We start from the raw sequence: 123,075 nt of genomic DNA, 5'->3' as shown, positions 1-123,075 counted from the left end.
GTCCATAGCATTGCAAAGCGTCAGACACAACTGAAGCAATTTAGCATAGCAAGAAGGAACAAAGGGAAATTGCTGGCTTTTCAAAGCAGGCTTTTTGAGAGAGAATAAAATAATGCCCTTTTTACCTGTATACACTAATGTTTAGAAGTGGTGAGACAAAATTCAGAATTTCATCATTTCTGAGTTTTCATTGCTATGTAAGTCTTGGTTGAAATTAAATGAAAGTACTCTTTAAAATGCCTTAAAATAGAAATTGATGTGCTCCAGAATGTTTTTAAATCTCACACTCTCTGGGTGTTTCCTCATCTCAATGTCTCTGCCAGTGTTAACAATTGCCATTTTCCTTCTCATCTTTGGATTGCCATTGACTGCTACCTAAGCAAGCTATTCTATAACATGACCCTCAAAAGGCAAAAATTCAGATTTTCTTTACCGCAAGGTATTAAAAACTAGTCATGTAGAGTCTGTAAATATTTTCTTTCTTAAAGATTGACATGAACTTGAGGCTAAGACAGGCAGTAGCCTGTATATATTAGTTTCTGACTCAGGTTGCATACAATGATACCCAAGGTGAAAATTTTAAGGAATGAAAGCAAACCCATTTTTATAAAAGTTTTACTTCTTGGCTAGCACTGTCTTATCATATTTAGAAACCTGGAAAAAATAATGGAGACTTTTCAGTTAAGACATTTCTATTAAGTTTAACTAATTTTGTGAGTCACAGCTGTGACTCTATTTAAAAATTCAGATTTGTCCTCCTTGACCATCTCTGTGCTCAAGGATTGTGGCTACCTTCAGGGAACTCGGGTTTGGCACTTGAAAGACTTGCTTGTAGAAACACACAGCTCTGATGCAACCCGGAATGATACGAATGCGTAATGAACGTGATAGTGCCAGCCAGCACTGGAGAGGACAGAACTCTAAAAAGATTATTTAAATCTTCCAAGTTGGCTTGTTTGCTGTCACTTTTTAATCAGTCTTTTGGATTTCTTCAAACAATCTCATCATGTATCTTCTACAGAGAAGCCAAGAAAACAATAGCAACTAATTAGCATATATTTAAGACTTACCAGGTTCCAGGCACTATATTAAGCCACAAAGTGGCTCAGACGGTCCTACAAGGCGGGAGAACCTACAAGGGGTTCAATCCCTGGGTCGGGAAGATCTCCTGGAGAAGGGAATGGCAACCCACTCCAGTATTCTTGCCTCCCCACCCTCCCCCCCCAAAAAAGGGGCTCAAAGGAATATTTTGGAGAAGGAAATGGCAGCCCACTCCAGTAATCTTGCTTGGAAGATTCCATGGACTGAGAAGCCTGGTAGGCTACAGTCCATGGGGTTGCAAAGACTTGGACACGACTGAGCAACTTCATTCACATCACTCAGGCATTATTTGGGCTTCCTTGGTGGCTCAGATGGTAAAGAATCTGCCTGCAATGCAGGAGACTTGGATTTCACCCATGGGTTGGAAAGATCCATCCCTGGGTCAGGAAGATCCCCTGGAGAAGGGAATGGCTTACCCACTCCAATATTCTTGTCTGGAGAATTCCATGCACGGAGGAGCCTGTAGGCTACAGTCCATGGGATCTCAAAGACATTATTTAAGAGTCTTAAAAACATAGTGTGGTTAATATTATTACCTTCTTTTTATGGATGAGAAAACTCATAATCATCACTGTAAAAAGCACTTCACAATATTAGAGAATCTTTTTCACAAATGTAATGTGAATAACATAGCAGTATAATAGCCTCTTATTAGAAGATGCTATTGATTTTCTGTATAAATACTATATTGACTCAGAGCATTTGACATCCAAGAGAAGGCCATGACCCATGGTAGACAAATAAAGAAACAGATCCTTCATAATCTTTTTTGTTTCTGTCTCGCACTCATTCAAATGTATTTTCATCAATTATCCATGACTGCCTTTATAAAAGTTATTTAAATTATGGAAGCATTGATGAGGCAAAGTGGAAATGAAAGAATTATTCTCTCCCAGCTTATTTTTAAATTAAATATGTAACTGAATTTTATTGTGTAATTCTGATAAATTTATCAGAATTTGGTGCCCTCTGATAAATTTATAGCTGTCTAATTTCTACTCAAAGGTTTCCCTGGTGGCTCAGTGGTAAAGAAGCTGTCTGCCAATGCAGGAGACATGGATTTGATCTCTGGGTCAGGAAGATCCCCTGGAGAAGGAAATGGCAACTCACTCCAGCATTCTAGCCTGGAAAATTCCATGGACAGAGGAGGCAGGTGAGCTACAGTCCATGGGGTCACAGGAGTAGGACATGACCTAGCAACTAAACAAACAAAAAAACAGTTTTTACTAGACATACCCCACTCTTGCAGTATAAGTTAAGTTTAAACGTTGTCCTGTTAAAGTGCCGCATTCAATATGCCAGCAAATCTGGAAAACTCAGCCGTGGCCACAGGACTGGAAAAAGTCAGTTTTCATTCCAATCCCAAAGAAAGGCAATGCCAAAGAATGTTCAAATGACTGCACAATTGCTCTCATCTCACACACCAGCAAAGTAATGCTCAAATTCTCCAAGCCAGGCTTCAACAGTACATGAACTATGAACTTCCAGATGTTCAAGCTGGATTTAGAAAAGGCAGAGGAACCAGAGATCAAATTGTCAATACCCGTTGGATCATACAAAAAGCAAGAGAGTTCCAGAAAAACATTTACTTCTGCTTTATTGATTATGCCAAACACTTTGACTGTGTGGATCACAATAAACTGTGGAAAATTCTTCAAGAGATGGGAATACCAGACCACCTTACCTGTCTCCTGAGAAATCTGTATGCAAGTCAAGAAGCAACAGTTAGAACTGGATATGAAATAATGGATTGGTTCTAAATTGGGAAAGGACTATGTCAAGGCTGTATATTGTCATCCTGCTTATTTAACGTTTATGCAGAGTACATCATGAGAAACGCTGGGCTGGAAGAAGCACAAGCTGGGATCTAGATTGCTGGGAGAAATATCAATAACCTCAGATATGCAGACGACGCCACCCTTATGGCAGAAAGCAAAGAGGAACTAAACAGCCTCTTGATGAAAGTGAAAGTAGAGAGTGAAAAAGTTGGCTTAAAACTCAACATTCAGAAAACTAAGATCATGGCATCTGGTTCCATCACTTCATGGCAAATAGATGTAGAAACAATGGAAACAAAAACATATTTTATTTTCTTGGGTTCCAAAATCACTGCAGATGGTGACTGCAGCCATGAAATTAAAAGAAGCTTGCTCCTTGGAAGAAAAGCTATGACCAACCTGCTGCTGCTGCTGCTAAGTCGCTTCAGTTGTGTCCAACTCTGTGCGACCCCATAGACAGCAGCCCACCAGGCTCCCCCATCCCTGGGATTCTCAAGGCAAGAAACTGGAGTAGTAGACAGCATATTAAAAAGCAGAGACATTACTTTGCCAACAAAGGTCCGTCTAGTCAAAGCTATGGTTTTTCCAGTAGTCACGTATGGATGTGACAGTTGGACTATAAAGAAAGCTGAGCACTGAAGAATTGATGCTTTTAAATTGTGGTGTTGGAGAAGACTCTTGAGAGTCCCTTGGACGGCAAGGAGATCCAACTAGTCCATCCTAAAGGAAATCAGTCCTGAATATTCATTGGAAGGACTGATGCTGAAGCTGAAACTCCAGTACTTTGGCCACCTGATGGGAAGTATTGACTCTTTGGAAAAGACCCTGATGCTGGGAAAGATTGAAGGCAGGAAGAGAAGGAGATGACAAAGGATGAGATGGTTGGATGACATCACTAACTCGATGGACATGAGTTTGAGCAAGCTCTGGGAGTAGGTGATGGCCAGAGAAGCCTGGCATGCTATAGTCCATGGGATCTCAGAGAGCTGGATACGACTGAGCTACTGAACTGAAACGTTGTCCAAAGAAAAAATCCAAGAAGTCTCTATTTGCATTGATTTATTACTCAAATTGTTGATCTTCATTACAGAGAAGCCTAGTCTTTTAAACTACTATGTAAAGTAGGGTTTTGCTGGACTTTCATTACCAAGATTTCTCTATAATTTCATCCACTGGTCTCAATACTGGACCCATACAATAATAGGAAGTTACATTCTTTTATTTTGTAGCTATGTTCATAGATATCTTCCTGACATAGATATCTGTATAGCAAGCCATGTAGATGTCATCTCTTTGAAATGTACTTTTAATTTTTCTTTTAACTGTTTTTTTTCATTAAGGAAATGAGTAATATTAATTGTTCTTCTTGTTACAAAATGTAGCATTCACTCAAGAAAATAATGCATAAATGACTACTTGTACAATCATTTTACAGGAGTTTTCCTTCTTTGAGAGAGATTGTGAAACCTTTTCTCTATGCTATACTAGAGCACATGAGGTATTTATCTGTTATCTACTTAGAGAAGGAAGTTATACAACTTTTATTCTACATTTGCTGTTGTGTATTTACTTAATAGGTTCTTCCCTATAGCTCAGATGGTAAAGAATCTGCCTGCAATGTAGGAGATCCAGGTTCAATCCCTGGGTCAGGAAAATTCTCTGGAGAAGGGAGTGCAATCCACTCCAGTATTTTTGCCTGTAGAACCCATGGACAGAGGAGCCTGGTGGGCCACAGTCCATGAGGTTGCAAAGAGTCAGACACGACTGAGCAACTAACACTACTACTACTTACTTAATAAATAAGTAAACATATCTAGCTCCCAAAATTAGTCATAAGATTAAGAATAAAATTAAATTAGTGATAAATTCAGGTAGACACTTCTAAGTAAGGTTTAATACCCTGTATTTCTACCAACTGAAACATTTCTCTCCACCAAAAGATTCTTGCCGTATACAAGGTTCATGTGAAAATGAATCACACTCATGCCACTACTGATTTGTACCTGCAATTCATGATTACTGGTATTTAAGATAATTATGCATAATCATGATTCAGAATACAAAAAGTCACACAAAAGGAAAACAGGATGGTTTTGATATGTATCACGTACCCAAGACAGCCAGTCTTATTTGCCTTCTGGTTATAAAAATGTTTACTCCATAAATGACTCCAATAGAGCCAACAGCTAACCCTGGTATAGTTTTAACTGTAGTTTAGGATAACACTCTCCTCCATAACAATTATCCATGTTGTTTAGTTATTAACTTACTTCTTGCAGAAATAAAACTGGAGATTCCATTCAGTCAAAACCAGGCAACTAGCTTTTACTATATATACTTACAGCATATTTACATAGAGAATATATAGGACATATAAGCACACTTGCAACTTTTAGATCCCTTATCCTGGTTTAAGCTCATTTTCTAAATTCTGTCTTATAATAACAAGAAGAACAAACAGCATCACAAGGTGACTTATAGTTTAGATAACTGCTGTCTCTTAGGACTGGTGACTTTGTAACTGTGCTGTTACATATAAAGATGAAAAAATCAACAAACAATGCAGTAAAAGCAGTCACTGGAAAATTCTCTTTCAGATTAGATGGCTTAAAGTTCCTTGTGTATCTCAGGGTATTTTAATGTTAATTATTGCACATTTATATAAAATAGATATAAAATAAGCCTAACAGTGGTAGGGTTAATCGCTGTCTAGCAAATTGAATAATCCCTGAATTCTTCTGCCCCTTCTCTGTGATCCCACACCTGGCCCTTGATTGGGTAGAAGAATTCATAGTGTAGGACACAAGAGATAGATCAATTCTGTACTCCTACAAAGTCACCTCTGCCTATATTTTCCTCTCTTTGGTCTCCATCCATCAGCTCCATTCCAATCTCCTATAGTGGCAGAGTGCCTGGCATTTAGTCCCCATTAGACTAAAAAGGGTCCATCGGGTTGAAAAAAGTCAGACACAACTTAATACTGAACAACAAGTGTGTAAAGGATGCTAGAAACTTAAACGCCAGTAATGGCAATACTATATTTGATACAATACACCAATGCGTCTTCACGTTAACCCATCTTCAGAGCCTGATGGTACAGCAGCTTGCATTTTGAGCAAGTGCCTGATATGCCCACATCCTAAGGTTTCTCCCACCGAGGAGAGAAACACAATACCTAGCATTAAGGCTAAGCCAACAGGTTAAGTGATCCTTGAAGAAAGAGACTGTGACTAAATTGAAATGCCTGCAGAGAGGAAGGACAAGTAGACAATAGCTTCTCCAGTCTAAGAGACTGGGTGAGAAAACTGGCAGAGCCAGAAGGAGAAGGTCAGATCTGTGCGTCCTCATCGCCCTTCTTCAAAGGTGGAAAGTACAGAAAAAGGAATGTATTAGAAACACCCAGATAAGTGTAAGATAGTCTGAGAACACAAAAGTGTGTGGCCTACATTCTGAGGCCTCTGGTAGGAGTCAGCTTGGTGACATACAAATATGGTTCAATGGTGAAAAGGGTGGGTGAAGAGGATTAGAGAGGTAAGTAAGATCAACACAGCACTCCTGCCATTCCCTCTTCTTTGGACCAGGAGCTCTTAGAAGGTGTCGAGGAGGGCTAATACAGGCTGGCTTTGGGGTCTGGACAGAGAGCTGGTGTGTGAGGAAGTCTCAAGTGCAATAGGCGTCCTATTGCATCAGCGTGGCAACAAATACAGGAGCCATTCTGACCCAGTAGGGTCCCGAAGACTGTACATGTATGGGTCTCTGGCACCATCATGTCTTTCCTCCCCAAGTTCACATAAGCCCCTACATGCCCAGAAGCCATGTTGTCCAGATAGAAATCTAAAAAGCTGAACATTTAGTTGAAAAAAAGGGAATTATTTAAAAGTAACATGGAGCACTTGTATCTTGTAAAAGTGATACAAAGTAACTTCATCACCTCTTGCTATGCCACTCTGGCGGGAGCTCAGGAGGGTTAGAATGATTCAGTCATCCTTGAATTGAGCACATGGAAGTATTGAACAGAATGTGCTTATTCTTCACAGGTAGTGAAAAGGATGATCGACCACTGCTTGCTTCAGTCTGGGGAAGGGAAAAAACAAAAAACAGTTAGGATGTTGGTACCCAACCTTCTGATTCTGTGTAGTTGTTTCCATCCTCACCCTCCTTTTTAAACTATCCTCTTTCAATTTGACATGGTTTGGCTGGCTGTAAACTGGGAGAGGTTTGGCTGACAAGACAAGGGTGGCTCTCTTTGATGTCTTTGGTTGTAAAGTTTTTTTAGTTAAAAAACACTCTAGCAGCTGCCAGCTTCTTACCAAAAAACCAAACCACAAAACCAAATGCCATTTTTCACAAGTGTATGAATCATTCTTTTTTCCTTTTTATTCTAAACTCTGTTTGAAGCTAGTTTTTGTTCTCTTACATTGCTTTTTTCCCTTTAAAAAAGTGGCACCTTGCCTGGGCAAAAGAAGGGAAGGAGAGGTACCAGCCCCCCCAAAATTGGTTAAGAAACAGATGATCTGTACAACACTATAATCCATTAAGACCTAATGATGTTTATAGCCCAGGACACCCAACAAATGCAGAGTACACGTTTTCAAGTGCATGTGGTATATTCACCAGTATAAAGCATTTGCTGAGCCAAGAAACAAACCTCAGTATATTTAAAAGATTTGCAATCATACAGAATGTACTCTAACTGCAATGAAACCCAACTAGAAATTAGTGACAATAAGATATTTAGAGAAAATTAACTACTTGGAAATAAATGCACTTCCAAATAGTTCATGGGTGAAAAATCACTAGGGAAATTAGAAAATGTTTTAAACTTTATGTTAATGAAAATACATCATACGAATATTTGTTGAATGCTGCTAACATTTGTTGGAGAAGGCGATGGCACCCCACTCCAGTACTCTTGCCTGGAAAATCCCATGGACAGAGGATCCTAGTAGGCTGCAGTCCATGGGGTTGCTAGGAGTCGGACACGACTGAGCGACTTCCCTTTCACTTTTCCCTTTCATGCATTGGAGAAGGAAATGGCAACCCACTCCAGTGTTCTTGCCTGGAGAAATCCCAGGGACTGTGGAGCCTTGTGGGCTGCCGTCTCTGGGGTTGCACAGAGTTGGACACGACTGACGTGACTTAGCAGCAGCAGCAGCAGCAGCTAACATTCGTGCTTGCAGGAAGTTAACATTGGTACCTACTGTTGCATAACTTAGGGTGACTGATTTTCGTCAGATTTTTCAAGATTAGCTACCTTCTCTAATTTAGAGAAGATTGTCAGTGGAAATGTAGGCACATCCTGAAAATGTATATAATGTGCCTATAAAAGGAATTTTTAAAGCAAATACTAGGGGGAAGGGATAGTTAGGGAGTTTGGGGATGGACAGGTACACATTGGTATATTAAAAATGGCTAACCGAAAGGACCTATTGCATAGCACAGGGAACTCTGCTCAGTGTTATATGGCAACCTGGATGGGGGGAAGTTTGGGGAGAATGGATACATGTACATGTATGGCTGAGTCTCCTTACTGTCTACTGGAAACTATGAAAACATTGTTAATATACTCCAATACAAAAAAGAAAGTTTTTTTAAAAAAAGTAAATGCTAGGATTAAATGTATTATAACAACATTTGAGGATACATTTTCTTCAGTGTTTAAGTATCTGTGAAATGTTGCTGTAAATCAATAAAAAATGTGATATACACTCAGATATTTGGTTTTGGTGAGCATTTAATGGAGTTCATCTAATGCACAAAGCGAAGTTAAATTAATGATACACAGATGAAAAACCTTACTTATTTACATAGCATGTAGTTTATTGATATTATTTGGTACAAAAATTCCCACAGAACTAGTGCTTTATACATACTAAATATTCACAGCACAGACTGAAACAGTAGAAGTATTGTGCAGATGGAAATTCATTAGTTTAGATTTTAGATTGAATTAAAGGGGAAAGTAGATTTTCTGGTGTAGTAATTAGTAAGCACTGGTAATTTTTATAAATATACAGTGATTTTTTTAGGGCTTTTGGGGTACTAGAGTATTGCTCTTCATGCTTTCTGATATTCAGGTTCACAGATTACTAGTGAATAAGTACCATGGGCTTCCCTGGTGGCTCTGCGGTAAAGAATCTGCCTGTCAATGCAGGAGACCCAGGTTCAATCTTTGGGTCAGAAAAAGTCCCTGAAGAAGAAAATGGCTACCCACTCCAGTATTCTTTCTTGGGATAATCCCATGGACAGAGTAGCCTAATGGGCTATAGTCCATGGAGGTGCAAAAGAGTCGGACACTACTGAGTGACTAAACAACAACTGTCTCTTGTCAAAAAAGAGGGGATTTGAACCTGTGCAGAGGACTTTTTATGAAACTTCATTAGCTCAATTATAACCGGAAGGTCCTCTTTCAATAGTTAACATTAGTATTTTTTCTCCTCTATAAACCCAGGTCAAATCATACCTCCTTAAGGCAGACTTCATTAACATCCTCTCCCCATCCCCAGACATAGGAGTTCCTGTTAGCTGCTTAGTCTCTTAGTTTTATAATATGTGGCCCTGTCTTTCTTTGTACTTCCCATATTCCTTGATGTGAGGAATGATACTTATCAAAGTACCTATCATTCTGATTTGTACATTGCAAGTGCTAACAATACTTGGGAATAAATAACAAATATAATAATAACAATGACTAATATTTACTGACCCAAGAAATGGGGGTGACAGACTTTTTATAGTTCGTTATTATCAATTCTAAAGAAAGGTTAAGTTTTGTGGCTACAATGTGCCGTGAGAGCATCTTCCAATCCCGTAACTCCTTGATGCCAGCTTGAGAAGCACACTTAGAGTTTGCCTAATACATGGCATAAGTGTTGTTTGTTGTTAGTCGCTAAGTCGTGTCCTACTCTTTGGGACCCCGTGGGGTGCAGCATGCCAGGCCCTCCTGTCCTTTGCTATCTTCCAGAGTTTGCTCAGATTCATGTCCTTTGAGTCAGTGATGCTGTCCAACTATCTCATCCTCTGCTGCCCCCTTTTCCTGTTGCCTTCAATTCTTCCCAGCATCAGGGTTCAGTAGCTGGTATAGTGGAGGGCTCCACAAGATTCAGGAAAGAATGGTATTCACATTTTTAAATAATTGAAAAATACCAAAATAAAATAATATTGTGTGATGTGTGAAAATTTGATGTAATCAACATTTTGATGCCCCTAAACAAAAGTTTTTTGGAAGAGAGCCACATTTATTTGTTTGCATTTTGTCTGTGGCTGCTTTCATGGGAAATGAAGTCAAATAGTTGCTATAACAAGGGAAATCCCTGACGGTCCACTGGTTAGGACTCTCTACTTCCACTGCAGGTGGTATGTGTTCAATCCCTGTTTGGAAAACTAAGATCCCACAAACCACATGGCGTGGCCAAAAAAATTAAATTACTCCAACAGAAATTGTATGATTACAAAGCCTAAAATATTTACTATCTGGGTCTTTTTAGAAGAGTTTGCCAATCCCTAGTATAGTGAATTATCATGTCAATATGGCATATCAAGCTTTCTCTCAAGCATTTTATTGTGTGAATCTGACTTTAAAAATCTCATAGGCAGAATAGAAAGACAGGAAAGACAATAAACACATTCAATGCTGCCTATTATTTCACTAGGCTATACATTTTACTTCACATGGATCGTTCCATTTCATGATCTCTGACTGAACAGTGAATTCTGGATAGCCATCATAAAAATACAGGGTACAACCTGTAGGTGGATTTGTGTGGTTTCATCAGCACTTGTGAGTGATAACTTACTGTTAATTGTCCTACTGAGAGTAATTAAAAAGCAAAGATGGTACATCTTTTTGGAAGCACCTCTTACCTTGCAGGCTCTCAATAAATATCAGAATTCAGCCATTTTAAAGCACTTAAAAATAATACAACAGTATTTGTTCTATCCTAATGTAGGGCAGTTTGTGCCCTGTGGATAGTGTGGAGGGATAATACAATTGTGAATTAAAAATGAGAGGCATGGACAAGCAGAGAAAAAAGGACTACAAAATAGGAGTTTGGAGGGTCAACATTTTTCCTTTAACAAAAAAGCTAGTCCGAACAGAAATTGTTATACTTGGTTGGTTTTTCAAAATAAAATAATGATTTCTTGTGACTGAAATAGCAAGAACTCAAAGAAAAAGAAAATGGAGTGTAGCTAAACCTTTAATAATGCTTTCTCTTTTGAAGTCTTTTGTTGCAGTGGCAGAAAAGAGACTGGAAGCTGTGAGTTAGGAAAGAGGTTAGTGTTGAAATCCATCATCTTCCATGAGGCAGAGAGAGGTTCAAGAACAATGTGAAACAAGTAAAAATCTCTCACATTAATACTTTTTAATGACTCCAACTGCTCTGAAAATATCATTTAGATAAGAATAGATAAGGAGTATTGAGTATGAAATTATGAAGTAGTAATTTATTCATAACATCCAGAATATTTCTATGTAGTATTGTCAATTCCCACATTGTCCCTAATATGTTCTTTTTCTTGTGAGAAACATTGATCAAATTCATATGAAATAAATTAAACCTGGGTAAAGGATTTTACTTTTTTCTATTCAGATACTGTAGTGATAACAATAAATTATCCCCTGTATTCAGTCTTATCTTCCGCATGTGTCTTCTCCTTTCTTCTATCCTTCTCTAAAGTCTCTTCTTTAAACTACAGACTAGAAAAAAAAAGAGATTCTCAGAAGCTTGTGAAAAGAATTATGTGATCAACAGAATCCTAAAATGCTACCTTTTTGCCTTGAGTGTAATGGGGGCTTTGCTGGTGGTGCTAGCGGTAAATCTGCCTGCCAATGCAGGAGACACAAGAGACGCAGGCTCAGTCCCTAGGGTGGGAAGATCCCCTGGAGGAGGGCATGGCAACTCACTCCAGTATTCTTGCCTGGAGTACCCCGTGGACAGAGGAGCCTGGCTGTCTACAGTTTATGGGGTCCAAAGAATTAGACTCGACTGAAGCAACTTAGCACACACATGAGTGTGATGAGCTCTTAGGTCTGTAACTATGTTATGTTACAGAACAAATGGGGTTTTACAGAGGTAATTAAGATTACTAATCAATTGACCTACAGTAGGGAGACTATATCAAGTTGCACATAACTGAATCACAGGTGCTCTTTAAAAGCAGAGTTGTCCTTAGCTGATAGAAAAAAAAGAAAAGCAAGAATTGTTGAAGAGTGGAGGGATTCAACTCACTGTTGCTGCTTTGAAGATGAAAAGGACTACAGAGAGCTTCCAAGAGCAGAGTGGGTCCTGGCTGTCAGCCACTTTGAGATGTTTGTCTTTTGTGATTAGCAGTAATCTTTTGGTGTTTGAGTACATGTTGTTTTCATTTGTTTGTTTCCCAGCAAAAACTCCTATATAGCCTAGCTCTTTCCTTATCTCTTTGGAGTAATTCCTCAAAGCTATCTGAAAAGCTGTCTCCCAGGCTATGGCCCTCAATGTGCATGAATGTGTGCTAAGTCACTTTAGTCATGTCCAGCTCTTTGTGATCTTATGGACTATTAGCCTGCCAGGGTCCTCTGTCCATGGGATTCTCCAGTCAAGAATACTGAGGGGGTTTCCATGCCCTTCTGCAGGGGATCTTCCCGACCCAGTGACTGAAGCCACATCTCTTGCGTCTCCTGCAATGGCAGTCAGATTCTTCACCTCTCGCGTCATCTGGGAAGCCCATGGTCCTCAATAAGGGCCCCTAATAAGTCATAACTTGCAACTTTTAGATTGTGTGTTTTTCTACAGTTGACATTATGTTTGTATAATAGTCATGTTTTCAACTTTTTGAAAGTGATATATTATCTAAAATATAATTAAATCCACTTGAGATTTCACACTTAACTTTTTATAATTTTATTTTGACTGATGATTTTTAACTTTGAGATTTTACTACAGCATAAAGAGTGTTTAGCTTGTATTTTTAAACTATTAGCTTTACAAATTTTAAAGGAAACACTTATAATTTGATGACTATCTTGCTCTTGGTCTTGGACATTCCTATAATGTTAGGTGAGAGGAAAAGATCATATTTCTCCAAATCAGTTGGTTAATTTAGGCTTTTACTCTGTTTCAACATAAAAATCACCAGATCTATTTCTTGGTAATTTATCATTCAGTTCAGTTCAGTTCAGTCACTCAGTCGTGTCTGACTCTTTGCAACCCCATGAATTGCAGCACGCCAGGCCTCCCTGTCCATCACCAACTCCCGGAGTTCACTCAGACTCACCTCCATTGAGTCAGTAATGCCATCCAGCTATCTCATCCTCTGCTGTCCCCTTCTCCTCCTGCCCCCAATCCCTCCCAGCATCAGTCTTTTCCAATGAGTCAACTCTTTGCATGAGGTGGCCAAAGTACTGGAGTTTCGGCTTCAGCATCATTCCCTCCAAAGAAATCCCAGAGCTGATCTTCAGAATGGACAGGTTGGATCTCCTTGCAGTCCAAGGGACTCTCAAGAGTCTTCTCCAACACCATAGTTCAAAAGCATCAATTCTTTGGCACTCAGCCTTCTTCACAGTCTAACTCTCACATCCATACATGACCACAGGAAAAACCATAGCCTTGACTAGATGGACCTTTGTTGACAAAGTAATGTCTCTGCTTTTCAATATGCTATCTAGGTTGGTCATAACTTTCCTTCCAAGGAGTAAGCGTGTTCTAATTTCATGGCTGCAGTCACCATCTGCAGTGATTTTGGAGCCCTAAAAGATAAAGTCTGACACTGTTTCCACTGTTTCCCCATCTATTTCCCATGAAGTGATGGGACCAGATGCCATGATCTTTGTTTTCTGAATGTTGAGCTTTAAGCCAACTTTTTCACTCTCCACTTTCACTTTCATCAAGAGGCCTTTTAGTTCCTCTTCACTTTCTGCCATAAGGGTGGTGTCATCTGCATATCTGAGGTTATTGAGATTTCTCCTGGCAATCTGATTCCAGCTTGTGTTTCTTCCAGTCCAGCGTTTCTCATGATGTACTCTGCATAGAAGTTAAATAAGCAGGGTGATAATATACAGCCGTGATGTACTCCTTTTCCTATTTGGAACCAGTCTGTTGTTCCATGTCTAGTTCTAACTGTTGCTTCCTGACCTGCATAGAGATTTCTCAAGAGGCAGATCAGGTGGTCTGGTATTCCCATCTCTTTCAGAATTTTCCACAGTTTATTGTGATCCACACAGTCAGAGGCTTTGGCATAGTCAATAAAGCAGAAATAGATGTTTTTCTGGAACTCTCTTGCTTTTTCCATGATCCAGCGGATGTTGGCAATTTGATCTCTGGTTCCTCTGCCTTTTCTAAAACCAGCTTGAACATCCGGAAGTTCACGGTTCATGTATTGCTGAAGCCTGGCTTGGAGAATTTTGAGCATTACTTTACTAGCGTGTGAGATGAGTGCAATTGTGCGGTAGTTTGAGCATTCTTTGGCATTGCCTTTCTTTGGGATTGGAATGAAAACTGACCTTTTCCAGTCCTGTGGCCACTGCTGAGTTTTCCAAATTTGCTGGCATATTGAGTGCAGCACTTTCACAGCATCATCTTTCAGGATTTGAAATAGCTCAACTGGAATTCCATCACCTCCACTAGCTTTGTTCATTGTCTTGTTTTAAATTTGCAACAGTATTTTCCAATAAGTAAATTCACTGATAGCTTTGATATCAACATTCCCTTCTTATCATTTTTTGCTTGTTTGGTTTTGGCTGCACCAGATGTTTGTTACACCTGAAGGCTTTCTAGTTGCAGCATGCCGGCTCTCTATGCCCAGGGACATGTGGATCTTAGTTCCCAGATCAGAGATCAAACAAACCTGCATACCCTGCACTGGAAGGCAGTCTCTCAACAACTGGACCACAAAAGGAAGTCTCCCTTCTGATCCTTTTTTCCTTGAAGAAGATTGAGACAGCATACTTTTTGAGTATGATATGCTACTTATTTCCATAGAGTCTCAAAGAGTTGGACATGACTGAAGCAACTAAGCATGCACACACTCATGCTACTTATTTAAGAGCAACTATAATTGGGTAAGTGAGAGAAAGAAGAGTAAGTATCAATGATTGAATGTAGAATGTGATCAGTAGGAGCAATAAGTAAATAGAGATATTAGTAGTAAATAGAGATATTAGTAGTAAAAAAGAAATTTATTTTTAAATTATTTTTCATAGGGAAAATGAGCTAGGTATTTTTAATAAATTGCACTTGGAAAAAGAACAGTGAAATATGTATATATTTTGCTTTACCTTTAGATTTCTTATAGAATGTCTTTCATTTTTATGTATACAACAAAACCAGTTACGTATTTTAGATGACTTGAATACCTAGATCAAGTTATATTTTGTCAAGTAATATTGAAATTATTTGTGCCTGCCTTATTCTGGAGAGAGATTTTATAAGATGAATAGAGTAGTTGGTCTTGGTTAGTCAGTAACTCTTCATGACCATCAATTTTCCCCAGTAAGTCTTCAATACCAATCTATAATTTAAGTAATTACTATGGTATTAGCTTAATTGTTTAGCCAGGAAACTTTTTCTAACCAATTACTGACAAACAATAACAACAATAGGATATTACTCATTTTTACTTCAAAAATAGCAATTAAATTCAGCAAATTACAGGTTAAATTTCTTTGTTACATGATCAATGCAAAAGCTGAGATCCTGTTATAGATGCCATTGAACTAGTCTTTCCCAGACAAACATGGAATTAAAAGTAGAAACTGCTATTGAATAAAAACAAGATTTTTACATTGTTTTACAAGAAAATAGTTTAATTAACAAATATTATGTTAATTAAGGTATATGCAGACTACATCATGAGAAACACTTGGCCAGATGAAACACAAGCTGGAATCAAAGATTGCCGGGAAAAATATCAATAACCTCAGATATGCAGATGACACCACATTTATGGCAGAAAACAAAGAAGAATTAAAGAGCCTCTTGATGAAAGTGAAAGAGCAGAGTGAAAAAGTTGGCTTAAAACTCAACATTCACAAGACTAAGATCATGGTATCTGGTCCCATCACTTCATGGCAAATAGATGGGAAAACAGTGGAAACAGTGACAGACTTTTTTTTTTTTTTTAACTCCAAAATCACTGCAGATGGTGACGGCAGCCATGAAATTAAAAGACACTTGCTCCTTGGAAGAAAAGTTACCACCAACCTAGACAGCATATTAAAAAACAGAAACATTACTTTGCCAACAAATGTCCGTCTAGTCAAAGCTATGGTTTTTCCAGTAGTCGTGTATGAATGTGAGAGTTGGACTATAAAGAAAGCTGAGGGCTGAAGAATTGATGCTTTTGAACTGTGGTGTTGGAGAAGACTCTTGAGAGTCTCTTGGACTGCGAGGAGATCCAACCAGTCCATCCTAAAGGAAATCAGTCCTGAATATTCATTGGAAGGACTGATGCTGAAGCTGAAACTCCAATAACTTGGCCATCTGATGCAAAGAACTGACTCATTTGAAAAGACCCTGATGCCTGAAAAGATTGAGGGTGGGAGGAGAAGGGGACGACAGAGGATGAGATGGTTGGATGGCATCACTGACTCAATGGACATGAGTTTGCATAAACTCATGGGATATGTGATGGCCAGGGAGGCCCGGCGTGCTGCAGTCCATGGGGTTGCAAAGAGTTGGACATGACTGAGTGACTAAACTGAACTGAAGGTATATCCTGGGAATTCCCTGGCAGTCCAGTGGCTGGAACTGGGCACTTTCACTGCCATGGTCCTGTGTTCTATCCTTGGTCCAGGAACTAAGATCCTACAAGCTATGCTTTGGGGCCAAAAACAATTAATAAATAAAAAGGATATTCTGATTTGTACTTTTTACCTGCAGTCACAGAACTGTATATTTGATTGGTGTTCCACTTGGAAACAATTTAGGATAGGAACCCAACTAGTTCCTAGGTTGGGTGTTGGTTGACCACATGATGAATATACAGGAAAGTACATCCTGAATTTCACTGGAAACCTGGGAAAGGAAGAAAGTAGACTAAACCATGTGTGTATTTTGTATATATATATATATGTTTTTATATATGATACACTCCAGATTACATTGAGAGCCAACATTTCCATAATTATAAAAGTTTATTTTTTTGTCTACAGAACTTTTCTCAGAAGTATAGACCCTAAGATCCTGGACAGAGCTGAAATTCTGTCCTGTCCTTATAATGATCCCTGTGAAGTAACATGTGAAGAATTGATTAATTAGGTTTCAGATCAACAACTTATTTCCTGGAAGGAGGTAAGGGATCATGTATTTGCTTTAGCTGTAGAGTGGAAAATTCATTATTATACAGATGTTTGAAAAAAGTGTTGCTTAAAAAAATTATACTTATTTATTTTTAATTGATTGATGATTGCCTTACAATATTAGTTTGATTTCTATCATATATCAACATGAATTAGCCATAGGTGTACATCTGTTTATTTACCTATTACTGATAAAGTTTTCCTGAGCTGTCAATTCACTCAGTGGGGATAACTGAGGTAGGGATCAAATTTTCAATTTACCAGGAATTCTCTGGCAGTCCAGTGGTTAGGGTTCCAGCTTTCACTGCTGTGGCCTTGGTTCCATCCCTAGTCAGGAAACTAAGATCCTGTGAGTTTCATGGGGAAGTTAAAAGAAAAAGGTTTGATTTGTCAATTCAAGGTATATCATTTTCTTTCAGCTTAGACAGAATTTGATTATGTGAAACAAACATTTAGTCAACTAAAAACTCAAAATTTAAAAGTCAAGACTATTTGTCCTGTGCTTGCTTCCTTCAAAAGAAGGCATTAGATGAAGGGAAATTGAGGGTTCTCATTGGAGAGATGAGGTCCTCATTATGGTCTTTGTGCTGGTCTGGATTTGCAGTGGTTGATATTTGACATCCTCTGACTTAGCTAACCCAGTCTGCTCCAATCCATGAGTGTCTTGCTGGTGTTCATCAGTGAAATCTATGGAAATTATGGTCTGTTTATCTTGACTAGGGCAGAACTAATTGCTTTTCCTATGTGTGCTATCTTGTTGGGCTTCCCTGGGGGCTCAGATGGGTAAAGAATCTGCCTGCAATACAGGAGATCTGGGATCAATCCCTGGGTCGGGTCCCCACTATGAGCATGGTCTCATGGTACCAGAATACAAAGTGGGAGATGGGGTCAAAGCTCCTGATTCTTGTTCGCCTTTCAACTTAGCCAATACCCAGCTCCCAGGATTTTAGTCCTGAGAGGTATAGGTAGATCATAATAGGCCTCTGAAGGGCTGTTTTCTCTGCCTCTCCTTTTCTTCCCAATATTACCCCTCCTGGAAGAGAAAGGTTTCTACTTCTTCCTCCTTTCTGAAAGAAAGTAGCTGATGCCAAATCATGGGGTTCCTCTTCCCTCTGATCTGAAATAAAACCCTACCATCCCATTTGCTCAGCCTTGTTCTCTCTCTCTCTCTGTTTTTCCCCACAGCATTCAGCTTGTGCGTCTTTGTTCCCTGACCAGGAGTCAAACCTGGGCCCGTGGTAGTGAGTCCTAACCACTGGACCACCAGGGAATTCCCTCAGCCTGGTTCTTAATACATTCATGGGAGCTCAATAAATTTGAAAAGTATTTTGTTTCTCAACAAATTTTGACATTCAAGCCTATGGACTGCCTAAAAATTTACACCTTGATGGTCAAAAGCTGAACTTTCCCCCCCTCCCTTGGATTTCTATTGTAATCATCATAACTATCCTAGAGGCAAATGGATGGCTCTGGAACCATTTGTTTATTTTTTCATTTAGCAAAAATTTATTGAGCATGTTATAGGCTTGGCACTGTTTCAGGGGCTTAGATGCTAGTGGCAGGGACTGACAATAAATCAAAGAGATAAGGAAGGTATTAGTGATAAACACTAAGAAGAATGAGGCAAAGAAAGGCCACTGAAGTGTTAGGTGGGGAAGCTGTACTATTCCCTTGGGTGGGGATGGGCGTGTTTGCGGGTAGGGAAGGCCTCACTGAGAATGTGACAGTTGAGAAAAATCTGAAGGAACTGAAGGGCTCAATATCCAATATCTAGGAGTAGACCATTTCAGGCAGGAAAAGAAAAAAAAAATCAACTTCAAAGGCTTAAGGGCAGGAAGGTGTCTGCTTAGAACAAGAAAGGAGCTAGGAATGAGGTCAGAGATGAGTAGTCAGAACACAGAAGGCCTTTGCAGATCAGAGTTGGACTTTGGATTTTGCTTGGGAAGTCCAGCTCTTTTTATAGGAAGCCACTAGAGACTTTAAAGTGAGGAATGACAGGATCCAAAGGAAGTTTTATCAGTCTACAGAAGGATAAATAAGCAAATATGGAAAGTAAAGGAAAGAAAAGAAGCAAGGATGGCACCAAGATTATGATATGGAAAATGAAAGAATGAACTGAACTGAACTGAAAACTAAAATGGATACCTATGGGGTGAGGGAGTACCAAGAGTTTAATTACAGACATGATAAATGTGAAGGGTCCATTAAATCTGCAAGTGGATGTTAAGTCAGCAGTTAGATCCAGTTAGGTCTGGAGTCCAAGGGAGAGGTCTGGTTTGGAAACATTCTTTACATTGTTGTCCTGTTAGTCTTAATTCGGTTATCTAAGAATAATACAAACTTGCCTTGTTTGACAGGAAAGAAACCAAACCAGAGTAAATGGAAAGAAGTCAATGGGGTGCCTGAAAACCATACCAAATTTTTTGGTTAACAGTCATTTTATAGAACATCTAAAATCTGCCCCTCCCCCACAAGAGATGTTGGAGTGAAAAAGATTAGAGATGGAAATTACTCAGCAGTTCTTAATGACTGAGAGTATTCAGATGTTTTCAGTTTCAGTTATCTGTGTGACTTGTTCCTTCACATGCTTCAAGTCATTGCTCAATTATTTCCCTTTTAAAAGAGGACTGCCCTGACCAATGTACCCAGGTTTCAGACTTATTCTATAACATCACATGTAAAAATCTGAACGAACTTTTTGGCCAACCCAATAAATATTTTTTTTTCACCCATTCCATTCCAAGTCTCCTTCAACTGCTTTGTTTTTTAAATTTATCATTAGCATCTGTCATTTTCTCAAATACTGCATGATTTACTAGTATTTGTTCATTGTCGCAGTGAACACAACTTGTCCAAAGCTCTCCATTCTGCTGAACTCACCTATGATTCCAACTTTGGCCATGAACACAGGTTCCCTGAAGGCTTTGATCAGCTTCAAGCAGCTTGTGTGAAACTTGAACCTGCCTTACCTTAGACTCACATCTTGAATTTCCAGCCTTAGGACTTCTTTGCAGACTGTTTTGGAAACCTTAAGCTCAGAGGATAAAGTAGTCTGTGGGCAATGGGTTCAGCCCCTAGGTCAGGACGATTCCCTGGAGAAGGAAATGGTAACCCACTCCAGTACTCTTGCCTGAAAAATCCCACAGACAGAGGGACCTGGTGGGCTACAGTACATGGGGTTCCAAAAAGTCAGACACGACTGAACGACTAACACTTTACCTTTACCTATGGAAACCTGCTGAGTACAAAACAAGTGTCAAAGTGTACTTAATTTGGGTACAGAATAAGTGTAACCTGAAGTCGGGGGTGGGGAGGGTTACTCCTGCAGCACTATTCTAGACCAATGGGAGGTGGGCATTTTCTCCCCTCAGGCAGATGTTCCCAGACACTTTCCACAAAATATCCCATGAATGGAACAACCAGAATGGTGGCCAACTTATTTCATCTATTGATTGATTCTTCCACATTCTTTTTCCCACCCCACCCCCACCCCCACCATCTCTAAGTCCTGTCCACTGAGATCATACTCCTAAATTAACCACCTATTTAATTAGCTCTTAGTCACGGGCTTTGCTTTATGGAGAATTCAAGTGAAGTTTTTTTTTTTTTTTTTTTTTTTTTTTTTCTGTTTTCTACCTCTTCCAACAACACAAGAGAAGACTCTACACATGGACATCACCAGATGGTCAACACTGAAATCACATTGATTATATTCTTTGAAGCCAAAGATGGAGAAGCTCTATACAGTCAACAAAAACAAGACCAGGAGCTGACTGTGGCTCAGATCATGAATCCCTTATTGCCAAATTCAGACTTAAATTGAAGAAAGTAGGGAAAACCCCTAGACCATTCAGGTATGACCTAAATCAAATCCCTTATGATTATACAGTGGAAGTGAGAAATAGATTTAGGGGCCTAGATCTGATAGATAGAGTGCCTGATGAACTATGGACTGAGGTTCGTGACATTGTACAGGAGACAGGGATCAAGACCATCCCCAGGGAAAAGAAATGCAAAACAGAAAAATGGCTGTCTGGGGAGGCCTTCCAAATAGCTGTGAAAAGAAGAGAAGCAAAAAGCAAAGGAGAAAAGGAAAGATATAAGCATCTGAATGCAGAGTTCCAAAGAATAGCAAGAAGAGATAAGAAAGCCTTCCTCAGTGATCAATGCAAAGAAATAGAGGAAAACAACAGAATGGAAAGGACTAGAGATCTCTTCAAGAAAATTAGAGATACCAAGGGGACATTTCATACAAAGATGGGCTCGATAAAGGACAAAAATGGTATGGACCTAACAGAAGCAGAAGATATTAAGAAGAGGTGGCAAGAATATACAGAAGAACTGTACAAAAAAGATCTTCATGACCCAGATAATCACGATGGTGTGATCACTGACCTAGAGCCAGACATCCTGGAATGTGAAGTCCAGTGGGCCTTAGAAAGCATCACTACAAACAAAGCTAGTGGAGGTGATGGAATTCCAGTGGAGCTCTTTCAAATCCTGAAAGATGATGCTGTGAAACTGCTGCACTCAATATGCCAGCAAATTTGGAAAACTCAGCAGTGGCCACAGGACTGGAAAAGGTCAGTTTTCATTCCAATCCCAAAGAAAGGCAATGCCAAAGAACGCTCAAACTACCACATAATTGCGCTCATCTCACATGCTAGTAAAGTAATGCTCAAAATTCTCCAAGCCAGGCTTCAGCAATACGTGAACAGTGAACTTCCAGATGTTCAAGCTGGTTTTAGAAAAGGCAGAGGAACCAGAGATCAAATTGCCAACATCTGCTGGATCATGGAAAAAGCAAGAGAGTTCCAGAAAAACATCTATTTCTGCTTTATTGACTATGCTAAAACCTTTGACTGTGTGAATCACAATAAACTGTGGAAAATTCTGAAAGAGATGGGAATACCAAACCACCTGACCTGCCTCTTGAGAAATCTGTATGCAGGTCAGGAAGCAACAGTTAGAACTGGACATGGAACAACAGACTGGTTCCACATAGCAAAAGGAGTATGTCAAGGCTGTATATTGTCACCCTGCTTATTTAACTTCTATGCAGAGTACATCATGAGAAACGCTGGACTGGAAGAAACACAAGCTGGACTCAAGATTGCCAGGAGAAATCTCAATAACCTCAGATATGCAGATGACACCACCCTTATGGCAGAAAGTGAAGAGGAACTAAAAGGCCTCTTGATGAAAGTGGAGAGTGAAAAAGTTGGCTTGAAGCTCAACATTCAGAAAACGAAGATCATGGCATCTGGTCCCATCACTTCATGGGAAATAGATGGGGAAACAGTGGAAACAGTGTCAGACTTTATCTTTTAGGGCTCCAAAATCACTGCAGATGGTGACTGCAGCCATGAAATTAGAACACGCTTACTCCTTGGAAGGAAAGTTATGACCAACCTAGATAGCATATTCAAAAGCAGAGACATTACTTTGCCAACAAAGGTCCATCTAGTCAAGGCTATGGTTTTTCCTGTGGTCATGTATGGATGCAAGAGTTGGAGTGTGAAGAAGGCTGAGCGCCGAAGAATTGATGCTTTTGACCTGTGGTGTTGGAGAAGACTCTTGAGAGTCCCTTGGACTGCAAGGAGATCCAACCAGTCCATTCTGAAGGAGATCAGCCCTGGGATTTCTTTGGAGGGAATGATGCTGAAGCCGAAACTCCAGTACTTTGGCCACCTCATGTGAAGAGTTGACTCACTGGAAAAGATTTTGATGCTGGGAGGGATTGGGGGCAGGAGGAGAAGGGGACGACAGAGGATGAGATGGCTGGATGGCATTACTGACTCGATGGACGTGAGTCTGAGTGAACTCCCGGAGTTGGTGATGGACAGGGAGGCCTGGTGTGCTGTGATTCATGGGGTCGCAAAGAGTTGGACATGACTGAGGGACTGAACTGAACTGAACTGAACCACTTCAGCTGTCCAAAGGGAGCTGATATGTTCCAAACAACCAGAGGACTGTCTGGCATCTGATAGGTTCTCAACAAATTTGCGTTGAAATGAGTTGAATGTAATTTGGTTCTCTAATATCCTAATCAGGTTGGGAATAGGAATTTGGAATTCAATGCCAAAGAACATCTATCAAAATGATATATGACCTCATAGGTCTTTGAACTGCACTACAGGGGAGTTCAAATAGGTATGGAATAGAGAGTAAGGTTAAAGGGTTTGCGTTTAGGCATCATACTGCTTGTGTTGTGTGTCATTTGCTGCACATATAAACTTGGAAAGTTACTGACTTCCTCTATGCTACAATTTCCTCATTTGCAGAATGGGGATAATAGTAATCTCTATTGGAGAAGGAAATAGCAACCTACTCCAGTGTTCTTGCCTGGAAATCCAGGGACAGGGGAGTCTGCTGGGCTGCTGTCTTGGGGTTGCACAGAGTTGGACACAACTGAAGCTACTTAGCAATCCCAAAGAAAGGCAATGCCAAAGAATGCTCAAACTACCACACAATTGCACTCATCTCACATGCTAGTAAAGTAATGCTCAAAATTCTCCAAGCCAGGCTTCAGCAATACGTGAACCGTGAACTTCCTGATGTTCAAGCTGATTTTAGAAAAGGCAGAGGAACCAGAGATCAAATTGCCAACATCTGCTGGATCATGGAAAAAGCAAGAGAGTTCCAGAAAAACATCTATTTCTGCTTTATTGACTATGCCAAAGCCTTTGACGTGTCGATCACAATAAACTGTGGAAAATTCTGAAAGAGATGGGAATACCAGACCACCTGACCTGCCTCTTGAGAAATCTATATGCAGGTCAGGAAGCAACAGTTAGAACTGGACATGGAACAACAGACTGGTTCCACATAGCAAAAGGAGTACGTCAAGGCTGTATATTGTCACCCTGCTTATTTAACTTCTATGCAGAGAACATCATGAGAAATGCTGGACTGGAAGAAACACAAGCTGGACTCAAGATTGCAGGGAGAAATATCAATAACCTCAGATACGCAGATGACACCACCCTTATGGCAGAAAGTGAAGAGGAACTAAAAGGCCTCTTGATGAAAGTGGAGAGTGAAAAAGTTGGCTTGAAGCTCAACATTCAGAAAACGAAGATCATGGCATCTGGTCCCATCACTTCATGGGAAATAGATGGGGAAACAGTGGAAACAGTGTCAGACTTTATCTTTTAGGGCTCCAAAATCACTGCAGATGGTGACTGCAGCCATGAAATTAGAACACGCTTACTCCTTGGAAGGAAAGTTATGACCAACCTAGATAGCATATTCAAAAGCAGAGACATTACTTTGCCAACAAAGGTCCATCTAGTCAAGGCTATGGTTTTTCCTGTGGTTATATATGGATGCAAGAGTTGGACTGTGAAGAAAGCTGAGCGCCGAAGAATTGATGCTTTTGACCTGTGGTGTTGGAGAAGACTCTTGAGAGTCCCTTGGACTGCAAGGAGATCCAACCAGTCCATTCTGAAGGAGATCAGCCCTGGGATTTCTTTAGAAGGAATGATGCTAAAGCTGAAACTCCAGTACTTTGGCCACCTCATGTGAAGAGTTGACTCATTGGAAAAGAGTCTGATGCTGGGAGGGATTGGGGGCAGGAGGAGAAGGGGACGACAGAGGATGAGATGGCTGAATGGTATCACTGACTCGATGGAGATGAGTTTGACTGAACTCCAGGAGTTGGTGATGGACAGGGAGGCCTGGTGTGCTGTGATTCACGGGGTCGCAAAGAGTCGGACATGACTGAGGGACTGAACTGAACTGAACTGAATTTAAAGAGTTATGAAGAGTAAATGCTGCTGCTACTGCTGCTGCTAAGTTGCTTCATTCGTGTCCGACTCTGTGGGATCCCGTAGATGTAGCCAACCAGGTTCCTGTTCCTGGGATTCTCCAGGTTAGAATACTGGAGTGGGTTGCCATTTCCTTCTCCAATGCATGTAAGTATGCTGTCGCTTCAGTCATGTCCGACTCTGTTGGACCCTATAGACAGCAGCCCTCCAGGCTCCTCTGTCCACAGGATTCTCAAGGCAGGAATACTGGGTGGGTTGCCATTTCCTTCTCTGTTTTTGATCTAGGACCAATATAAAAAGTTCAGACTTTCTACATCATTTTGCTAACTCTGGGTGTGGTACCATAGATGAAGCCAAAGGTGATCATGACATGCAGCTGACCAAATAGAAACAGAGATCCTACAGTGACTTAATTTTATCTGGGTACACATCACTATGATTGACCTGCTTTTTTGTCTGGGCAGCCAGTTAATATTCTCCTCAAAGCTAGATATGAAAAATAAAGGATTATATGAAGCCAAGCAGGAAGGCATGATATATTGGCATGAGTAAATGAGTTAATATATATAGAACTACATGGCATATAGTAATACATTTGAACATGAACATATGTGTTTTCATTATTATTGTTATTAATTTCTACTGCACATATTATAGAGACCCAGCATAAATTAAAAGTAGACATTGCCAGATTTTAAATAAATCTAGCCAAAATTAACCATTTTCTGATAACTTATTTTCTTTAGTTGTAATTCATATTTGCTCCAATAAACATGTAGACAATATAGAAATATATATCAATGAAATATTGATTTATTTGTTTATATATATATATATATATATATATATATATATATAGCTTCCCTGGAGGCTCAGATGGTAAAGAATCTGCCTGCAGAGCAGGAGACCTAGATTCGATCCCTGGGTCAGGAAGAGCCCCTGGAGAAGAGAATGGCAACCCACTCCAGTATTCTTGCCTGGAGAATTTGATGTACAGAGGAGCCTGACGGGTTACAGTCAATGGGGTTGCAAAGAACTGGACAGGACTGAGAGACTCACACAACACACAAGGTTCCACAACATGTTCCACTGTCATGGCCCAGTTGAATTTTCACTTTATTCAAGTATGAATTATTTTGTTTGCTAATAATATCACCCCAATTTAGAAATGAATTAACCAATTCAGGATAAATACTGAAATTTCATCAAGTACTACCTTATACTTGAGCCCCAATGCGAGATGCAAACATCAACTTATTTTGCAAGTCTGAAACTTATGGACAAAACATCAAACTAAGTTTCAGAATCCTGACATATCATGTGTGAAGTGAAGATGGCCATGGCTACCTCACCATGTGTGTGGGGAAGAGATGTCACAGCGTGCATGAAGAGGGGCCTTGCACAGCCTCTGGCATGCAGTTGAGATCAATAGCACTAATTGAAAGCGGTGCTTAATTGACATAATCCTAAATGGAATCTCATCCATATCCCCACTTCTCGGAGTTAGGTGTTGTGATTTTCCTTAAGAATTCAAACACAAAGTTTTAGCCCTACACATATTTCATTAGTACTTGGCAAATGGAACACGTTCATGAAAATAAATATTCTGGAGATGTGTGTGTTAGGGACTGAAACCTTTTCATTAGCCATAACAGCACCATTGACAGCTACATTTCAATTTGTACTTTAATTTAGTAGGTCATAAGGAGAATTATTAAAGGCAACCAAATCTGAGTTCTTTGAATTCTTTTAACTTGACAGTATGTGCTGAGCAAACGGGTTTATTAAGCAAGCTGCTTGTAAGGCATGATACGTTGGTTCAGACACTAACCTGTGTTTTATGAAGTTTAAACTTATAAGTCATGCTGAGTGTAATTTTTAAGGTAATAAAGATAAGGTAATGAATGGAACACTATACCTTGTGTTAAAAAATTAATCTCTAACTGGATGACCTCGACTTAACCCTTGATTTTTAAGGCTATAAAATTTGTAGTTATGGCAAGGTAGAAGGAGATTATAACAGATGTCTCCTATTTCCTTCATTGGTATTTATGCCAAAAAACTGTACAATGAAGGTCCTATATACATTTAAGACATTGTTCTTTTAGCAGGCTTGAACCTCAGAGTGAGATTCAAAGACTGAGAGAATGCTTCCAAGAACCTGAAGGAGGAAAGGAGACGGCTTAGTTTTATTACAGATGGCTGCCAGCTTCAGGATGTGCTTCAGTCTTTTTCCATTATAAGGTGATTTATGAATATCATACAATACCCAGTTTAGCAATTTTACTGCTTTAAGGTTAAGGGCCATAATCTTATGGGATCTGTAACTTCACAAAATCAAAAAGATGCAAAAAGCATGATTTTTAATCAGTCAGTCCTCTAACATGAATTTATTTACAACCACTTTGTCCTAATCACAAGCGAGATGATTTAGAATAATAAAATTGTGTCTTTTTGCATCAATACTAATTAAGTGTCTGAGGCTCAGCAGGTACGTCCTGTGGAGTTTCATTCAGATCAGTTCAACTCAGTCTCTCAGTCATGTCTGACTCTTTGCGACCCCATGGACTCCAGCACGCCAGGCCTCCCTGTCTATCACCAACTCCTGGAGTTTACTCAAACTCATATCCATTGAGTCTGTGATGCCATCCCACCATCTCATACTCTGTCATCCCCTTCTCCTCATCCCCTCAATCTTTCCCAGCATCAGGGTCTTTTCCAATGAGTCAGTTCTTCTCATCAGGTGGCCAAAGTATTGGAATTTCAGCTTCAACATCAGTCCTTGCAATGAATATTCAGGACTGATTCCCTTTAGGATGGACTGGTTGGATCTCCTTGCAGTCCAAGGGACTCTCCAGAGTCTTCGCCAAAACCACAGTTCAAAAGCATCAATTCTTCAGCCCTCAGCTTTCTTTATAAGAAGGAAATGGCAACCCACTCCAGTGTTCTTGCCTGGAGAATCCCAGGGACGGCGGAGCCTGCTGGGCTGCCGTCTATGGGGTCGCATAGAGTCGGACACGACTGAATCGACTTAGCAGCAGCAGCAGCTTTCTTTATAGTCCAACTCTCACATCCATACATGACTACAGGATAAACAATAGCTTTAACTAGATGGATCTTTGTTGGCAAAGTAATGTCTCTGGTTTTTAATATACCGTCTAGGTTGGTCATAACTTTTCTTCAAAGGAGCAAACGTCTTTTAATTTCATGGCTGCAGTCACCATCTGCAGTGATTTTGGAGCCAAGAAAAATAAATAAATAAAGCCTGTCACTGTTTCCCCATCTAATTTTCATGAAGTGATGGGACCAGATGCCATGATCTTAGTTTTGTGAATGCTGAGTCTTAAACCAACTTTTTCACTCTTCTCTTTCACTTTCATCAAGAGGCTCTTTAGTTCTTCTTTGCTTTCTGCCATATGGGTGGTGTCATTAGGGACATAGGTGGTTTCATTAGGGAGAAACAATTATTACTAAAGTAAACCAAAATACTAGAAGAAACACATATGATGTCATTTTAAAAAAGGGTTTCTGAAGCTTAAAATGAAGAATGTTTTACTTGGAATAATAATGGGTAATTAATGAAAAGGACTGAATCTATGTAAAAGCTTTCACTAAAATCTTTTTCAGAATAACTCTTCAAAAATAGGATTCTAGAATTCAATTATCCCTTTCTGCAACCTTAAGAATGTACTTAGTTGATTTGAGGCTTCATACAATGCTAAATTCTACATAACCAAAAATTCCAGAAATGTAGATCAAAGCAATAATTAATTCTCAACCTTTTAAGATCATCATTTTTCAAAGGGGCTTCCTGCCCAGTTTTAAATGTCTGGTGCTAAAAATGATAAGCAAACACTTCAGTCAATAGACCGCTTATATTCCTTACTCTGTTCTCAAAGTGACTGAGTGCCTTGATTCCAGCAGTGATTGTCCCAGTCTGCTTTTCTCCTTAGGTTTCCATTGTGACTGTTAACTGCAGAAACCCAGCCCAGAACCGAGGATGCCAGGATCTGCATGTTGCAAGTGATACCAAAGAGGTAAATTAACTCATCCTTCCACCTCTAGGAAGGACAAACGGTGTCCAAATATTTCCAGAGGAATAATTTTACATCCTAATGAGAGTGAAAAACTAATGGGAATTTCTCAGAAGCTCGTTTGCATACTTTGGGACTATTTCTATTCTAATACAGTTGCAACAACAAGGAACGTTCTACAGGGCACATGGGTGGTGCCCCACATAGCCAGATGAGCGCATGACTAGGATTAAGCATCTAGCTATTACAGACTCAACTCATTAATTTGCCTGAGAAAATTCTTTTTGCAGATCAAACAACCCCATAGAATATGATCTCCTCATATGTCTTATTTTACATGGATAAGCATTTCTACTCTTAGTAATTTTCCTTCTCTCCCCTTCTTTTAATTTCCCCTTCCATTCTTTTCCTTTTTAAATTTGGTCCTCTTTCTCCCTGGCCTGCTCTGTACCCTCCACCCAGGGTAATGACACAGCTAAACTTGAAGCTAAGCTCATGACCTTGGCACCATCTTTTTTTCCGACCTTTTATATTCTCTTGGAGGCCAAATTCTGTCCTTTTAAAGTTTTAAAAATGACTCCTGAATCAGTCTTTTCCATTCTGTTGCTGTAAGCTTACTTTAGTCTTCTATTGTGCTTTGTGTGGATAGAAATTAATTCTCCTACTCTTCTTGCTTTGATTTCTCTCCAGCTCCGACATATATCTCATGCACTGCTGTCAAAGTGGTCAGTATAATGCTTAGCTTGAACTTCACCTTGCATTGGAACCGTCACTGATTCCTCACTGACTTCCCAGTCAAATCTCCTGACTTGACTCTTACATCCCTCCTCCCCATCCTATGATCCAGTTCCCACCTAACTCTCTAGCTTTACCATCCACTTCTCCTCTTTCACATGGATGATCCTCCTCCTAAACTATATAAACTTTTCTGAACACACACTAAATTTTCTTATACATTTTTCCTAATTCCATGTTTTTGCAATCTTGCTTTCTTTATCTTAAATTTTATTCTTCCCATATTTATTTATTGAAATCTAATACATCCTATCAACCAAGCAATAGTCTTGGTCTGTTGGTTAACAGACCAACCAACCAAACAGTAATAAAAGCAGCTTTATATTACCTTGTGCTCCTACCACATCAGGACCACACTGATATCCTAAATACATTACCTCTAATCCCCACTAGACCATTCAGGTATGACCTAAATCAAATCCCTTATGATTATACAGTGGAAGTGAGAAATAGATTTAAGGGACTCGATCTGATAGAGTGCCTGATGAACTATGGACTGAGGTTCGTGACATTGTACTGGACACAGGGATCAAGACCATCCCCAGGGAAAAGAAAGGCATAAAAAGCAAAATGACTGTCTGGGGAGGCCTTACAAATAGCTGTGAAAAGAATGGAAGCAAAAAGCAAAGGAGAAAAGGAAAGATATAAGCATCTGAATGCAGAGTTCCAAAGAATAGCAAGAAGAGATAAGAAAGCCTTCCTCAGTGATCAATGCAAAGAAATAGAGGAAAACAACAGAATGGGAAAGACTAGAGATCTCTTCAAGAAAATTAGAGATGCCAAGGGGACATTTCATGCAAAGATGGGCTTGATAAAGGACAGAAATGGTATGGACCTAACAGAAGCAGAAGATATTAAGAAGAGGTGGCAAGAATATACAGAAGAACTGTACAAAAAAGATCTTCACGACCCAGATAATCACGATGGTGTGATCACTCACCTAGAGCCAGACATCCTGGAATGTGAAGTAAAGTGGGCCTTAGAAAGCATCACTACAAACAAAGCTAGTGGAGGTGATGGGATTCCAGTGGAGCTCTTTCAAATCCTGAAAGATGATTCTGTGAAAGTGCTGCACTCAATATGCCAGCACATTTGGAAAAGTCAGCAGTGGCCACAGGACTGGAAAAGGTCAGTTTTCATTCCAATCCCAAAGAAAGGCAATGCCAAAGAATGCTCAAACTACTGCACAATTGCGCTCATCTCACATGCTAGTAAAGTAATGCTCAAAATTCTCCAAGCCAGGCTTCAGCAATATGTGAACCATGAACTTCCTGATGTTCAAGCTGGTTTTAGAAAAGGCAGAGGAACCAGAGATCAAATTGCCAGTATCCGCTGGCTTATCAAAAAAGCAAGAGAGTTCCAGAAAAACATCTATTTCTGCTTTATTGACTATGCCAAAGCCTCTGACTGTGTGGATCACAATAAATTGTGGAAAATTCTGAAAGAGATGGGAATACCAGATCACCTGATCTGCCTCTTGAGAAATCTGTATGCAGGTCAGGAAGCAACAGTTAGAACTGGACATGGAACAACAGACTCGTTCCAAATAGCAAAAAGAGTACGTCAAGGCTGTTTATTGTCACCCTGTTTATTTAACTTCTATGCAGAGAACATCATGAGAAACGCTGGGCTGGAAGAAGCACAAGCTGGAATCAAGATTGCTGGGAGAAATCTCAATAACCTCAGATATGCAGATGATACCACCCTTATGGCAGAAAGTGAAGAGGAACTAAAAGGCCTTTTGATGAAAGTGAAGGAGGAGAGTGAAAAAGTTGGCTTAAAGCTCAAGATTCAGAAAACGAAGATCATGGCATCTGGTCCCACCACTTCATGGGAAATAGATGGGGAAACAGTGGAAACAGTGTCAGACTTTATCTTTTTGGGCTCCAAAATCACTGCAGATAGTGACTTCAGCCATGAAATTAAAAGACGCTTACTCCTTGGAAGGAAAGTTATGACCAACCTAGATAGCATATTCAAAAGCAGAGATATTACTTTGTCAACAAAGGTCCATCTAGTCAAGGCTATGGTTTTTCCTGTGGTCATGTATGAATGCAAGAGTTGGACTGTGAAGAAAGCTGAGGACCAAAGAATTGATGCTTTTGAAGTGTGGTGTTGGAGAAGACTCTTGAGAGTCCCTTGGACTGCAAGGAGATCCAACCAGTCCATTCTAAAGGAGATCAGCCCTGGGTGTTCTTTGGAAGGAATGATGCTAAAGCTGAAACTCCAATACTTTGGCCACCTCATGTGAAGAGTTGACTCACTGGAAAAGACTCTGATGCTGGGAGGGATTGGGGGCAGGAGGAGAAGGGAACGACAGAGGATGAGATCACTGGATGGCATCACTGACTCGATGGACGTGGGTCTGGGTGAACTCCGGGAGATGGTGATGGACAGGGAGGCCTGGCGTGCTGCGATTCATGGGGTCGCAAAGAGCTGGACACGACTGAGTGACTGAACTGACTGAACTGAATCCCCAGTCATTTACCTAATGCTGCTGCTGCTAAGTCACTTCAGTCGTGTCTGACTCTGTGCGACCCCATTGACGGCAGCCCACGAGGCTCCCCCGTCCCTGGGATTCTCCAGGCAAGAACACTGGAGTGGGTTGCCATTTCCTTCTCCAATGCATGAAAGTGAAAAGTGAAAGTGAAGTCACATTTTAAAACTTCAGATGTCTTTTGTGAAAATTAGCAACAAGATCCCACTGTCACTAGCAATTGACAAAATTGACGATAAAACCATTATAATATTATTAAGAAAATTCATTCAGCTATTGGAAACTATTTATGGGATTCAAGGTCCAGAATGTAATCTACATGCTTCCATTGCATCATTCCCTACTCTTGGGTTGTTTTCCTTGTGGCAAACGTGGTCTGAATTGTGCAATGAGTAATGAGGAAAAGATCTGTGTTTCAGTATGAGTACAGGGGTAGTAAGAGCAGCATTTCCTCCACTAAGTCAGGAATAGGCAGAGTGGTAGCCTCAGCAGCCACATCAGAAGGGAAGATGAGAACTAGCAGATGAACCAACGAGAGGACCCTGTTCCTAAGCACCCCTAAGGCAATGAACTGAGAAACTTGCAGGAAGAGCTGAGGGAGCTCATTTCTGGCAGACTCATTGGGAGTTCAAATCACTGTGATTTGGGTTACATGTATTTCTAACAAATTTAAAAAAGAATAAAATTCATAAAAGACTCAGATATTAGAAAACTACACTGTAAATTTTATGGATTTTACTCAAACAGTAAATATTCATTCAGTGTTTTCTATGTATAGGGAAGAAAAGAAGTTATAAAAGGACTCTATTATTGAGAAATTCACAATCTACAATAAAAATTCCAAATAAAAAGAGGAAATTATAAGACCCTTAAAAGTAGCCAAAATTTCATGAGCATATATAAAAAGAAAAAATTATTTCTGAGATGAAGATTCAGGTAAGCTTTAAGTGGATCCATGAAGGGTAACACAGTGACAATGTCTAAAGGAAAATCTGGATGACAGACATAGGTATAAAACCCATTTCCATGATGCATCAATCAAGGAACAGAAAACCCGAAGTATAAATTAAGCTAACGTGGCTTTAGTCTTTTTGCCCAACAAGAATGTCTGGCTAATGACAGTGCACCAGCTCCCATCCAGTATTATCCATGCCTCGGGCTCTTTTCATTGTTTTGCTTATTAGATCTTCCCTGGTGGATCAGATGGTAAAGCATCTGCCTACCATGCGGGAGTCCTGGGTTCAATCCCTGGATCCGGAAGATCTCCTGGAGAAGGAAATGGCAACCCACTCCAGGATTCTTGCCTGGAAAATCCCATGGACTGAGGAACCTGGTTAGGCTACAGTCCATGGGGTCGCAAAGAGTCAGATACGACTGAGCGACTTCACTCACTTCACTCACTCATTTTAGTGTTAGACCCCAAACCTGATAGTCCCTGCTTCACCAGGCATCTCAGTCCTGCTTCTAAAGAATAAGGAGGAAGGAAGACACATAGAAGTGACTGTACAACATGGTCAAAAATCCCTAGCAGACTGCAATTTAAGTCTTCTTGGTTGGAACTATGTCACAAAGCACTTTTTGCTTTATGGGGGGTTGGGATATATAGTTGTTGTTGTTTTTTAATCTGGCCACACTGTTTCACCCTTTCAAAAAAAATCAGGGTTCTCCTAAAGAAAAAAAAAAATGGAAGAAAGAGTATTATGGTGGTATCAACAAGGATGTGCCACAAACCACTTATTAATAGTGCAGCCTAGGTACAAAACACGAACTCTTCTCAATGTCAGTTTCTTCAGCTGTGAACTGCTTATAATAATACCTTCTTATTAGGTAATTGGAGAAGGCGATGGCACCCCACTCCAGTACTCTTGCCTGGAAAATCCCATGGGCGGAGAAGCCTGGTGGGCTGCAGTCCATAGGGTCGTGAAGAGTCGGACATGACTGAGCAACTTCACTTTCACTTTTCACTTTCATGCATTGAAGAGGGAAAAGGCAACCCACTCCAGTGTTCTTGCCTGGAGAATCCCAGGGACGGGGGAGCCTCGTGGGCTGCCGTCAATGGGGTCGCACAGAGTCGGACACGACTGAAGCGACTTAGCAGCAGCAACAGCAGCAGCAGTAACCTCTTGATTGCAAACAATTTAAAGAACTAGGAAGTGAGTGTATGTAAAATTTTAAGGTATTTTTGTGGAAAAAGGAATAGAGTAAATCTCAGGACAAGGGTTGGAACTTAAGGGAATGGTAGGGACCAGGTTTTTGCTATATAAAGAAACTTGAAGAAAGAAAAGAGGGATGGAAAGGAAGAGAATTGAAATAAAAAGGAGAGAAGGAGAGATTTAATTAAAGACCTGTGAGTAATATCCTGGAATTCTCCTATGCAGTGTACAAACTGTGCTCTGCACTCTTAATAGGAAGAGGAAGTTCAAGAGATATGTCTTTGAAGAGAAGTTATTTAGGAATTAATGTGGAAAGAACTTAACATCAAGTATTTTTTTCAGGCACAAGAGCAATATAATTAAACTGGGTTCTTTCATCTATACCAATATTTACTCTATGCTGTATCGTGTTTATGTACTCTATACCATAAGTACACATTTTCTCAGCCTTCTGTTGGTCTGTTTATAATATTGTAATACTTTTTGATGTTTTATTATTGACTTCGAAGTGAGGTCAGCTTTGATAACACATTTTGATTTTAAACTACTATAGTAGAAAGTTGTAAAATCTACTATTATTTAAAATCTTAAAAAAAAAAAAAAAAAGGACACTCTGAATTTGCTCCAGGAGACTGAGGCTGATGCAAGAAGACACTGTAGCGCTATTTAGCCTTGGGATTCAGTTGTTAAGAGACAGCTGCCAACTCCGCCTTACCAACAGGGGAGTGATTTTGTTCACTCTTCTCTGGCTCCAGCACAGAAGGCGAGCTGTCTGCAGCCTTTGTAAAGCTTAAGGTAGTTCTTCGTGTGGAAAATAAGACCCTCATTGCTGTTTTGATCCCTTTCTGGAATCTTAAGGTGGTAGAATAGACACTGACTTACAGGAAAGCATGTAATGAAGAATTAAGAGATGCATCTTAATGATGAGTTTTATAGCTGAGTTAATAATGATTGTTGTTTGGCATATAGACTTTCTGGGTTGGCTACAAAATAAATGTGATACACTCTTTACAAATTCTAAAATATTTTATACTTTTTGAAATAAGTTCTTTCAGATTGAGTGATTCTTGGATATCTAAGAGTTATTCTTGGATTTTTATATTGTTGGAGGCCCTTGGGATATATCAATTGCCAAGAAGACTATAACTGATTTGTAAGATTTAAAGTCATGTGAGCCGATGTTCTTATGTGCAATGTCTAAACAGGTGTCTGTGCTCATGGATAAAAAGAGAAAGCTCGGGATACGTCTTTGAAGAGAAGTTACCTAGGGGTTAAGGTGGAATGTGAGGTTGGATACTTCAGTGTATTTCAAAGGAACATATCCAGTCTGACCCTGGAAGGAAGGATCTCTCCCTGCCTCTGTTTTCTTGTTCCAGGCAAGCAGAAAGCTGTGATTACAAAGCCTGCTTGTTCCTCCTTAGTAACTGTCACCGCCTCCTGCTGGTCTTTCTTTAGTAGGAGTAGGGGTCAGATGAGTCTTGATTAATAAATCCTCATTTCTCTCCTACCCACCTCTCACAAACTCTTCTATCATACAGTTGATGTTAACTTGGTATCTCTGCTATCTTAAATAGCTCCAATCTAACAAACTGAAATTGAATCTGATATATATAAACACTGCTTCTCCCACCTCCTATCCCAAACCCTACTGTGAAGTACACAAGTATTAATACAATAGAGGAGAGGTTTATTACTTCACTTGTTAATAGTAACTATTAAAAAAAAAGGTTTTATTTTTACACTTCTCTTTTTTTTCTTAAAAAAGCAGCTATTATCTTTCCAACAAAAGTCTAAGCATCATTTACCATTGTCGTGGGACTTCCCTGGTGGTGCAGTGGATAAGAATCTGCCTACCAATGCAGAGGACACAGGTTCGAGTTCCCTGGTCCAAGAAGTTTCCACATGCCCCCTGGAAACTAAGCCGGTGTGCCACAGGTACTGAGCTCAAGCTCTAGAGTCTGGCAGCAGCACCACCCAGCCAATGCGCTACAACTACTGAAAACTTTGCACCCTAGAGCCTGTGCTCTGCACAAGAGAAGCCACCATAATGAGAAGCCTGCACACCGCGATGAACAGTAGACACCTGCTTGCCACAACTAGAGAAAGCCTGAGCACAGCAAGGAAGACCCAGGGCAGCCAAAATAAATAAATAAATGGATAAAATTATTATGAAAGCTCATGGAAGATAAACTATGCCCTCCCAAATTTCCTGCCTCCAAATGTTTATATAATTCTGTGCATAGTGAGCTCTGATCTTTGCCAATGTGTTATATTACATCAACTCCATGAACATATAGACTCCATGAATGTTTTATCATCATCTAGCCAGGAAAACAGAAACTACCTTCGATCTCTCAAACAGAGGGAATTAATACAGAGAATTGATCACCCAGGTGATGGAACACAGAGAAGCTAGACAAGGGGTGGTGCAGGCACCTCGGAGAAACTCTGATCATCACTCTTGGACTGGAAGGACAATAGATAAATGTGTGTGGTTCCCAGACACCAGAAGTTAGACTCAGGCTACAGCTAGACATCACATGATGAGAGGTGGACCAGTGGTGACTGGGCAAAGGGTGAGGATGCTACTTGTTGTTGTTTAGTCGCTAAGTTGTATCCAACTCTTTGGGACCCCATGGACTGTAACCCACCAGGCTCCTCTGTCCATGGAATTTTCTAGACAAGAGCTCTGGAGTGGGTTGCCATTTCCTTCTCCAGGAGATCACCCAACCCAGGGATCAAAGCCACATCTCCTGTATTGCAGATGGATTCTTTAGCACTGAGCCACCTGGGAAGCCCCGAAGATGACTTGGAGGATACTGCTAACAGGACTAGAGCCACAGAAGAGACATAGACATTGTTAGAGATTCTTCAGGATGCCTGGAGAGAAGGGAAGAAATACCCTAACTTCTCCCTGTAGGGAAAACCCTGTTAGGATAACAAAACCTTGCCTGTGTCTTTTAAAGACTCCCATGTTTTGACTGCAAGGGCAGGAATCAGCTGTGGACAAAACTGAATTCTGTTCAATAGAGACATTCATAGTACTGCAAGATCAGAGCCAGTGAGTAGAAGGACTAGCTCATCATGAATCAGTTAATATTTACCAGTGGGGTAAAGCAAGGTTGTCTTTTTGCCCTTCTCTTTATAACAACTGAAAGACTGACTTATGCCCACCCATTTGCCATTCTGTAGAATAGAAAGTTAATAATATTAGCTGTATTTATTTGTACTATGTGCAAAACTCCATTCTAAGAACTTTATAAGTGTTAGTGCTTAATTCTCAAAATAACCTCATAGGCAAAAGTCCTACTATTGGCCTGTTTCTTGGAAGAAGAAGTTGAAGCATAGACAGGATAGTTAATAGACACATGGTGACACGGAGATGACACAGTTGTACTTTGAGATACTAGACGCGGCCTTTGTGATAAGCTCTGCTATGTGATTTTTACCACAAAGAAGGTCATCAGATAAACTCTTGTAAACTGGAACACTGTTTCCTTATACTATCACCCACTTGTCAGTACCTTAAACCAAGCTGCATCTTTTCTTCCCTGTATAACTACAGCAGACTCTGGATTCATCTCCTTAGCTCCATCCTTGTCCTATTCCATCTGTATTCTGTATAGCAGCCAGAATAATCTTTTAAAAACACATAGTCCTTCAGTGGTTTTCCCACTGTTAGTAAAGTCTTACATTACTTTAAAATCCTATACCATGGGGTTTTAGTGGGCAGGCATAGTTTGGAATGCTGTTGCTTTCCTGGTGTGACTAGGCAGCCATTTATTTACCAATCTCTCTCCTCCTGAAGGGACATCATCTTTACCTCTGTTATACTCAGACGCCATGGGCAAGCTCTATAAATGAGTCAGAAAAATCATTCTGAAATCATAGTCACCCCCTGCCTATGAGAAGAGCATTGATCCATAGGCAGAGATCCAGAGAGCTCCAGAAAGCCCGAGGATTTGTGTGTTAGACTCAATCACTCCTGGAAACCCCCTGGGGGTCGTGAGTCTGCTGGAGCTCCTGGCAAAGTGACAGACATTTAGTAATGTCTGTCAATGGTGCTATTTGTTTTGGCCTTTTCTGGGTAAATTTGGTGGGCAGCCAGGGCAACAAAGGGCACTCCTCAGACTGGAGTTGGAGGAGGCAAGCTGGGGTGAATCTCTAAGTAGTGGGGAGGGGTGTAGGGCAAAAGAAACTGGCTAAGAACAAATATAAGGTAAACTCACTACTTCCTTATATACTTGCTTCCTATATTGAACAAACAGCAAAAGCTAAAAGAATGCTGCAATGGGCCTTAACATGTTGGGAGAAGTGCTTGGTCCCCAGGGTGCTCTACAGTTCATCCAGGGGGCAATGGACCATGGGGCCAGGATTCTAGCCTAAGTGTGGCTCTTCATCAGCAAAATTTCTTAGGTGTCTCATATGTGGGTGTGATTAATATTTAAATAAGAAACAGTGTGAAAATCTTGGCACTGTCTTTGACCTGTTTAGTTACATTCACATTACTGAGAGCTAAAGATTAATTGATATGCAAATATTAGGGATGTGCGCTGGATGATAAGTAAAGAGCAGGAAAAAAATATCTTTTAAAAATCTGTGTCTCAAACACTAGTTATAGCTGATCAAAATTACTAGAATAACTCTAGAAAAAATTTCTGGCTTTGTTTCTAATTTTTTCACAAAGCTGGAGAAGGTGGGCTGTGTATGATGACTACAACAAGAATAATGTTTTTATTAGTTGTTAGATTTTAATCTAAGTAAGTTGCCATGATTCTTCCCAAGGCTTCACTGCTTACAAATTATATTGCATCTCATGGATTCTGTAAAAGAACTTTGAAACCTCTTTCATTGCTTCAGACTTTATTCAGCCAAAATAATTACTGAGGACAGTTGAGCCTGCTTTTTTTCAATTCAAAGGTCGTTCACACTGACTTTTCTTACTTTGAGTTCATGCATGACATCATTGATTACATGTGCTCTTAAAATGTTAACTCTCCAAATACTTCATTAATGTACACATGTATGTAACTATTTATGTAACTATTTATGTATGTAACTATCTGCCCCAATGAAAAACCTCTAAGGTGAAGAAAAAACTTATTTTCTTACACCTTGAATTATAAGGCATCACAATCTTGTACCTCATAAATATTTTTCCTTCTTAAATCATTGCCCAGAAAGTAAGTTGGTGTCACTTTTCCCATAAAGCTAAAGCTGTAGAGGTCAAATTTTGTAGATGACACAAAAGACTTTCTCCTCCATGAATAATGGCAAGCTCATGCTATTGGAAAGGTCAAAGTGACTTTCCAAAGGGACTGAACTCAAAGTGACTCAGTTCGGCCTGAGTCCAGATGGGTCCACTACACACACAATTGTTTTATTTTGCAGACCCCCTGAGACAGACTATCCAGAGCCCCTTGCTATGGTAGCACAGCTGTCTCATGTTACTAAACCTTTTTTTTAATTTTGATTGTTTGTTTTATGAGGCTTTATCTTATTTCTAATTTCTGTTCCTAAGAATTATGCCCATTTTTGCCATGGTTTTGCTCTTGGCAGACAGAATGGCTGGAAAAAAGAAATGCTATGACGGTGATTACTGAATGGAAATTGAGTGGGAGCTAAAGTTTGGTGATATTTTACTATTTTAGATGCTTTAATGCATTTTGAGTGTTGATATAGAGATGTTACATATTTAATATACTTGAAACAAGTTTAAGGGAAGAATCGTTGTGGAAACACCTATAAATAACTGAAATTTTTACATCAAACTAAGTCATATTTTTATCTAGTATTGATATGAGAGAACTCTTTTCTCAGTAGAAGCGCTGTTTCATAAATTAGCTCCATAAACCTTCACATTCTTTCCAACGGATTAAGACAAGTTCACATTTGAAGTGAGAAAAGTCTGAAATTGAAGTCCAAGGTACTCAACAGTATATAATATATTTTTTAGATTAAAGCCTTTCCTTAGAACTCTGATATTAAAATCAGTGACTAAATATATAAAAGGATAACCAGAATACTGATAAGTGTACATTTCAAACACAAATCATTACTTTGCATTTAGGGAGGACAAATATTAAATTCTTGCATCTTGCTCTGTTTCCTGTTCAATCTGCTTATGTTAGTAGATGTTCTTGTTTTGATTAAGGGTTTTTACATGTGAATATGAATTCTGAATCTCTGCATGTTATATAAGTACCAAAAAAACCTGCCTCATCAGAGTGATGCTCATTGTGAAATATCTTGCTTAATCAATTAATGAACACAAGGCCAAATAAAAGTTAATTTTTTTTATTACAAAACATCATTTATTTAGCAAACGTGAATTGTGCTCTAAAATTAAGTAATCTTGTAGGTGGAGGAAGCATAGCTTGTGATTTTCAATACAAAAAACCATGATCTGGAACTTTTTCTTCATGGGTTAACATGTAGATGTCTTTAAAAATCTATAAAAATCATGTGAGCTTACATATTTTGGAAGTTATGCTTTTTAAACATTTCTATTTTCTTTTATTGTTCATTTATACTTGACATTTATCACTATGAAAATAAATATTCCCATGATAATTATTTAAAAAATAAAGACAAGCAGAAAAAAGGAAAACATCCTAACATAAATATAATATTTTGGTGTATTTCCTTCCAGATTATTTATACACAGTAAAAAAATTTTTTATACTGTATTATATTCATAACTGAGAAAAATTAGAAAATATAAAATTAAGGTGAATTTATTCACCATAAAAATATGTGTTCATTAATGGAGTTTTCATGTATTTGAAAATGTTTTGTAACATAAAAAAACTCTAAAAATTTGACATTAAGTGAAAAATTCAAATTATGAATTATTATATATGTTTGTGGTGGTGTGTGCTCAATCATGTCTAACTTTCTGTAACTCCATGGATTGTAGCCCACCAGGCTCCTCTGTGCACGAAATTTTCCAGGCAAGAATATGGGAACAGGTTGCTATTTCCTGCTATAGGGGATCTTCCCAACCCAAGGATCAAACCAACGTCTCTTGCATCTCCTGCATTGGCAGGAGGATTCTTTATTACTGTGCCACCTGGGAAGCCAGTATATACATGGCTTAAACAGTATATGATGAACTTGGAAATGTGGTAAAGTTAGATTTATAAACCAAATTAACCGTAATGACTTCTGGAACTGATCACATTTTTGAGCCATGTGTTATAAAAGAAAATAAAATATTTGGGAGCAAAGATATAGAACAAGAGATTGTATTCAGGTTACAAATCCATCCCTTTTCTGTTTAATTTATACCAAAAAATAAAAACAAAAAACCCACATAGGTAAACTTTGGGGGACCTTTGTTAACAATGGTAAATTTTGATTTTTAAAAATATGGAATTGAACACTAGTTTTTTTTTTTTTTTAAGCCTATACCCAGGAAATTAATACAATATAAAGAATTAGTAGGGTATAGTTTGTTTGCTTGTTTGTTTTTGGCTGCATTGCTCATCTTGTGGTGTCTTAGTTGAACTTATGCCCTCGATAGTGAAAGTGCAGAGTCCTAACCACTGGACTGTCAGGGAATTCCCTAGCATAATTTTATGTCTAGTTTTTTTTTTTTTTTCTTTTTTTTTGTGGGGAGCAGCTAGAATGGGAGTACAAACTTCTTCCTCTCAAATTCTGGTAAATCTGGGATGATCAGAATTCAGGGCATTGTTTGTAATTAAATGTTGGCATGTTCATGGCATGGGCCCAGTTTGAATTCTCTTGAAGCTAATCTTGTGATGAGGATTCGGATTTATGTATCAACATTTGAGACTTATTAAGTGTTCCTGGGAGAATCAGGGAAGGAAGTGGAGGAAGCAGTACTGAAGATAGGGAAGAAGACAAGCAAGAGAGTAATTTCTGATGATTGCTGAGTCTCAGATTCCACAGGATACTCCGGATCATAAATTACATCTTAGATTTGTCCCACTTTGAAGCAAAGAATGGACTATCAAACTTCCACATAACTCAGTACCTAGCTATAGGTTTTCCCAGGAACGCAGTGCGTCTAGCGCACTTCTGCTTCTCTGTATAAAGAACAAAGTTGGTTTTGGAAGAGAGGGTCTGAGGGAATCTGAATATCCCCAGGGCTGTTCTCTACACATGGCTATCGCAAATCTGCCTTGCCTGCATTTAAGTTGCGAAGTGTGATTCTCCATGTTTTTCTGGGTTAAAGAGTTCAACTGTGAGGCAGAGTTTACAAGTCTAAGGATGCATTTAGAGCCTGCACATTTTCACAGAAACTTCCATTAGAATTGGAGAGTGGTGGTGGGGAACCCTTAGCTGTGTGTGATCAGGAGTAGAAAGAAGAGGATAATAGAAGTTCTAAAAATTTTGAAGCATATGAAGGAGAGAGGGGAAAAAAAGTAAAACAATTATGAGGAAACCTGGGATATACTTATTATGGGAGAATGCTTGTTATTGTTGTTCAGTCGCTCAGTCGTGTCTGACTCTTTGCGATCCCATGGACTGCAGCATGCCAGGTTTCCCAGTCCTTCACTATCTCCTGGAGCTTGTTCAAACTCATGTCCATTGAGGTGATGAGGCCATCCAACCATCTCATCCTCTGTTGCCCCCTTCTCCTGCCCTCAGTCTTACCCAGCATCTAGGTCTTTTCCAATGAATTGGCTCCTTGCATGAGGTGGCCAAAGTATTGGAGCTTCAGTTTCAACATTAGTCCTTCCAATGAATATTCAGGGTTGATTTCCTTTAGGATTGGCTGGTTTGATCTCCTTGCAGTCCAAGGGACTCTCAAGAGTCTTCTCCAGCACCACAGTTCAAAAGCATCAATTCTTTGGTGCTCAGCCTTCTTTATGGTCCAACTCTCACATCTGTACGTGAGTACTGGAAAAACCATGGCTTTGACTATACAGACCTTTGTTGGTAAAGTGATGTCTCTGCTTTTTAATACTGTCTAGGTTTGTCATAGCTTTTCTTCCAAGAAGGATGCTTATTCAGGAAAGCTGTTGTTGCCCAGACTTCAGAGGAAGGTTGGACAGAAAATTCTCAGCTCACATTTGGAGTTACCAGAACAGTTTCCATGTGACTGCAAAAAACTTGACTTGGAAAGGAGTAAAACTCAGAGGAGGCCTGGGATGATGGTAAGTCTAGCAAGAAAGGACAGTCACCCTGGGTCAAGGCCAAAGGAGGGGCCAGCTGCATCTAAGCAGAATAGAAGTGAAGCCATCCAAGAACAGACTGCTTAAAACTTTAAACCTGTGCCAAGTTTATTGAGGAATGTGAGACTGTGTACTTGCAAATTACCTCAACACTATATCATCTGTATTCTGAAAATTTCTCACACTGCAATAGAGACTTAGAGCCTTTTCAAATGTTTTTTAGTCTGTGATTCTGCGATCCTAAGTGAGTTGTGTAAGCTATGCACTCTGAAGGTGCTGTGTTCCTGCGGACATCACCAGGATTGAGTATTGCTGAGAAGAAGAGGGAAAATGAAAAAATCAGTGATCTTTCATGTGTGGTCTTGGGGGGAACTCTTTTGCATTGTGATTACCCAGAAACTTGTTCAAAGCAAGTGCTCAAAGGAACCCACTGAGGAGCGACTTATTCATGCCTTAAATTTGAGTGCCCCGTCTGGAAACTGTCTTTTAGTCACATTTGCATGCTGGAAAAACTACATTTAAAAAAAATCACAGCAGATAATAATTATAAACCTCTAAAATTTTTTATTTGTTTATTTATTTTTACTGTGCTGGATCTGCCTTGCTGCTCCGGCTTATTTTCCTAGTTGTGGTGGGTGGGGGCCACTTGCTAGTTGTCGTGCTTGGGCTTCTCATTGTGGTGGCCTGTCTTGCAGAGCACGGGCTCTAGGGGCTCAGTAGCTGTGACACATGGGCTCAGTAATTGTGCCTCCTGGGCTCTAGAACACAGGCTCTCAATAGTTGTGGTACGCAGGGTTAGCTGCTGCTCGGCATGTGGGATCTTTCCTGATCAGGGATTGAACCTACATCTCCTGAATTGGCAGGCGGATTATTTATCACTGAGCCACCAGGGAAGGCCATTAATTATAAATCTTCAACACAATTAGAGCATAAGCTTGCTTTGTCTATATTCTAGCCAACTACATTTGTGACAAAAAAATAACAGAAAGCTAAGAAAAATATTAATGATTGATGACAATTTTTTCATAAAAAGGAAAATAAAGTATTACTAATAAATATTATTTGAGTTCCAGGAGCACTCTATCATCTCATACTAACTGTTCTTTAAGTTGGGTACAGATAAAATTTCTTTCACAAGCACCAGATTATGAGCTCATACAGTTTTTCCCTTAATACTACTGCTACTGCTGCTAAGTCACTTCAGTCATGTCCGACTCTGGGTGACCCCATAGACGGCAGCCCACCAGGCTCCCCCATCCCTGGGATTCTCCAGGCAAGAACACTGGAGTGGGTTGCCATTTCCTTCTCCAATGCATGAAAGTGAAAAGTGAAAGGGAAGTCACTCAGTCGTGTCCAAGTCTTAGCGACCCCATGGACTGCAGCCTACCAGGCTCCTCCGTCCAAGGGTTTTTCCAGGCAAGAGTACTGGAGTGGGGTGCCATTGCCTTCTCCGTCCCTTAATACTAAAAAATAATAAAATATGAAAAAAAAGCTCCCAAATAGGTACTATTATGTATAAAATAAGCTACAAAGATATATTGTACAATACAGGAAACAGAACCAATGTTTTATAACAATACAGGATTTATTTTAAATCACTGCTATTATTATCTTGATTGATGCTCTTATCATCCTGTCTTTGATCCATGGAAATAAACCTCTTCAAGCTGATTTTCATGTTTTTTTTTTTTTGATGGTTTTGCTTGTCTTTTGTCATCCATAAGATCACTCCTGCTTTAGATGCCAGTCATGATTCCAGATGTCTGGTGTTTCTGACTAAGCCTTATATCAGGAGCTCCCACAATCCCCTCCTCAGTTTAGACAGTTTGCTAGAATGGCTCACAGAACTCAGGAAAACAACCTACTAACTATTTCTGATTTATCATGAAGGATACAAGTCAGGGGAGATGTACAGGGCAAGGTATTGGGGCTGGTTGGCCACACAAAGCTTTCATGCTCTCTCCACACAGGCCACCCTCCCAGAAAGACGCTCTCCCAACCCTGTTGTCTTTGGGAAATTCCATTACTTAAGATTAATTAAACCATTGGCCATTCGTGATTAAATCTATCTCCATTCCATCTCCCCTTCCCCACAGATTGCAGGTGGGAATAAAAGTTTAAACTTCTAATCATGCCTTTTTGTATGCTAATGAAAGAACAGTCCTCTCATTAGCATACAAAAGGACACTCCTCTTTTTAGAGATTCCAAGGGTCTTAAATGCTCTGGTATAAGGAATCTGTGTCAAAGACTGATTGACTATTAGGACAAAAGATGCTTTGAGCACCCTATCGTGTAGGAAATTACAAGGGTTTTAGGAGCTCTATGTCAGGAATTGGAGTAGAGACTAAATATATACTTCTTATTAGGTCACAATATCATCATCTCAATTTTGGAAAAAATACAAACAGAAAAATAGCTATATGGTAGTAAACCAAAATATTAACAGTGTGGTGATCTTTGTTTTCGATCTGTGCTGTTATTCCATTTTAAGGGGCTTCCCAGGTGAAGAAACTGACTGCCAATGAGGGGGACTTAGGAGAGTTTGATCCCTGGGTCAGGAAGATCTCCTGGCATAGGAAATGGCAACCTGTTCCAGTATCCTTGCCTGGGAAATCCCCTGGACAGAGGAGCCTGGCAAGCTACAGTCTACGGGGCTACAAAGAGTTGGACATGACTGAGTGCACACACATACACACACAGACGTTTCATTTTAATTTACAATTTGTACTTTATAATTTTATAATAAAAATAAAGGACGTGAGTGAATTGTAGCTAATTCAAAGCTAGAAGATTGGTGTGAAGAATTATCTGCAGATCTTCCTCTACTATATGCCTGGGCTTAAGTCCTAATAAATCCATCATAAGTTGAAAGTGGTATATGTCGAGATGCATTCAATACACCACTGAACATCATAGCTGAGCCTAGCCTACATTCAGTGTACTCAGAACACTTGCATTAGCCTACAGTTGGGAAAATCATCTAACACAAAGCCTATTTTATAATAAAGAGTTGAATGTCTCATGTAATTTATTGACTACTGCACTGAAAGTGAATAACAGCATGTTCATATGGCTACAGAAAACTTGAAAATGTGTCTGTATTTACCCTCCTGGTGGGTGGCTGACTTGGAGCTGCTGCCACACCCAGCATCACCAGAGAGGAAAGCACCGCATATGGCTAGCTTGAGAAAAGATCACAACTCACAACTCAAATTACAGTTTCTACTGAATCCATATCACTTTTGCCTAATCATAAAGGCAAGAAATTGTAAGTCAGAACTAGTCCGTCTGTACTCTTACATGGAAGAACAACTTTTACAAATACTATTAAAAAAAATCTTAAAAAAATATATATTTGGCTATGTAAAATAAAAACTTCATCAGATAAAATAATCAATGACACAATTAAAAGATAAATAACAAATATTTTAAAGTTAATACATTATTCATAAGGCATGATATCATTAATTCATCAAGAAAAAAGCAAATGGGAGGAAATAAGTACATGTAATACAGTTAATGGACTTCCCAAGTGCATGCAATGAAGAATATATGAGTTTGATCCCTGGGTTGGGAAGATGCCCTGGAGAAGGAAATGGCAACCCACTCTAGTACTCTTGCTAGAAAAATTCCATGGACAGAGGAGCCTGCCAGGCTACAGTCCATGGAGTTGCAAGAGTCAGATATGACTGAGTGATTGAGCACTAGCAATATCAGATCAGAAAACTCACAGAAACCTAGGATATTATGATTTCTTCACTTTACAGGTGAGGGAAATGGTTTAAAAGATTAGATCCCTTGCATGTGAGAATAAGGACAAGGTTGAGACTCATTCTTCTGATTTTGGACTCAGATCTCAAGCCATGTCACATGGTGGCTGAGGAAACCAGTCTTCCTCACCTAAATAGGACTTTTTGTGGCTCACCCTCATAGTCAAGGGGTCTTGACATTAGAATGAGGAATACTCTCCCTTCTCTGGATACCAAACCCTCACAAAATTTAAATTGTATGACTTAGCTTTTGCTTAGTTCTTCTTACCCACCAACATTTATTTATTAATTAATTTTTGGTTGCACTGAGTCTTCATTGCTGTGCTCAGGTTTTCTCTAGTTGTGGCAAGCAGGGACTTCATTGTGAAGGAGGAAACAGAGCTGGACTCCATTCTAGGCCAGGCTGCGAACATTAGGCTACATGCATGGTCACCCTCCCAATGGACTCTGAACTTTGTGCCCGGTGTCTATAGAAGTGGCATACCAATGGAAAACCAGACCCCCCGGATGAAAGAGCCTCAGGACTTTGTACTTGGACTCTCCATTGCCTAAAAGAATATGCTAATTATCTCTGTAACAGAACAAAGTCATAATGTTTATCGTGATATGACCACAGTCCTATTGATAAATGTCCACTGTTTATCTAGTCTTGTGACACATGAATCATGGGTTAACTTTGATCGTATCTTTTACCTTGTCCAGACTAGTTTCAAGGAATTTGGGGAGGTGGGTTTGAGCAAGTACACTTAGGGTATATAAGGTTTTCACAAAAACTGGTCGGGGTCCTTGGCTGAGAGGAGACTCTGCCTTGGGCCTGCCGGTGTAATAAACTGTATTCTACTATCTGCATTGTCCTTCTGAGTGAGTTTGTTTCCCGGAGCACGTGGCTACAACAATTGCAGTGTGTGGGTTTCTCATTGCAATGGTGTCTCTTGTTGCTGAGTACAGGATCGAGGTGCATGGGCTCCATAGCTGCAGCACTTGGGCTCAGTAGTTGTGGCACATGGGCTTAGTTGCCCCTCAGCATGTGGAATCTTCTCGGATCAGGGATTGAACCTGTGTCCCCTGCATTGGCAGGTCTGCTATCCATGGTGCCACCAGGGAAGTCTCTGCTTATTTCTAAATAGAGCATGCGTGCGTGCTCAGTCACTCAGTCGTGTTCAACTCTTTGGCACCCCATGGACTGTAGCCCACCAGGCTCCTCTTTCCATGGGATTTCCCAGTCAAGCATATTGGAGTGGGTTGCCATTTCCTACTCTAGAGGATCTTCTTGGCCAGTAGTGACCCAAGGATGAAAGAGCAGATAAAACCAAGGAGGGACTTGGAATGCAGGAACAGAAAAATGAGGCCTTTATCATCCTTCACTCCCCTATGTTGTAACTATTAATGGATTTTCAGTCCTCTTGAGCAGTATAACCTGTCTCCCCTACTACCCCATAGGGAGAAGGTATTTGCCTTACTCTTCCTTCCACCCTGGATACTTGCCTCATCCAATCAACAAATGATCTGCAAGACCCCTATCCCATTCTTTGTACCCTGGGTATAAAAGTGGACTAAGGACCCCTGTTCAACGTTGGTTCTTCCTTGAGTGGGCCCGATTTTCTAACAGAGTCTCCCACTCTAATAAACTTTATTTCCCTCCCATTTTGTCTCATGTCTGGAAATTCTTTTCCAACCCTCACACGATGACACAGCCCAGGGGTCAAACCTATGTTTCCTGCACTGGCAGGCAGATTCTTTACAATTGAGCCATGTGGGATGCCCAAGTAAAGCATATACCTTTCATTAAGGTTTTAATGTTAACATAATTACATGTTCATCTTCATTAAAGCAAAATGTATTTTAAGCTGCTCTTCAGTCTAAAGAGCATATCTTATGACAGTGAATATTTTGCTTAATCACCTACTTACTTAATCTATAAGTAAAGAGAATTTTGGTCACTTTCATACATTAATCTATTAAGATATCCTTTTTATACATTTAAATATAAACACTATGCTCAGAGTTTAAATATGTATTGCCAAGATAATCCTGACTCCACACCCACCCCTGCTGTTTGTCTATGACAGATAAAATCATAAACTCAAGGCATGTTTCCATGCTAAAAACTTTCTGGTTTATTCATTTGGGCTCTTTACATACAAACTAGAAATCAACAGGAAATCTTGTTTTCCTCATTTGTACCATGCTTCTACCAAAGTTACCAAAAAACAAAAAAACAACTGCCATTATGATCCAAAGAAAATATACGGTCAATGTGTTTCAATTTTAGACCATGTTGGAAAAAATGATTTTTTAAATGCATGATTGTTCCAGAAAGAAAAACACAATAGACAGAAATGGACTTAATTGTTATTGCCATAAATCAATGATTTACAGTTGTTTTTCCTCCCTAAATTCCCAGGAATGTGTTATCACACATTCTCATCAGTAACAGAAGCCCTTTATGTGGATGTAATAGACTCTCCAGGAGGTGGTTTCTTATTTAACTAAGATTCCTAGTGGATTCTGGGAAGCCCCTTCCCAAAGAACAGGGCCACCTGCACACTGGTGGTTTTCAAATTTGAAGGTGAACAACCTGGGGCTCCTGTTTTTATGCAGATTCTGGCTCATTAGATTTGGAGTGGGGCCTTGAAATCTGCATTTCCAAAGAGCTCCCGAGGTGATGCCGGTGCTATTGGTCCGTGGACTCTACTTTTCAGGCAGGCAGTATAACCACCTCCCAGCTCCTAATCACCAATAGATGCTGCACGTTTGTGAACCCAGTTATGGGTTTGATGCATTTGTCTTTATTTGGTCTGTGATTGGGTTCTGTTCGGCTTTTAGAAAATTTCCTCTAGTCAAAGCGGGGAATTAAATAATTTATGGATCTATTTGACACAATTATTAAAAAATTATCTTAGTGTTTCCTGCAAATACCTTCCCAGTAAATAGAGAATCAGATATGATGATGAGAATGAGCACTGGTCTCACATGTGGGTCAGCAATGGCAGCAATAACTCCTGCACAGATGAAATGGTAGAACAAATGAACTTGTTGAAGGATTCCTCAAGCTCCATGTGAGCTCTTATTCTTCTATGGGACCTAATCCCTAGACACTTGGTACTTGGTGATGCTGCTTTATTTTCTCCAGGTTGTTCTCCTGTCCCTTTCTTAATCTCTCTCCCAAATCAACTTTCATGACTCAATCCTTCCTTTTTTTGATCACTTACTCTGTGCAAGGCAGTCTAAACACTGAAAAAATATGAATGACCATGGGTTTTAAGCTGTTTAATATTTATTTAGGAAAAAAAAAAAGGCATGCAAAAATAAGTGATTAAGGATTTCCATAACAGCTGGGCTTGCTCTAATCTAATTCTGAAAGGCCAGTTTTATCCGGTGTGCAGAGGAAGTAGGCAAACACACAGCTGTTGTTTGGAGAATAGTACAGGTGTTGAGGTGAGAAACTACACTGGCTGGAGACACACAGGAGGGGCCTGTGGGAACACAGCTTTAAGCCATGCGGGTTCGCTGTGTTGGGAAACCACAGTGGGAGCTGGTCAACCTTCTGCTACCCATTTAAATGGAACTGTTTCTGTTTAATGCCATGAACCCAAATTTTATTTTTTTTCCAAGTTTTAATTTTTTTTTTTTTTTTTGCAAGCAGAAGTCTTCTGGGCCTCTCTTTTTATAGACAGTGAAGCCACCAGAAGTGCAATTCAGAATATAAATGATGGTTTACATGTTTGTCAGGAAATGGAAAAACATGAAGGTGCTGACACAGCTTCCACCTGAGCTCTTCCTAGGAAGAGAATGGAATTCGTGTTGACAAAATACAATGACAAGGTACGGAGTGAAGTGGAATCGGGGTCTTCTAAAGGCTTGGAGGTGCTGGGACCTCACTGAGGAAGTCACAGTGAAAGAGGCGCTGGTTAATCTGAAGGAGATGGAAAATGAGAAGAGGAGGAGCTTAGGAGGTGAAGCCTATGTGACCCTTCCTCCTAAGCACTCTAAAGTTTCAAAAGGTGCAACAACAACACAGAATATACACAATGCATGCAGAGCCAACTCTTTAGAAAAGACCCTGGTGCTGGGGAAGACTGAAGGCAAAAGGACAAGGGAGCGTCAAAGAATGAGATGGTTGGATAGCATCACCGACTCAGTGGACATGAATTTGAGCCAACTCCGGGAGATAGGACAGGGAAGCCTGGCAAGCTGGAGCCCAAGGGGTTGCAAAGACTCAGACAGGATTTAGCAACTGAACAACAAAAACAAATGATGTGAATAGGTTTTTATGGAATTTGTTGAAGGGACTGTGTTTTGCATCTGGAGTGTCATGGACTTTTACAGGTACAGAGCAAAAGAACATTGGTTTATGGTGTCAGAGAGAAGCGTAAGAATGTAAGCCAGGATAATTTACCAAAATTAAGGAGTAGGCTCCTGAGTGTGGGATGGGGTTTAGGATCAGGTTTAACCAGTTCACTTGGGGGTGAGGAGTCCTCAGCTGGCATTTAGATTATACATTTAAAATCATTTGTTCTGAGAAAAATTTCCACCTGAAGCTAATATTTTAAAATTTCTTAGTCTTGTTTAAAATATCTACTTTGAAAGGTCAGAATGTCTTCTAGCATCTCCCATTAGGTTTGTGCAATCAACTACCCCCTTCTACAAAACCCAGGGGTTTTCTAAGCCCTATTAAAAAAAATATTTTTACTCTTAACTCCTTCCCTGTCTATTCTTATAGTTTTTTTAAACAAATTTAAATTTATTATGAAATGCTTTGAAACACAGAGCACATAAAACCCAAGGTCCTATCACTCAACTTCCAGTTCGTCTATGTCTTGCAAACAGAGAAACAACAGTTAAAAGGGTTAAGGTAACTTAGAAAATTCTTTTTAAGACTTTACAAGAATGCAAAGTTGTGTAAGAAATGTCAGAAGTCACCCAAAGGCTGCCATTCTGAGGTACAATAATTTTGCTTTTTTTCTTAGAAGATGTTTTCTCCCAGAACCTAAAGAGCTAACGAACACCAGTGTGATGAGAGGGACCTGACTGTAAGAAGCCTGGAGTGGATTTGTTTTTCTGGAACTAGCCCTGTTGTCCTCTGGCAAAACAAAATTAAAAGATAATAAACACACAGCTGCCACTGTGCCTTGGAAATAAAAATTTTCAAAGCCTTTCAAATTTTAAACTGCAAAATCTTTTGTTGCCTCAGGTGTTTTCCTTAAATTGTTGCCTGCATGTTCCTAAACCACCTCTTCTTTTTAGTGTTCTGTCAAATTACTAAACTGTCAGATGAGATTAAACAAGGTGGTAATTGTATGCTTTAAAGTTTTGACTGTTTGTTTCTTTAGGAACAATAATAAATGAAAGAATTAAGGTAAGTTTTTTTTTGCAAATTATAGATTTTACTTAAATACCTTTGAATTAGGTAAATTCAAGTTATTCAGTGTTTATCCAAGCACCTTGAATGAGTAAGATATATGAGTATATATTGGCAAAAAATACTAAGTATGACATGGTCTTAGACCCAAGCAGCTTGCAAATAAGAAAAAGACAAGAAAATTTTTATTTAGCAGTCAAAATGAACAAAAAGATATGGGCTGATTGGTATGCACTTGAAGAATTCTTTAAAGAATATTCTAAACAGTTTCTGTGAAGCTTCTGTGCTTAATGAAGCAAAACAAGAACCTCAATTTAACTTCCTAAACCAACTTGTTAGATGAATGACTGCATCACATTAACTTGCTACTTCACTGAATGACAATCATTATAGTTGGAAAAGTGCAATTAAACTACTAGGTTTGGCTATAAGTACAATCAACCATTTTCCCTTTTTATACTATCAATCTCACTTCTAATACTTAGGTGTTTACTACGTTTAAGACACCATGTTATGGACTATGAAGAATAAAAAGAGACTTTAAAACACACTGTCCTCAACTTTTGGTCTGGTTAGCTGGACATGGTTTCTTCACATAACAACTGCAAGACAAAGAATTCCAAAGGAGGTAGAATTACCTTGCAGCAGAGTTGTCAGGGATGGCATGGGGAGAAGACTGGAGGACTAATAGAATGTGCTGAGGATGGGAAAGGAGGGCTTGGATATTTCAGATGAGAAAATGGCAAGAATTCAAGATCAATGGCAATAGCAGCAGAAAGCAATTTTGATATAAAGGAATGCTTTAGTTAGTCCAGAAAAAAAGGTTCCTTCCTTCTGTCATGGAAGATGAGGCCAGAATGACAGGTTGAGGCCATATTATAAAAGCTTTGAATACAAGCTTCAGAGTTTGTACCTTATCCTGTAAGCAGAAGAGTTTATCACGGAAAGCTTTTGAACAAGCATTTGGTGTTATTAAAGCATTCATTTAGTGAAATGATTTGGAGTGATGCACAAATAATCTTGAAGGGAGGGGAGCTGGAAGCAGAATGCTCAGGTAAGAGGCTGTGGTATTAGTCTGGGTGTGAGTTGGTAAGAACCATATCAGGTAGGTGTTAGGAATGAAGGACAGGCTAAATCTCTATGTGCCTTTTTAAAAAAATGAAAGATTTAGCATAGCACTATAAAGGAACAATATAGTAAAAAATTCCAAAATTAAATTTATTGATAATCTTCATTTTCAATGAGCAGATTTCAGTGGAATGATCCTTTAAAGATAGTTGCATGCATTCTTTATCTGCATGATGTTATTATGAGTACAACCCAGTTTTACTAATGTTCCAAATAAGATATTTTTTCCAAGTAAGACATTTGGTTTAGTCCTAGGAAAACTTGGTGTATTTTTTGAGGAAACCATATATTTTTTTCCTTCTCATAATAAGAACTATGGAGCTCACACAATTTTCCCTGAATGCCTGTAGGTTCCAAACCAGGCTTTCTGCTTAACACAGCAGCTGTGTTGTCTTTAGACGGTAATCTGTTTCCTTCTTTGTTCGCTGTCCTCCCCTCCCTTGTCATTACTCTTCACTAATCTTCCTGTCTGGGTTTCTCCTCTCCCCTCCTTGAGTTCCTCCAAATGAGTTTTCAAAGAGACAAAGGAAAAGTACAGTTACTCTGCCAAGAGCTCTCTCTCCTGTCTCTACTCTCCATTCCCTTCTGAACTCCAGCCTGGCATTTCTACACGCTGCTTGTTTTCTGCTCAGCCTCTGAAACAATGGCCCCATCTTTTGTCCAATCTCCATCCTTATTCAAATATGGCAGTCAGATCACCTGGGAACTTTGAACAAATGCAAATTCTCAGGCCTCATCCCAGAATCAGAAACTCTGTTGGTGGGGCCCAGCAACCTGTATTTTAACAAGCCCTCCCATGATTCTGGGCCTCCCCTAGTGGCTAAGATGGTAAAGAATCTGCCTGCAATGCAGGAGACCTGGGTTCCATCCCTGGAATGGGAAGAGCCCCTAGGGAAAGGAATGGCTTACCCACTCCAGTATTCCTGCCTGGAGAATTCCATGGACAGAGGAGTCAGGTGGACTACAGTCCATAAGGTTGCAAAGAATCAGACATGACTGAGCAATAACACTTTCACTTTCTTTTCAATGATTCTGACTCGTGTTGACGTTTGTGAACCACAGCTCTAGAGGATGACGGTACTGTTTTCTTTCTCTCCCAGTCTTATGTTCTCCTGCTCATGGTACCTCTCATTCACTCTGCATGTCTACTCTGTTATCTGGGCAAATCCTTTCTACACTTTTTAGAATAATTACAAATTCTTCAAGGAGCTTATTTGATTCAGTTCAGTTCAGTTCAGTCACTCAGTCATGTCTGACTCTTTGTGACCCCATGAACCACAGCACGCCAGGCCTCTCTGTCCATCACCAACTCCCAGAGTCTACCCAAACCCATGTGCATTGAGTCGGTGATGCCATCCAACCATCTCATCCTCTGTCATCCCCTTCTCCTCCTGCCCTCAATCTTTCCCAGCATCAGGGTCTTTTCAAATGAGTCAGCTCTTCGCATCAGGTGGCCAAAGTATTGGAGTTTCAGCTTCAACATCAGTCCTTCCAATGAACACCCAGGACTGATCTCCTTTAGGCTTATTTGATTGGTGCAGCTAATTATTACCTCCATCAATGTCACTTAAGCATTTATGGGTCCCTCATCTCATGGTCACCTGCTGGTCCATGCTTGAGAATAACTGCCAACACCTGGCCCTGTCAGTGGCCAGCTCTACTAAAAAACAGACCAGCACTGCTTCCCTGAGAAGATCACAGCAGATAAACGAGGAGGAGGCCTGCTCCTTTCCAATAAATTAATCTTTCATTAAGGTGATGTGTGCTGCACAGTATGACTCCAGAGGAGGACTAGTTGAGATTTTCCTGGTTGGATAACCTGGATTTCAGAGTCCTTTTAGGAAAGACAAGAGACAACAATTATTGCTTGATACCACTGTAGCCGGTCAGAGGCAAAGCAATCTCCCTGTTTTGATATTGGAAGTTAGCGTTGAGATTAGAGATCCTATTATAAGTGACAGGTACAAGGATCCAATTTGTAAGTTTTACAGATGCCATCCAATCTATATCCTTTAAAGGAAATGTAGTGCTCTGTGTTTGCCTTAGTGTGTAATGATACTATTCCCTCTCCTCCTTTTTTAAATTAAGAAGAACTTTGTAAGGTCAAATAAGCCACGGTGCAAAACTGGGTTAAATATTCAAGTTGTTTTGTTAGGGGTAAGAGGTAGCTTGGAATAAGTTTCAGTGGAAACCTCATGAATCTAAGGCAGAACATAGAAGGGGTGGTTCTCGAAGTTCTGAACGTTGGTAAAATATTAGTAAGTATTCTTGTGAAATAGATGTGTTTCTAACACTTATTCGACCATAACTTGAAAGATGTTGGTCAACTTTGCAGCTAATAACTGGGTCCAGGGTAGTCTTTTTCTACAATTGATTTGGAAAACACAAAACCAGAACAAATATTTGTTAGGCATTAATGCAGGACTCAGTTCCTATCTGGAACTTTTCACGAACTTGAGCCAAGGTTAATGTATCTGAAGCAATAGCAAAAGTACAAGATAATAGAAGGTTAAGCACTAAATTACGTTATCCTTGACGTACTTTTCTTTGTACACCCTTGGAAACCTCATCTCCTATGACTTTATCTAATAACTATGTAGGTCAGTGTTTCTCAGTCCTGAGTAATGTAGGGATGAACTGCTGCAAAATTTTCTCACATTCTCTCAGTTAGGAATGAAAGCATTTTGATTAGTATTTCACCAAAACACGTATCAATATAAAAATGGATACAAATCACCTAACTTTATGATTCTTAACTACAAAAACCAACTGTAGAAATGAAATGCAGAAAAGCTATATAGCCAAAAGAATTTGTATTAATTTAGTGGCATGGATGATGTTTTGTTGAAGTGAATACTACCACTCAAAGCCTGAGCATGGCCCTGCTGGCTAAGGGGCAGTTTTTTTTGCTTTCAATAGGCCTTTCTTATTATAAGTCACATGACAACTCAGCTTTCACCACTTCTGTATTCAAACTGCTGTGAAATATTCATTATATACTTCTTATGGGTTTTTTTTTTTTTTTTTTGGCTGTGATTTGTACAAACACATCAGGTATGTATTAACTCTGTCATATTTTCTCACTATTCGACAGCAATTTATATAATACTATAGACTGTCAACTTGATAACTTGACTGAAACACAAATGAAAAGGTGAGAAATGAAATCATGGGTGATACATGACTTAAGCTAGCCATCCAAATGGGCCCAAATTTTCTTGTTTTTTTTTTTTTAAAGATTGTCAGGGGTATGAAAACATGAAATATTCATTGAGATATAAAAAAATTCTTATTAAAAACTGAGGCCAGCTGTGATGAACACAGGATCCCCACCGCCCCCCACCCACCCACAAGGAAGCATTGGTGACCCAGCCATCAGCCAACCGCCTCCAGCTCTCAGTTCCTTTAGGGTCTGCTCAGCTGCAAAGAGCTGCCCACGTACAAGGACTATTGGAGGCAGGGGTGTTCAGACTTGGCTATTTCATTTGAATTGAGACAACTCTGAGGGGCCATATATGCTCCAGATTCCTTGCAGACCTGGCTGAGGTTCTGCCAGCCTGCACTAGAGGTCCTTTTAGCCCACCTGATCTTGCTTTCCCCCTCTCTTCCATTAGTTATGTGTGTTAGTCACTCACTCATGTCCGACTCTTTGGGACCCCTATGGACTGTAGCCCACCAGGCTCCTCTGTCCATGGAATTCTCCAGGCAGGAATACTGAAGTGGGTTGGCATTTCCTTCTCCAGGGAATCTTTCTACTCAGGGATAGAATCCAAGTCTCCTGCATCTCAGGCAAATTCTTCACTGTCTGAGCCACCATGGAAGCAAATAAATACCCGACAAGGCACACTCCATCTTTCTGTCTCCTTCTGGAGAATCTAGTCAACAAGAGCATCCAAGAGTCTCTCCAAGGACCCCCAGAGTAATGAGAATACCTCTTATGTAGCCCTGATTCTTCTCTTGAGGTTCTAGTCTGAAAATTCAGCTTCCCACCTGCTCTTCACATTCAACAGCTCCAAAGCTGATGCAGAACTGATCCCTTGAGCTTGTGCCTTAGAAGAACTTGTGGTTTTTCCCCATTTTACACTTTATTTAATGGCACTACCATTATATTCTCACTAGGATTAAAACTTTCGAGGTAATTTTGATTCCTCACAGACCTTGCTCTGTACGCCCAGTCTATGAGTTATGCTTCCTAACATGGGCAGGACTTTACTCATTACTCCAGGGGGTCACTTCCCTCTCAACAAAGCACGTTACTGAAATGACAATGGAGAGCTTCACTTAGTCTTGGGATATCTTGCCTCTTTAATCGTCTTGAGTTTTCCTTAGACTTTAAAAAACAAAAAGCCCTCTATGTTTTTCTTAAAGGACACACAGAAAATTTAAACCCACAATCATCTACTCATTTTAGAGCACAATATATTGGTTTAAAAAGAGAAAAGTTCTTTGAGAGGATGGCAGCAAATGTCAAAGACCTTACTTTTCCTTCTGCCTTTAAGATTTGTGCAGTACAGTCATTAAAACATTTATATTTTCCCTGGTTTAAGATAAAATACATTCAACTTTCTTTTCCTTTTTATCTTTTACATTGGACTAAAGAGTAAAGAAACCAAATCCCGATAAATGCCAAAGTAATAATTTTATAATACGGAGATTAAAACGTGTGAATGTTATTATGCAATTTAGAAGTCTATAAAAATGCATATTTTTTTTGAAAGGAGGCAACTCACTGAAAGACACTGACGTTTAAAATAGAAAGTTGCGTTGTCAGTTGAAAATGAGAGACTGAAATGTTTGTGAGGGAGAAATTGTCCAGGGAGCAATAGAACATTTCCTGCCCGTGGCTGCAGTCTTGAGGGTTGGTGACTGCCATGACGAATCCAACAGCCATCACCGCAGCACCAATGGGAAGCATGACGCAGGACATAATCTTATCTGAGTGTGTCCTGGGTTCTTCAGACAGCTTCAGATAACATGCCGATGGAATGATAAAAATTAAGGGAGCTGCACAGAGCACACCCTGCATATTGAAAACAAGAAATAAGACAATGGTACTGAGTGGAGCCTTTCTGGGACAGTTTGGAAAAAAAAAAAACACCTAGAAAATCTATCTATCATCATGCATGTGACAAGTATGACAGCTTCAGTTAAATCAGACAAAGGAAAGAAAAATAATTCCAAGAAAGACTTTCCTTTTCTGACCGTATATTTACAGATGAGAAAAGTAAAATAATATAATAGTATATCAGGCTTAAGAAATAATAATCAAAAAATAATATAAAAAATAAAGCAGATGGTATGGCTGATTCCTGGCAAACTGTTCAAAGTTCCCTTATTTTCAGTCACATCATATTTCCTTATACTCTTCATCTCAAATTGCTGTGTACCTACTCTACCGTTTAAAACCGAGAGGTTTGTCAACTGTGTACAAAACGGGAATATTCGGAGGTGTACACAGGGCATGCGTCTTATCTCTTCTCTTTTCTTGACCTTGTAAGAAAGTAGGTGCCTGTCTATATGAGAAAGGAAAACTGTACCCCTCAGGGTACTTAGCATGAAATAGCATTTCTAAATCCTCTTTCAAGTAAAACTACTCACATTAATTACCCTAGAAAATTGACAGCAGAACTAAATAGCTATGACTCATCCTCCCTCCCCCACATTAGTTTATGGATAAGTCCAACCTGAGGGGGAATGTCAGACTGAAAATTACAGGGAGTATTGCTCTCTATTATAAATAGACCACAAGTTACTGACTTCAAAGGAAAGAGACTTTCCATTTGAGGAGGCCAAATCTGTAAGGAATTCTGCAAATGAAATAATGTTAAAATTAAATGTATTTTAGATAATATATTTTTTGATTATGTTAAATATTATTTATATATTAAATAAAAGAAGCATATGATTAAAATATATTAAATATAATCATATGATAAAGGGTACTTTCTTAAGTCATAAAACACAAGCTGTTTTTTTTAAACAGGCACTCAGTAAATATGGTAAGGTTAAGAATGAAAAAGAAACATTCCACAAAATATATATTTTCCAAACTTGAAAAGTTATTATGGAAATTTGTAAATATACAGAAAAGTAGAAAGAATCATATAACAAAACCCTATACACCTATCAACTACAGTTTGAAACTTTTTGACATTATTTTGGTAAAGTAACCCCAGGGGAAAATCATAGAAAACTGATTTTGAAATTGGGTGATGTAAAAGAACAGATTATACCTTAAAATATTTTTAAAAGAAAGATTTTTTCAGTATCACCATTTACTGAATTTACTTTGCTTTATACTAAGTATTACTCTCATACCAAAAATATATATCATCATATGATTTCAAAAATACAAGTTTTTAACAAAAACAGCAAGTCAGGAGAAATATCAATTAAGAGGAGCACATGAAGTCAGACTGGCCAGGCAGCAGCTAAAAATTTGGGGAAGAATAGGAGGAACCACACTTCATGGAAAATATTTCTATAGTCACAGACATAAGAATGGGAAAATACTAAGAAGTGTCATCTTCTAATTTGAAATATATGAACAATATAACTTTGCTATTCATAGTACCTGAATACAGATGAATACCTACAAAAGTACACAGCATATAAAGGATTAATTTTCATATGGCTACAGAGTTGGACACGACTGAAGTGACTTAGCAACAGCAGCAGCAGCAGAGTTAAATGAATTATGTATTTCTTAGGCTCCATTATGACATTTGAAACTGATGTTTTTTTGAATTATAAAAAATACTTAATCTATGCTTATAATAATTATCCTTTGATTTCAATGAAATAATTTTTGAAAATAAAAAATACAAACACAGGAGGAGTCCCCTAGTGGCTCAGTAGTAGAGAGTCCGCCTGCAAGTGCAGGAGACCCGGGTTCAATCCCTGGCTCGGATAGATCCCTTGAAGAAGGGAATGGCTACCCACTCCAGTATTCTTGCTTGGAGAATCCATGGACAGAGAGGCGCCTGGCAGGCTATAGTTCATGGAGTCACAAAAGAGTCGGACACAACTTAGTGACTAAACAACAACATGTTTGTGAGTGCATGCATGTGTGAGTATGTGCATGTGTGTGTGTCTGTGTGTGTGGAGATAGTGATAAAAGGCTGTTCATAGGAACACGTGAAGCAACTTCATCAGGAACTATGGAGTGTGAAAGTGCTATCCGGATGGAAACTGCAACCAGCTGCTGCTCAGAAGCTGTCATCAGTCAGCATTTTGGGACTCTTCCAAACCTAACTTGCTGGGCAGCGCAAAGCAATGGGTGTTCTGTTTATGTCATAATTCTTAAAGGTTGAGAAAGTAGCAATTAGTGGGAAAAGTTTATAGCTGATGTTTGTACTGGAAGAAGTCCAGTTGAGTATCTTGTCTAGATAGCAGTTACTTCCTTAATATTTGAAAGCTCCGTCTTGGTAGAGATTGTTGCTAAGACCCAAGATTATCAGTAAAATGATAAAAACATCTGCTCTATTCCCTACAAGTTGTGTGTATGTGTGTGCTCAGTTGCTCAGTCGTGTCTGACTCCTCGTGACCCCGTGGACTGTAGACCGCCAGGCTCCTCTGTCCATGGGATTTTCTAGGCAAGAATACTGGACTGGGTAGCCATTTCCTCCTCCAGGGGATCTTCCCTACCCAGGGATCAAACCTACATCTTCTGTGTCTCCTGCATTGGCAGAAGGATTCTTTACCACTGAGCCACCTGGGAAGTCCATTCCCTATAAATTAGTCCAACTAATTTCATCTATCTAATATAGCCTTGTCGGAGGATACACCACTGGCTTAGTAATAATTTTCAAAATTTCCTGACAGTACATAAATGCCATAACTGTTTATCAAGAGACAAGAAAATATATAGCCTATTTATAAAAAGGGAAAGCACTATCCTTTGATATACACACTACTGATGCCAGGGCATTTTGCAGTTTGCAGGTGGGAAATAACAGAAGGTGTTGAATATTTTTACTGGCAGTACAGATTGGAAAAGTATTTGAATTGTCCTACCTGAACAGAAACCTCTCATCTGATGCAAGGAGGCTGAAAACTAAAGAAAAGCGTGCTTAAACATCCTTAAAATTTCTATTTTGTAATCAATCTGGACTCATGAAATGTGTTCCTATACCTTAAAGAGAAACTCTAGCTCAGAGGTCTTTGGCAGCTTGCACTACGGCTCGCTCACTCTGTGTGCTCTTGCTGGGTAACAGGTTTGCTTTCTTCCCTCCGCTGTATGCCGCACACCGTGCTTGTTGGGCTGGTTAGCCTGGCCACAGGCACCAGCTGCTTCATCTTTTCTCTTTGTTCTGCTGCAAGTGGAAACCCAAAGGACCCAATTACTGCAGATGCCTCCTTTCTCTAACAGCAACTCTAGTGCCAAGATGTTGGATTGTTATTAACAAGAATGGAACTTATTTTGTTTCTAAAATGAATCCTTTAAAATTGAGGGTTCATTTGCCTTGGAAAATAAATCATTTGGTTCTACTGCCATGAAAACAATAAAATAAAAAGGAAGCTAAGTTCTAAATGGGGTTTTGCTTTTTATTAAATAACTAATATAAGTCTGAATAATTTTATTCTATATTATTTTAGTTATACTAAGTAATATCATTTCCTTAACTTTGCAAATTGAAGGTCTGATTCTATTATATCATCACCTGTAAAGATCCTTACTTTACTTAATGATGATTCAGAAGCCACAATAGGAAAAGAATTTCTAAGGTACTACCTTATTAACTAAGGTAAAGGCTATTAGCTAAACATTATCAGCTTAGATGAAAAACTTTTAATTTCATTTTTTTGTATTTAACCCTTTTTTAAAGTCTATCTATGTATATTCTGAATTACTCTTAACCTCACTTACAGGTAAACTCAATGCATAGATTTTTAACTTAAAAAATGGAAGGAGACATGAATACCTTTATTTTGCATGATTTAAAGCCTTATACTTAGGAAATCTCTGACTAGCATAATGATTAAAAACATGGGCAACAGGGTTTGAAAGCTTGTGTTCACTTTCTACCACTTAAAACTAGTGTGAGCTATTTAAGTGTCTATTGACAGATGGATGAATAAAGAAGATGTAGTATATGTACACATACACACATATGCATTCGAATACTACTCAGTCAAAAAAAGAATGAAATTCTGCCATCTCCAGCAATGTGGATGGACCAAGAGAACATTATGATTAGTGAAGTAAGTCAGACAGACAAATACTCTATCATCACTTATAAGTAGAATCTAAAAAATAAAACTAGTGAATATAAGAAAAAAGAAACAAACTCACGGATATAGAGAACAAACTAGTGGCTACAGTGGAGAGGGAGTAAGGTAGGAGGCATAGGATAAGGGAAGGAGATTAAGAGATACAAACTACTATGTATAAGATAGATGGGCTACAAGGATGTATTGTATAGCATAGGCAAATATAGCCATTGCTTCATATTAGTAATAACTTTATTTTTTTTTTTAATTTTATTTTATTTTTAAACTTAACATAACAGTAATGACTTTAAATGGAGTATAATCTATAAAAATATTGAATCACTAAGTTGTACACCTGAAAGTAATATAATGTTATAAATCAACTATGCATGAGTGGGTGCTAAGTCGCTTTAGTCATGTCCAACTCTTTGAGACTCCATGGACTGTGACCCTCCAGGTTCCTCTGTCCATGGGATTCTCCACACAAGAATACTGGAGTGGGTTGCCATGCCCTCCTCCAGGGGATCTTCCCGACCCAGAATTGGACTTGTGCCTCTTCTGTCTCCTGCATTGGCAGGTGGGCTCTTTACCCCTAAGGCCACCAGAGAAGCCCATAGAGATCAACTATACTTCAATTAAAAAAAACCCATTGTGACCTGTTAATGGCGCCAATCACTCTGTGTCTCTATATCTTCATACGTGAAATTTATATAGATTAAGGATGATAATATATGCAAAACACTTGACTCAGAGTAAATGCTCCCTACGTGTCAGCTCACACTGTTGTTTGGAGGGGAAACATCACATGCTTTAGTTGCTTCTAAAGGGCTGTGTGACCTGCTGCTTGATCTGATGTTAAAAACATAACAAATACCCACACAAAACAGAGTTGAACAAAGACCTGACTGTGACATTGCACTTACAAAAAGACTTTCACTGATTAAAAAAATACACACTCAGAGGGTCTGGAAGTGAATGAACATCTCAGATTTCTTAAAACTAGTGTAATTGAGTTCTTAGATCATGACAATTTGGCACTCTTCTTAAATGTCTATATAGCCAGGTTTTTCTTTTCTTTTTTTTTTTTTAATCTAAGGATCTAGAATCATGTTTTAAATTTTTAAAATAGTCCTCAAACTCAGCTCAGATCTTGACTTCATAACAGATTTTCATGAAATATCATTATTTTATTACAACACCAGAATTTCATCTTAACCACAAAAAATTTCAACATAGGCACAACTGGGAATATTTAATGTGATTGTGCTCAGTTGCTCAGTCATTTCTGACTCTTTGCAACCCCATGGACTGTAGCCCACCATTATGTGCTTATAATTTTGTTATGTAAAGTGTCAGGGAGATTTGGAATTAACAGAAAGTAATGGTCAAATATACATAAATATATCATTCCTGAAAAATAAGCAATATGTGTATGCTTGGTTAACTTAAAGGGAACAAAAACTGTTAGGCTATCAAAATAGCGAGTAGTAAGGCAGTTGATAAACATATGTTCTCTCATATCGCAATCCTACAGTATTCAAACAAACATGCGACTTCAAATGAGACATTTCACAAAACAAGAAATAACAGAGTTGGGAATTGTGCTGGTCATCTCCTCAGTATAATTAAAGGATTACTGTTATTGTCAGCCCCAACAATTTTTTGTAAGACTTAATTGCTTGATGCCACAACTGGAGAATGGGCTTCCCAGGCGGCTCAGTGGTAAAGAATCCACCTGCCAATGCAGGAGATGCAGGAGATGTGGGCTCAGTCCCTGGGTTAGGAAGATCCCCTGGAGTAGGAAATGGCAACCCAGTCCAGTATTCTTCACTGGGAAATCCCATGGACAGGGGAGTCTGGTGGGCTATAGCCTGTAGGTCACAAAGAGTCAGACAGGACTGATCATGCATATTAAAGAATGCCTTCTGTGTCCAGGAACATTTGTAGACAGAGGTTCTTCACTGTGCTCCCAGTGGACAGTGGCCCATGCAGTAATTTGAGCACTGTGTTCTTAGCATTCTGCTACATGTACTGTGGGGGATGGAGAAGGCAATTAAGCACCATTCTTGTCTCTAAAGAACTTGTACTTTGATAGCAAAGGCAAGCTTTGGACAGTCCAGACCATACATGATATAAGGTAGTACTTAAATCAAGTTACATTTAGGTTGCAGTCATCCATTTACATAGATTGAGGTTGGAACGTGAAATGACTTTCAGTGAACCTACTAGCCTTTAGCCTATGCAAAATGAGGAAGCAGGTAAAAGTTACCTCGGATAATTTTCCATGTTTCCTATGAACTTTCTTTCCATTGCTGGTGGAACAGATGTTTCCCTAGTCATACGGAGGTTGGGGGAGTTGCCTACTGTCTACTTTCCACATGATCTGATACAGGAAAACTCCCAACAGTGTGTTCCTGACTGAATCTTCCACTACCTTTGTCTGGGATTTCAAATCCAAATGGTACCTGGAAGGAAAAATACCTTCACCTCCCCTTTAACTCTCAATGGAGTGAGTAAAGGATAACTTGATATTCTATCTATAAAAGCCCACCCTCCCTGTGGGACATGATTGATCAATGCTAAGTGGTGTGGTTTTGAGTAGAAATTCCAGAAGGATTGTAGAAGGGGAAGAGGAAAGACTCTAAAGCAGTATAATCACTTCTATTCATGTTTCACCAAATGATCTCATTATCCTATTTCCACAAAGTAGAATCAAGGAGTCACTTTTTTTGGGTCACTTTTAAAAATTGAAATACAGTTGACATAGGATATTATGTGAGTTTTAGGTGCACTAAGTAGTGATTTGACATTTACATACATTATGAAATGATCATCAGAACAACCCTAGTAACAATCTGTCCCCATACAAATTATTACAATATTATAGATATTACTTATGCTGTATATTACATACATGTGACTTATTTATCATACAACTGGAAATTTGTATCTCAATTTCCTTGATCAATTTCACCCTGCCCCTCCTCTCTGGCAACCACTCATTTGGTCTCTGTATCTTTGAGTCTGTTTCCATTTTGTTCTGTTTAATCTTTTTTTAGATTCCATACGCTGATATAAGTAAGATAATACAGCATTTGTCTTTCTCTGTGTGACTTATTTCACTTTAGCATAATATCTTCAATATCCAACCATGATGCTGCAAATGGAAAGATTTTATTTTTTATGCCCGAGTTAAAAAATCCCATGGACGGAGGAGCCTGGTGGGCTGCAGTCCATGGGGTCGCTAGGGTCGGACACGACTGAGCAACTTAACTTTCACTTTTCACTTTCATGCAGAGGAGAAGGAAATGGCAACCCACTCCAGTGTTCTTGCCTGGAGAATCCCAGGGACGGGGAAGCCTGGTGGGCTGCCGTCTATGGGGTTGCACAGAGTCAGACCCGACTGAAGTGACGAAGCAGCAGCAGTGTTTTATTGTATATACATACCACATATTATTTATTCATCTCTTGATGGTCACTTAGGTTGCTTCCGTTTCTTGGCTGTTGAAATCATGTTGTCAAGAACTTCACAGTACATACACATTTTCAAATTAGTGTTTTTGTTTCCTTTGGATAAATACCCAGAAGAGGAATTGCTGGGTCCCAAGAAGTCATTTTTGATGCGCCCCTCTATCCCCCTGACCTCACAATTGAATTGGTTACCAAATTCTGTCAATCTTTTCTTAAAAAGTGTTTTTTAGGAGTCTACCCACATCCTTTTCTCTTCTTCACTGCCTCTATGGTAGCTGAACTTTTAAATTTCCTTGTGCGATTATAAGCTCCACAAAAGCACAGATCCTTTCTGATTTCCTCCCATCCTGTATGTCTGCTTTTGTGGCACAGTGTATCACTGACCCTTGAATAACGTGGGAGTTAGGGGGTTACTGAGCTGCTGGAAGCTCATATATAACACATACAATTCTGCATACTGTTTCTCCACGTCTGCAGGTTCAACCAACTGAGGTTCACGTAGTGCATATTTATTGAAAAGTATCTGTGTAAGAGTAGACTCTGTATTTCAAATCCATGTTGTAATTATTTAAGATACATCTGATCAACAAATAAACATATTAAAGATGCACTAGACTTTAAATCTTTGTAATATTTGGAGAGAAATGAAAAAAAATAATTACAGGAAAGAATAAACATAAACCAAAGGATAAAAGAAAGAATTAATATGGATTACTCATTGGTCAAAAATAAGATCGACTAGAGCTGTGGGTAGATTTTGGGAAGTTAATGGTAAATAACTTTCCACAGATAGCTTGGGGTCAGATGATAAAGGCAACAGCTTTTGTGCTTGTTGAGAGAAAAGTAGAGTTTTTAAGCAGGATGGTGATAAATTGGAAGCAGAACTTAAATATGTGCTAGTTGAAGCAAAACCCCAATATTAATTCAAATGTGATATGATGAGGACATCGATTTGGAAATCAGCAGTAGAGATTACAAAGGAAATGAGAGAGAGAGAGAGAAATACTTAATAAGGTTAGTGAATAGGTAAGTGGATATAACTTCCTTCATTACATATTTTAATGAGTCTCTCTAGACCTGTCTTTTTTAGGACTTCCCTGGTGGCTCAGACAGTAAAGTGTCTGCCTATAATGTGGGAGTTCTGGGTTCAATCCCTGGGTTGGGAAGATCCCCTGGAGAAGGAACTGGCAACCCACTCCAGTACTCTTGCCTGGAAAATCCTATGGATGGAGAATCTTGGTAGGCTACAGTCCATGGGCTTGCAAAGAGTCAGACACAACTGAATGACTTCACTTCACTTCACCTCAGACATGTCTTTACTCTGCAAAGGAATTTCCCCTAGATTTGTTTAATTTATAGTTATTTTCAATTATATCTATGCACTATAGAAAATAAAATATGGAAAAACTACTTAAACCAGTATTTCAGTTCCAGCACTACTGACATTTTGGATTGCATAATTCTTTGTGGTAAGGGTTACCCTGCACATAGTGAGATGTTTAGCCACATTCCTGTCCTCTACCCACTAGATACCACCAGCATCAGCCTACCCAGTTGTGGCAACTAAAAACATCTATAGACACTGCTAAGTGTCCACTGGGGGTGGGGACAGAAGGGCATTTCCCCCATTGAAGAAACACTGCTCTAAAAATATAAACCACATAATATCATCTATGCAAATATTTACTATAACAAGCACATTTTCATTTCAGTTCAGAAAATGACACCTTTATTAAGGAAAAATATATCTCATGTTAAATGCAAACATAACTTTAAAAGAGATTTTTAGAATCTTCAAATGTACTTACATTGAGCTCTAAAACTATTCCAAGGCAATCAATCAGCAGTGACACAAGTGTGGCCACGGTAATGATAACCACAGTTATGATAATGTGGAAAACTGATGAAAGATTCCCACCAAAAAACACATTGGCAATTACCTGCCAAACAGAAACAGATTATTTAGAGAGGGACTCTCAGAGTTGTGCAGGAGTTTTAAAAGAGAATTTTATATTATAGTAGTTGGGACTATATAAAATACAGTAAGGCAATCAATCAAATCTTAAGTCATATGAATGAATGTTGTATCTTTTCCAAACTATTTACACACAGACACACACACAGATCAATAACAAGTATTCTTTGTTGAACTATTAAGACAGGCATTGGCTTACATTCCAGACTCAGAACATGGCATACTACTGAGTGAACAAAAATATTTCTGAAGTGTAGGAGAGACCTTGAGAAGTTACCTTATTCTTTTTCCTTGAGTCCAATAAGGTTATTATTAACACAAACTACAGATGTTATTTATATTATCTGAAGGACTTCTAAGGAAAGAGTTAGCACAATATCTTTTAATAATAATGCATGTTTAATATTCTTTACTAATAGGAAACTAACTTCATATAATCTAAATCCTATCTGGTACAAGCTAAGTCTATTTTATCTTGCCTTTCCTTAACAAAATTGGAGAAGAGTTGATTACCATTTTCCACTGATACTCAGATTAGGAAATCACTCAACAGTTACCTATTTTGTGTGTGTGCTAAGTCTCTTTAGTCATGTCCGACTCTTTGAGACTCCATGGACTGTAGCCCACCAGGCTCCTCTGTCCACGGGATTCTCCAGGCAAGGAAGCTGGAGTGGGTTCTCATGCTCTCCTCCAGAGGATCTTCCTGACCTGAGGATCAAACCTGTGTCTCTTACATCTCCTGCATTGGCATGCAAGTTCTTTACCACTAGCACCATCTGGTAAGACCAGTTACCTATTTAATACCTACTTAATATGTCCTACACTGTATTATGTTAAGAGAAAATGTCTAGGAGATGATTCCTACTCTTAGGAATTAACATCCTAATTAGAGAGATTCAAACAATCCAATAAAACAAATAGTTATCAATTTTTGACAAGATAGAAAAGATCAAAGACAATTTAGAACTAGACAGTGCCACCCAAGACGGGCGGATCATGGTGGAGAGGTCTGACAGAATGTGGTCCACTGGAGAAGGGAATGGCAAACCACTTCAGTATTCTTGCCTTGAGAACCCCTTGTTCGTACAGTATGAAAAAGCAAAAAGATAGGACACTGAAAGATGAACTCCCCAGGTCGGTAGGTGCCCAATATGCTAATGGAGATCAGTGGAGAAATAACTCCAGAAAGAATGAAGGGTTGGAGCCAATGCAAAAACAAAACCCAGTTGTGGATGTGACTGGTGATAGAAGCAAGGTCTGATGCTGTAAAGAGCAATATTGCATAGGAACCTGAAATGTCAGGTCCATGAATCAAGGCAAATTGGAAGTGGTCAAACAGGAGATGGCAAGAGTGAATGTCGACATTCTAGGAATCAGTGAACTAAGATGGACTGGAATGGGTGAATTTAACTCAGATGACCATTATATCTACTACTGTGGGCAAGAATCCCTTAGAAGAAATGGAGTAGCCATCATAGTCAACAGAAGAGATTGAAATGCAGTACTTGGATGCAATCTCAAAAACGACAGAATGATCTCTGTTTGTTTCCAAGGCTAAACCATTCAATATCATGGTAATCCAAGTCTATGCCCTGACCAGTAATACTGAAGAAGCTGAAGTTGAACAGTTCTATGAAGACCTACAAGACCTTTTAGAACTAATACCCAAGAAGATGTCCTTTTCATTATAGGGGACTGGAATGCAAAAGTAGGAAAACAAGAAACACCTGGAGTAACAGGCAAATTTGGCCTTAGAGTACAGAATGAAGTAGGGCAAAGGCCAATAGAGTTTTGCCAAGAGAATGCACTGGTCATAGCAAACACCCTCTTCCAACAACACAAGAGAAGACTCGACACATGGACATCACCAGATGGTGAACACCGAAATCAGATTGATTATATTCTTTGCAGCCAAAGATGGAGAAGCTCTATAGAGTCAGCGAAAACAAGACCGGGAGCTGACTGTGGCTCAGATCATGAACTGCTTATTGCCAAATTCAGACTTAAATGGAAGAAAGTGGGGTAAACCACTAGACCATTCAGGTATGACCTAAATCAAATCCCTTATGATTATACAGTGGAAGTGAGAAATAGTTTTAAGGGACTAGATCTGATAGATAGAGTGCCTGATGAACTATGGACCGAGGTTTGTGACACTGTACAGGAGACAGGCATCAAGACCATCCCCAAGAAAAAGAAATGCAAAAAAGCAAAATGGCTGTCTGGGGAGGCCTTACAAATAGCTGTGAAAAGAAGACAAGTGAAAAGCAAAGGAGAAAAGGAAAGATATACACATTTGAATGCAGAGTTTCAAAGAATAACAAGGAGAAATAAAAAAGCCTTCCTCAGTGATCAATGCAAAGAAATAGAGGAAAACAATAGAATAGGAAAGGCAAGAGATCTCTTCAAGAAAATTTGAGATACCAAGGGAACTTTTCATGCAGACATGGGCTCAATAAAGGACAGAAATGGTATGGATCTAACAGAAGCAGAAGATATTAAGAACAGGTGGCAAGAATACATAGAAGAACTATACAAAAAGGATCTTCACTACCCAGATAAACAGGATGGTGTGAAAACCCACCTAGAGCCAGACATCTAGAATGTGAAATCAAGTGGGCCTTAGGAAGCATCACTATGAACAAAGCTAGTGGAGGTGATAGAATTCAGTTGAGCTATTTCAAATCCTGAAAGATGATGCTGTGAAAGTGCTGCACTCAATATGCCAGCAAATTTGGAAACACAGTAGTGGCCAGAGGACTGGAAAAGGTCAGTTTTCATTCCAATCCCAAAGAAAGCCAATGCCAAAGAATGCTCAAACTACCGCACAATTGCACTCATCTCACACACTAGTAAAGTAATACTTAAAATTCTCCAAGCCAGGCTTCAGCAATATGTAAACCGTGAACTTCCAGATGTTCAAGCTGGTTTTAGAAAAGGCAGAGGAACCAGAGATCAAATTGCCAACATTTGCTGGATCATGGAAAAAGCAAGAGAGTTTCAGAAAAACATCTATTTCTGCTTTATTGACTATGCTAAAGCCTTTGACTGTGTGAATCACAATAAACTGTGGAAAATTCTGAAAGAGATGGGAATACCAGACCACCTGACCTGCCTCTTGAGAAATCTGTATGCAGGTCAGGAAGCAACAGTTAGAACTGGACATGGAACAGACTGGTTCCAAATAGCAAAAAGAGTACTTAAGGCTGTATATTGTCACCCTGCTTATTTAACTTTTATGCAGAGTACATCAAGAGAAACGCTGGGCTGGATGAAGCACAAGCTGGAATCAAGATTGCCGGGAGAAATATCAGTAACCTCCGATATGCAGATGACACCACCCTTATGGCAGAAAGTGAAGAAGAACTAAAGAGCCTCTTGATGAAAGTGAAAGAGAAGAGTGAAAACGTTGGCTTAACATTCAGAAAACTAAGATCATGGCATCTGGTCCCATCACTTCATGGGAAATAGATGGGGAAACAGTGGAAACAGTGGCTGACTTTATTTTTTGGGGCTCCAAAATCACTGCAGATGGTGACTGCAGCCATGAATTAAAAGACGCTTACTCCTTGGAAGGAAAGTTATGACCATAGACAGCATATTAAAAAGCAGAGATATTACTTTGTCAACAAAGGTCTGTCTAGGTCAAGGCTATGGTTTTTCCAGTAGTCATATATGGATGTGAGAGTCGGACTACAAAGAAAGCTGAGCACAGAAGAATTGATGCTTCTGAACTGTGGTGTTGGGAAGACTCTTGACTTGGACTGCAAGGAGATCCAACCAGTCCATCCTAAAGGAAATCAGTCCTGAATAATCATTGGAAGGACTGATGTTGAAGCTGAAACTCCAATCCTTTGGCCTCCTGATGCAAAGAGCTGACTCATTTGAAAAGATCCTGATGTTGGGAAAGATTGAAGGCAGGAGAAGAAGGGGATGACAGAGGATGAGATGGTTAGATGGCATCACTGACTCAATGGGCGTGAGTTTGGGTAAACTGCAGGAGTTGGTGATGGACAGGGAGGCCTGACGTGCTGCGGTTCATGGGGTCACAAAGAGTTGGACACGACTAAGTGAATAACTGAACTGAACTTAGCTATCTAGTTCTGTCTCCATGAGATTAACTGGTTTTATTGTATTCCTGAAATGTCCTTGTCTTATTTTGGCTTGAGGAAGAGCTTGAAACACAGATAGGATTTAGAGCAGAATTATAGACCAAGGTAACAGTGTGAAAAAGAGCAAAGAGAACAGGAAAGATACATATGGGGGACGAGGAGGAGACAGTCTAAATAGGGTGGTAACTGTGCAAAAGCACCATGAGAAAAGAGCTGGAAATGGTAGGACAGGATCAGATGCTGGGGACCTTAAGGAAGTCAATTCCCCAAGCTATGATAAGTAACATTTCTAGGTAAGTAACAGTGCCCCATTGAGTGGATACTGTCATAACTCTGCTAATGGAGATACTAATCACTGGGCTTCCCTGATAGCTCAGTTGGTAAAGAATCTGCCTGCAATGCAGGAGACCCTGGTTTGATTCCTAGGTCAGGATGATCCGCTGGAGGGATAGGCTACCCACTTCAGTATTCTTGGACTTCCCTTGTGGCTCAGCTGGTAAAGAATCTGCCCGCAGTGTGGGAGATCTGGGTTCAATCTCTGGGTTGGGAAGATCCCCTGAAGAAGGGAAAGGCTACCCACTCCAGTATTCTGGCATGGAGAATTCCATGGACTCTGTAGTCCATGGGGTCACACAGAGCTGGACACGACTGAGCGACTTTCACTTTCACTAATCATTTTTACTTATTTTGGTTTTTGGTAATTGGTAACGTCATTCCAAATATTTTCTCATTTCGAGTGCATTCTGTATGAGGAAGTTTACTCAGTGGGGCAAATTAGTGCAGATATTTATTAGGGGTAGACTGGTTTTGTGGCCCCCTTGGACATGGCCAGCTACTTTACCTGTGAGTAGAAATCACTTTGATTATATTAATGCCAATCATATATTTGTGTGTGTGTGTGTGTGTGTGCACAGAAAGGAGAGAAAGAAAAAGGAAGTGAATGGGTGAGGAATATACAAAGTTCCTCTGCCTACTATTTGCTACCATAGCAGAGATCTTGATTTAGTTCTGTCTTCCTGTCATGGCAGCTAGAAAGGAAACACCAGTCTCAAGTACTGAAGACACAAGCTGTGCAGGTGGAGTGACTCAGAAGTCCACGAGCAGCTCACCAGAAACCACATGAGAATAAGCCATCTGTCACTGCTGATCTAGAGATCAGATGTGAACCTAAAGTATTGGGTGGAAACTAAAATAAAACCATTTCCTGCATCCAACAATAGTTAGCTCTTTGATTTAAATTTATTCAAGTTCAATCTACTGTTCCCTGTATTCAAGGAGGTGAGCTGGCCTGCGGGTTATATATTTGTAAGTGAGGACAGATGCTAACTGTAAGGGACATACGTAGCGCTGACCGTGTCTTCATTCCTTTCCCCTGTGCTGTTCCTTACCCAGAATCAGCATAAGGCAAGCACTGGTCTGCCTCTAGAAGCCTGCCCATTAGTTAGTGTATGTGAAGCTTTGCAGGCACTTCACTTCACACATTAGATCCATTGACAGTGTACTGTGTAAACAGTCTCTAGGAATAGATCCTAAGACTAAGCCTTTTCAGTGTGATTCCTGAAAGAACCTCTATGAAACAGGATCATGTTTTTCTGCTAAATGGTACAGTGGATCCTTAGCTTACTGTATAAGGGATTCCTGACAAAGCCACATTATCCAACTTTCTGCAAAAGGAATTAGTTCTCTTTTACCTAATCTTCCTCTATGAATCCAGACAGATGATATAATATAACTTGGAGATGACTTTATAAGTGAAATATATCAATATACAGGTATAGATAAAAATTCATAATAAACATTTATAAACATACATAAATAAATGTTTATTTTATATTTATATAAAATAAATATTTATAAACTTAGTAAATATATAAATAAAATTATCTCTAAAACTAATGGTTTAAAATACATTTTAAGTTTTCATGCAAGATAAAATATTTTAGTCTTTTAAAAGATAATACAATTGATCATATCTGTCCTATGGTGCCTTTAATACATGTTGACTTATAAAACATTTTAGCCAAAAGACAATTTTGTAAAACATGTTTTAAACCTTACTGCTTAATTTGTTTGTAAGAATGAGTAAAAGAAAATCTTGGTTTGACTCTATTAAAGGCTGACATTCATTTTGGAATGCAGTTGTATAAATATTTATACTTATGCTAATATAAACCAAACCACCAAACATGATTTTCAAAACCAACTTTTGAAAAAACAACTCGTAAACATTTGAATATGAATTATCTTTAAACTGGGTAAAAGAGAAAATTTCATGAATTATATTTCTTGTCATGCACTTGGGAATTTGCAGAATCAAATGATTTATAAATTGTACTAAATTAATGTAGTAGAGAAATGACCTAGTTAAAGTGTTGAAAGAAACTGTGCTTACCTCTCTAGTCACAAAGCATTCAATGGGGTATGTCAAAATGACAGTGACTCCATAGCAAAACCTTCCAAACGTTACCAAGTCATCATTTCTGCAATAATTTTCAAACAAGTCTCCTAGAGAACAATATAAAATAGATTTACTTAATAGATACTGGATATTTGAGATAAATATGTAATAAATGAGATATTGTATATTTATTATATGAGTAAAGGTACATAAACATCATTTAATTTAATTAATACAACAGACAGCTAAGTCTAAATATAAATTTTGCATTCAAAAGCTACATAATTACTGCTGGGTATTAAAACTAGCACATGCTCCACTTGAAAGCAAATTTATCACTAATGGTTTTTCTCTTACTCTCATTGTTTGTTTTTAGAAGATTAGCCTTAAATTTGTATCAACATCTGAAAAATACTTTTATCCATTGTCTTCTTATACCAGAATCAACTCCCTAAATTTTTGTGCACTGGTTTTATAAACTTGCTTCTGGTCTTTGTTTCTAGTAAGTAAGTGACTTCATTATTAAAAAAAAAAAAAAAGTCTGTTAAAATAAACAAATTTCCTTTTGAAATGTTATTCTTAGATCAAGGACAATCCTGAAAGGAACAGTAGACTAGTACATGTAAGGAGCTGAATTTCCTGTATATCACTCTATGGAGTTTAATCACAAACTCAGGGCTACAGCAAGGAATTCCAAACATACACTATCTTTCATGGTATCTGATGAACCCAAGTATAAATGCACTGATTGAAAATGGTGAAAATATGGTTAGTTCCCAGGCAAAGTATTAAATTTAATTAGTTCCAAACTAAATGATGGACCATATATACCTTGAACCAATTCTTATTTAGAGACTATTTTCTTAGACACATGTGAAGAAATACAGGATCTAGTGAGAGCACAGATCATGTCAACAAAAAGTTTCCCAATATAGAAACAAATATTTGGGGCTGTTTATTTCCTAAATAAAATACTTAACATTTTAAAATGTTGGTCACAGTTTTCAATTAAACTGAATAGAAAATTAGATAAAAGTCACACACTGCCACACTGTTTATATATAAAAAACATTAATAATAATCCTCTGTATACTTATTGTTCATTAAAAGACTAAATGACTTGCTTCTTCCCAAGACTTATTTAAGTGACTCTTTTCCCCTCCTTCCTTTTAACTGGAGTAAACGTACATTATTTTCTAGTGTCCCTTTTGGGCAGAAGGAGATTAAATCACAAAGCAAGAGTCACAGTAGTGGTTGGTTCAAGGTTGACAGAAAAGATTCTAACACTCTAGGAAAAAGGACTCAAGCTCCCTGTTCTCTAACTTCCACTAAAATACGGGCCCTGCATCTTTTCAAAAGTCACTGGAAAATTCAAGAACAATGGAGAGTTGTCACGGCCTCACAAGCTGGAGTATGTGAAATGAAAGAGAAAAGAAGCCTGCAGTGTGCACAAACAAGACTGGATTTGCCTAAGGCAAAATAGCCTAAAGAAACAACGTCATCTTATTCAAGCTTGACTGTAAGTGTATTTTAGGGAATTATAGCTAGAAAAGGAAAAAAAAAAAAAAAATCAAAATCAACCTGTCAGCTTTGTTATGTAAAGACCTAATTATATCTGAACAATTACTACTGATAAAAAACATCAGGAAGGTGTGACTAAGAGAAAGGGTTTCTGTCTTAGAGAAAAGGCATTTTTGAAGCCAAGATTCTGTGGTGATTGGAGCCTAAAGGCCATTTGTCTTTCAAACTGTGCAGCTTTAGTGATATATGGCAATGTTTTGAAACAATTTTTATCAAGACTTTCAAGGTCACTTCATTATCATACTCTAATGGCACACACAGGTATTATATTTTTGATAGCATTGTGATTATGGTTAATCACTGTTGTTTGAAGTCATCTTTCTTTGTTTCTTGAGAACTCTCTCCTTATAATCATAGTCACCTGTAACGTAAATTTAGAACAAGGCACCATTCACCCAAGAGTACCTCAATGTCATCTGAAAAGTGAGCCAAGAAGAACTAGAGGTTAAGAGACAGCTATTAGTGGGTCATATGTGACCAAAACGGGGTAGACAGCAAGAGGGAATGAAGAGAAAATGGGACTGAAAGTCAGGAGCCGTGTTTCCACTTTGTCACCAGCCAGCTTGGGCAAGTTACTCTGCCTCTTTGTGTTCTAAGCAGGGGGTAAAACTAGTTATTCCACTTACCTTCCTAGGGTTGTCTGAAGGTCAAATGCAATAATAGACCTGCAGAAGCCATGGAATGCATGAATCACAGCATTTAGCAGGCTGTCAGAGTACCCTAACTAGCACACATAGATGAGTGAATGTAAGAGGCAAGGAAAGTAGAAGAGATGACCACTCAGTTGTTGGATGAACAGAAGAAAGAAGTGAATTCAGTGTCCTGGGGTGAGAGTGGAGGCGGGGAGGAAATGGGCTGGTTTTGTGGGAAAGGTGATATTTTGCATTTAAAGCAAGAGTAGAACAACTAAGTAGAAATGTCTTTAGTTGTTGGATGAACAGAAGAAAAGGAGAGGAGATAGGATTTGAAAGCAAAGTGGAAGCACTCAGAGGAAAAAAAAATACATGAAGGGAGCGAATGATGATATGGCTGGGCTCTTTTCTCTACGGGGAGTCCTCAGAACTGTTAAGTAATTCAGAGAGGTCCATGAGAATCAGAACCAAGAAGACTGTTAGCCTTGATGAGAGGATACTGTTGTCTTTGAAAGTGAAACTGCAGTGGACTAGTAGAGAGGAAAGCCAGAATTCATGTGCTTTGAAGTGAAACCATCAAAGGAGGGAGAATGGACTACAGAAAAAGTTTAGCAGTTTAAAAAGGAGAAGATTAGGAAAATTAGGAAAGGGAGGAAGGTAGAGGAGAGAATGTGTTCTACTTTGAAGCAGAGCATTAGGTATAATAATACTTAAAATGAGAAGTGACGGCACCACTCCATATGAACATCAAAACACGTTAAGACAGAATTTCTCTTTTTACCTTGGGTGTAGCCAGTAAATGTCAAGTATCCACACGCAGCAAAGAGAATACTGATAAATACAGAAATCAAGGTAGACACATGGATGATGTGAGACCACTTAGCTACTGTAGGTTCTTCCAAAGAACCATAAACTAAGAAGCAGTTATGGTGGCAAATAAATGCTGCAATACAAGGGGGGGGGGGGAGGGAAAGCATTATTAAAGCAAATCACATAGTTGTCCTTTTCCCTTGGAAAATTCAGAGACATATGCTACTTGGAAATACTAATGAATTGAAGTTCAAATATACTAATTTACTAGAAATGCCAGAAATAATCTTTCTAACAGCTGTAGGAATGAGAAATTTCATTTGTCTTAGGCTTATGTGATCTTTTCATGTCACTCTTGATATAAACCAGGCCTATCCAACTTTCTCTCCCACTTCCTACTGGCCTTTCCAATCTTAAAGGAAATCTAAACAACACCATATTTTCAGCCCAGGGCTTCCTTTCCCATCTGGGATATAACAGAGTCACTCTAGACTCCTGGCCAATTCACAATACTTTGTGTGCAAGGAATAAGTCTGTTAACACTTGCTAGATTTTCAAGTTAAGAAACAAGACTTTAATGAGTTTTCTGCATGAGGAAAAGACTTGTTAAAATTGAAGCAAATTTTAGTGATGAGTGAGAATGGTTTGTGCCTAATTTTATGTTGGCACAAACTGGATCATACGCTGCTAATAGGAAGTCTACAACAGGACATCTGCTTTCCAGACACAAATACGAGGCAAAGCACTTTTTCATGGTACAGAAGACCCCACATTGAGAAAGGACCTTGGAAACCATGTACTCACCAAATGACATCACACCAACAGCCTGAATGGCATTGGGCTTTGCAAATATCCAAGCATCTTCTGTTTTTGGTCTAGAAGAGAATCGGTTAATTTAAAGAATGATTAAACAAACACAGGCATAAGCATACAAGAAAACAAGAAATGATGTCATGCTATAAGCTGAACATCTTTAAGTCAGAAATTTATAAGGAGTCCTCATTCATGTTTTTAAATTGTAAATAAATTCCCCAGGAATATTGATGTAATCTGTTAACCTTGCTCCTTGAAAATGTATGTCAAATATACTTAGAAAGAATCTAGTTTCACATATTTAAAATAGATTACTTAATACTGTCACTTTATTTGCTTGTCAATTTAATAAAATATTTGTTATGTATATTTGAGATACTCAATGAGGAAGATGACATTAATAAAGCAAAATTCTTCCTCAATTAATCAATGCAGCCTTTCATTTCCTTCTAACCCATTCTTCCAGGCTCATCCTACGCAAAGGAAATTCACAGTTGGCACTACACTTTATCGAGAAAGGTGGACTGAACTAATATTAATTGAAAAGGTCCTTAACGATGTTCCAGGAATTATCCTATGGTATCTCAATCCTCACAGTAACACTGAAGTGTTCTTATCACCATTTAAAGCATTAGGAGAGTCAGCTCTGGCAGGTGACACATCCGGTCGAGTTTCCACAGTCAGTAAAGCAGCTGAGCTTTGTCTCTTTGGTCTGTCCCTCTCTTCCTTACTGAGCTGTCAGTCACCTCCAGTTCCCACCTGTGTATACACTTCACAAAGAGGTTTTAGAAATATATGCACTTGAAACTGCCTGAATAACCCTCTTTCCTGGTGTCATTAAAGTATCTGCCAATCTGTCTATAATCACAGATTGGTCTCCCTGAAGACCAGTCAAGAACACAGGCTCCAGTCTGTGTCGATCTTCTGGCCCTGTCTACTTATTAGTGATCTTAGACAAAGTACTTAACCTTTCTGTGGTTCAGTTTTTTTTTTTCAAATTTAGTTACTAATTTATTTATTTGCCTGTGTCAGCGCTTAGTTGCAGCACGTGGACTCTTTCGTTGCGGTGCCCCGGCTCTTTGCTGGGGTACCTGAGCTCAGTAGTTGTGGTGCTTGGGCTCAGCCACTCTGCAGCACGTGGGATCTTAGCTCCTCAACCAGGGATCGAACCAACATCCTCTGCATTGCAAGGTGGATTCTTAACCACTGGACCACCAGGGAAGTCCCTGTGCTTCAGTTTTGATATATATAAAATGCGGATAACAATAATAATGCCTAATTCACTGAGTTATTACATAAATTAAATGAGAAAAATATGTAAAATCTGGGAGAGAACCTAGCATATGGTAAGTATTCCATAAATGGCTAATCGTATTATCAGCTTATGTCTCAACATTGTTATTATTATACAGTGTCATTTAATAGAAGGTAGCAAAGGTCCAAAAGTATGGCCAGCTTCCCTGAAAAGGAAAGCCTTGAGTGAGACCCCCAAAATGCATAAAGATGGAAGAGGAGGAGAGGAAAGAAGGGTCCTCGAAAGTAGAAAGGCATCAGGTGTAAAACCATCTATTTCATAAGTTTGTGATTCATTCTCAACGTAGACACAAAAAAATGTCTCATTTGTTTGGTCAGAGTTAGTGTGATTTATGCATTATGTCACTGCTTTGCATATTTGAAATGAGCAGTTACAAACTCAAAAGAACCAAGTAGCATACAAGGGAGGCCTCCTGCTGCTACAAGGCTTGCGGACTCGCAGAGATTTTTGAGTGGGAGCTGCTGCCACCTGCTGCCTCCACTGCTCTTATTGCAGTGAACATCACCCATAGCAGCAGACCTGTCAAATCCCCACGTTAATGTGGAAAGATATAAACTTGGCCCATAGTCCTTAAAAACATTTTTTTTAGAAAAGGCAGCATTAATAATTGTAGAAGAGTGAAGATTTTTAACTTTCTAATATTTTAAATGATCTACTTCTGTTAGGGTTTTTGCATGTTAGTAACATTAATTTTTCCTTTCAGTACAGATTGTGGTGGTACCCTATTTTTTGACTCTTGTATGAGTAATAAAAAAGCACGAGTTTTATTTTTCTTCATTCAAGTTTAAAATGCTTTTCCTAGTCCATATGGTTCCTTGAAATTCCTAGATAAGATGGAGAAATAGTAACTACAATAATTTTGGATTCTCTGTGTTCATCTTAACGATGCTGATTTCATTAGAGGAAACATACCAAAAATACATTACATATAGGGAAAAACATGTCCAAATCTAGAAAGAGAAGGAGACACTGAATATGGTTTTCCAATCTTTTATAAATCAGCCTGGGATTGAGTTCCAGAAAAATGTGTGTGTGAGTTGCTCAGTCATGTCTGACTCTTTGTGACCCCATGGACTGTAGCCTACCAGGCTTCTCTGTCCATAGGATTCTCCAGGCAAGAAGACTGGAGTGGATTGCCATCCCCTTTTCAAGAGGCTCTTCCCAACCGAGGTATTGAACCCTACTCTCCTGCACTGCAGGCAGATTCTTTACTGTTTGAGCCACGGGAAGTCCAGAAAAATGGTTCCACCAAAAAAAAAAAAAAAAGAGAGAGAGAGAGAAAGTTTCTTGATATATTTTGTGATATCTTGATACCCAGTGTGGATAACAATGTAAAGCATAGATGGCTCTGGTTTTAGAAGCTGAAAACAGAAGACAAAATATTATCAAATGCAATCAAGCAATGTATAAGAGAAAGAATTATGTCTAAGAGTAGTTTTTCCAATAAGTGCAAGAGTAGTAGTAGTGCAGTAGAAAAATCTATTAGTATAATTCATCACATTAACAGATTAATAGAGAATAAAAAGCTTATCATTGACCATTTCAAAACACGTAGAAAAGCCCACAATCTAGTATTTATTCCGACAAGTATATTAAGCAAGCTATTGTTAAAGCAGAACTTTCTTGACCTAATAAAGAATGTATACCAAAACCCATAGCAAATGACATATTTAAAAGTGAAAAGTTAAAAAAAGAAAGTGAAAAGTTAGAAATATTACAATTAAAGGCAGGCACTAGATGATGTTCACTATCACTGCTTCCAGAATATACTACTGGGATTTCCTAGCTTATGTAATAAAATAACACATAGCGATAAGATATGTAATCACTAGAAAGTGATACAGTATTTGGACATAATATAATTATGCAAACAGAATATTTAGGGGAATCTACTGACAAGCAATTGGAATTAATAAAAACATTCAGCAATTTCACTGGACACAAGCTTAATACACAAAAATCATTAGGATTGATGCACACAAATAAAAACAAGTTCAAATGGTGTTTTAAATGGCAATGATAAAGAAAACTAAAAAATATGCATAATATTAATAGTATGACATAATTTTATTGAAAAACAAACAAATGGAGAGATATACCATATTTATGAAGGAAGACTCAACTGACATCATGTAATGTCAATTCTCTCCAAACTAATATTTAATTTCAAAGAATAAAACATAATATTGATGGAACAGAAATTGTTTTAAATCTATAAAAGCAAAACCCATAAAGATAAAAATTGATAAACCTGGTTAAATTAATAGAAGGTAAATATAAAATGTATCGGAGAAGGCAATGGCACCCCACTCCAGTACTCTTGCCTGGAAAATCCCATGGTCTGAGAAGCCTGGTGGGCTGCAGTCCATGGGGTGGCTAAGAGTCGGACACGACTGAGCGTAGGGGCTTCCCAGGTGGCGCTAGTGGTAATGAATCTGCCTGCCAATGCAGGAGATGCAAGAGATGTGGATTTGATCCCAGGGTCAGGAAGATCCCCTGGAGAAGGAAATGGCAATCTGCTCCAGTATTCTTGCCGGAAAAATCCCAGGGACAGAGCAGTCTGACAGGCTACAGTTCATGAAGCCGCAGAGAGTTGGACACAACTGAGGGACTGAGCACATATCCAGAACATGCACAAAATGTATAGTAAAATAACACATATTCAAAGTTAAAAAATAAAGAAAAGTAAAAACTGAGAGATGAAATTTGTCTTGTATATAGCCAACAAAGGGTTATTATCCAGTGTACATTAAATGCTCCTGCATATCATAAGGAAAAATGTTCCAATGAACAATAGACAACTGTTAATTGACAGAAAAGGAATTGAGAATGGCAACAAATATGCTATATGTTGCTCACCCTCCTTAATTATTAAACTCAAATGAAATACACTTTAAAAAATCATTTTACACCTAGTGCAATAATAGCAATGTTAAGAAACTGCTAGGAAAGGACAAGATACAATTATTATGGAAGGAACCAAAAACTGTGAACACTATGGAGATGAACTTGGCAATATTTAGTAGAGCTGAAGGCAATCAAAGCTTATAAGCAGACAATTTAAATTCCTAAAGCATCAGATTGTGTCCTATAGAGCAATTAAAAAGAGTCACCCAGTGCTAATTTTATCAAAATGGAAATATTGGGTTGGCCAGAAAGTTCATTCGGAGATTTCTGTAACATCAAATGGAAAAACCCGAACAAATGTTTTGGCCAGCCCAATACACTGAATACAATATTGAGGAGAAAATAGTGATTATGCTAGAGAATGTACATTTTTTTTACCCTCATGATTATTTATGTATATTTTACAAACATTCTAATCAAAAAGTAAATACTATTGCCAATACAGAAATGTATAGCATAAGTACAAAGGCACGAACAGGAATGATTCAAACCAACTGTAGAATAATAGTTATGCCCGGGAAAAGAGAAATGAATCCAACTTAAGGATAATGGTTAACCTCTGGGGAAAGAGAAAGAAACTGACTTTTAAATATGATAGTTCATTGCTGATAAAGACTGGAACCAAACATAGAAAACTGTTTCAAAAAGATCTAGCCCAATTTACTGCTTTCTGAACTTTATATAATTATCCAATATTTTCTAATGAAAGCTTTTTGAATTTGAACCTAGTTTTTAACCTTAAATTTCCACAGTCTATGACTGAAATTATTCGTCCTGCTGGAAAGTCATTTGATTCATTCAGTTTTCAATAAATATTAATTTGCTGAACACTGCTAATGTGGCAATCACTGTTATGACCACTGGAAACGCTGCAGGGAAAAAGATAAAACAAAGACGTCAAATATTTTTTATTCTGTATGGTAATCTAGAATAGCGTGTAGGGGAGGAAGAAAATTTCCTCCACTCTTCTAGGTTCTTCTGGCTGCTCTAAGAATTAAATTGACAGGAGATAGACTAACAGGAGAAAATTAAGCAAAAGATTAATGACAGCTATACATAGGAGACGGAGAAAGCAATGGCACCCCACTCCAGTACTCTTGCCTGGAAAATCCCATGGACGGAGGAGCCTGGTAGGCTGCAGTCCATGGGGTCGCTAAGAGTCGGACACGACTGAGCGACTTCACTTTCATGTTTCACTTTCATGCATTGGAGAAGGAAATGGCAACCCACTCCAGTGATCTTGCCTGGAGAATCCCAGGGACGGGGGAGCCTGGTGGGCTGCCGTCTATGGGGTCGCACAGAGTCGGACACGACTGAAGCGACTTAGCAGCAGCAGCAGCAGCAGCATACATAGGAGAGACCCAGAGGAAATTGCCCAAATGGCCAAAAACCTTACCTTAAATACCATCTTTAGTTAAAGATAAAAGAGGCTGCTGGGGGCAGTGGTTTGGAACTTCAAAAGTGAGGAAGGCAATTCACATGGAGATGGAAAAGTAAATGTTTGGTAAATAAATGTTTGCTGGGCCTTGAGGAGACAGGGCACACGTGGTGGACTCTGAACTCCGGCCCTGCCCCGTTTCTCCTCCACACCTAGTGCATACTCTTTGCTGGTATCTCTGGCGATAGCTCTATTTCAGGAATGTCCCTCTATCTAAATACTCTTAAGCAGTGAGGAAGAAGGTCAAAGGTACTTCCTGAGTCTTTCAGGTCTTGATTGTTTTCAGCTTGAAATAATCCTCTGGCCAAAGAAACATATTTTTGGGTGGCAAATTTTGCCACCCCTTACAATTGCTTTCTATGCTGATGGAAATGGTCTACATCTGTGCCATCCAACATGATGACCACTAGACACATGTGGCTGCTGAGTATTTACAATTATGGCTAGGGCAAATTAATTTTTAATTTTATTTAATTTTATCTAAATAGTCACATGTAAAGGAAGATAAATTAGGAGATTGGGATTAACATATACACTTCTATATATGAAATAGTAAACAACAAGGACCCACTGTATAGCACAGAGAAGTCTACTCAGTATCTTATAATAACCTACCATGGAAAAGAGTCTTAAATAGGATACACACACACACACATATATATACACAGACATTTACATGTAAAACTGAATCACTTTGCTGTACACCTGCACCTAACACAACACTGTAAATTAATTATATTTCAATAAAAAAAATCATAAAATAAAAAAAATAGTCACATGTGGCCGTTTGCTACTGGGTTGCACAACAGAGATCTAAATGGAGTTCTATAGGTATTTTCTGTTGCAAAAAACATTACCTTCTAATGGTCTAAAACCGTTAAAGAAATTACTTCAAGAAGGGTCATTTTTCCTGTAGTGTAGCTTACCTCATAAGTTTCAGCCACCTGAGCTTTCTGAGAGGCAAGTAGAAGAATGGAGGAGATGAATGGAACAATAAACAAGAATATCTTGTGAACTTATAAAGAACCATGGCTACTAAAAAATTTGAAAAAAAGAACAAAAAAGCAAAAAAAATACTGAGAAATAAAATTGTCATTATGAATAGAAACAGAGGGAAAACACAGTACATAGTAGTCATATTGAAATATTATTATGAATCAAGTGAAGACAATCTGCTTTTACAAAGTGATTAGCTTATAGGATGAGCACTTCTCTTTTTTTAATTTTAAAGAATAACTCACAATAAGTCACCTGTAAAGTAGAAATGGTTTTCAAATGATTTTTCAAAATCAAATTAACATTAATTAACATACAACTCTTCAGGAGTATTTCTTTTGCACAAAGAGAGGCTAATTTTGTTCTGAAGAAACCTCCAAATAGAACTGCTCTCTGATTTCTTTTCGGTTTAGATTCATCTGTTGGTGCCGTAAAGGTTCATTTCCTTGAGAGCTGAAACCAACCACATTTATTGGTGTGTTTCTAGAGCCTGCAATGGAAGCCAACAGCTTTGAAATTAGTCCACTGACGTCAGCAGTGTCTTTTCAGCAAGTGTCAGTGTTACCTAATGATGAATCAGCCAGCTTTTAATCCCCATTTGGCTCCTGCCTGCTTCTTTCATTTAATGTGATTCCTGCTGACTACAGATAAAACTGTGGTTAATATTATCAATAAGGGACAACTAGAACAATAGTGAACTTAATTCCCATTGTGAAAGAACTTTGTCTTGACTAAGAAAAAACATAATTAGAGCAAGCTGAAATGGAAAAAAAAATAATGAGCTTTGGGGTCAGACAGACTTGGATTTAAATTTTACCTTTATGATATACTAGCAGGCTGACTCTCAGCAGATTACTTAATGACACTGGTCTCAGTTTTCTCTGCTGTAGAACAGAGACAGTATTAATTCTATTTTACATATCTGACTTCTCTAGTGGTCCAGTGGTTAAGAATCCATCTTCCAATGCAGGGGACTTGGGTTTAATCCCTGGTTGGGGACCTAAGATTCCACATGCCACAGGGCAATGAAGCCTATGCACCACAACTAAGACCTCATGCAGCACACTAAATAAGTATTTTTTTAAAGGGCTATGAGAAAATGAATAAAAGTGTGGTATATAGTGGACAACCAGTGTTAGACGGGGCTCCTTCCACTCTTTTTCCCTTTGTTCATGTTCTTGCCACTAAAGTAATAATACATGTCTTAGTCTGGGTGTAAGGACCTGCAAGTACATGAAATGTAATGTTTGCCATGGTATTCATACTCTTGCAGAAAATGAAGGGACTGTGAGAAAGGTAAGTGCTTCTTATTTTAAATAAGTGAATGATTAATCTTGATAACAGATGATATATCTGTAACTGGTTTTGATAATGATGAAAAAGATGAAAGGTTCATTTATGCTTTGGATATTCACAGTAAATATTCGGTATTCTCTCCCACCCACCATACCCCAAACAATTTTCTGCACAACCCGGTCTGCCAAATAGTGCAACTTCCAGCTGCAGAAAGCCACTCAAGTTCAGGGTACTCGGAGTTGCTCACCTCATGCCAGGGTTTATACCTTAGCTCCAGTGTCAGTTTCCCAAGCTAAGTTGAGGAGCTGCTCTGTAGTGATATAAATTTTGCTACAGTGGTATGGAGACTACCACCAGTGGAAGATAATTAAACATTTGAATGAAAGAGGGCACTCATTGAACCTTAAGATATTTTACATCTAAAATGGACAGAGAGGCAAATTGCCTGACTATTTAATCACCACTTGGATAACATCTTAGACTAATCACTTGAGAGGAAAAAAGGTATAACATTAACTTTAAAATTTTTAAGATTCTATCTATCTATATATATATATATATATATATATATATGCACACATAAATTGAGGGTTATTCTTATTTTTTTGTTATATAATTTTCTGATTATAGAAAGCATTTTATTCTGTCCATGTCCCCAAAGTAAAATGTTTTTCTTTTGTATTTCACCATGGGGAAACACTATGAAAGAATATTTATATATTTCATCATCAGCATCGTTAAACATATAAATAAGTACAGGGACATTTAAGTTCATTTCTTGAACTCTTAACACTACCTTTTCATAGAGAGATAGAAGCTATCTTATCTCGCTACATTAGGAAACTGAAAGTTTCACTTTCAGGAATTATTTGGAGGTCCTATGGGCTTCCCTAGTGGCTCAGACGGTAAAGCATCTGTCTGCAATGCAGGAGAGCCGGGTTCGATCCCTGGGTTGGGTAGATCCCCTGGAGAAGGAAATGGCAGGCCACTCCAGTATTCTTGCCTGGAAAATCCCAGGGACCGCAGAGCCTGGTAGGCTACAGTCCATGGGGTCGCAAAGAATCGGACATGACTGAAGGACTTCACTTTCACTTTCATGTTTTATTTCAATAAGGTGATATGGCCTTGCACATACTATAAAATCTTCAGGTGTGTGTGATAAGGTGATATGGCCTTGCACATATTATAAAATCTTCAGGTGTGTGTATGTGTGTGTATGTTGAACAGTCTTTGGAAGCAATGGAAAATTAATCTTTACCAAATTGAAGATGCAGTAACTTCACTGAATGCACAAATAAGAGGCAGAGGTAATTGATTCCCAGTTTTGCGGGGGGTTGGGGGGGCTAAAGAAATATTTAGCAAAGTAATATAAAATCTTATTTTAGTCCTTTTTTTACACAGAAATCTCTTCCCAAAACTTTCAATTAAGTGCTAATACAGGTAGTTTTTCTTTTTTCCCCCCAATCTCTCTGCTGTTTTTCATGGCACAGTGCAAGCCTCACAAACAATGGAATAGCTTTCCTAAAGAGGAAAATGTATTTTAAATAAAATGCTTGGATTTATACTTAAATCTGCAGGCAAATTAATACTCAAGTGTTAAACTTGGACATCCAATTAAACTCAGTGGATGGGACACATGAACTTAACTTCTTGTCTCAGACCTCACAAGAATGATACTAAAGGAATTTAAATGGAAGACAAATCCCTAGGGGAGGGGATGGTGGAAGAAGGGACATCACTAAGAGAAGATATTTTGAAAAAAGGGAAGTGGATGCTTACAATGTCACTTATAACTGCTGAGAATGGAAGAAGGTACAACAGCATAGAGGGAGCTAATGATGTGAGAGAGCCGATTCTCTTTGCTAAAGCCCTGTGTGTGCAGGACTCAGACACACCAGGAAGCTACTCAGGATGTTCCAGCAAAAGGACAAAACAAAGAAAAAAGAGAGATTTGAGAAACTGCATGTAGGGCGTCTAACACAAAATAGAGGTGAGAGGAAGCCCCAGAAAGACAGTGGGACAGCAGACTGAGAAATTACTCTATCTAGTAAAGAAAGAGGACAGAGGTTCTGAAAGGGGGTCTCCAGTAAAAATAACAGGACGGGCAGATGATCTTATACGTTTGAGCATTTGAAAAGGAATAACAAAATTAAGCAAAATCAAAAGCTAAACGAGGAAAAAATATCTTTAAAAGACATCTCACAAAAGACTCATTACCTCCAAAATACACAAAGAACACATAAAACTCAACAATAAGAACACAAACAACCCAATTTAAAAATGGCCAAAGATCCCCTGACCCCCTAACAGACACCTCATCAAAGAAGATATCTTGAGAGCAAACAGGCGTATGCAAAGATGCGCCAAACCATATGTCACCAGGAAAATGCCAATTAAAACAACACTGAGATACCACTGTACCCCTTACAAGAAAAAAAAAAAGTACATCTATTAGTCTGGTCAGAATCTGGAACGCTGACAACTCCAAATGTTGGTGAGAATGCGGAGCAATAGGAACTCTCATTCATTGTCAGTGGAAATGCAAACTGCTACAGCTACTTTGGGAGACAGTTTGATGGTGTCTAACAAAACTAAACACATTCTTATCATAGGATCCAGCAATCACATCGCTTAGTATTTACCCAAAGAATCTGAAAACATATTCTACACACAAACCTGCCACACCAATACAATACAGCTTTATTCCTAATTGCCGAACATGGAAACAACCAAGATAATCCTTCAGTAGGTTGATGGATAAACTCTGGTATATCCAGATGATAGAATATTACTCAGTACAAGAAAGAGATGAGCTATCAAGCCATGAGTAAACATGAACAAATCTTACATACATATTACTTGAACAAGAAGCCATTTTGAAAAGGCTACTTAGTCTATGACTTCAACTGTAGTTGAAAAGGCAACTGGAAAAGGCAAAACAATAGAGACAGTAAAAAGATCAGCAGTTTCCAGTGGTTAGGGGTGGAGGAAAGGGGTGAATAGAGGAAACACACAGGAATTTGGGGGAAGTGAAATACACTGCATGTTTATATAATGATGACTGCATGTTATCATACATTAGTCCAGACCTACAGAATGTGCAATACCAAGAGTGAACTCTAATGTAAACTACGGATTTGGGGTAATGATGATGTACTAACTTAGATTCATCAACTGTAACCCATGTACCATCCTAGTAGAGGATGTTGATAATGGGTGAGGCTATGCATGTGTGAGAGTAGAGGGTTTGTGAGAAATCTCTGTGCCTTCCTCTTAACTTTGTTGTAACCTAAAACTGCTTAAAAAAAAAATTTTTTTTTTAAAAGCTAAACTGAACACCCAACGAAACATGATTCAAAACAGAACCAAAAGCAAGTCTTGATTCTAGAAAAAAAATATAAGAAATCAGTTCAGTTCAGTCGCTCAGCCGTGTCCGACTCTTTGCCACCCCATGAACAACAGCACACCAGGCCTCCCTGTCCATCACTAACTCCTGGAGTTCACCCAAAATCATGTCCATCAAGTCTGTGATGCCATCCAGCCATCTCATCCTCTGTCATCCCCTTCTCCTCCTGCCTCTAATCCCTCCCAGCATCAGGGTCTTTTCCAATGAGTCAACTCTTCGCATGAGGTGGCCAAAGTACTGGAGTTTCAGCTTTAGCATCAGTCCTTCCAATGAACACCCAGGGCTGATCTCCTACAGAATGGACTGGTTGGATATCCTTGCAGTCCAAGGGACTCAAGAGTCTTCTCCAACACCACAGCTCAAAAGCATCAATTCTTCAGCACTCAGCTTTCTTCACAGTCCAACTCTCACATCCATACATGACCACTGGAAAAACCATAGCCTTGACTAGACGGACCTTTGTTGGCAAAGAAATATCTCTGCTTTTGAATATGCTATCTAGGTTGGTCATAACTTTCCTTCCAAGGAGTAAGTGTTTTTTAATTTCATGGCTCAATGATTTTGGAGCCCCCCAAAATAAAGTCAGCCACTGTTTCCCCATCTATTTCCCATGAAGTGATGGGACTGGAGGCCATGATCTTAGTTTTCTGAATGTTGAGCTTTAAGCCAACTTTTTCACTCTCCTCTTTCACTTTCAACAGAAGGCTTTTTAGTTCCTCTTCACTTTCTGCCATAAGGGTGGTGTCATCTGCATATCTGAGGTGATTGATATTTCTCCCGGCAATCTTGATTCCAGCTTGTGCTTCTTCCAGCCCAGCATTTCTCATGATGTACTCTGCATGTAAGTTAAATAAGCAGGGTGACAATATACAGCCTTGATGTACTCTTTTTCCTATTTGGAACCAATCTGTTGTTCCATGTCCAGTTCTAACTGTTGCTTCCTGACCTGCATATAGGTTTCTCAAGAGGCAGATCAGGTGGTTTGGTATGCCCATCTCTTTCAGAATTTTCCACAGTTTATTGTGATCCACACAGTCAAAGGCTTTGGCACAGTCAATAAAGCAGAAGTAGATGTTTTTCTGGAACTCTCTTGCTTTTTCGATGATCCAGCAAATGTTGGCAATTTGATCTCTGGTTCCTCTGCCTATTCTAAAACCAGTTTGAACATCTGGAAGTTCATGGTTCACATATTGCTGAAGCCTGGCTTGGAGAATTTTGAGCATTACTTTACTAGCGTGTGAGATGAGTGCAATTGTGCGGTAGTTTGAGCATTCTTTGGCATTGCCTTTCTTTGGGATTGGAATGAAAACTGACCTTTTCCAGTCCTGTGGCCACTGCTGACTTTTCCAAATGTGCTGGCATATTGAATGCAGCACTTTCACAGCATCATTTTTCAGGATTTGGAATAGCTCAACTGGAATTCCATCACCTCCACTAGCTTTGTTCGTAGTGATGCTTTCTAAGGCCCACTGGACTTCACATTCCAGGATGTCTGGCTCTAGGTGAGTGATCACACCATCGTGATTATCTGGGGCGTGAAGATTTTTTTTGTACAGTTCTTCTGTGTATTCCTGCCACCTCTTCTTAATATCTTCTGCTTCTGTTAGGTCCATACCATTTCTGTCCTTTATCGAGCCCATCTTTGCATGAAATGGTCCCTTGGTATCTCTAATTTTCTTGAAGAGATCTCTCGCCTTTCATATTCTGTTGTTTTCCTCTATTTCTTTGCATTGATCACTGAGGAAGGCTTTCTTATCTCTCCTTGCTATTCTTTGGAACTCTGCATCAGATGCTTATGTCTTTCCTTTTCTCCTTTGCTTTTTGCTTGTCTTCTTTTCACAGCTATTTGTAAGGCCTCCTCAGACAGCCATTTTGTTTTTTTGCATTTCTTTTCCATGGGGATAGTCTTGATCTCTGTCTCCTGTACAATGTCACAAACCTCTGTCTATAGTTCATCTTACAAAGCTTCAAATACATGATGGCAACATAATGAAGGCTTATTGTAAGGTTCAGATGGTTTAAGGAGCAGTGCTTCTAGTGTTGTAACATATTTTAATACTAACAGAAATAGAGACTCGCTTGTAGCAGTTTGTAAATACTTTTACAAGAATGACTGTTTCTCTTAGTCTGAAAAATCCCGGCAGATGTTATAAAATTTTCAGAAACCTTTTCTTTCTGTTTGCCATGTGGGGTGGTTTGGGGGTGGGGGGTAAATTCATTTTGCAAAATTATCTCAGTTTGGATTCTTGGATTCAAGCTTTGCACCCTATTTTAAAAGACATACTTGTCCTTATCTTTATAGCAGCTGAGGAATAATAAGGTAAAGCAGTAGAGAGCAAGCCCTACCAAATGCATCTCTAGTCTTCAAAGGCTGGAGAAAACAAGCTGCAGAGGGACTGCTTCAGATCACCAGAACATCAGATCTCCAGGCAGGAGGGTGGGACATCACATGTTGTACCTGCAAAAACCCTTTTCAGCTAAACGCAGGCACCTTCCAAATCATACAATCTCAGCAGAGCCTGCGTTTTTAAGAGAGCCTTACATATTAACCTCTTCAACCAGGCACATCCGGGAGTTAAGTGCTCTGGCTGGCACACAAACAGAGGCTCCATGTTTCCTGTCACACCACGAGCTATTAGTGACATAAGCAGGTCTGCCCACTTCCCCAGCTCTGCATCAGCTGACAGCACTTTGCCATTTCCTCGCTCCCAAGCTTACTTTTCTTCTGAGTCAGTCTGCAGTCTGCGTGAACACATACGCTGTTCAGGAACATTCTTCCTGGGTATCACCTGAAACATCAAAACTTATTCTTTTGTTTTTAAATGCCAGTACTCAAGATTTCCATTAAAATAAATGTAATTTCAGATGTGTGAGCTCCAGATTATGACACCTGACCTTTGAACAATGCAAAGCTTGGGGGCACTGACCCTCCGAACAGTCAAAAATCCAGGTATAACTTACAGTTAGTTGATCCTCCCTATCTGAGTTCTGTATTCTTGGATTCAACCAATTGTGATCCTGTAGTAGTATTTCCTACTGAGAGAACTTTGTATATAAATGGACTCAAGCAATTCAAACCTATATTGTTCAAGGGTCAACTGTGTTTCCCTCTGGGGTTCTACCTGGGGTTCTACATGGGTCATACCTCTCTTCACCTTATTGTTCTGTGCTGTCTCTATACAATCTTGTCTCTATACAATCTCCCTAAACTCCAGACTTGCATTTCCAAAACTTCTTCTTCCTTCCTCTCCACCCCAACGGTTACTCAAAATTGATAATAAAAAACAAACAAACAAAAAAACTTCTGTGTTTTTCCAGACTTGTTTCCTTTTTTATCCTGGTTAACAACTTAAAAGAAGCTGGGGTTTTTCTTCCATGTTCCCATCGGCACCCTGCTCTTAATTCTGTCAGTCTATTGAGGTTATCTTTTACGTGTTTATCCACTCCACCGCACCACCAATAAGTTATAAGAGGCTTGCAGAAAGGGACTGGGCAATACTGATCTTCACATCCCCAGCACCTAGAAAAGTGACTGACCCAGTAAGCATTTAGTAAGTGGTTACTGACTGAACAGACTCTTCCATTTTCTTCTTTTGCTAGTGAGTTCTGGACCATCTGCCATTCTGGTTGTCCAAATTGAAAACCTTGGCAATACCCTTCTCCTTTTCCTCTTCTTTTCTATCAGCCTTGCCTCTTATCCTGTTCCAGATGCCTTTTGCCTGAATGCCTTTGCTATAGATAGCCTCCTCTCAGGTCTTTATACCCGCATCTATCCTCACTTCTGCTGCCAGAGAAGTTCAGCATGGAGTCTTGCTCTGGTTACTGCCCTGCTGAAGAACTTTAACTGACCCATCATTAAAGAACAAATCCTACCTTCTCAGCACTACATGTAAAGCTTTCCTTCCATGTTGATCGCTATGATCATTTCTTTGTACACTCTAGCCAGACTTTCAGAATCACCAAATACAGAAGCTGTACAGTGGCTGGGGATGGGAGAACAGAGGTCAGTAGATTGAGAAAGTACCATACTTGGTAGTTTTTCAAAAGAGATGATATGGAGACATGACCATTGTTCAACCTATGATAACATACAGGTAAAACATAAAATAAAAATAGAGTTTTTGAGAAAATTCTCAAGAGGGGCAACTTTATTTCATTTGATTGCTCCCCTAACCAATGGCAGTGTCCTTCCAATGTATCTCCTAATGTTAGAACTTTAGGTCACAAACCTAGAGGAGTGGGAGATAGGGGGAGGTTCCTGAGGGAGTGACCATATGCGTACCTATGGATGATTCATGTTGCTGTATGGCACAAACCAACACAACACTTTAAAGCAATTATGCTCTGATTAAAAATAAATAAATTAAAAAAAACTTTAGGTGACTATATACATCACACCTCTGGGCCGCACTCACTTCTGCCAGCATTAGCTTCCTACCCCTCCCTCCTTTCCTTTTTTGACCCAAGTAATTGTTTTAAAGGCAGATGATCACATATTGCCTTATCTTGACATATTTCCTGCCTGCTCAGGTTGGGCTAAGGGCACTTCCTGTTTCCATTGCACTGTGTAATAATTCTATTAAATATTACATTAAGATTAAATGTCTGTTCTCCCCATCCACAAACTATAAATATCTGGGGTCAGGGACAGTGCTTTCTCATCTTTGTAGCCTCAATACCTAGAAGAGTGACTGGTATCAGTTACGATATTTAATAAATGTTTATTAAGTGAAAGAACAGGCTATTCTTTTTTTGCTCTCTGGTTGTTGATCTATACCAGAGACCAGTCTGGGTCCTAACTGGAAATAACACAGGGGGCAAGCTTCACTAAGTCAGCCATTTATACAAAACAACTGATAGTGAATAGAATGAGTTCATAATATTGACCAGCCTAGACTGCTCCTCCAGCTCCACTGTGACAGGGACTAGCCTCATCCTCTCTGAGAATATATAGCCTTGCAGCTGTCTTTTTTCTATTTTCATGCAAACTCAAGTCAAATGATGGTTCTGTTTGTTGCTTCATGTTGGCATTTGGTCTGAGAACACTTAACACTAGTGCTCCAGAACTTGGAGTCAAATGGTATTTTACCAAATGAGTGAGCACATTTGACTACTATGCAAGTAGCCTTAGGAAAATTTTCTAGGTCAGAAAGTGTTTTCATATGAAATTTTTATTGTCCCAAGATCATTTTTATTATCCAATCACTTCCATCTTCTCCAAGGATCACTTTATATTATGAGTTCCAACTTTTCAAGATCTCCTGGGGATCTCTGGCTCCATCTTTTGGCTTGATCTATAACATGTTCAATATCTCCTATGGTAAAAAGATATTTTTTAGACACCTTAATAACTTAAGCCGCTGGTTTGTCAGCAGATTTTCATACATTGATATTTTTAAAAGACAAAAGGTTTTGTTTTTTGACAAATTAACTTATATCTTAATTTTCTCCAAGTTAGCTTCCACTTATATCATTTGATTGAAACTCCTACCACTTAAAGTGAACATCTATAGTTTGCACTATGCACAGACTACTCTTTCTTAAGAAAATGATTTATGTATTTATCTGGCTGCCTTGAGTCTCATTGTGGCATGGACTCTCTAGTTATGGCGCTTGAGCTTAGTTGCTCTGCAGCATGTGGGATCTTAATTCCCCAGCCAGGGATCCAACCCATAGATTTTTAACCACTGGACCACCAGAGAAGTCCCAAGACTAGTCTTATCCTGGCATCACTGCCTTTATTTCCTTTGGGGTACCTTTTCCTCGACCCATAGCCTACGTGCTTTAGTTGAGCTGATCCTATCCTTAGTTTCAAGGGTAGGTACGTGACATAAACATTAGCAACTCAATACAGGGCACGATCATCATGGGTTCTCATTAGAACCAATTCACACTAATACTTAGAGTGAGGTTTGAGGTTAAAAAAAAAAAGAGAAAGCTCCTTTTTTTTTATGGGATCGGACTTGAATAGATGTAGGCTAAGACTGCCATTGCTGTCTTGTCACAAGGAAGAGAAATTCTTCAGAAACTAGAGCCAAAGTCGGAAACAAAGCCTAAAGATGAAAAAAGAAAAACTATGATTCTATTGACTGAGCTCCTAAACACAACGAAATAAAACAATAGAAACAGCGTTGAACTTTATAGCTGTGTGAGGGGATAAATTCTCTTTTGCTTCAACCAGTTCTATGGTTTTTCATTTGCAATAAAAAAGGCAATAATTTATGCATCATCAAAAAAATATCAGTGGTATTTGCCAGAACAAATCATTTCCTTTTCAAATATGCACTACTCTTCTGTCTTTATGATTTTTTTCTGATCCTTCTTTAATCCCCCCCTGTAATTCCTCTTTATATGCAGCTTTAATTGTGGAATTTCAGGGTTAGAATGAATAAGGGGTTCACAAAACAAAAGTATATTGAGATCCTTGGAAAAGACATATTTTATATACATAAATACCTATTAAAAGTGTAGATACATTTTTAGGAAATTATGTTTGGAACACTGCACTATTGATTAAACTATTGTAAAAGAGATGTTTTATGAGGAGAAAATAGATATAAATTTGGCCTGCATACTATTACTTCCATCCTGAATGTAAAGAATTGAATATTAGCAAGGCACAGAATGAAGGTTTTCACAGTGATAATGCTTCTGATTGTAGTTTGGAAAAAAAAAAAATGGGAAAACTGTGTTATTGCATTTTGATACTAGCACACTTTCTAGAAAGCAATTAAATTGCCTTGGCACCTCAGTTTTTAGAAAGCAAAAGGTTAGAACATACAATAAAACTGAACATTATTTCCAAAAAGAACCGAAAGCTGTTGGACTGTGAGATATTTGAAATCATATCAAAAAGCAGAATTTATGGCCCTATGAGTTATGAGAAAGGAAATTGAATTGTGTGTTTTATTTTTAAAACACGACCACTAAAAAGGTGTTTCCATAGTAACAAGGTCAATAGCACTAGCCACTGCAGACCTTCCTCTTTTTCTGATAGCAGGTTTAAAGATCTTTTTCAAATACCACTTTAAAAGCCCTATGAAAAAGTACAGCATTTCTGATCATTCATCTGAACAAAAATGAGGAAAAACACACATAGGGTATTGAATTTCTCATGTTTTATGGATTATAGGCATTCTAGGCTGTCACATTTTCAGAAAGAAGCCTGCCTGACTAGCTACCATGCCAGCCCCTGAACACAGGGTTTGATTAGCCTGACTGTAAATCTGGACAAACAGAAGTTGTTTGCAGTAGTATTTAAACAGAAATAAAAGGCAGCACAGTATTAAAAACACACTTCTTTAACATCTAAATATTGGAATAGTTAAGTAAATAATCCCTGTTATTAGGAAAATTTCAAAGACTCAGATAAAATATGATATTAGCATTAGAGGAAGGTTAAAATATACAGGTCACATATTGTTTACAACAGAAATAAATAGCTCTTTGGCCGTAAAAAAATCAATTCATTTAGTGCCACCAGGAAGTGGCTTCTCCTTCCTCTTTCCTTTCTATCAAGATACAATGCACATATGACAGTTATTTCATCATCTTATTTCTCCCACTGAACTGTGAGTCCCTCAGAGCAGAGAGATTTTCTATTTGTGTTCACAACAGTATCTCACACATTGTGTATGTAGAAGAAAATGAAAAAAAAAAAAAAGTGAAGGATGAATCATGAAAAATAATGACACAACAATCACTAAAATAAATAACATAAAATCTCTGGTCTATTTTTAGAAAATAGTGTCAGTTAAAATGTGTAGTTGTGATTTTCATCTCTTCAACTTAAGAAGCTCTAGATCTTCATTCACAGACTCACAACCATTAAGGAATAAACCCAATTGCGTGGCCCCTACATCAATTTCTTCAGGATCTCTGTAAGTGGGGGTCTGGCATCAGCATTTTTTAAAGCTACTCAAGTAATTCTAATATGAAGCAGAATTGAACATCATTGTTTTAAAATGTTCTGCTGGGGCTCAACTAATGACATTTATTTACTTCCACCTTTTAGCTACTTGTTTTTTTCCCCTTCACTATTGCCCTGTAGTACCCTATTTATCAAATCTAGAACACCTTTTATTATAACTTGATTTATTCTCTAGAATTCCTTTTCATGATAAAAGCTTCAATTAAAATAGCTGTCTTATACATTTAACATTTTAACCAAAAATTATTATTGTATTCTGTTCGATATTGCTATTAGCCTTTTATGGCTCTGAACTCCACTTTTGAAAATCAGAGCTTGGTATAGTACCAATATAATAACTGTTATGGGTTTCCCTGGTGGGCCCAACTGTTACCCCAGTTGGTAACAAGTCCTCCTGCAATGCAGGAAACTGCCTGCAAAGTGTTAAGACGTCGGTTTGATCCCTGGGCTGGGAAGATCCCCTGGAGGAGGAAATGACAGCCCATGGACAGAGGCGCTTGGCAGGCTACAATGCATGGGGTTGCAAAAGACTTAGACACAACTTAGTGACTAAACAGCAGCAACCACAAATGATAGATGCTAAGTATATCTAGTAGAATTTAATATGTGCTTCTGTGCTTTTATGCTTACATTTCCAAGGCCTGTAATTCCTTTTATACTCTTATCTATCTGGAAAATTCAGATTCCTCTTTCAAAACTCCCGTATCATATAAGACTTCCTTAATTCGGACTATTAAGGACTCTCCAGCACTGCCACTGCCCCTCATTCATGCTTCCATTTTTCACTCCTAATACTGCACTGTCATTTCTTCTTCTTTTTAAAATAAATCCCTTCTCCATAGTTGATCATGAACAACATGCAGTAGGCACAGCCCAGCAACACAGAGGCAATAGGCACTCAACAAGTGCTTACTAGATGAAAGAATATATGGCCACATTGAAGTGAACCAGCTACATTTCAAAAACACTATTGCTATGGACTGAATTGTGTCCCCCACAAAATCGTATGCTGAAGCCCTAACCTCCAGTGCAATGGTGTCTGAAGATGAGGGACTTAGGGAGATAATTAGGTTTAGAATTAGTGTCTTTATAAGAGGAGACACCAGAGAGCTTGCTATCTCTCTCATGGTCTGCCACTGGGAACACAACAGGATGGCAGGCGTCTGCAAGTCAGGAAGAACCCAACAAGCTGCCAGTTTCCAGAAATAGGGGGAAATAAATATCTGCTATTCCAGTTACCCAGTCTATAGTATTTTGTTCTAGTAGCCCAAAGTGACTAATACAACTATGACCTGGGACTAAGTTATTTGCTGCTGCTGCTAAGTCGCTTCAGTCGTGTCCGACTCTGTGCGACCCCATAGACGGCAGCCCACCAGGCTCCCCTGTCCCTGGGATTCTCCAGGCAAGAACACTGGAGTGGGTTGCCATTTCCTTCTCCAATGCATGAAAGTGAAAAGTGAAGGTGAAGTTGCTCAGTCGTCTCCAACTCTTTGCAGCCCCATGGACTGCAGCCTACCAGGCTTTTCCGTCCATGGGATTTCCCAGGCAAGAGTACTGGAGTGGGTTGCCATTGCCTTCTCCTAAGTTATTTGAAGAGAAGATTAATATAAATATTATGGATATTTGTACTCGTCCCTTTTTTTGAAATCCTTAAAGAATAAATGCTTTTTGTAAAGACCATATGAAATAAAGTTAGTTCAGATATTTCACACTTTTTTCAAATAAATTTAAGGCATAATTTTTGGTATTTTCCTGGTAAATTAAGAAGCCTGACATAGGCATATATAGTGGAAGATGAAGTGATTTTGCAGAACAATGATCAGTAGGAAAAAAATGTTACCTTGGGGATGGTGTTATCAATTACAGCTATTCACCAGGTTTTTTTCTTAATAGATAACATCAATGGAAGACCCAGCATGTTCCTCGTACTGTGTTAGACATTATGTCTTAAATTAATTTTGTCTTATTTAGGATAAAGAAAATATTTAAGGTATCACAGCAACTCCATAATGTATTATTTACTAATTTATTCAACAAATATTTATTGTGCATCGCGGGAACAGCGTCGGATACGACTAAGCGACTTCACTTTCACTTTTTACTTTCATGCATTGGAGGAGGAAATGGCAACCCACTCCAGTGTTCTTGCCTGGAGAATCCCAGGGACCGGGGAGCCTGCTGGGCTGCTGTCTATGGGGTCGCACAGAGTCGGACACGACTGAAGCGACTTAGCAGCAGCAGCAGCAGCAGCAGCAGTGGGAACCCAATTTTGTGTTTAAAGCCAATTTAAGCTAGTTTCATTCTAGCATCCTCTTGGGACTACAGACATAAATTATCCAGTTCTCATCTGATAAATCTATTCTATAATCAAAGCATAAAACTGTGTGGTTTAGATCAGTAGACCCTATACTTCAAATTTTACTGATAAGTAACATTTTTAAAATTTGAGGACCCAATGCCAAGTTGCCAACATTTTATTTGGCCAAATAATATAAAAAAACAAATATTACTACCAAGTATCACTATCAGTTCATAAATGGTAAAGCATTTTAATACAAGAAAATAACATAATATGAGCAGAGAAAAAAGTGATTTTCAAGGTGACTGTATTTTATTTAATAGAGAAAACATCCACTATATTCTTTATCATTCTCATTTCAGCCTAGACTGTTGAAAATTTTGTTAAGAACATATTTAACTCTGGGATAGACACAGAAATTTCTACCCTCTATCACCTTCCCTCCTTCTGCTTTCTACCACTGCACTAAATTTTCCTATTTCTCACTATTCAAAATCCCTTCCTTCTTTTAATTGTTTGAGCAGGTTATTAAAATGATAAGTAAACATGGTTTAATCTCATCAGCCATGCAGGGTCCAAGGGAAAATGTAGGTCTACTTTAATGTAATCATTCTTGCATTTCATCAAATAGTTAAATGATGCTTCTGGTACTATCATAATTTTGTATTTCTGCATTTATAGTATATCATCTGAAAGCCTAAATGATGAGTATAAGTCAAATATCAACCAATAAAGCAAGGAAACTTACATGTGTGGACCCAGTGAAACTACCCTTGCCACTACAATTCCAAGAATCAGAGTTGTTAAAACGGTAGAAATAAGAGAGATCTGCAAAAGAAAATGTAAAGATATAGCATCAGTTTAGAAAAAACAATTTAATTGAAAATATTAGGTGATTTACTTTTTACTTGACTAAATTTATGTAGCTTTTAGGATATAATTTTTTAGTAGTTTATTATTACCAATTGTTGTTAATAATCTCAGGCATGTACATTTTTATCAGATCATACTCTTAGTTTTTTCCCCACAAATAGAACAAGTACCAAATATGACTATTTCATAAAGTGAAGTTACGTTTTCACTTTTTGTCAGGTTTTTAGTGTTTACTTGTGCTTTTCTTCTGTCTATAATTGCTTATTGCTACTGTCTATCTTACCCTGGCCCTTCCTACACAACATCCCCGCACACCTACCCACTCACACACATTTTGGGATGCCTTTGCTTCTTCCCTTCTGCTTTCCAGCTCTATTAGTCCATTTTTCCTATGCAGTTTCGCCCTTTGGTCTGGCCCAGTGGCTCAGTGGTAAAGAATCCACTTGCAATGCAGGAGACTCAGGACACACGGGTTGAACTCACAGCAGTATTCTTGTCGGGAAAATCCCATGGACAGAGGAGCCTGGCGGGCTACAGTTTGTGGGGTCGCAAAGAGTTGGACATGACTGAGGAGCAGCAGCTGCGCTTCCAGAGTCTTCTTTGCTACTTTCTCTCTCTTCTGTTACTATTTCAACAGGTTAAAATATAAACTGGCCTCTGTGTGTTATGTTCACTCACTACATTAAATTTGTGTTTCTACTCAATATTTTATAATGAATAAAGACATTTTAGAATTTTTTATCTGATAAGAAAAATATAAAATTGCTTTTATTTCATTTGATTGTCATTAATCTTATTTCTTGGGTTGTTAGTTTTAAACTAGAGCAGGTTTTATTACGAGTCCTCTGATCCACCAAGATATTAAGAAAAAAATCCCAAGGTCACACAGCAAGAAAGTGGCCGAAGGGGAATTCAGATACACAGCCTGACTCCAGATGAGTGTTCCTAACTACTCTGCTTTGCACTGGGAGATCTATTTAGATACTTCAGTATGACATTTGTAAGGGACATTTTGGGACAAAATGTTCAAATGTTATCAATATGATAGAATATTAGCTTTCTTCTCATAAATACCTTGCCTTTTGCTCTCAGAAGAAAGCATTTATGTCTATACTGAACATGAAAAATGGGAAATAGTGCATATATTTCAGATAATTCACCCAAAAAGTCCCTTTTAATACATTTTTATTTATTTCTGGATCCCTGTTATGTAAAGAAGACAGCATGGGCAGAAAACTGGAATGTCATTCCCACTCTTAGCTCTGCCTGGAAGGAGGGGCTTCACCACTGTGTATACACACCAACATCACAGTGAAAAGTAAAGTTAACATTGGATTTTTCAAAATAGATTGAAAAAATATAGTACTCGTTCTTTAAAAAAATTTTTTTTCCTCAGAATGCTTGGCATAATGTAGATGTAACACCAATAACATTTTGGGTAAAATACAAACATTTTATGAGAGTGAGGGAGAAAAATACAGCCAGAAAAAAGGCTAATGTATAGAGATAAGCATATGTGGTGAGTTGAATACTTATTTGATTGGTTTTATTACAGATAAATCACCATTTTTCTTTAGCAATAAGAATCATAAATATTGGCCAGATTCTTAATCAATCAATATACTGATATTTAAATTCACTGGATAAAAATGGGCAGAACAGACATTGTAATTAAAAAAAATAATTAAGCCATATACAAAGCCAATTTACAACAAAAAAATTAACTGATTCATTCTTACTTCATTAATTTATTTTTAAATTGTCTAAACTATCTACAAAAAATGATAGATTTTTTTTCAGTAAATAGAGTTGGTTTAATACAGTTCTTTATATTTTCTAAAATTAAAGTGTTCTGTCTGATATCAGAACATCTGCCTTAAAAAAGGAAAAAGAAAGGGATCTATTCATTTCATATTCATCAAGTATTTAACTCAGTTCTCCCAAATAAGATAAACTATCAAACAAAGTTTACTCTAATACAAGTATAAGTAACTAAAAGAAACGAAAGATGAATACTGTAATTAAGAATTTGGTCATATAGGCAGTAGTTTTACAGAGTTAATGCAGGTAACGTAGTGCATCTCTTTGTGTATTTAAAATGTAAAAATTACCTTCCCAAGCTTCGCTATATCTCGATACAAGGACAAAGGCAGAGTAAAGACAACCGTGGAAAGCACAATAATGAAATGGCGACCAATAAGCAAGTTTTCAGGATCAACTGAAATACAATAATTATTATATAGTGTTTATAGATATGAATAATACCAGTGACCCAAGTAGTCAAATATTTAATTATAAAAATGACAATTACTATAAGGGCCTCCCTGGTGGCTCAGATGGTAAAGTGTCTGCCTGCAATGCAGGAGACCAGGGCTCGATTCCTGGGTCGGGAAGATCCCCTGGAGAAGGAAATGGCAATCCACTCCAGCACTCTTGCCTGGAAAGTCCCATGGACAGAGGAGCCTGATAGGCTACAGTCTTGAATAAGTTTCATAGAACCATGAAACTTATTCATGGTTCTATGAAATAATAACATCAAGGATTAACTTATAACTCAAATAGTGTTATAGTATTTTGCATTCACATTATTTTAGTAGCCTCCAAATCAGGTTTCCTGCTTCTACCTTCCTTTGTCCCTTCAGAGTATATTTCCTACTGGAGATTATGTGGCTTAGAAGAAGAACTTTCAAAACAAAAAGACTCACAATCTCTAAATTACTCAAATAGCCATGATATGGTGAAAGGATGAACGGGGAGTGGAGCTTTGGCAAACTTTGAAAAGGTCTGCTAAAATGTTCTCAGAGGCTTTTCATAATCAACTCAAATAATCCAAATGCCCCTCAACTGAATGACAGATAAACTGTTTATATCTATATAACAGAAAACTCCTCAGCAAAAAAAAAAAAAGAAAGAAAAAGGAGTACATCACTAACAAACCCCCAGACACATTTAATATCCTAAGTGAAAGAGGCCAGTCCCCTAAAGGCTAGCTACTACAAGATGCCTTTTATTTTGGCATTCTGGGAAAAGGAAAAGCAGGACGAGACATCAGATCAGTAGTTCCCAACTGCTGGAGATGAGGGAAAGTTTGACAACAAAGGGGACTGAGGAAAATTTGGGGAGATAATGGAATTGTTCTGTATTTTGATTATGGCTGTGGTTGTATGACTGGATAATTTGTCAAAACTTCAGAACTATCCATGAAAAAGGGTTAGTTTTACTACATTAAATTATACTGTAATACAAATAATGGGGACAAAGGTTAGCTTATTTACGAAATGGTGTAGCATAAATAGTACATGAAAAAATGATACACAGAGAGTTGATGATATGTAGCATTTATGTAGCATAAATAATAATATTTAAACAGATAAATTAGAACTAAATTATACATAAAAGTGGATTAATACTTTAGAATCAGATTGGATCATATATATCACTGGATATCTGAAGTCATCCAATTCCTCCACTTGCAAATATTTACTTTCAAATTATTATGATTATATAAATAACTAGATAAAATAAATATATTGACGTACCTCCAGGGATTCTTTGGAAAACTTTGCTCAAAGTATCTCCAGTTACTATGTTGTAACTTATCATAGCTAAAAACATAATTAAAACAACAGTCACCAATAAGTCATCATATATTTCACCTTGAATATTTTGAAAGTAAACAGTTTTCACTTCTCTAATAGTGGCATAAGCTTACTTTCAAATATTTACTTTGATTGCAAATACCTAAGACTTTAAAAATAACTAGACAGCAGATTTGTGGGAGAATATCAATTTATATTACAAAGACTTTCACTTTGATTCTTTTCAGAACATCTTTAAATAATAGTGAGTTTTGGTAGGCATTTAAAATGAGATTTGTTATGGCATTGAAACATGTATATTATCATATGTGAAATGAATCGCCAGTCCAGGTTTGATGCATGATACAGGATGCTCGGGGCTGGTGCACTGGGATGACCCAGAGGGATGGGATGCGGAGGGAGATGGGAGGGGGGTTCAGGATGGGGAACACATGTACACCCATGGTGGATTCATGTCAATGTATGGCAAAACTAGTACAATATTGTAAAGTAAATAGCCTCCAATTAAAATAAATAAATTTATATTAAAAAATGCATTTTGTTGTGTTATTAAAGTTCAGTGTCCAAACACTCTTTAGGAACACATGTATTGCTCAAAGTGAGGAAAAATAATAGAAAATTGTGAAGACTTCAAAAGTAATATTTGGGCAAAATATATTCTTAGCCTTCTGTAGAGACATAAGGAACTTGTGGTTTGAATAACAGCTTCTGTGTTATTAATTTTTAAAATGAAATCAGTTCAGCCATTGGTGAATGTTAACACATTACTTAAAAGTATTGGGTGCAAACTTATCTTGGACATGACTTCCACAAATCCTTAGCTTTTCAGAAAAATTTTAGCTTAGAAGAAATCTATTATTTCTCTCATTTACTTTTATTCCCAGATCATTCTACAGGGTTGGTCAAAAACATTTGTTTGGGTTTTTCTATAATAGCTTATGGAAAAATCAAAATGAATTTTTTGGGCAACCTAATATTCTTCACCAAACTAGGGAATCACAAGCATTAATCCAGTGAAAATCACCCTTACTTTATTTCAATGAAATACTTAGAAAACAGACCAAAAGGAACAGAAAACAATGGAAAAATAGCTAAACACTCAGTGTGGAAAATACAACTATTAGTATTCTTTAATACTAACAACTATTAAAATTATTTTATTCAGAAATGGTTGTGTACTTATGAAAGTAATTATAATATTCATGTTCATATTCATCCTTACCAATGAAAGGATATAAAAATTGTAGAACAGAGAGTAAGAGATATCCTGGAAAGCCAAAAGTTCTATTGACCAAAGACTGGTAAGTGTCTGTTCCAGAAAGGGCAGCTCCTTTTATCAATAAAATGAGGGAAAAATCTGTGACAAAAATAACCATTAAACAAATGTCAAATTAGATTTAATATAAAGGTTTTTAAAAATATATTTTGACTTAAAGAAAAACACAGGCTTCAAAGAAGAGTTCAGTGCTAAAGTAAATTACCATGGCAAGGCTTACTTTATCTTCATAAAACATTATCTTTCATGAAACTGTACTGCTTCCAGTTATATATTTTTAAATCAAGATGCAAACAGATTTAACATATCCATGCAATGAACTAGACAGAAGAGGGTATGCAGACTAAAGTTAAAGCTTCAGTTTTCTATTTCACTTTCCTAACATAACCAGTGGAGAAGGCAATGGCACCCCACTCCAGTACTCTTGCCTGGAAAATCCCATGGATGGAGGGGCCTGGTGGGCTGCAGTCCATGGGGTCACTAGGAGTCGGACATGACTGAGCGACTTCACTTTCACTTTTCACTTTCATGCATTGGAGAAGGAAATGGCAACCCACTCCAGTGTTCTTGCCTGGAGAATCCCAGAGACAGAGGAGTCTGGTAGGAGGCTGTCTATGGGGTCGCACAGAGTTGGACACGACTGAAGCGACTTAGCAGCAGCAGCAGCAGCAACATAAGCAATGCAACAACTATTAATAGGATGTGGCTCAAATGTTTAAGCAACAGAAGATAGATTATCCAATATTTCACAGGCATTCAACATGTGAAGACCGAGAATAAAACGTGCTGTTAAACATTCAGAAAAAAATAGATCGAGGAGAATCAGATAACTTGTTTTATAACAGAGTACAGTTAATATCTTTATTTTATAGTTATTATGGTTAACAGGCTACTCTAAGAATTTTTTTGAAATTTACTGTTTAGAGATTTAAGTTCCAATTTTAGAGTTGACATTGAAGATACAAATATATAGAAAAATGTATAATGAAAAGTTAGTCTCTCTCTCATTTAACTCAATGCTTTTTGAACACCTAGAGAATAATACTGCAGCTCTACTGGATATACAACTGTGCAGAAGGTATGATGCTTACTTTTTAGTGTAAGAAAATTACATTAAGAAAAAGAAAAAGAAATTCTTACTTTTTAGTCTTGCTCATGTTTCTATTACAAGTGATTTTTTATGTCTTTTAAGTTATTCAGAAACGTATTAGAGTACAAAGAAGAAAATACAAATCGGCGCAATATCATTTCCACCTTGATTCTCTCATGTCTTTGAAATTTCTTTTAACAAATTCATCAATGAGCTCCAAGTTGATAAATCCAGTCGAAACCTCTTACATATTAATTGTATTTGCTTTTTCAGTAGCATTTTCCTTTCTGACACCAGTTTCTCTTGGATTTCCTCCTACCTTTTGAGCCATTTATACTTAGTTTTTTCACCAGTTGCTTTAACTCTTCCAAATCCTGGATTCTGGGATTTTCCCCCTCACTCTTCCAGATGTCTTACTGTGATCTTATTCATGGCCATGGCTTCAATTTTCACGCAGATGTTAGCAACTCCTGAATTTGCATCTCCAGTCAGGACTTTCCCAAAACTCCAGATTTCTGTATCTAGCTGTCTAGTAAATATTTTACCTTGAAAATCTTGTAGGCATCTTGACTTAGGTGTCCAAATTCTAATTTATATATTTGTTCTGGAGCCTGCTTCTGCATTCATATTTCTCCAGACTGTGAATAGTATCAAGAGAAACTTGAGAGTCACACTATATTTCTCATTATCCACCACCTTCTATTTTCCTTTGGCCACTGAATCCATTAACTACTGCATCATAAATTATTCAGCTGTATCTCCTCATGTCTAATCTCTAACCTGCTTTAAGGGCTTACCCCTCTATTACTTCTTGCCTGGATTGCTGCAAAAACTCCTAATAGTTCTCTCATTCACCATCCTCTCCTTACCAGTACTTTCCAGACATTTTCTCTCTTACCAGATAAATATGACTATAGCATAAATTTGACCATGTCTTCTGCTTAAAATCTTCCAGGAAAATCCTCTAATGATTTTGAATAAAAATCAACTCTTTTCATAATTTTTCTCAGAAAAAATGTTTATTAGCTGTGGGATCTTGAATGAAAGTCTGAATCTCATTTGAAAAGTAAGACAATACCCTAACCTTGAAGAGTCTATGAGGATGATGTGATGATGTTTAAATGCCTATCACAATGCCTGGCATGCTACAGATGCTAAAGGAAAGAAAACTTTTGCTATTTTTTAGTTATTTTCTATAGGCTGCATGTGATGTTAGAAAAAGCATTGCATTTGGAATCTGATGAGAATGACAGTAATGATGACAACCACAAAAACACTAGCAAATACTTAACAACACTTTCTGTGGGTAAGCCTTTTCCTAAATGCTTTATATTTATTGACATGTTTAACCATCACTAAAACCCTACGTAGGTGCTATTACAATCCTCCATTTGACAGATGAGAAAAGTGAGGCACAGAAGCTTAAGCAAACTGCTAAACATCACAGGGCTCATAAGGAAGAGGCAGGACTCAGACCCTGGTAGTCTAGCCCCAGAATCCATATATGCATTTAACCAAAATCTCAACTCTGTTGCCAGTAACTGCTGCTACTGCTAAGTCACTTTAGTCGTGTCCGACTCTGTGCGACCCCATAGACAGCAGCCCACCAGGCTCCCCCGTCCCTGGGATTCTCCAGGCAAGAACACTGGAGTGGGTTGCCATTTCCTTCTTCAATGCACTAAAGTGAAAAGTGAAAGTGAAGTCGCTCAGTCGTGTCCGATCCTCAGCGACCCCATGGACTGCAGCCTACCAGGCTCCTCCGTCCGTGGGATTTTCCAGGCAAGAGTACTGGAGTGGGGCATCACTGCCTTCTCTGCCGGTAACTGCTGACCTTTGGCAAATCATTTTAACCTGCCAAAGTCTCAATTTCCACCTTCATAAAAAGTAAAACATGCATACCTACTTCATGGAGTCAGAAAGATTAACTATAGTGGCTGCCAGTCAGGCCAGTCATCAGGAAACGGTAATGATTATCATTACAAGGGAGTCTTCACAAATGCCTCTGCAAACCTAACTTTGTATATTCACTCTTACCAACAACAACCCTATACTTTAGCCAGACAGAATGACTTACATGTTCTCTTCTGCATTTCCACATTTCCATCAGCTTAGAGCATCCTTCTATTTTCTTTGCTCACTCACATTTTTTCATAAACAGTCAGTGAAGGGGTCTTTTCCTCCCCAAAACATGCCTGCTCCTTTGACGCTAGGTTAAATGCCAGAATCCTTATTGTCACGCACATATTTATATTATGGTATTTTTTATGAAGGTCACAACTATGTGCTTTTTTTTCTGCCTAACATACTACACTGTGAGCTTCATGTGGCAAGAAAAATGTTCTTTATTGCTATAATAGCAGCAGTGTTAGTAAAACTCTATTGAATGAATCAATGATCAGCAAAGCAAGATTGCTAGGTGTCTACATATCTGATAGAAATTTAATGTGATAAGTGACCTAATAAATAAATTTTAAAATATTCTACAAGCACAAATGACATAGTAATTTATCCTATATCCTTTGTTTAACAGTAGGAAAAGCTTCCCATAAGAGTTGAGTAGTGTCCTGAAGGATAAACAGGCTTTTACCAAGTAGAGAAGAAAATATAATGTCAAGCAGGGGGATTATCCATAGATGGTCAGTGTGAAGGCATAGTCTATATGTGGGTAATGGAATCATACAGAATGGCTAAAATCCAAGTCCCACACAAGGCAGTGACGGTGACACGGTGAAAGAGACGTCAGATTAGTAGGGGTTGAGACTAGAAGTGCAGACTGTGCTGAACCACGAAAGAATTTAAATGATTTTTTTTTTTCCTGGGGTCATAACCAAGTCTTGGAACATTTTGACTTGGGAAATAACAGATCAGGCTGAGGTTTTATAAAGATAACTCTTGCAGTAATATGAAGGAGAGACCAGAAAGTTAAAGATATAGGCTAAAGGCAGGAAAATTAAACAGCAAGTCACTGGCCAAGGAAGAGAATCAGTGAGGACTGGTAATAGGAGGTAACCAATTTCACAGCTGCTGTGAAGTTTTGATGAAGAACTGTGTGGTTGCAATGAGACTGCTAAATTTTACCAAAGTTCTAAATGTATTGCTTAAAAATAACAATTTGCTAAGAATTTAGTCAATAATAGATGCTTTCATTTACATGTAAAATACAGGCTATAAATAAATCTCTCAAAAGTTTTAGGAATCTCAAATATCAATCATTATAACATTTCCTTTCATTATAACATTTTGATCTTTCTTTAAATAAATATATTATATGCAAATCACAGATAAACCATGAATGAATCTATGTTACTCAACAGGTGAATTTTCTTTTACATCGTTACATAGGCTTAGACAATAAAAATTATTTTACTCTAATCAACAAATATGAGAACCTTAAAGCAAATTAAAAATCATTTGCTGTAAATATTTACCATTCTTTCTTTTTCCCCAACATTTCACAAACATGAAAACAGAACTTAGAAACACCATTTGTTGAACTGGACATATCTCATTAAAAAGACAAAGGCCTTAAAAAGACAAAAGAATAATTGTAGAGACAAACAATTATATAATTACAGTGTCAATTTAAAGAATAACTCAATATTATAACCCTATTTGTAGATTTTGCTCTTAAAATCCTAATTAAGAAACAAAAAAGAATCATAGTCTACAATTTTTTTTTTGCTTTTGCATGGTCATCCTTTATTTATGAAACCTATGCAAGGATTTTCATCATGCAACTAAATTAATAAGAGTAACTAATTTCCACTGATTAGTAATTTTGTAATATATGACTTGGGAAAGGTCTGCTCCTAGACACTGCTGTAGGTTTATATACAGCATCAGTTGATCTGTGTATGCATAATGTGACTTTGCTTTAAGAAACTATTCATTCTCCTCAAGTGTTGGTTGAGATTTTAGGTGATATATATTTAATTTTTTTTTCTACCTTCTGGTTTATGATGTGTGCAAATGTTCACAGTGCACTTAAATAAGCCATGGCTATTATGCCTGGGAGGAAATTAATTTGTTTGTACTGATTGACTGGGAAACAGGAAATTAAAAACAACACAGGTAAATCCTTGAATGGGATTTTTTTTAGTGTGCTAAATGTTCTCTTGAATAACATAAAAATTAAACACCAGCAACTCTGAATAAGCACCAAGTTACAGATCTCCTATTACTTAAGCTACAAATTAAGAGTTGTAGAAGCTAAAAGCAGCTTAGGTTTGGGGGGTTGGAGGTAATGAGAAGACAGCAGGCAGGAAGGGAGTGTAGGCTCTGAGGCAACCTTCACTTTATTTCTCAGCCTCAGGAAAGATGGCTGAGTTACAGGCTGGTTTTGGAAGACTGAGATTTTATAGGGGATGGCATCTTAGAGTCTCCATAAGTAGAGCTAACACAGAGACTCTTGGGCATGGGATTTAAGGGAGCTTCTCAGGAGATGGAGAGTGAAAAGATAAGCCAGGGGCATAGTTCAAAAGGACACCGTCTTGGTGGAGACTGGAGGCAGCCCAGCCCGGCAGAGGTCGCGCTCTGCAGCTCCAACTGCACCACACATGGGTCCCTCCTGGAGGCAAGGAGGCCAGCTTTGGGGTTTCTAGCAGTCATTTGGGGAAATGATGGCTGGGATTCATAGCCTCACAGGAAGGTGACACTCTTGAGGCCCGGTTGCCACTCCACTGAAGGCCGCTGAGGTGTTTCGCATCACCTGGTGAAAGGCAGCTAGGTGATCACACATAGCAGCCCACAGCAGCCACCGGTGCAGAGGTGGGGAGGACTGTCTGTGTCACAGAGATCCTAAGGCAGAGGAAAGCCTTTGTGTTTGTCATGAGGGGTACTGGGGGGATGACAGGGCAGGGGTGAGAACACAGTAAGATAAGATGACTAGTCGTAAAGTCTGTACTTAGATGAGGAAGTGGCCAAACATAGGTGTAAATGAACTTATTACATGAAAAGTGGGAAGCAGGACAAAAGGGATACAGAAGTGCCTTTCTGCTGCCTTTGAAGACTGGCAGGGGTGGGGGTGGTGGTGGTGGTGTGGGGCCCCCAGTGGCTGAGAACCTGGGCTCTTGGTGCCACCTGCATGAACAGAGCTTGAAAAGGTTGTCCATGTCAGCACCTGTCCATGTTTTTTGTGGGAAAGAAATTCCTGACATCTATATTTTCAGAGTACAGTCTCAGCCTTAATCAGTCTTTAAAATGACTCCTTCACCTACCACTATTGGCAGAAAGTGAAAATGGCACATGAAAAGGATTTAGGCCTGGTAATATACAACACTCTTCTAATCTGTTCAGAGGATTAGCAAGAAAAGTAAATCTCCTCAGTCATAAATGTCTAAATTCTCTAGGATTCTTTGATGTACTTTTTAGTTAGGAAATTCAGTTAAGGGGGATGTGTATGTGTGTTTGTGTAAAACAATCATTGCATAATTTAAGTTGCAGGAATAAGCAGTTATATAGTATTTTTTACCTGTAACATATGAAACCCAGAATAAAAGCAATATTCCCAGAGGAAAGCCAGCTTGCTTCATTGAATAAGGCAATCCTGGAAAAAAAAATGTGCCACCCATCACATGAATAAAACATACATATAGGTTTTTTTCCCCAATTACTGTATATAATAAGTTAAGAATATTAACATATTTATATGAGATAGTTGTAAACAGTGCATATGAATACTAAAATTAAATGTTAGCGTATTAATATTTACAACAGAATAAAATGTTGTAAATTAAGGACATGTCAACAGAGTGAGTTTATGAGGTAGAAGAATATGATAAGAAAGCATCACATGATAAACAGATGCCAATTCACACAAATAATGTTCATTTCGGGGTTTTACCAGAATCTGCCTGAAATGCGGGAAACTTGGTTTCAGTCCCTGGGTTAGGAAGACCCCCTGGAGAAGGGAAAGGCTACCCACTTCTATATTCTGGCCTGGAGAATTCCATGGACTGTATAGTCCATGGGGTCGCAAAGAATCAGACATGACTGAGCGACTCTCACTTTCAGGGTGCGGGGACAGATGACTTAGAATATGTGGAGAGTAATGACTCAGAGCTCTCCTTCCAGGCTGGCTGGGAAAACAGAGACAATGATGAGTACAGAAGGTTTGGGGGACTTCTCCAACAGTCCAGCGGTTAAGACTTCACCTTTCAACGCAGAGGGTGTGGGTTTGATCCCTGGTCAGGGAGCTAAGATTCCACATACTTCCCAGCCAAAACACCAAAACATAAAACAAAAGCAACATTGTAACAAATTCAATAAAAACTTTAAAAATGGTCCACACCAAAAAAAAAAAAAAAATCTTAGAAAATAAAGAATAGAAAGGTTATGAGATTCGAGGAAAGACTAACTCTGGGGTCAAGATGGGCAACTCTGTAGGAAAAGGAGAGGAAAATAAGTAGGCAAAGGTATTTTTTATAAAGCTGAAGTGAGTATATAACATTATTTATTATAAACTTTTTTTGAGGGGAAATGGGGAATTTTAGATTATGTACAATGAAACATTTAAAATAAAATGTACATAAACTATTTCCATCCAGAATGCTTTATTCCCTGAAAACCTTTCCCTTTAAAAAATCTGCTGAGCCTAATTAAGAGGTACTTTTCAAGGTTGCTGACATGGATCAGCTTCAAGTATTCATATTAGGAATTAACTCTGGGATTCTGCCTACACCTCCACGGCACATGGAGGCAGAATTTCAAACAAATCTTTGCCCCTACTTGCTATTACTTTGAGTCAGTTCCTACATTTTATCTACCATATGAAAAAAATTGTCTATATATGGAAAATAAAATCAAGAAACACATCAATTTGAGAAAGTTAAGAGAAGTAACTCAATACAGATGACTGTGACTAAGATGTCAAAACATTACAGGGAAAAAGTAATAGTCTCAAGGAGCATCTGCAGGACTTTGATTTGTCTCAGCTTTCCCTTAAATTGGATGTTTTCAAATAACAAAAAGAATAAGAAGCACTGAAAAAAAAATAGCTGCCTTTATTATTATAATGTAACACACTTAATTTTGCCAGAAATTTACCCCTGGCTTCAGACTGGGAAAATATGAGCTGCTCATTTCTTTGAATTCGGATTACTTGGCTCCTTTGTTTTAAAAATCCATTTAAAAACAATTTCTATTTATTGATTACAGTTAAAATTAATATATCACAATAAGTTTGGACTTTAAATTTTAATACTATATAAATGGGTAAGGAAATATTACATGGATTTGATTTTTCACAAGATTGCTATGTTTTCACATTAAAGTTTTATATCTACAATATATTCAAATATCTGGAGGTTTTACACCTCCAAAAGGTTATAGAAAGATGATTCAAGTAACAGTAGACATTCCAGAAACAGGGAAAAAAGTAAACTTGGTAACATTATCAACTGATATACAGCCCATGAAAAAAAATTTGTAATTATCTTCCATCTGCAGCTTCACCTTAATCTACCGCACACGGAGGATACTCTCAAATGTAGAAACAGTGTGTGAATCGCCACCCCATCTTTAGTATAAAAGACTGATGGTGTGCACACTGGAAAACAGGAAGGCTTTTATGAAAAAAAAAAATTACCAATTTTATAATTTAAATTTTTTTCCTTTAAAAATAATCTATGAATACTAGCAACATAATATATGTCTTAAATTTGGCCTTTTCATCGAAAAATTAAAAACAAAAACAAAAAACACTTACCTATTATACCAGACCCTATAATTGAGTTGACAACATTAAAAACGGCAGCAGACTGTCGACAAGTTTTCCCTTTGTGCTTATGTTCAGAAACCAGGATTTCTCTGTCATCTCGATGGCTCTATTTCAGTATATAAAAATGCGATTAAATAAAGACTTAGATCAAAAATGTTGAACATTTTAAAATAAATAAGCAATGTAGGAGACTAACACGATATTAGTAATAATAACAAGTAATGTCAATAACGGTAAGAAGGTGAAGATAATAATAAAAAGTAACAATAATATCTAGTAATGTAGAGCTTCTGAACACACTCCATCCTAAAATGTGCTGATTACAGCTGTGCCAAGTTCATGGGTTGCTGCATGAACTCCTAGAGTACAGGATCTCCCAGGGAGCAAATGATGTGATTTGTGTGTGTGTGTGTGTGTGTGTGTGTGTGTGTGTGTGTGAAATGAAAGGGGTTATATTGAAAAGTGCCTGGCCAAAAGAAAAAAAAAAGATCAAGGCAAATTTTTTTCTCCTGGAGAACCTTGTTCAGTTGCTGTCGTGTCTGACTCTGCCATCCCATGGACAGCAGCACGCCAGGCTTCCCTGCCCTCCACTATCTCCCGGAGTTTGCTCAAACTTAACGTCCATTGAGTAGGTGATGTTATCTAATCATCTCATCCTCTTCCGCTCCCTTCTATTCCTGCCCTCAATCTTGGTGCTAAATCAAGACCCCAGGTGAAGGCCGCTGAACTCCTGCAGGTAAAGGCAGCTGAACTCCTGCAGGTGAAGGAAACTTGAACGGTCCTGCCTTCAGAACCTGTCCCATCTCCAGTTTTACCTGCGGCGGGATGACGGGCCTCTGCCCGGGGTAGCCCATGGCTGCACCCGGATCTTCGGCAGGTGGAAGGTTCGCGGGCGCGGGTCCTCGATTCCTCCGCGACCTCCGAGCCCGGCGTCAGCGCGCCGGGAGAGAGTCGGGTTGAGGCTCTGCGGAAGCAATTCGCCCCACCTCCCGCGGGCTGCCGCCCCAACTCACTTGGCCGCTGCAGGCAAGGCGCTTTCCACTCTGGGTTTGCCCAGACAAACGCACCTTCCTGCTGAGGCGGAGATGCAATAGGGTGTTTGTTTCTGAGAGATGGTAGCCCTCTCTCCTCTCTCCCCGTATTTCGCCCCTCCCTCTTCTTTTTTTTTAACCCTCCCACCCAACCTCCAGTTACAAAGTACAGTTTATTGTGCCCACGCTGACCTGCCCAGATGGCACAGAGTTAAGATGGCCTCATTCTAGTCCATTCCCAGATTAGCTGCCCCTTGGCTGGAATCTGATGATACCTAGGTAAGAAGACACTTACGGAGCCTCTTTTCTATTGCCACCTTCTGCTCCCTCTACTTCTTTTAGGTCAGAGATAACCCATGAAAAGCTAAGAGTTTTAAATGGAAAATAAACAAAAAACTTTTCTAAAGTTTTAGCAAACTTGTTTACTAAGAATACTTTTGTCAGATGTTGCTGGGTGACTTTTCAGAATAGATGACTTAAATAAAGGAAGACTGAAGGATAGTGGAGTCAGTTACTGAACCATAAAAGGGGATAAGGAGGAGTGTCAGGGGATGGGAAAGAAAAGGCACTTGGAGTATCTGAGACAGAAAGAACCTTAAATGACCTTCTGTTCACCCCTGTTACCCTAAGATGAGGAAACAGGCCCAGAGAATATTCAATCACAAAGAGAATAGCTAGAGAACAGTTTCAGGGACTGTAAGAATGGTAATATAACATCTACTTATCAAATAATTAAAGAGGTTCTTTTTCATAAATATTTATGTAAAACTATGAAACATTTTAAAAACGCAGAAAAACTTAAAGAGAATTATAAACTTCATATATTCTCCACTATCAAAGTAACAAGAGTTACTATTTTGTCATATTTTTTCACATTGCAAAAATAAGCATTTAATGCCACAATAGACATCCTTTTGCCCTTCCCCATTCCTTTCGCTTCATTGCTAGACTCAATTCATGAAGCTTGTGTGCATCTTTTGTAGCCATGCTTTATATTTTAATTCATTCATTTGCAGCTGTAAACACTATATGAAGTGAAGTGAAGGTCACTCAGTTGTGTCTGACTCTTTGCGACACCATGGACTATATAGTCCATGCAATTCTCCTGGCTAGAATACTGTAGTGGTTAGCCTTTCCCTTCTCCAGGCAATCTTCCCAACCCAGGAATTGAACCCAGGTCTCTCGCATTGCAGGCAGATTCTTTACCAGCTGAGCCACCAGGGAAGCCCAAACAATATATAACAATATGCATATTTTCAAGATTTATAAAGATGGTCCCAAACTGCACTGTTTTCCTGTTAGCATTATTGTTTGTCTACCCAGTATACTGTTTTCAATATTATTATGTTTTATGTAGATACAGCATATTCATTTTATCTATCTCACTAGTTCAGTTAGCCATCCTCCTGCGCTGGGTACTTATTCACGCAGTTGTGTCCGTCTCTTTGTGGCCCTATGGGCTGTGGCCCACCAGGCTCCTCTGTCTGTAGGGATTCTCCAGGCAAAAATACTGGAGTGGGTTGCTATGCCTCCCTCCAGGGGTCATCCCAACCCAAGGATCGAACCCAGGTCTCCCACACTGCAGGTGGATTCTTTATCATCTTGTCACCAGGGAAGCCCTTAAGATTATTTCTAATTTTGCACTCTTGTGGAGCATATTAAATGACCATTTTTCTAGAAGTAGAGTTGTTAGGAAGTAGTTCTTGCATATATTTAACTTCACTAAATATTTCCAAACTGCTCTAGAAACTGACAGCCCCAATTACACTTTCACCAGCAGAGATGGAATTCCTGTTCTGCATTGTTAACATCAGGACTTAGTTTCTTTTTAAATTTTTGATGTTCTTGTGAGTTTTAAAATGGTATGTAATTACTGTATAGATTTGTATTAACAATATATAGTGATGTGGATCTTTGTTTAATGTTTTATGAATATAATTAAATATTTTGGTTATCCTCTGTTAATCTCATTTTTTAATTCTTTGCCCATTTGATTTTGGTTGTTAGTCTTTTTCTTATTGTGAGAGTTATTTATATATCTGGGGTGCCAACAATATTTTGCACGTATCTTCTCCCAGCTTTTTTCTTTTAAAATTCTGGGTTTTTTTTAATGCAACGTTTTCAGTTTTGAGATATTCAGAATTAGTAATCCTAATTTGGGTGTAAACACATTAAGAGAAAGAAAATTACAGCCTTTTCACTAAAAAATATAGATTCAAAGTCCTGAATAAAGTATTAGTAAATTGAATCCAACACTCTATGACAAAGTTAACAATATCCTGACCATATTGAGTATTCTCCAAGTACAATGAGTGAATGAGAGTTCCTGTAAGTACTTGGAATTGTCTGTGTTCTACATTTTGGCCATTCTAATAGGACACAGATTAGCATATATGATTGAATACATCGTTGCTATTAGTATTTTCATCTGTTAGATCCATTAAGAATAAAAAATAAAAGTATTCACTTCTGCAGTGCTCCTCTCTTGTTTCTGCAGATCCAAGTTTCTGACATATCATTTTTCTTCTCCCTAAAAAACTAATTTTTAAAAGCTTCTCCAGGCAGGTCTGCTCGAGAATCCCTCCATTTTTGTTTGTCTGAGAATCTTTATTTTTCCTTCACTTTCAAAGGATATTTTTACAGGGTACCGAATTCTAGGTTAGGTTTTTTTCTCTCAGCACTTTAAAGGTTTCGCTTCACTTTCTTCTTGACTGCATTGTCTCTGAGGAGAAGTTGGATATATTCTGACTTTTTTCCTCTATAGACCAGGTGTCTTTCCCCCTCCCATTTTTTTTCAGAATTTTTTTCTTTATCTTTGATTTTCTGTAGTTTGAAAATGATGTTTGTTAAGCGTAGTGGTTTTTTGCATTCATCCTCTTTGGTGTTCTCTGAGCTTCCTGTTTCTGTAATTTGGTGTCTGATACCAACTTTGGGGAAATTTTCAGTCATTGTTTTTACAAACATTTCTTCTATTCCTCTTCTTCTCCTTCTGTTATTACTATTGTGCATATGTTACACCTGTTGTAGTTGTCCCACTTTTTTGGAGTATTCTATTCTGGGATGAAGTATTTTTTCAGTCTTTTTTTTTTTTCAATTTTGGAGGTTTCTATTTAGATATTCTCAAACTCAGAGACTCTTCAGCCACATCTGATCTACAAATAAGCCCATCAAGGCATTCTTCATTTCTGTTACATTTTATTTTGATTCTGTCTTAGAAGTTCCGTCTGTCTGCTTGCCCATCTGTACTTGCACGTTGTCTACTTTATCCATTGGAATAGTGAGCATCTTAATTGTGGTTTTAAAATTCCTGGTCTGATAATTCCAACACTCCTCCCATATTGGAATCTGGTCCTAATACTTGCTCTGTTTCTTCAGATTATTTTTTACTCATTAGTATGTTTTACAGTTGTTTTTGATAGCTGGACATGATGTACTGGGTAAAAGGAACTCTTGTAAATAGACATTTAGTAACGTGATGGTGAAGATGGGGGAGGTGAAGCATTCTGTGCTTCTATGAGTAGGTCTCAGTCTTTTAGAAAGCCTGTGCCTCTGGATTGGAAACTCCACATGCACTTCTTAGTACTTCCCTCCTCCTTAGGGGAAAGTGGGTGGTTATAGTAGGCTGGAGATAGGTATTTTCTTCCCTCAGGTCAGTTAAGCTCTATTAAAACCCTAGCAGTTTAGGCTCTGGTTAAACAGTTTATCTTGACAGCAGACCTTGTTAAGAAGATGCTTGGAGTGTTTAATGCTCTGGAGTGATTCTTTCTCCTTCCTCCTGCAAGAAGCAAGAGGAGATTTTTCTCCAGTATTTATTATGAGAACTTGGTTGAGTTTCTGGAGGTAAAATTTACAAAAGTGTGGGGGCCCCTGATGATTGGGGTCCTTTGGAATTTTTATCTCTCAGATGCTAATCCTTCAAAAATGCATCAGTTATAGCTCAGATTTCCCTTCCTGGCACTGGTTCCCATGGACTTTTGTGATTCCCTGTATATTGATCTGTCTCATTTCAGGGACAGTGGTTTGCCCTGTGACCTCACTTCTCTGAAGGTTTTCAGAAAACTTGTTGATTTTTCCATTTGGTTATTTTTTTCTTTTTAAGATAAAGTGGCATATTCCAGCTTCTCATATGCTGGACTGGAAACTGAAATTTCTTTGTACTTATTTTAATGATATTTCCTACAACCTCTTTTTATTCTAGTTTCAAAAGTATTATTTGTTTACTTTAAAAATACTATATTATCAGTGAAAAAACCTGAAGAAGAAAGAATAGAACAAAATCACTTGAAATCCCTCCATGCAGAGGTAAACGCAGTTAGTGTTTTAGGACCCTACAGTTTACTCAGATTAGACAGTGTTCGATGTAGAGGAAAAGTGCATATTCACATGCATGTAGACAGTTTTTTGAGTCTCTCTTAGCCCCAGATAAAGGCCGTGGGTGTCAGACTTTCAGGAATGTAGAGAGCCTAAATTTGAGTTTTTTATCAGATTGTATAATTATGTAAATGGTATACTATGCTCATGTAGAATTGTTACTTTTCTTTATTATTTGGTTACAGTCCAGACTTCTTGTTATTGTTCAGTTGCCTCGTTTGTATACAACTCTTTGCAACCCCATGCACTGCAGCACTAACCTCTAAGAGCACCTAGTTCTCTTAGAAATCATCAGAGAATGCTTTATCTTGGCAGAAATCTGAACTTACAAAGCTCTTCCTGATGGCTAGCCTGATTTCTTTCTGGCATTAAGGTTCAAGTTTTGTTGTGACTAAAGACAATAATTTTCAACCGTCATCTCTAGGAAGTTACATTTTCCTCAATTTTGGAAAGGAGTCTAGAAGACAAGTAATTTTTTTTTTTTTAATAAAAATGGATGCTTTTTTTTTTTTTTAAATAAAAGTGATTTCCACAGTATTAGATTGTTAATTCTACTAGCATTGGTAGAGACTTAATGTGCAGTCTAAAACAAGATAGATTTTTCTTCTTGCTTTTTAACTTTCCAGAGATGGGGGTACTCAGTCTTTAGAGGTCTGGAAGGACTGCTCAGATACTTTTGGCTAAGTAAACAAAATACGTGTTCTTTTTAAAATAGGATTTATCATCTTCCAAAATAATTCTTACAATTTTATTCTATGATCACCATATTACTCATTATTGAGGAATATTCTTGTGGTACCTTGTTATTATGACTTCATAATTAGTGTGTTTTGATGCTTTCTAACATAATTCTTAGAATTCCATAAAACCACTAAAATGATATTTTTGGTTTGGAGTCAGATTGGATGAGGTACTCAGGAGTGAGCTAAAATTAGTGTAACTGTAAGACCTGGTTTGAGATAGTCCTGGTTTAGGCTTCTTGTTTCACTGTAACATGAATAGCATCATTTTCATTCTTCAAAGTGTCTCAGTTTAGAGAATAAGTTACAACATCTTGCTACAATGGCACCTTTTGTTATCATTTTAGTTGCTAAGTTGTGTCCAACTCTTTTGCAACCCCATGGTCTATAACCTGCTAGACTCCTCTGTCCATGGGATTTTCCAGGCAAGAATACTGGAGAGGGTTGCCACTTTCTTCTCCAGAGGATCTTCCTGACCCAGGGGTCAAACCCGTGTCTCCTGCATGGCAGGCAGATTCTTTACCACCTGAGCCACCAGGAAAGCCCACACAGATGCAGACATGCACAGAGGGAAGAGTAAGTGAAGAGTCACAGAGGAAATACCATGTGAAGATGAAGGACTGAGTGATGCACCTACTAGTCAAGGAACACCAAAAATTGTCAAGAAACCACAAAAAGCTAGGAAGAGGCAAGAAGAGATTCCTCTACATGTTTTAGAAAGAACATGACCCTGATGATAATCTTAATTTTGGACTTCTAGCCTCCAGAACAGTAAAAATAAATGTCTCTTGTTTTAAGTTACCCAGTTTATGGCACTTTGTTACAGTAGCTATAGAAAACTAATAGGCTATTTCATTTAATTCCCAAAACCACTGTTAAGAAAAGGATATCCCTTTTTACAAATAAGGAAATCAAAACTTTAAAAGTTAAGCAGCTAGCCAAGATCCCTTGAGCTTTGAATGCCTCCTGCTGCTAAGTCACTTCAGTCATGTCCGACTCTGTGTGACCCCATAGATGGCAGCCCACCAGGCTCCCCCGTCCCTGGGATTCTCCAGGCAAGAACACTGGAGTGGGTTGCCATTTCCTTCTCCAATGCATGAAAGTGAAAAGTGAAAGTGAAGTCGCTCAGTCGTGTCCGACCCTCAGCGACCCCATGGATTGGAGCCTACCAGGCTCCTCCATCCATGGGATTTTCCAGGCAGGAGTACTGGGGTGGGGTGCCATTGCCTTCTGCTAGGTTTTGCCAATTCCAGACTCCTGACTTCTAATTTGCTATACTGCTGCTGCTCTGCTAAGTCGCTTCAGTTGTGTCCGACTCTGTGTGACCCCATAGACGGCAGCCCACCAGGCTCCTCCATCCATGGGATTTTCCAGGCAAGAGTACTGGAGTGGGGTGCCATTGCCTTCTCCCAATTTGCTATACTAACTAAAGAATAAACAAGAATCCATGCTTTTTAAGTCTTCCATCCCTCCTCAGCTTGAACACCATTAGATAAAAAATCTACAAAGTGCTATGGGGCACTGCCTTCTCCCCCATGATGTGGGCCAGAAATACATTTTCTCACCAAGAATGGCATATAGAGTGAAAATCAGGAAGTGGGAACAAAGGGACCAAAAAGAACTTTATGACAGAGGAAGGATTGCCCATAGTATATGGAGCTGGCCAAATATGGAACTTTTCCCAAATCTCTCAATCTGATTTCTGTCTCCTTCTCTCTGGTCTCAGGTAATTTTGTTTATTCCTAAACTACAATACCTAGTTCTTTACTTTGTGCTGTTGGTAATTGTGGACCTAACTATGAGAATGATAAACTCCTTGAGAGAAAGGATCACATTTATTTTGTTCTGTTGATGATATTGTTTTTCCTTCACTGAACCTAGCACAGGGATTTGTACAATTACTGCTTCTTATTATAAATGTACCAAATGGAAGAAACAATCTCGAGAGGAATCAGCTTGTGAAAAGCCTTGCTCTTAAGT

At 38.5% G+C, this 123,075-nt stretch overlaps 1 protein-coding gene across 4 annotated transcripts; it reads right to left on the bottom strand.

The window, feature by feature from the left end:
* Nucleotides 1-58,106: 58,106 nt before the first annotated feature.
* On the bottom strand, nucleotides 58,107-115,987 carry SLC38A11 (solute carrier family 38 member 11). 4 transcript variants are annotated; one of them, XM_055574734.1, is made up of 12 exons: nucleotides 115,769-115,987; nucleotides 114,942-115,059; nucleotides 112,707-112,781; nucleotides 106,093-106,227; nucleotides 104,811-104,876; nucleotides 103,383-103,489; nucleotides 101,147-101,226; nucleotides 78,803-78,873; nucleotides 77,970-78,131; nucleotides 74,970-75,082; nucleotides 68,299-68,430; nucleotides 58,107-58,826 (listed from the first exon to the last, which is right to left on the bottom strand). In XM_055574734.1, the coding sequence occupies exons 1-12, from the start codon at nucleotides 115,805-115,807 to the stop codon at nucleotides 58,533-58,535; spliced, it is 1,392 nt and encodes a 463-aa protein (XP_055430709.1). In that variant the 5' UTR covers nucleotides 115,808-115,987; the 3' UTR covers nucleotides 58,107-58,532. The 4 variants fall into 4 exon arrangements, with proteins under 4 accessions (XP_055430709.1, XP_055430710.1, XP_055430711.1 ...); XM_055574735.1 differs by lacking the exon at nucleotides 115,769-115,987 and adding an exon at nucleotides 115,472-115,593; XM_055574736.1 differs by lacking the exons at nucleotides 77,970-78,131; nucleotides 115,769-115,987 and adding an exon at nucleotides 115,472-115,593.
* Between the last annotated feature and the right edge of the window lie 7,088 nt (nucleotides 115,988-123,075).

This window comes from Bubalus kerabau, chromosome 3 (genome assembly GCF_029407905.1).
Source record: "Bubalus kerabau isolate K-KA32 ecotype Philippines breed swamp buffalo chromosome 3, PCC_UOA_SB_1v2, whole genome shotgun sequence".
Lineage (NCBI taxonomy): Eukaryota > Metazoa > Chordata > Mammalia > Artiodactyla > Bovidae > Bubalus > Bubalus kerabau.
Note: the sequence above shows the minus strand (reverse complement) of the source record. Positions and strands in the feature narration are given on the sequence as shown.

Excerpts from the sequence above, each read along its gene's own strand:
- SLC38A11 (XM_055574734.1), bottom strand. The coding sequence starts at position 115,807 with ATGGGCTACCCCGGGCAGAGGCCCGTCATCCCGCCGCAG. Across the intron at positions 115,060-115,768 it reads GGCCCGTCATCCCGCCGCAG|AGCCATCGAGATGACAGAGA; the intron begins GTAAAACTGGAG and ends ATACTGAAATAG. Across the intron at positions 106,228-112,706 it reads CTGGGTTTCATATGTTACAG|ATTTTTCCCTCATTTTATTG; the intron begins GTAAAAAATACT and ends TTTTTGTCACAG.